Below are 114,680 nucleotides of genomic sequence, written 5' to 3' on the forward strand. Positions count from 1 at the left end.
TGTGTGCATGCTGCTTCACCTAAGGAGGGTGTGTGTGTGCATGCTGCTCCACCTAAGGAGGGTGTGTGTGTGCATGCTGCTCCACCTAAGGAGGGTGTGAAAAGCATTTGGGCCTGTCTGGCAGCCGTGGGTGGGGGGTGAAAAGCATTGGGCCTGTCTGGTAGCTGTGGGTGGGGGGTGAAAAGCATTGGGCCTGTCTGGCAGCTGTGGGTGGAGGGTGAAAAGCATTGGGCCTGTCTGGCAGCTGTGGGTGGAGGGTGAAAAGCATTGGGCCTGTCTGGCAGCCGTGGGTGGGGGGTGAAAAGCATTGGGCCTGTCTGGTAGCTGTGGGTGGGGGGTGAAAAGCATTGGGCCTGTCTGGTAGCTGTGGGTGGGGGGTGAAAAGCATTGGGCCTGTCTGGCAGCTGTGGGTGGAGGGTGAAAAGCATTGGGCCTGTCTGGTAGCTGTGGGTGGGGGGGTGAAAAGCATTGGGCCTGTCTGGCAGCTGTGGGTGGAGGGGGTGAAAAGCATTGGGCCTGTCTGGCAGCTGTGGGTGGAGGGTGAAAAGCATTGGGCCTGTCTGGTAGCTGTGGGTGGAGGGGCTGAAAAGCATTGGGCCTGTCTGGCAGCTGTGGGTGGAGGGTGAAAAGCATTGGGCCTGTCTGGTAGCTGTGGGTGGAGGGGGTGAAAAGCATTGGGCCTGTCTGGTAGCTGTGGGTGGGGGGTGAAAAGCATTGGGCCTGTCTGGCAGCTGTGGGTGGAGGGTGAAAAGCATTGGGCCTGTCTGGTAGCTGTGGTTGGGGGTTGGAAAGCATTGGGCCTGTCTGGTAGCTGTGGGTGGAGAGGGTGAAAAGCATTGGGCCTGTCTGGCAGCTGTGGGTGGAGGGGGTGAAAAGCATTGGGCCTGTCTGGCAGCTGTGGGTGGAGGGGGTGAAAAGCATTGGGCCTGTCTGGCAGCTGTGGGTGGAGGGTGAAAAGCATTGGGCCTGTCTGGTAGCTGTGGGTGGAGGGGCTGAAAAGCATTGGGCCTGTCTGGCAGCTGTGGGTGGAGGGTAAAAAGCATTGGGCCTGTCTGGTAGCTGTGGGTGGAGGGGGTGAAAAGCATTGGGCCTGTCTGGCAGCTGTGGGTGGAGGGTGAAAAGCATTGGGCCTGTCTGGTAGCTGTGGTTGGGGGTTGGAAAGCATTGGGCCTGTCTGGTAGCTGTGGGTGGAGAGGGTGAAAAGCATTGGGCCTGTCTGGCAGCTGTGGGTGGAGGGGGTGAAAAGCATTGGGCCTGTCTGGCAGCTGTGGGTGGAGGGGGTGAAAAGCATTGGGCCTGTCTGGTAGCTGTGGGTGGAGGGGGTGAAAAGCATTGGGCCTGTCTGGTAGCTGTGGGTGGAGAGGGTGAAAAGCATTGGGCCTGTCTGGCAGCCGTGGGTGGAGGGTGAGGGTTGACCATAGACGCTAGACACTGCACGCTCTAACTCGACATGGAGAAGCGAGGTGGGAGCTAAGTCAGCCCACACATTCCTCTCTGAGCTGCTAAGGGAAGCAGAGAAGATGTGGTCAGGCATGGTTAGATGTAGTCATTATGCAGAGTGACTGATCATTATAGAAATACACACAGGGGTTTCACATGCAAGCGCGTAAACGTGCACACACATACGCATGTATGCAAGCAAGCACAGACACACAAACAACACACACACACCTACCCTCTCTGACTGACGGGGTGTCAGGTTGTGGTTTGCGGAACAGCAGCTGTGAAGGGGAAGCGGCTGGAGAGACTGAGGAAAGTAGACTGGAGAAGTATGTGCTGTGGTGCCAGTCAAAGTAGAGGTGTGTGGTCTCCCCAGCTCTAACTCTGAGGTATCTAGTCCTCAAAGGGAGTAGTTTGACTGTTTTTCTTTTCTTCTACAGTTTATATCAGAGACAGAGAGACAGACAGACAGAGAGAGAGACGAAGGAGATTGCCAAGATAAAATAATAGAGAGCTCAGCTGTGCTCCCTCTGGTTGTGCCCTGAGTAACTCAACCTCTCACACAGAGGTAATTTGGGATTGGGAACAGCGTATGTAATTGGATATATTTCTGAATTGATGTTTATCTCAAATCAGTCTGCCACTTTCCTCTCGTTCCCTCTTTCTCTCTCCTTATCCAGTCTTTGCAAGCTATGTAAATGAAATGGAGAAAGGCTTTGCTCTCTTAATATGCAGAAAACATGCATGACTGTGTGATGGCTGAGCACAATGACGATATGTGTTTTTATGTAATGAATGGAGGATGGATGCCAGGGAAGATGGAAGGAAGGAGAGGCAGAATAAAGGGATGCCTCTCCTCTGGTGAGGCTGATTCCCCAGGATTAAGATGGAACAAGAGGGGTCTCTGAGGCGAGGCCTGCACCCCACATTGGGGCACTGTGCTGGGGAGGTGGATGAGACCTGATCTCCAGGACAGAGAATGGGACAAAGTGCTCCAGCAGAGCGCTACGAAAGGCAACCAGACGTGGCGCCTGAAGTACTGCAAACCTCACCAAACAATGCCAGGGTCAGGGCCCTTTCTCTTCAGGGCAGGTGGAACTCAAGCCCCTTGCTGTGACCAGGCCTGTGGTGTCTCTGACCCTCTTCTCTGGGGCTGGGAAGGTCCTGGGAGTGGACAGGCTGTCCCTCTCAGTAGACCCCCCTTTCTCTCTTTCTCTACTTCAATCAGAGGTCTTCGTCTCTCCATCGGGATTCAATCAGTGGTCTGCTATTGGATGGAATTCTCAGGACATCTGAAAGAGGGGCATTACCAGAATGAACAGATTTTCACATATGGGTGCTCTATATTGAGTCATGATGATCCATGAGTGCAAGTCATATGACAAGTCATGCAGAGATATCCACTACGTCATCATGCAATATTGCTCTGTACAGCACTTCATTAATACTACCTATACTGAGAGTTCAGCTATTGCCACTGGATGTTTGCCTGTGATCGTAAAACAGTTATTGAGTAGGGAGTAGGGAACCCATGGAATTAAGAAAAGGGGCCGCACTGTATCCATGTTTTCTTTCCATCCATGAGGTCTCTGAGCAAGTGCTGAGTGGCATGTGAGTGCCAGGTACAGGGGACGGATATGCGAAAGGGCACCCCTGTTATGAAAAAGGGTGTTTTGGGGGTTGTTTCATTCTTAGATGACAATAGCCCCTTTGTAGTACTTCAGGGGAGTGTGTGTGTATTTCATTGTTTGCATGTGTGCGTGCGTGCAGAGAGGTGACCAGTGGGCCCTGATGACAAACAGATCTATATGGGAGAAGGCTGGCCGTTGGTTGGATCTGACCAATGACCGGCCAGAAGTTGACTCCTCAGGGCTCTCATCTCATAAACCTGTGTGTCCCCTCCAACCCCAACTCCAAAATTACAGCCTCGAGCCAAGTGAGCCAGAAATAGACCAATAGCAAAGCCAGGAAAAGGAAACAATCTCTACACACATTCATTCATACACACAACCTCTAACTTCTGTCTCCATACAACCTCTAACTTCTGTCTCCAGACCAACCTCTAACTTCTGTCTCCATACAACCTCTAACTTCTGTCTCCATACAACCTCTAACTTCTGTCTCCAGACCAACCTCTAACTTCTGTCTCCATACAACCTCTAACTTCTGTCTCCACCGGTCTCTATGGAGAAACTGGAAGGTAGTGTGAGCCTGGATCATAATAATAATGATCATATACAGTGCCTTGCAAAAGCATTTACCCCCTTTGCATTTCTTCACATTTTATTGTGTTATAAAGTGGGATTCAAATGTATTGAATTGCCTTTTTTTCAACAATCTACTCAAAATATTCTGTCAAATTGGACATTTCTGTCACGACTTCCACCGAAGTCGGCTCCTCTCCTTGTTCGGGTGGCGTTCGGCGATCGACTTCACCGGCTTTCTAGCCATCGTCTCTCCATTTTTTCATATATCCATTTGTCTAGTCTTGTTTTCATACACACCTGGTTTTCATTTCCCCAATCAATCTACTTGTATTTAACCCTCTGTTTCCCATCATGTTTTGTGTGTAATTGTTTTCATGTCAAGCGATGTTCTTTAGCGCTTTACTTTATTGTTCCGTTTTTTATTAAATCTGCTTGAAAATCTATGGCAAGACCTGAACATCTATGGCAAGACCTGAACATCTATGGCAAGACCTGAACATCTATGGCAAGACCTGAAAATCTATGGCAAGACCTGAAAATATATGGCAAGACCTGAAAATCTATGGCAAGACCTGAACATCTATGGCAAGACCTGAAAATCTATGGCAAGACCTGAAAATCTATGGCAAGACCTGAACATCTATGGCAATCTATGGCAAGACCTGAACATCTATGGCAATCTATGGCAAGACCTGAACATCTATGGCAAGACCTGAACATCTATGGCAATCTATGGCAAGACCTGAACATCTATGGCAATCTATGGCAAGACCTGAACATCTATGGCAAGACCTGAAAATCTATGGCAAGACCTGAACATCTATGGCAAGACCTGAAAATCTATAGCCAGACCTGCAAATATATGGCAAGACCTGCAAATCTATGGCAAGACCTGCAAATCTATGGCAAGACCTGAAAATCTATGGCAAGACCTGAAAATCTATGGCAAGACCTGAAAATCTATGGCAAGACCTGAAAATCTATGGCAAGACCTGAAAATATATGGCAAGACTTGAAAATCTATGGCAAGACCTGAAAATCTATGGCAAGACTTGAAAATCTATGGCAAGACCTGAAAATATATGGCAAGACCTGAAAATCTATGGCAAGACCTGAAAATCTATGGCAAGACCTGAAAATCTATGGCAAGACTTGAAAATCTATGGCAAGACCTGAAAATCTATGGCAAGACCTGAAAATCTATGGCAAGACTTGAAAATCTATGGCAAGACCTGAAAATCTATGGCAAGACTTGAAAATCTATGGCAAGACCTGAAAATCTATGGCAAGACCTGAAAATCTATGGCAAGACCTGAAAATCTATGGCAAATACTAGCTCTGAGCCATGTGGTTTTGTGGTGAACATTCATTCAGAGGGAGCTGGATACTGTTTTTAGTATGACCCTGTCTGAACACTGGACAGCTTTTCAGTCAATAAGGCAGGCTAAAGTTAAAAAGATTGAACGGGATTAAGCATTTACAAATTAGTAACACATACAAATTGCAGAACGTAACATGACATACAAAATGGATGACGTTGTGCACAATTGTGCAAAACTACTGGCTGAAATAATACAAACCTTTATACACTAAACTCAGAATTAGCTTTTGAATGAAGGGCTGGCTGGGAGAGGAGGGGGAGGCGTAAAACATATTAAACACTAAAGCATGAGAGGGAAGTCACGGTGGCTTGTGTTTACTGTGGGGTTTGGTGTCAGGGAGAAAGTGGGGGAGAGAGAAAGATATGTGTTTGATGGAGGGCAAGATGGGGCGAGATGGGGGGGGAAACAGGGCGAGATGGGGGGGAAACAGGGCGAGATGGGGGGGGGAAACAGGGCGAGATGGGGGGGGGGACAGGGCGACATGGGGGGGGGACAGGGCGAGATGGGGGGGACAGGGCGAGATGGGGGGGGACAGGGCGAGATGGGGGGGGGACAGGGCGAGATGGGGGGGGGGGCAGGGCGAGATGGGGGGGGGCAGGGCGAGATGGGGGGGGAGACAGGGCGAGATGGTGGGGGGAGACAGGGCGAGATGGGGGGGGCGAGATGGGGAGGGAGACAGGGCGAGATGGGGGAGGGGGTGGAGATGTGAGTGACTGACATGACTACTTTATCATCGTCAGCATTGTAATTACACCCTGTCTCTCTCCATCATGCCTCTCTCTTTCTCTCTCTGATAATCCCTCTGTCTCATCCCTCTCTCCCCTGAAGAGGAGGAGAGGCACGACAGGCAGACTGACACACCCGCTATGTCCTCACAGACAACTGCTGGAATGAAGGGAGGAGGGGAGGGTGGGTGGGGTCGGCAGCTGGGGAGTGAGGTAGATTTGAAGGGATGGAGAGATAGAAACAAAGGAAGACTTATCCTTGGATTCAGACAACACGGGATAGGCTGGGCTCTCGTTAAGATGAACATTACACAGATTGGGGTTGGGGGGTTGTGTATGTGTGTGTAATTCAAATCAAAGTTTATTTGTCACGTGTGCGGAATACAACAGACCTTACAGTGAAATGTTTACTTACAGGCTCTAACTAACAGTGTAATTTCTAAAAAAAAAGGTATTAGGTGAACAATAGGTAAGTAAGGAAATAAAAACAACATTAAAAAGACAGTGAAAAATAACAGTAGTGAGGTTATATACAGGCACCGGATAGTTGGGCTGATTGAGGTAGTATGTAGATATGGTTAAAGTGACTGTGCATATATGAAGAACAGAGTAGCAGTAGCGTAAAAGAGGGGGTGGTGGGTGGCGGGACACAATGCAGATAGCCCGGTTAGCCAATGTGCGGGAGCACTGGTTGGTCGGGCTAATTGAGGTAGTGTGTACATGAATGTATAGTTAAAGTGACTATGCATATATGATGAACAGAGAGTAGCAGCAGTGTAAAAGAGGGGTTGGGGGGGGGGGGGGGTGGCACACAATGCAAATAGTCTGGGTATCCATTTGATTACCTGTTCAGGAGTCTTGTGTGTGCGCACATGCGGATGTGTGCACATTGTGTTATGCATGTCTGTATGCATGGGGAATTGCTGGCCAAGCCCCAATATTGTTATAGTGTTCATAACTTGGATGGTAAACCATTACCTAAGACGCAGAGTGTGGAAGTCCTCCTCTCTGAATCTGTGACAGGCAGACAGGCTGTTTTTCCATTACCTAGCTGATAAGGATTTATAGACCCACTGCTGATCTGTCTCTTAGAACCCATCCTCCTCCTCCCTAGCATCCAGCAGCCAAAATAGGCACTTGGCATATTTAATACCACAGTCAACTGGCATGGGACATCCATAGGCCATCTGTTGGATAAGTTTCCCATACACTGGGACCATAAGCAGAATGTGTTTGCTTTATGGCACATAAATCTACAGAATCTGTGTAAACACTCAAGCGAAGATTCCGTTTCCATTCGATCCTGTAAATTGATATGACACGGACATCTGTGCTTTCAATGTTTTTGTTCCCTCCAGCAGCTTGACATATTGGAATGCCAGTGTGAAGATGAACCCTATACATTATAGATGTTGACTCGGTTCTCTAAGGATTTCTCTCAGCTTAGACATTCTCTCAGTTTGTGTTGCTGTCAGGTAAGGTGAATGCCCGATTAGTCCTGGGGTTGTCGCTGGGACAGCTGAAGGTCCCATGGGGACTGGAGCAGGGGGGTTGGCCCAGTGATCTGTCACAATGAGAGGGAAGAGAAGACAGCTCTCAGCTCCAACCTGATAGACGGCACACTGACAAGGTCATCCTTTATGCACAGGTCAATATCTATCGCAGATGCTCCGCCTCTCTTTATTCCTTACCTGTCTTGTGCAGTTCTGTGTGCTGGGTCCCTTGCGTGTTGTAACCTGGATTTGTGTGTTGGTACTGCCTATATATCCCTTACAGCTGCAAAGAACTGAGTATTGTTTGTCAAATCCATGTCACACCATGGTCTGTGGAGAATTACACCTAATACACAACATGTCAGATTTTAGTATACATTTCAAACAAAACAGTGTATTACAGACTATTCAAAGGGTTGAATGCTTTATCACTAGAGGAAGGTCAGTGGTCTCTTGTGAAGGCACCCCTCTCTCCTTAGTGGTAGTTGGAATGACAGCTATGCCACTGAGTTCAAAAGGCTCATGAAAAGCCAACATGCTTTCAGAGGTGTTTTTTTACTTACCTCTCTGTACAGTGTTCAGCTCAAACATGACCCTGTGGGACTATTGCATGGCACCTCCACCTTCACAGCCCTATCCCTAAATTGTGTCCGTGGGATGACAGGGTGTGTATCAGATGGATGGTTCTGGGGCTTAGAGTGGAGTTGGGTTTGCTTAGTGAACATGTGGTGCAGGGTGCAAGGTCCAGCCTACAGCTACCTCTCCGTGAGGCAGATAATCAGACACCGCATTCCTCCAGCTCCCTTCCCAGGATTCCCGGGACCCAGGGAGCATGGCCGCAGGCGTTGCTATGGCGCTGAGGTGACCCCTCTCTTTGATTTAAGGAGAGGACAGAGAGAGGCAGAGGTCAGGCTTTATTACAACTCTCCTGGACCAGACAGACTTAGGGGGAGACAAAGATAATCCCTTTATAGTGTGTGTGGGCATGTGTGTTTCAGTGCATGTGTACAACCTGTGTCTATAATAAAAGTGTTTTGTTTTCTATGTGTGTGTGAGTTTAACCGTTGTGTGTCATTCAACAGGCTGTGTCTGCCCTTAAGGCTCCTCACAGGCTGCCAATCACAGCTGTCAATCATCTCTGAGAAGCAGGGAGAACATTAGTGATGGTGTGATGCTATCAATTACCTCCATATCACATACATCTCTCACTCACACACACTCTCACTCTCACACACACACTCTCACTCACACCATAATTGACCATACAGTATCCACTCACAAGTTTTTGTGGGGAGGTCCTTGTTGAAAGGAGAGATCTACTAGATATCCCCAGGAGCAGTCTTCTGAGTTACAGTACGTGCTTGACAGACTTCGGTAGTAGCTCCGTTCTGGATGTTTTTATCTTGTTAATGATTCTCAGGCCAGGATGACTATTATTAGCCAGTGAAGTTAGAACACCCACTACGAATTCCTCCCAGGCAGATAGATAGTACAGCACATCCCAACTCAGACCAGCAGGCAGATTAAGACCAGCCACTGATCCAGTGCAGACAGACAGGATTTAGCTGTGTTTAGTCCAGGGAAGATTTTAAAGGGTCAGAGCAGCTGTAACAGCACTAATTAAGGTGTACTGTAGCATCATAAAGTGCTTTTATGGAGATAATCTGAAAGTGGATGGCTCTCCTTTGACTCATGATGAGAGAGATTTTTGTATAAGTTATCATTTGTTTTGTGAGCTTTGATGTCTCTTCTGGCCTCTGGCCCAGAAAATTGTTTTTTGCTCACGGTTGACCCCTCGCCACTGACCTACTATAGTGCCTTGCGAAAGTATTCGGCCCCCTTGAACTTTGCGACCTTTTGCCACATTTCAGGCTTCAAACATAAAGATATAAAACTGTATTTTTTTGTGAAGAATCAACAACAAGTGGGACACAATCATGAAGTGGAACGACATTTATTGGATATTTCAAACTTTTTTAACAAATCAAAAACTGAAAAATTGGGCGTGCAAAATTATTCAGCCCCCTGAAGTTAATACTTTGTAGCGCCACCTTTTGCTGCGATTACAGCTGTAAGCCGCTTGGGGTATGTCTCTCAGTTTTGCACATCGAGAGACTGACATTTTTTCCCATTCCTCCTTGCAAAACAGCTCGAGCTCAGTGAGGTTGGATGGAGAGCATTTGTGAACAGCAGTTTTCAGTTCTTTCCACAGATTCTCGATTGGATTCAGGTCTGGACTTTGACTTGGCCATTCTAACACCTGGATATGTTTATTTTTGAACCATTCCATTGTAGATTTTGCTTTATGTTTTGGATCATTGTCTTGTTGGAAGACAAATCTCCGTCCCAGTCTCAGGTCTTTTGCAGACTCCATCAGGTTTTCTTCCAGAATGGTCCTGTATTTGGCTCCATCCATCTTCCCATCAATTTTAACCATCTTCCCTGTCCCTGCTGAAGAAAAGCAGGCCCAAAGCATAATGCTGCCACCACCATGTTTGACAGTGGGGATGGTGTGTTCAGCTGTGTTGCTTTTACGCCAAACATAACGTTTTGTATTGTTGCCAAAAAGTTCAATTTTGGTTTCATCTGACCAGAGCACCTTCTTCCACATGTTTGGTGTGTCTCCCAGGTGGCTTGTGGCAAACTTTAAACGACACTTTTTATGGATATCTTTAAGAAATGGCTTTCTTCTTGCCACTCTTCCATAAAGGCCAGATTTGTGCAATATACGACTGATTGTTGTCCTATGGACAGAGTCTCCCACCTCAGCTGTAGATCTCTGCAGTTCATCCAGAGTGATCATGGGCCTCTTGGCTGCATCTCTGATCAGTCTTCTCCTTGTATGAGCTGAAAGTTTAGAGGGACGGCCAGGTCTTGGTAGATTTGCAGTGGTCTGATACTCCTTCCATTTCAATATTATTGCTTGCACAGTGCTCCTTGAGATGTTTAAAGCTTGGGAAATATTTTTGTATCCAAATCCGGCTTTAAACTTCTTCACAACAGTATCTCAGACCTGCCTGGTGTGTTCCTTGTTCTTCATGATGCTCTCTGCGCTTTTAACGGACCTCTGAGACTATCACAGTGCAGGTGCATTGATACGGAGACTTGATTACACACAGGTGGATTGTATTTATCATCATTAGTCATTTACGTCAACATTGGATCATTCAGAGATCCTCACTGAACTTCTGGAGAGAGTTTGCTGCACTGAAAGTAAAGGGGCTGAATAATTTTGCACGCCCAATTTTTCAGTTTTTGATTTGTTAAAAAAGTTTGAAATATCCAATAAATGTCGTTCCACTTCATGATTGTGTCCCACTTGTTGTTGATTCTTCACAAAAAAATACAGTTTTATATCTTTATGTTTGAAGCCTGAAATGTGGCAAAAGGTCGCAAAGTTCAAAGGGGCCGAATACTTTCGCAAGGCACTGTATATGAGACAGAATATCCCTGACAGTACTGGGTCCCACTTGGCCCAGTTGGATGAGTTTGCTTTCTGGTCAGAGGTGCATCCCATACTCCCCCTGTAGAACAATAAGAGAAGAGGTTTTTCAGGAAGTAAGACAGAACACAAAATGTGACATTTAACCTGAGAGCAATCCACTGGCCCAGAGAAAGAGCTTCACACTGCAGAGCGCACGGTGGATGTACTGAGCACGAGCAGTTAGACTTGTCCATAGTTTCAGTAATTGTTTCACGTTTCCTGTTTGTTTTACTCTAGAGACCAGCTTATTTATCTGTGGACAGACATGAGAAAATGATATTTGTACTCTGTTGGGTAATTTTAGGATCCCTCCAAGCCCAGATTCACATCTTTTCCAAGATGTTTCAACTTGAAACATTCAAGTTTAGATTTTCACAAGGCACCATGTGTTTCATGGTTGTTCTCCTTTTATGTGAAACAAAATCCAAACTTAAATGAGCTTTTATCTACAACCAATGACGACTTCACACAGCGGGCAGGTTGCAGACAGACAGTATGCAGAGAAAGGGGGGTGCTGACATATATATACAGTGTGAAGTGTCAAAGCCAATGCACAGACAACACAGCCAGTGGAGAGGTGTTGAAGGACACATAGTTCATTTTGTCATAAGGATTGCTCCACACTCAAACCCTTTCCACAGAATCTATACCATCTAATATAATGTCTAATTTATACTGAAAAAAAACAAGGAAGTGAGTTGAAGTGAATGGTCTTGTGGGATGTTTTAGCATATTGATAGACTAAACTCTCTGTAACCTTTAAGAGTAACTTTACTCTATTCCCTATCCTTTCCCAACTCTGGACCTCGGGTACCCCCAACAGTACATGTTTCTGTTGTGGCTCCGGACTAGCACACCTGACTCTAGTTGTCAACTAATCACCAAGCCGTTGACAAGGTGTTATAAAAATACAAAATGGTTGCCATTCTGGGTTGGAATGTTTTGCATACCTGGAGAGCTATAACCATGTGCATGCTGATTCTCAGGTTTACAGAGAAACAGAGGTTATACTGTCCTACACCCTCATATACAAACAAACACACAGGGAACAGTCTGAAACGTCTGCACTTATGGATAAACATGCAGTGGAAAGAAGCTGTACTATCCTCCTGCAACGTAAAGTACAAATAAACCTATAGAAACATTGTTGCTCAGGCGCGCACTAATGCTCACAGCACCCCCAGGTAAGGCATATTGCTGTCCTGCAGTCGTGTAAAAACACACGCTCTGTTTGGAACACTAGAGCTCCTCTGCAGCGTTGGGAAACCTGTGATAACATGTGCCCCGCTGAGCAGGCCTAATCGGATTGTGAATCTTGCCTGTTTCATTTTAGCATGCATTCCTATGGAGGGATTATGTATTTGCTGTAAGAATGTATGATGTAAATGCATTTGGATCTCTGTTATTGGGGCCGTTTGGGGAAAAAAGGAGTCCAAAGCAAATGTTGTCCTGATCATGGCAGGGTCTGTTCTGACAGAGAAATGTGCCATCACAGTGGGGTAACCTGGTTAAAGGTTACAGTAGGTTCTAAAGGTGATGAGTGAGGGAGTGTGGGTAAAACGGCTCATCTATGGCACCATTGTGTATGCTGGTGTCTGCTAAGGCTCTAATGTGTTCTTGAGGAATCAAGACTTTATGGTGGTTGTTACACTGCTGGATGTGTGAAGAATGCATTCCCTGGGAAAAATCAGTGGCTTGGACAGAGGAATGAGAAATGACCCTTCACTGAGGAGTTTGATGTGTGTATATGTGGTAAAGAGGGTTTTGGGGAGTTTGATGTGTGTATATGTATTAATGGGGGTTTAGGGGGAGTTTGACTTGTATATATGTATTAAAGGGGGTTTATGGGGAGTTTGATGTGTGTATAGGCGTTAAAGGGGGTTTGGGGGAGTGTGTCAGGGGGAATTGAGACCACAGCGGGAGGCTTAGCAATTAAGACCTTATGAAAGATTGTGGCTGGCCTCAACGATGGATGGTAGGATCTGTGATGCTGAGGAGGAGGAGGCTGCTGAGGTGAGAGAAGGCCGACCCCGGGTGTTACTATGACGAGGATTACCCCCTGACCCCTTGGTGAAGACACATCCATTATGAACCCCAACTCCCATCCCAGATCACACACCCCCGGGGTCGCTGAGCTCTGGAAAGTTTACTCTGGGATTACTGGTGGTCCGACTCTGAGGCTCTGAAGTCAGCCTGATGGTATAAACACTCTTAAATCATCACATGATCTCACCACCAGCCCACATCTCCAACTCCTCGATGAGAGAGTGCTTATGTTCAAATCAAATCAAATTGTATTGGTCACATACACATGGTTAGCAGATGTTATTGCGAGTGTAGCGAAATGCTTGTGCTTCTAGTTCTGACAGTGCAGCAATATCTAACATGTAATCAGCCTCCAGTATTTATGCTGCAGTAGTTTATGTGTCGGGGGGCTAGGGTCAGTTTGTTATATCTGGAGTACTTCTCCTGTCCTATTCGGTGTCCTGTGTGAATCTAAGTGTGCGTTCTCTAATTCTCTCCTTCTCTCTTTCTTTCTCTCTCTCGGAGGACCATTCCCCAGGACTACCTGACATGATGACTCCTTGCTGTCCCCAGTCCACCTGACCGTGCTGCTGCTCCAGTTTCAACTGTTCTGCCTTATTATTATTCGACCATGCTGGTCATTTATGAACATTTGAACATCTTTGCCATGTTCTGTTATAATCTCCACCCGGCACAGCCAGAAGAGGACTGGCCACCCCACATAGCCTGGTTCCTCTCTAGGTTTCTTCCTAGGTTTTGGCCTTTCTAGGGAGTTTTTCCTAGCCACCGTGCTTCTACACCTGCATTGCTTGCTGTTTGGGGTTTTAGGTTGGGTTTCTGTACAGCACTTTGAGATATCAGCTGATGTACGAAGGGCTATATAAATACATTTGATTTGATTTGATTAATCTAACAATTCCACAACCTAAAACACACAAATCTAAGCAAGGGAATGGAATAAGAATATATACATATAAATATATGGACGAGCAATGACAGAGCGGCTTAGGCAAGATGCAATAGATGGTATAAAATACAGTATATACATATGAGATGAGTAATGCAAGATATTTAAAACATTATTAAAGTGACATTTTTAAAGTGACTTGTGATCCATTTATTAAAGTGGACAATTATTTCAAGTCTGTATGTAGGCAGCAGCTTCTCTGTGTTAGTGATGGCTGTCTAACAGTCTGATGGCCTTGAGATAGAAGCTTTGAGATAGAAGCTCTTAAGCTCTCAAGTCTCGCGGTCCCAGCTTAGATGCACCCGTACTGACGTCACCTTTTGGATTTTAGCGCGCAGTTCAGGCAGTGACTTGGGTGGTTGTTGCCCTTGATTACCTTTTTGGCCTTCCTGTGACATTGGGTGCTGTAGGTGTCCTGGAGGGCAGGCAGTTTGCCCCCGTGATGTGTTGTATAGACCGCACCACCCTCTGAAGAGCCTTGTGGTTGTAGGCGGTGCAGTTGCCGTACCAGGTGGTGATACAGCCCGACAGGTTGCTCTCAATTGTGCATCTGTAAAAGTGTGTGAGGGTTTTAGGTGACAAGCCACATTTCTTCAACCTCCTGAGCACACACCCTTGTGGGGCCCCAGTGTTGAGGATCGGCGAAGTGGAGATATTGTTTCCTACCTTCACCACTTGGGGGTGGCCTGTCAGGAAGTCCAGGACCCAATTGCACAGGGCAGGGTTGAGACCCAGGGCCCCAAGCTTAATGATGAGCTTGGAGGGTACTATGGAGTTGAATGCTGAGCTATAGTCAATGAACAGCATTCTTACATAGGTATTCCTCTTGTCCAGATGGGATAGGGCAGTGTGTAGTGTGATGCCGATTGCATCATCTGGGGACCTATTGGGGCAGTAAGCAAATTGAATTGGGTCTAGGGTGACAGGTAAGGTGGAGGTGATATGATCCTTGACTAGTCTCTCAAAGCACTTCACGATGACAGAAGTGAGTGCTACGGGGTGATAGTCATTTAGTTCAGTTACCTTTGCCTTCTTGGGTACATGAACAATGGTGGCCATCTTGAAGCATTTGGGGGCAGCAGACTGGGATAGGGAGAGATTGAATATGTCCATAAACACACCAGCCAGCTGGTCTGCGCATGCCATGAGGACGAGGCTAGGTATGCCGTCTGGGACGACAGCCTTGCGAGGATTAACATGTTTAAATGTCTTACTCACGTCAGCCATGGAGAAGGAGAGCTCACAGTCTTTGGTAGTGGGCCACGTCGGTGGCACTGTATTATCCTCAAAGCGGGCAAGGAAGGTGTTTAGTTTGTCTGGAAACAAGACGTCGGTGTCCGCGACGTGGCTGGTTTTCCTTTTGTAGTCCGTGATTGTCTTGACGACCGTGCCAAGTACGTCTCGTGTCTGAGATGTTGAATTGCGACTCCACTTTGTCTCTATACTGACATTTCGCTTGTTTGATTGCCTAGCGGAGGGAATGACTACACTGTTTGTATTCGGCCATATTCCCAGTCACCTTTCCATGGTTAAATGCGATGGTGAATGCCGCCATCCATCCACTGCTTCTGGTTAGGGTAGGTTTTAATAGTCACAGTGGGTACAACATCTCCTATATACTTCCTTACAAACTCACTCACCAAATCAGTGCATACGGCAATATTATTCTCTGAGGCTACCCGGAACATGTCCCAGTCTGCGTGATCAAAACAATCTTGAAGCCTGGATTCTGATTGGTCAGACCAGCATTGAATAGTCCTTAGCACGGGTACATCCTGTTTGAGTTTCTTCCTACAGGAAGGGAGATGGAAAACGGAGAGTTGTGAGGTTGTCTGGCTTGGCAGATGCTGGATCAAAAGCTGTCCATGTGAAGGTATGCTACTACTGATGGGACTAGGGCCAAATATTACTGATTGGACCTAGGGCATACTATACTACTGCCTTCCGGGCAACGAGAGGTGGGAGTTTTGGGATGTGAAGGGCAGAGGTGGGAGAGTGAATGGGGGAAAGACAGAGTTGGGATTATTTTCTCATCACTGGGTTTTAATTATTCCCCTCCGCTGCTCCCTCCATCTCTCCCTCCGTCCCTCCCTCCGTCCCTCCCTCCATCTCTCCCTCCATCTCTCCCTCCCTCCGTCCCTCCGTCCGTCCCTCCCTCCGTCCCTCCCTCCATCCATCTCTCCCTCCGTCCCTCCCTCCATCTCTCCCTCCATCTCTCCGTCCCTCCGTCCGTCCCTCCCTCCGTCCCTCCCTCCATCCATCTCTCCCTCCGTCCCTCCCTACCTCCCTCCCTCCATCTCTCCCTACCTACCTCGCTCTCTCCCTCCATCTCTCCCTACCTACCTCCCTCTCTCCTTCTCTCTACCCCCCTCCCTCCCTCCATCTCTCCCTCCGTCCCTCCATTCAGAAAACTAAATTAACTCTTCACTCTGCTTGAGGAAGAGGTAGTCCAAACGAAGGAGGACTCCCCAGAATTGTCAGCATGGTGCGGAATTGAAATCACTTAGAGCAGAATAGTCCCTCTACATAGTCTATTTTAAGGTGGTGTTATAATCCTGAAGCAAGATGGTAAACCCTGAGGGTGAAATGTTTCTGTCCTGGTACTTCGGATTTTGGCAACGAAGCCCTTTATCTACCTCCCCAGAGTCAGATGAACTAGTGGATACCATTTTTATGTCTCTGCGTGCATTGGTTGAAGCTCAATGTTAAATTCAAATCTTCTTACCATCATATCTAAGCCAATATGACACCAATGTCGATGAACATTTGCAACACCTCTTGTCATGAGCCATCTTGCCTTTACAGAGAACCACAGAGCAGATTTTTAACAGAGTCTGTAGCATTATGATCCTATCTTTCCACACCTATTTCAGACCTGCTCTCTTATTTGTACATAGAGGTTACGGGGCGGGCCGGCGATGTAAGTTACTGATCTTGAAACAGGTCTTGCAGTGATGTTGAGCTATAATCGCATCAAGTAGCCTGGGCTAGTCGTCAGGGGCAGTGTACAAAGTACCCAGAGCAGGTGCAGTTTGGATGGAGGCTCAGTTCAAGAACAATCAAACGTATAATTCCTGGCTTGTCATGCAAAATCCAAAGCTGGACCGTACAACATGCAAAAAGGTAGGGAGCTTTGGTCCGGAAAACACTGGAGTAATGAAACTAACAAAAGAGTGGGTGGAATGTACAGTAACGTCCTCTGCCTCCAACATTTAAAAAAAACAAAGAGCCCTCAGCAAAAAGGTTTTTGAACATGCCCAAACCAAGCCCCATTTTGCAGCAGCAAGCACTGTAGAAAAGAAGACACCTTAACTCAAGTTTAAGTCAAAATAAAAACTACAGCGAGTCTCCGACTAAACGTCACAGGCCCGCTCATGGTTTTGAGCAAGAAATTGACATGGGGAGAATTCTCCATTCCAATATTACTTTCTCCAACATACAGCAACATATTTCATATACGAAATTGAAGTGAAAACTACTTGAAAGAATAGTACAGTGCTCTCCCAAAATGAACCCAATGCTCGATGAGGCTTCAAGTTTGATTAAAAAGAGTGCCTTGATTATATACATCAGACTTCAGCTGGCAGATATGGGCGTAACTGCAAAATGTTTTGCTGATCTTGTGGAACTGGATGATTTCCTGGGGGAATTGTCCGTAATCTGTTATCTTCATTAGAGGGTGTGAAGTTTACTGAGATCTTTCTCTCCAAAACCCTTACGTATGATGGTGCGTCTGTTATGCTGGGACGCAAGAGCGGAGTAGCAACAAGGCTCCAGGCCCCCTTCCCTAAGATAACTGTTTGGCACTGCTCGGCACGCAGGCTTGGGCTTGCAGTAGGCCATGTGTTAAATGAAATGGGAGCTAAAAATAATTTACTTATGGACAAACGCAATGAGCTTTATAGCGTATCCAACAAAAACCGAATGGTGCTGAGAGAGTGATCATAGAGTTTAGACATTCAGCTGTGCAAAATCGTCAGGATCTTGGACACTAGATGGGTGGCATCCAGTTTTAGAACTGTAGAGTCTGTGTGGAAGAATTTCCCAGCTCTTCACAAGTATTTCACCTCAGCAGCTGAGGGTGCCTTCTGCGACAGTATGACCCGTCAGAGCTATGGTGGCCTTGCCATGCACATGTCCTCGCATGCGTTTGTTAACAATCTAGGTGTGATGCACTTCAAGAACTATCAGAATTGTCACTCCAGCTCCAAAAGAGAGACTGCACAATTATTACTGCACACAGGCAAGTCTTCAGGGAAGCGAGGGTGTTCAGTGCAATGACAGAGCAGCCAGGCCGACACACTACTCAGCCAGAGAGGGATTCAGGAGAACTCTTTCCAAGGTGTCAAACTGAATGGTGGAAGACCCAGCGAGTCCTTAACAGAGAGAGTTTTCGAGAGCTTGGCAAGGAACATGGAGGCTAGAATGTTCTCAAGGAGGACGGCAGTGGACAATACAGGACACAGCCAGTTCATTGATGAGCTGAAGGAGCTATACGCGCAATACTGGTCCAAGGCAGCAGGAGCACTGTACGGAGAAACAGAGAGAACCTTTCTGCCAGCGGTTTGGCATTGACAGTCCACTTATGGTCATACGGACCTACAGACAGTACATGGTCACCAATGCTAAAGGAGACATTCCAGATGGAATTAAAGAGCTGTTGGAGATGGTCAGCACCATCCCAATGTCCATTGCAGAATGCGAGCAGGGACTTTCTCAAAATAATATTTTTTGCACCTCAACTTTCACCTTCCTGCATACCTTCGCCATACCAGGACTAGTCTTTCTGAACCTTTCTGGCCCACCCCTGACCAAATTCAACCCAGACCATTATGTGAGATCACGGATTGCTAAAGGACACAGATGTGTCAGACACCAGGAAAAAAACAAGAAATAGGGAGTAGAAGAAGCACGAGGAAATGGCTGTGTTTTGGAAAACTAAGGTAGGAACATCTTTTTCCTTTACAAACTTGCTCTGTACTGTGAAGTTAATCTGAATATGCGCTTCATATCACATAGGCAGGAGGCCTATATATTCTGGTATGTGTGTTTTACTGTAGCCTACATTGATGTCTGGAAAAGTTATATGAAATTAAAGTCTTGCAAGCCCCACAGCTGAGTATGTAAATTGTCAGGTGTTCTGACGTCTAACATTTTTGCTGTACATTGATGTCATTGCATTAACGTCCCCACCATGGGGTCTGAAGGTCCTGGGTTTGTCTCACGGAGGATACATTTTGACCATTCTCTTCATGTATAGTTTTGACAAGTCCCCTTTGTGTATCCCACGTCTATTTTCTGGGTTATAGGTATATAGACTGGTTTTCATGAAGCTGTCTGCTCAAGAGGAAGCTGCTCACTGTAACCAATCTGGTTCAGGTTATTAATAAACCTACCAGGGCATTTACAAACAGTATAGGAACTGTATAATTCACGTATCGATCACATTTTCACCAATGTTACAGAACTCCTCTCTAAAGCTGTACCCATTGGAAGTACTGACCATAATATAGTGGCCGCATCTAGAAAAGTCAAAGTTCCAAAGGCTGGGCCTGAAATAGTGTATAAGAGATCATACAAAAAGTGTTGTACTGACTCCTATGTTGAAGTCTGATGTGTGTAATGAGGAGCATCCAGAAGCTGCACTTGATGCAATTTATGAAATTGTTTCTTCTAGTTATTGATAAGCATGCACCTATTAAGAAACGGACTGTTAGAACTGTTAAGAACCTGTGGATTGTTGAGGAATTTAAAAACTGTAGGGTTGAAAGAGATGGGGCAAAAGGAGTGGCTAATAAGTCTGGCTGCCCTTTTGATTGGGAAACTTACTGTAAATTGAGAAATAATGTCACTAAACTCAACAAAAATAAAAAATAAACTCTATTATGAAACCATGATAAATGACAAAGTAGAATGGAAAAAAGCTTTGGAATACTTTAAATTTAATTATGGGCAGAATGACTAATTCAACTCCATCTTTCATTGAATCAGATGTATTGCAACCTTTAGATGTTGCAAAATACTTTAATGACTATTGGCAAATTAAGCTAAATTAGGCATTAAATGCCAACAACAAACTTTGAGACTTCATATTCATGCATTAAATACAAAATAATGAAGGGAAATAATTGCATTTTGAAATTTCTAAAGTTAGCGTGGGTGAGGTGAAAAAATGATTGTTGACCATCACTTATGAGAAAACACCTGGTATTGAGAACTTTGATGGACATATGCTAATATGCTATATTGCCACATTTTTATTCTAAGTGTGGAGAAAAATGTTGTCCTCAGACCTGAAGGGAAGCCTGTAACGGTTCTCTTCGGGTGAAGTAGAAGTGGACCAAAATGCAGCGTGGTGGTTATTCATGTTCTTTAATTTATAAAGACACTATACATGAAATAACTAACAAAACAATAAATGTGCGAAAACAATAAATGTGCGAAAACAATAAATGTGCAAAAACAATAAATGTGCAAAAACAATAAATGTGCAAAAACAATAAATGTGCAAAAACAATAAATGTGCAAAAACAATAAATGTGCAAAAACAATAAATGTGCAAAAACAATAAATGTGCAAAAACAATAAATGTGCAAAAACAATAAATGTGCAAAAACCTAAACAGCCCTATCTGGTGCAAACTCAGAGACAGGAACAATCACCCACAAAACACTCAAAGAATATGGCTGCCTAAATATGGTTCCCAATCAGAGACAACGATAAACACGTGCCACTGATTGAGAACCACTCCAAACAGCCATAGACTTTGCTAGAAACCCCTACTATAATACAAACCCAATACCTAACAAAAACCCCAAGACAAAAAACACACCACATACAAAACCCATGTCACACCCTGGCCTGACCAAATTAATAAAGAAAACACAAAATACTAAGACCAGGGCGTGACAAAGCCAAAGTCATTCCGCTACCCGAGAACTTTAAAGCACCCTTCTTTACTGGTTCTAACCAATAATTTCTGTATACACTAGATGACTCGCAAGGGGTGCTCCTTCATCTTGGCACTTCCCCACCATTAGAAAACATAGTTTGGAAGCTAGATGAATGCATTTAGTAATGTCTATATTTGTTTTTGCCACATTTATTTACAGACCCCTAACACATACTTTTAAATGATATTATGTGATCTAAGCAATCAAATAAAAAAGGATAAAATATATAAAACATTTTCCATAAAGTATTCTTTTTTGAAAGTTCTAAGATTACTGTCACCACCACAACAACAACAACAACAGTACTTCAATACATTAGGCTGTTTGAGAAGGTTTCATTTGTTGGAAGTAATATAAATCAAATGTATTGGTCACATACACATGGTTAGCAGATGTTATTGGTCACATACACATGGTTAGCAGATGTTATTGGTCACATACACATTGTTAGCAGATGTTATTGGTCACATACATATGGTTAGCAGATGTTATTGGTCACATACACATGGTTAGCAGATGTTATTGGTCACATACACATGGTTAGCAGATGTTATTGGTCACATACACATGGTTAGCAGATGTTATTGGTCACATACATATGGTTAGCAGATGTTATTGGTCACATACACATGGTTAGCAGATGTTATTGGTCACATACACATGGTTAGCAGATGTTATTGGTCACATACATATGGTTAGCAGATGTTATTGGTCACATACACATGGTTAGCAGATGTTATTGGTCACATACACATGGTTAGCAGATGTTATTGGTCACATACACATGGTTAGCAGATGTTATTGGTCACATACATACAGTGCCTTGCGAAAGTATTCGGCCCCCTTGAACTTTGCAACCTTTTGCCACATTTCAGGCTTCAAACATAAAGATATAAAACTGTATTTTTTTGTGAAGAATCAACAACAAGTGGGACACAATCATGAAGTGGAACAACATTTATTGGATATTTCAAACTTTTTTAACAAATCAAAAACTGAAAAAATGGGTGTGCAAAATTATTCAGCCCCTTTACTTTCAGTGCAGCAAACTCTCTCCAGAAGTTCAGTGAGGATCTCTGAATGATCCAATGTTGACCTAAATGACTAATGATGATAAATACAATCCACCTGTGTGTAATCAAGCCTCCGTATAAATGCACCTGCACTGTGATAGTCTCAGAGGTCCGTTAAAAGCGCAGAGAGCATCATGAAGAACAAGGAACACACCAGGCAGGTCCGAGATACTGTTGTGAAGAAGTTTAAAGCCGGATTTGGATACAAAAAGATTTCCCAAGTTTTAAACATCCCAAGGAGCACTGTGCAAGCGATAATATTGAAATGGAAGGAGTATCAGACCACTGCAAATCTACCAAGGCCTGGCCGTCCCTCTAAACTTTTAGCTCATACAAGGAGAAGACTGATCAGAGATGCAGCCAAAAGGCCCATGATCACTCTGGATGAACTGCAGAGATCTACAGCTGAGGTGGGAGACTCTGTCCATAGGACAACAATCAGTCGTATATTGCACAAATCTGGCCTTTATGGAAGAGTGGCAAGAAGAAAGCCATTTCTTAAAGATATCCATAAAAAGTGTCGTTTAAAGTTTGCCACAAGCCACCTGGGAGACACACCAAACATGTGGAAGAAGGTGCTCTGGTCAGATGAAACCAAAATTGAACTTTTTGGCAACAATGCAAACGTTATGTTTGGCGTAAAAGCAACACAGCTCATCACCCTGAACACACCATGCCCACTGTCAAACATGGTGGTGGCAGCATCATGGTTTGGGCCTGCTTTTCTTCAGCAGGGACAGGGAAGATGGTTAAAATTGATGGGAAGATGGATGGAGCCAAATACAGGACCATTCTGGAAGAAAACCTGATGGAGTCTGCAAAAGACCTGAGACTGGGACGGAGATTTGTCTTCCAACAAGACAATGATCCAAAACATAAAGCAAAATCTACAATGGAATGGTTCAAAAATAAACATATCCAGGTGTTAGAAGTCCAGACCAGAATCCAATTGAGAATCTGTGGAAAGAACTGAAAACTGCTGTTCACAAATGCTCTCCATCCAACCTCACTGAGCTCGAGCTGTTTTGCAAGGAGGAATGGGAAAAAATTTCAGTCTCTCGATGTGCAAAACTGATAGAGACATACCCCAAGCGACTTACAGCTGTAATCGCAGCAAAAGGTGGCGCTACAAAGTATTAACTTAAGGGGGCTGAATAATTTTGCACGCCCAATCTTTCAGTTTTTGATTTGTTAAAAAAGTTTGAAATATCCAATAAATGTCGTTCCACTTCATGATTGTGTCCCACTTGTTGTTGATTCTTCACAAAAAAATACAGTTTTACATCTTTATGTTTGAAGCCTGACATGTGGCAAAAGGTCGCAAAGTTCAAGGGGGCCGAATACTTTTGCAAGGCACTGTAGCTAATAGAACTAACGCGTTAGTAAACCCGCTACAATCATGAAGTATCGTTACACTGTGAACAGTTCAGCAGTTACACCGGCGGGTCCCAGTGGCAATATATTAGTAAAACCAAAAGCTTACCTTGACTTGGAAGAGTTCCAGTGTTGTGTTGGGTAGTCATAGCCAGCTAGCTAACATGGCATCCCTCTGTTTGAGCAGGTTGTTTGAGTAGGCTAAACTAGCTAGCTGCATTTGCTAGCTAAGTAAGTGAAACTGAAAGTGAAAAAAATACGATCTCTCTCTTGCTTCTCCTTCATTTTGGATGAAATCTTCACTCTGAGTCAATTACTCACCACGTTTTATGCATTGAAGTGCTAGCTAGCTGTAGCTTATGATTTCAGTACTAGATTCATTCTCTGATCCTTTGATTGGGTGGACAACATGTCACCTCACGCTGCAAGAGCTCTGATAGGTTGGAGGAGGTCCTCTGGAAGTTGTAATAATAACTGTGTTAGTCCTTGGACGGGGGTGAGAACCATGAGCCTCCAAGGTTTTGTATTGAAGTCAATGTACCCAGCGGAGGACAGAAGCTAGCTGCAACACCATGGTGCTACCCTATAGAGTGCTGTTGAGGCTACTGTTGTCACGACCGTCTGAATAATATGACCGTATGAATAATTGGAAAACTTCCAAAAACTACAAAGATATAATGATCGTGAAATACGTAGCGCACATAGGCACTCACACAAAACAATAACCCCCCTAGTCACGCCCTTACCTATTACACCATAGAGAACCCCGAGGGCTCTCTATGGTCAGGGCATGACAGTACCCCCCCAAACATGTGGTTTTCGACCACGAAACCTGAAACTAGATGGGGAGGGTTAGGGTTGGCAACTAGCGTAGGTGGCGGCTCCGGTGTGGGACGTAGCACCCGCTCAGACCGCAGATCCAGCCATGGAGCCGGGATGGACGCCGTACCCGGACTGGGCACCGGCGCAGAGGAAGGCTCTGGCCATGGAGCGAGACTGGATGCCGTGCCTGGACTGGGCACCGGCGCAGAGGAAGGCTTCGGCCATGGAGTGGGACTAGACGCCATGCCTGGACTGGGCACTGGCGCAGACGAAGCCTCCCGCTATGGAGCGGGACTGGACACTGTGCCTGGACTGGGCATCGGCGCAGTGGAAGCTCCGGGCCGTGGACCATCATTGGAGGCTCTGAATTGTGAACCATCGCTGGAAGCTCTGGACTGTGAAAAGTCGCTGGAGGTTCCGGGCTGTAGACCGTCGCTGAAGACTCCGGACTGTACACATGCACTGGTGGACGAGTGCTGGGGCTGGGGAGGCGCACTGGAGGCCTGGTGCGTGGAGCCGGCAAAGGTTGCACCGGGCTGGTGACACACTCTTCAGTGCGAGTGCGAGGAGCCGGCACAGGATGTACCGGGCTAGGAAGGCTCACTGGAGGCCTGGTGCGTGGAGCCGGCACAGGTTGCACCGGACTGATGACACGCTCCTCAAAACGCCTGCGCTGCAGCATACTCCTAGCCAACATCTCTCTCCGATATCCCTCCTCATACTGCTTCATCAACTCCCAGACTGTTACTGGCTCTCTCCTCGGGCTCGGCTGACCGCCCCTTGTGCCTCCCCCAAGAACAACCTTGGGTTTGCCCTTGGGCTGATTTAGGCCACGGACCCCGGCGTCGTCGCTGTCCTCCTTTACTCCTCGTCGACTCCCGCCAAGGAAGGGTCTCGCGTCCACCTAGTATCTCTTCCCATGACGAACTCTCCTTCACCTCCTGGGCACGCTGCTTGGTCCTGCTATGGTGGGATATTCTGTCATGACCGTCATATGAATAATTGGACCAAGGAGCAGCGTGAGTAGAGTTCCACATTTTAATGATAGTGAAACTTCCAAAAACAACTAAGATATAACGATCGTGAAATACGTAGTTCACATAGGCACTCACACAAAACAAAAGGACACACTAAGTATGATCCCCAATTAGAGGTAACGAAAATCAGCTGCCTCCAATTGGGAACCATACACACACACCAACATAGAAATATAATACCTAGATACCCCCCTATCCCTGACAGGGCGTCACAACTGTAGACCTTCATTGCAAAATAGTGTGTTTTAATCAATTATTTGGTGACAGGTGATTATATTTAGAATAGTTTTATCTAAAAAGGATATTTGAATTTTCTTGAAATTCACTGAGGAGGATGTTCCTCCCCTTCCTCCTCTGAGGAGCTTCCACTGGCCTGCATGTAGGTAGCCAGCCAGTCAGGACAGATAATTAGAGGGGTCTTGGTTGGGGCTGGGGCTTGGACTAGGCTGGGGCTGAGGTTGGGGTGAGGTGGGGTTGAGGTATGTGTGTGGAAGTATGTGATGGGATTAGTGGTCTTTGGCCAGGGCTAATCTGTGTTTCCCTGGGGAGTCTGGGCCCAGGGTTGGGAGGAGTTTGGTTTGTGGCTGTGGGAAAGGCTGGTGTGTTGGCCAGGCCAAGGCCATGCCGGGGCCTGCTGCTGTTGGCTCCAGCTCCGTACAGTGCTGCCTCTGTCAATGTGGCTGATGCTGTAGGCTAATGAATGCTTATGTGCTAAGGGATTGCTTGAACCTCAAGTGGGTGTCACACAAGACACAGTTATGAGTTATTATGAGTAATTTGTCCGTTAACCTTTCTAGCTAGCGGAACCCCTCGACAACATTCCGCTGAAAAGGCAGTGCGCGAAATTCAAACATACAGCAAATGAAAGATAAACATCTTGTTAATCTACCCATCGTGTCCGATTTAAAAAATGCTTTACAGCTAAAGCACAACATATGATTATGTTAGGTCATAGCCAAGTCGAAAAAACACATAGCCATTTTTCCAGCCAAAGATAGGAGTCACAAAAAGCAGAAATATAGATAAAATTAATCAATTAACCTTTGATGATCTTCATCAGATGACACTCACAGGACATCATGTTACACAATACATGTATGTTTTGTTTGATAATGTGCATATTTATATCCAAAAATCTCAGTTTACATTGGCACCTTACGTGCAGGATTGTTTTGATTCCAAAACATCCAGTGATTTTGCAGAAATACTCATAATAAACATTGATAAAAGATACAAGTGTTATTCACAGAATTAAAGATAGACTTCTCCTTAATGCAACCGCTGTGTCAGATTTCCAAAAAACTTTACGGAAAAAGCATAAACTGATAACGGAGCTCAGAACCCAAAACAGCCAGAGGAATATCCGCCATTTTGGAATCAACAAAGTTAGAAACAAGACCCTAAATATTCACTTACCTTTGATGATCTTCATCAGAAGGCACTCCCATGAATCCAAGTTCATCAATAAATGACTGATTTGTTCCATAAAGTTCCATCATTTATGTCCATATAGCCACTTGTTGTTAGCGTGTTCAGCCCAGTAATCCATCTTCATGAGGCGCAGGCACTTCATCCAGACAGAAATTCGAAAAGTTCCATTACAGTCCTTTAGAAACATGTCAAACGATGTATGGAATCAATCTTTAGGATGTTTTTAACATAAAACATCAATAATGTTCCAACCGGAGAATTCCTTTGTCTTCAGAAAAGCTCTGGAACGAGAGGTAACTTTGTCGGGAGCGCGTGTCATGAGACCAAGGCTCTCTGCCAGACCTTAAACAGGTATCAGGAGCCCCTCCTTTATAGTAGAATCCTCAAACCAGTTTCTAAAGACGGTTGACATCTAGTGGAAGCCCTAGGAAGTGCAACCTCATCCATATCTCAATGTGTATTCGGTAGGCCAAGCTTTGAAAAACTACAAACTTCAGATGTCCCACTTCCTGGTTGGATTTTTCTCAGGTTTTCGTCTGCCACATGAGTCTGTTATACTCACAGACATCATTCAAACAGTTTTAGAAACTTCAGAGTGTTTTCTATCCAATACTAATAATAATAATATGCACATATTAGCATCTGGGACAGAGTAAGTGAAAAAGTGAAAACGCTGCCCCCTATCCCAAAAAGGTTAAGAGGTCATGTTCATTGATATTCAAAGTGGTATCCACTACATTTGATTGATCTTGTCCTGTGAGTATGTCCTGTGAGTATATTTGTCCTGTGAGTAACATTTGGCATTTTTGTGTATATCTCAATATTTGTGTTTTTATCTGTGTGATTAAGTTTTGATTCAGGATGTACATACAATATGTGTATGTCTGTACACATTGTTTGGATAGAGGTGGAGAGGAGCTGGGACTAGACCGTTTTGGTCACACAGGAGGGTTAGGTCTAGGCACCACTTGGAAATGGGAAATTAGCCTGGTGCTGAACTGTGTGTGTGCAGGTTTTTTTCTGGGCCAAAAAGGGGCTGATAGTGGGCGTGTCAGGGGGTGTGGCAGTGGGCACGGCTGAATTTTAGAGACAATTTTAGAGGAGCTGAGACAAATCTTTGCAGTTTTAAAACTAATTTACTGCAATTCTACATATTCTGCCATGGTGCTGAGAGACAATGTTGCCATTTTAAAGCACGTTTTCTGCCATTCTAAGCACTTTGCCATGGCTAATGCTGTGTTATTTTGCTTTACACTGTTTGGCTTGTCCAAGGATTTCAAATTGTAGAAAAATCCCTGTTTTGCAAGACACACAGACCCACTCTCACACACACTCACACACACACACATGCACGCACACATGCCAGACACCACAGGCGCCACCCATTGTTTGCGTGTGTGTCTTGCAAGGCTCTGTGCAGGCGCTCTGCAAGAAACAAACACACATGCAAGAGTACACACTGTTTGCTTGGATTTGACGGGTAGGCAGGGGTGGAAAGATTCTGTTAGGAATATTTTTTTAATAAAAACTAAAAAAGCAGGCACAGAGAGGGCTTTAGGGGGAGGTGTGTGGTTCTGTGTTGGGATAGGTATCCATCCAGAGAGCCTTTCAACTGATGGGCTGGCAGATGGTTCTGTGGTTGATGGTTAATGGGGAAAGAGGGGAGTAGGAGAGTGACATCTGGAGGGGAAGGAGGGGGTAAGTGTGGTTGTGGATAGGAGTCAGGACCTGAGGCAGTTGGCATCCCCATGACCTATGGGAGCAGAGTTAGTGGGTTTCACCCATCACCCATTGACTACCCCCCCTCCCTATATCACTGCATAATGACCTATGGAAATATGTATCCCTGTATCCCCCTCACTTACCCTTACCTTCCCAACATGATTCTACACATCTATGGATGTTAAAGAGTCCTTGTAGGTAGGAAGAGTGTTTAACTCCAGGCTGGGATTGATATTTGTCTAGAATTAAAACAGGATTACGGGAGCACCTGGCCTCCATCAGGAGAGCACAGTGTACAGAGGCGGATCAGAGGAGGTGCTAGGCCCCTCATTACACCCCCATATTTATACACTAAGCACCTTTAATGGGTGCCTGCCAGGGGTCTCTCACCCCACACACCAGGGGCAGAACAGGCTTAAACTACAGGAGAATATGGCTGATGTCCCTGTGTGGTTCATTAGCTCTAGGCTAACCTTTAAAAGAGTGAAGGCTGTAAGGGACGGCTGGAGACACAGGCGTGCCACCATCATCATCATCACACACACAACAGCTCCCACTTTTCTGTTTGTTTGTGTGACTGTGAGGACTGGAACCCTGAGAAATAGCACACTTACTTATACTGCCATACTTCCTCCTCTCCTCCTCTCTCCTAACCCTGTGCAATAAACATTGTTCAGCTGCACTTACTTTTCGAAAGGAGCAGTATTGAGGCGTTGGCCTCGGAGGGCATAATTGGATTGGACACACAGTATATCGTTGAGGGTTTTCCGAGGGTGGGAATAACGTTACATAGGGGCTATACCCTGTGTTTAGATAGATAGGTACCGTGTGGAGTGGATGGCCAGGTGAGGAGGGGGAGAGAGAGAGATTGATAGTTGCCCCCCTCCGTTCATGCTCTTCATAATCCCTCACAGTGGCTGCCATTCAACACTTCAGCAGCAATATAAACATTTATGCAGGGCCACATTTTCATGTGCACTGTAATTTTGGTTGAGTGCTTGTATATACAGTGCCTTGCGAAAGTATTCGGCCCCCTTGAACTTTGCGACCTTTTGCCATATTTCAGGCTTCAAACATAAAGATATAAAACTGATTTTTTTTGTGAAGAATCAACAACAAGTGGGACACAATCATGAAGTGGAACGACATTTATTGGATATTTCAAACTTTTTTAACAAATCAAAAACTGAAGAATTGGGCGTGCAAAATTATTCAGCCCCTTTACTTTCAGTGCAGCAAACTCTCTCCAGAAGTTCAGTGAGGATCTCTGAATGATCCAATGTTGACCTAAATGACTAATGATGATAAATACAATCCACCTGTGTGTAATCAAGTCTCTGTATAAATGCACCTGCACTATGATAGTCTCAGAGGTCCGTTAAAAGCGCAGAGAGCATCATGAAGAACAAGGAACACACCAGGCAGGTCCGAGATACTGTTGTGAAGAAGTTTAAAGCCGGATTTGGATACAAAAAGATTTCCCAAGCTTTAAACATCCCAAGGAGCACTGTGCAAGCGATAATATTGAAATGGAAGGAGTATCAGACCACTGCAAATCTACCAAGACCTGGCCGTCCCTCTAAACTTTCAGCTCATACAAGGAGAAGACTGATCAGAGATGCAGCCAAGAGGCCCATGATCACTCTGGATGAACTGCAGAGATCTACAGCTGAGGTGGGCGACTCTGTCCATAGGACAACAATCAGTCGTATATTGCACAAATCTGGCCTTTATGGAAGAGTGGCAAGAAGAAAGCCATTTCTTAAAGATATCCATAAAAAGTGTTGTTTAAAGTTTGCCACAAGCCACCTGGGAGACACACCAAACATGTGGAAGAAGGTGCTCTGGTCAGATGAAACCAAAATTGAACTTTTTGGCAACCATACAAAACGTTATGTTTGGCGTAAAAGCAACACAGCTGAACACACCATCCCCACTGTCAAACATGGTGGTGGCAGCATCATGGTTTGGGCCTGCTTTTCTTCAGCAGGGACAGGGAAGATGGTTAAAATTGATGGGAAGATGGATGGAGCCAAATACAGGACCATTCTGGAAGAAAACCTGATGGCGTCTGCAAAAGACCTGAGACTGGGACGGAGATTTGTCTTCCAACAAGACAATGATCCAAAACATAAAGCAAAATCTACAATGGAATGGTTCAAAAATAAACATATCCAGGTGTTAGAATGGCCAAGTCAAAGTCCAGACCTGAATCCAATCGAGAATCTGTGGAAAGAACTGAAAACTGCTGTTCACAAATGCTCTTCATCCAACCTCACTGAGCTCGAGCTGTTTTGCAAGGAGGAATGGGAAAAAATTTCAGTCTCTCGACGTGCAAAACTGATAGAGACATACCCCAAGCGACTTACAGCTGTAATCGCAGCAAAAGGTGGCGCTACAAAGTATTAACTTAAGGGGGCTGAATAATTTTGCACGCCCAATTTTTCAGTTTTTGATTTGTTAAAAAAGTTTGAAATATCCAATAAATGTCGTTCCACTTCATGATTGTGTCCCACTTGTTGTTGATTCTTCACAAAAAAATACAGTTTTATATCTTTATGTTTGAAGCCTGAAATGTGGCAAAAGGTCGCAAAGTTCAAGGGGGCCGAATACTTTCGCAAGGCACTGTATATATACAGTATATACACAGTATATCACAAAAGTGAGTACACCCCTCACATTTTTGTAAATATCTTTTCATGTGACAACACTGAAGAAAGGACACTTTGCTACAATGTAAAGTAGTGAGTGTACAGCTTGTAGAACAGTGTAAATTTGCTGTCCCCTCAAAATAACTCAACACACAGCCATTAATGTCTAAACCGCTGGCAACAAAAGTGAGTACACCTCTAAGTGAAAATGTCCAAATTGGGCCCAATTAGCCATTTTCCCTCCCTGGTGTCATGTGACTCGTTAGTGTTACAAGGTCTCAGGTGTGAATGGGGAGCAGGTGTGTTAAATTTGGTGTCATCGCTCTCACTCCCTCATACTGACTGGTCAATTTGTGGAATTTCCTTCTTAATGCGTTTGAGCCAATCCGTTGTGTTGTGACCAGGGGAGTAGACAGAATTTTTTGGGGGGATAGGCCTCGAATAATTTGGACAGGTAATTTTTCGTCTTATCTATTTCATTTTTTTGCGATGTGCACTGTATATTACTTCGTAATACAATTGTTTGTATTGTAATACAACCTCGTTACATATACAAATAATTACCAATCCCGGCATTTAAAAATAAGACAGTAATTTTAGACCAGTTGCCAACTTGCCGACAACATAAAATGTATCTTCATGCGCACTTTAATCTCCATGGGCAAACAAGTCTATATTTGATGTTACCATTTATACCACGGCAGGCAGTAGTACTATAAAAAGGTACCTTACCTTCAGTAGACGTATCATAAGGCGTGACCTACATCACAAGGCACAGACAGCGAGGCTTTGAGTTGAATATGGTGATGATTTCATCATAATCCAATGTATCTGTCAGTTCACGGCCAAAAGACAGTAAACTGAAGTGGTTCAGCCGGGCGCTTGTCTTTGATGTGCAAAGACTATTTTTTATCCTAGTTGTTGTTGCGAAAAGTCTCTCCACACTGCATGATGTCATTGGAAGTGTGACAATGATCCTTAACAGAGAGTTAAAATATCATCAGGGCAGCTGTCAAGTACACTCATTATGGAGGAAAAGTCACTCTTTCCCATGTTCATTTTGCGACTCAACTGCTGAATAAAAACAGTGAATTCAGTAACCTCAATTGATATTGCATAATGATCGCATGTGGTCTTTGGCTGCTCTTTAAGGCCGCAGGTTTGGTATTCTTTGTAAAAGGAGGCTGCTGCTTGCATGATCCCACATGTGTCTTCTTGAAATCTTGAGTTTAATTTAGTAATCTGTCTGTCTAGAATATTGTTCCAAAGTTGCCTCAGGTCACCGTCACTCTTGATGCTGGATGTTTTCCCTAATGAAGTTGTGACTACACTGTCTGTCAATTTTACAGGCAGTTTTCGCTGCCGTAATGCGCTCACACCCCAATTACTAATATCATGCTTAATCCTCATCTCTTCAGTTAGCTTGAGAACTTTATCAAAGTCTCCCCCTGAGTTAGCTCTGAACTTAGAAAAGCTGCTTTTGAGGATTTCAATTAAACCAATACAGTCCGTCACAGATAATGTAGAGCTTTGTAATCCCTTCGTAGCAAAATCACTAGTGTCAAACAATTTACTAAACATGACTAACAGGAATAAAAACGTCTTGTTCTGGATTTGTTGTAAGAGGGCATCGGCTTCTAATGTGGTTTGTCCACAAGCCTCTGGAAACTCTGCAATAACCTCTAAAATGACATCTAGCAATAACAGCACTTTCCACACAGACCCTGATTTTGAACTACGTGGAAGACGCAGAATGAACTTCATCTTTTATCCTGCACAGTAACAATGATGCTGCACACTCCAGCAACTCGTTCTGAATTTCACGGCTCGTAATCGTGGCATTGTGAGGTAGCTCATTAAACCTGTTTTGTATTCCTGAGTCATACTTTGAGATGAAATTGAAGATTTCTAAAAAGTTACCTTTGTTGATTGTCTCTTTGGTTTCTCTATGCCCTCTGAGTGGAATTTCCTGCTTTGCACACAATTGAACAATATATATGACCACTTTAACATGTGCACGGTTTCCTTCTATAAAATCCATGTTTGCATCATCATGTATTTGGTTCAACACAGTCCCACGAATTCTAGGCCCATGGTTTCTCCTTTTAGGATTCACATTTTTCAAGGGCACTAGCATGTAATTTGCTATTCTTGTGTTTGCAGCAAGCATTTCTTGTGAGTTTCCAAATGTCTGAATTTGACATTTGCCCCAGAAAAATGCAGACAAATCTTTTGCTTTACTATACTCAATCCACACAAACTGGTCATACCACCTTGAAGAGAAGCAGCGTGATTTGCCATTTATCATACTTGAAGGGAACTTTGCTAGCTTTGGTTGACAGGCTGGATCATCAACGGCAGACACATCTGTCGGTGGACCTACTGCAGGGTCACCCCCGCCCGCAGCATCAAGAAAGAGTGGAGACGGTGGGGTAGGCAAGCATGCCTGGCTCAATGGGGCATTGGCGGTTGTGATGGCGATTGCGGTTGTTTCTATCCTGGCACCACCTGTTAATGTCTCATTCTGGAAGCCATCGGTAGATTGATCCAAATTATTTTCTGGCACACACTTCTATTCCTCCAGACGTCTTTTTTTGAAAAACCTATTGATCGACATTTGGTTTGCCATTGCTAGAAGTACTAAATTAACTTAGCTGGTGAGTCAATTCGAGTAAGCTAGCGTGGTAGAGCTTGTAAGTTTATTTGCTACAAAGTTTATCCACGTGACATTGCCAGGTAGTTCAGGTAAACAACCATATACATTTTTTTTTAAATGTAACCAATTGTCGGAAGCCAAATTGATTGTCACGGACTATTTCTTTGTTACATAGAAAGTGAATCTCACATGCATTTATTTAAAAAATGTAATAAAATATATACAAATAAAAATGTATATCGAATCATTTCTAGAACTTTTTTGGGGTAGGACTGAGATTAAACTGGCCTTACCCGTGGCTACGCCACTGGTTGTGACAGGGTAAAGGTGGTATACAGAAGATAGCCCTATTTGGTAAAAGACCAAGTCCACATTAGCTCACATAAGCTAAGAGAAACGACAGTCCATCATTACTTTAAGACATGAAGGTCAGTCAATATGGAAAATGTCAAGAACTTTGAAAGTTTCTTCAAGTGCAGTCGCAAAAACCATGAAGTGTTATGATAAAACGTGCTCTCATGAGGACCCCCACAGGAATGGAAGACCCAGAGTTACCTCTGCTGCAGAGGGTAAGTTCATTAGAGTTACCAGCCTCAGAAATTGCAGCCCAAATAAATTCATCACAGAGTTCAAGTAACAGACAGATCTCAACATCAACTGTTCAAAGGAGTCTGAGTGAATCGGGCCTTCATGGTCGAATTGCTGCAAAGAAACCACTACTAAAGGACACCAATATTAAGAAGATACTTTCTTGGGCCAAGAGACATGAGCAATAGACATTGGACCGGTGGAAATCTGTCCTTTGGTCTGATGAGTCCAAATGTGAGATTTAATGGTTCCATCCGCCGTGTCTTTGTGAGACGCACAGAAGGTGAATGGATGATCTTCGCATGTGTTTCCCACCATGAAACATGGAGGAGGAGGTATGATGGTGTGGGCATCCTTTGCTGGTGACACTGTCAGTGATTTATTTAAAAATCAAGGCACACTTAACCAGCATGGCTACCACAGCATTCTGCAGCGATACGCCATCCCATCTGGTTTGCGCTTAGTGGGACTGTCATTTGTTTTTCAACAGGACAATGACCCAATGCACCTACAGGCTGTGTAAGGGCTATTTGATCAAGAAGGAGAGTGATGGAGTGCTGCATCAGATGACCTGGCCTCCACAATCATTCGTCCTCAACCCAATTGAGATGGTTTGGGATGAGTTGGACCGCAGAGTGAAGGAAAAGCAGCCAACAAGTGCTCAGCATATGTGGGAACTTCTTCAAGACTGTTGAAAAAGCACTTCAGGTGAATCTGTTTGAGAGAATTCCAGGAGTGTGGAAAGCTGTCATCAAGGCAAGGGATGGCTACTTTGAAGAATCTAAAATATATAATGTATTTTTATTTGTTTAATACTTTTTTGGTTATGACATGATTTCATATGTGTCATTTCATAGTTTTGATGTCTTCACTATTATTCTACAATGTAGAAAAGAAAAACTCTTGAATGAGTAGATGTGTCCAAACTTTTGACTGGTACTGTATATACAAAGTGCATTAGGAAGGTATTTTGTTATGTTACAACCTTCTTCTAAAATTAATTAAATAGCTTGTTTCCCCTCATTTATGTATAAGAATAAAACTGAAATACATATGTACATAAATATTCAGACCCTTTGCTCAGTACTTTTTTGAAGCACCTTTGGCAGCGATTACAGTCTCGAGTCTTCTTGACGCTTGGCAGACCTGTATTTGTATTTCTCCGATTCTTCTCTGCAGATCCTCTCAAGCTCTGTCAGGTTGGGTCGGGAGTGTAGCTGCACAGCTATTTTCAGGTCACTCCAGAGATGTTCAGGTTCAAGTCCGGGCTCCGGGTTCCAGGTTTCCTCCAGACGTGAAGCTTGGCATTCAATATTGGTTTATCAGACCGGACAATCTTGTTTCTCATGGTATTAGAGTCTTTAGGTGCCTTTTCGCAAAATCCAAGAGGGCTGTCATGTGCCTTTTACTGAGGAGTGGCTTCTGTCTGGTCACTCTACCATAAAGGTTTGATTGGTGGATTGCTGCAGAGATGGTTGTCCTTCTGGAAGGTTCTCCCATCTCCACAGAGTAACTCTGGAGCTCTGTCAGAGTGACCATCGGATTCTTAGTCACTTCCCTGACCATGGCCCTTCTCCCCTGATTGCTCAGTTTTGACAGGCTGCCACTAGAAGAGTCTTGGTGGTTCCAAACTTCTTCCATTTAAGATTGATGGAGACCATTGTGTTCTTCAGGACCTTCAATGCTGCAGACATTTTTTCGTACCTTTCCCCAGATCTGTGCCTCGACACAATCCTGTATCTGAGTTCTATGGACAATTCCTTCGACCCCATGGCTTGGTTTTGCTCTGACATGTAATCAATTTTAGAATAAGGATGTAACATAACAAAATGTGTAAAAAGTGAAGGGGTCTGAATACTCTTCAGAATCTTTTTCCAACAGTCTTGAAGGAGTTTCCACATATGCTGAGCACTTGTTGGCTGCTTTTCCTTCACTCTGCGGTCCAACTCATCCCAAACCATTTCAATTTGGTTGAGGTCAAGGTATTGTGGAGGCCAGGTCATCTGATGCTGCGCTCCATGTCTCCTCTTCTTGGTCAAATAGCCCTTACACAGCCTGGAGGTGTGTTGGGTCATTGTCCTGTTGAAAAACAAATGACAGTCCCACTAAGAGCAAACCAGATGTGATGGAGTATCGCTGCAGAATGCTGTGGTAGCCATGCTGGTTAAGTGTGCCTTGAATTCTAAATAAATCACTGACAGTGTCACCAGCAAAGCACTATTACACCACCTTCTCCATGCTTCATGGTGGGAACTACACATGCGGAGATCATCCGTTCAACTACTCTGCGTTTCGCATCTACATGGAAACAAAAATCTCAAATTTGCACTCATCAGACCAAAGGACAGATTTCCACCGGTCTAATGTCCATTTCTCATGTTTCTTGGCCCAAGCAAGTCTCTCATTCTTATTGGTGTAGTGGTTTCTTTGCAGAAATTCAACCATGAAAGCCCGATTTACGCAGTCTCCTCTGAACAGTTGACATTGAGATGTGTCTGTTACTTTTTTCTGAGGCTGTTAATTCTATTGAACATATCCTCTGCAGCAGAGGTAACTCTGGGTCTACCTTTCCTGTGGTGTTCCTCATGACAACCATTTTCATCATAGTTCTTGATGTTTTTTTCAACTGCACTTGAAGAAACTTTGAAAGTTCTTGAAATGTTCCGTATTGACTGACCTTCATGTCTTAAAGTAATGATGGACTTGTTTCTCTTTGCTTATTTGAGCTGTTCTTGCCATAGTATGGACTTGGTCTTTTACCAAATAGGGATATCTCTTGTATACCACACCTACCTTGTCACAACACAATTGATTGGCTCAAATGCGTGAAGGAAATAAATTACACAAATTAATTTTTAACCAGGCACACCTGTTAATTAGTGAAAGGCGCCCGTCAACGGGACTGGTGTAAATCATGGAGTGCCTTGTGTCATGATCACAGATATTAGAGAAACAACAAATGTCGGTACATATACAGTTGAAGTCGGAAGTTATACACCTTAGCCAAATACATTTAAACTCAGTTTTTCACAATTCCTGACATTTAATCCTAGTAAAAATTCCCTGTTTTAGGTCAGTTAGGATCACCACTTTATTTTAAGAATGTGAAATGTCAGAATAATAGTAGTGAGAATTATTTCTTTAAGCTTTTATTTTTTTCATCATATTCCCAGTGGGTCAGAAGTTTTTGGATATAGATACTTTTGTACCGGTTTCCTCCAGCATCTTCACAAGGTCCTTTGCTGTTGTTCTGGGATTGATTTGCACTTTTCACACCAAAGTACATTAATCTCTAGGAGACAGCACTGATTTTGAAGGTAGGCCTTGAAACACATCCACAGGTACTCCTCCAATTGACTCAAATTATGTAAATTTGCCTATCAGAAGCTTCTAAAGCAAACTGTTTAGTTAAAGGCACAGTCAATTCAGTGTATGTAAACTTCTGAACCACTGGAATTGTGATACAGTGAATTATAAGTGAAATAATCTGTCTGTAAACAAGACATTTGAGGGATGGTTGAAAAACAAGTTTTAATGACTCCAACCTAAGTGTATGTAAACGTCCGACTTCAACTGTAAGTGTCTGATAAGGTTTGATAAATTCACCTCTGAAGGTGAAATGTGTACTTACATTCTGAAATCTTGCTCTGATTTATCATTTCAAGGGTGCCAGAAATAACATGAAGTGTCGTTTTGTTTAGATAAAATAATTTTTCATATTCTAAAAAGGTCCATATAGCATGATTGATTTTGTATTTCCTCTCGTTCAATTTGCAGAGAAAGGAATCTGTGAAAATCGCTAAATGTTGTTTCAACCAGTCAAATTACATTCATATTTATTCCTCAGAGATCCTAGAACGTTTCCAGACTTCACTATATCATTGGGAGTGTCGTATATCCCACAGGACACCAAATTTGGTCAGAAAGTGACGCCTTCAAGGTGCACCGATGACACAGGAGGTCTTCACTTGATTGACTGTAACTTTGTCAAATAAGCACGAATCGGGATTTAACAAATCTAGCTAGATAGCCAATGAGCTGGGCTTTACGGGAGTATGCACAATTTTGCTGCTAACCTTGTGCGACAGCAAGCATTTTCCTTTTGGACAAAAATGGCAAGAATATGGAGAGTTGTGAAGTTATTAAAACTAGGTGTTTTGCAAATGTTGAACTTACAATATGGCTACTGGAAAAGCTAAATCAAATTCCAAGTATACAGATTTGACAATATTCTTGCAGAAAAATGTAATGTAAATGTACATTTGGGCAAATCCTGAAGGACACCTGGGTGACTTCACACTAAACGTAATGTATCTTGTTCATACGTCAAGTTACCAGTCTGAAACTTTGCACATACACTGCTACCCTCTTGTGGACACCATCGGAATTACAAGCAGAGTGATGGCTAGATTTGGGACCTTTCTGTTGGATTTCAAAGATGGTGGTTGAATGAAATACAAAAACAAAAAAAAATATTTTTATTTTCTTCTACCAGATCTATTGTGTTATTTTCTCCTACATTCAATTCACATGTCCACAAACTTCAAAGTGTTTCCTTTCAAATGGTACCAAGAATATGCAACTCCTTGGTTCAGGGCCTGAGCTACAGGCAGTTAGATTTGTGTATGTCATTTTAGGCGAAAATTAATAATTAATTATTGAAATGCATTCCAGGTGACTTCCTCATGAAGCTGGTTGAGAGAATGCCAAGAGTGTGCAAAGCTGTCTCAAGGCAAAGGGTGGCTACTTTGAAGAATTTCAAGTATAAAATATATTTGTTTATTTGTCTCACACTTGTTTGGTTCCTACATGATTCCATATGTGTTATTTCATAGTTTTGATGTCTTCACCATTATTCTACAATGTAGAAAATAGTAAAAATAAAGAAAAACCCTTGAATGAGTAGGTGTGTCCAAACTTTTGACTGGTACTGCATTTTTTAAATTTATTATTACATTTCCTTGTTTCAGGTCAACATCATCAGAAAATTAAAAATGCACTTTCAGTTCTCTACTCTTTTACAATGTGTCATAGTGTTTCCTGTAGTTAATATGCACAATGCATAATGTCCAGACAGGCTGTGCTGGTATATGTAAAAAGAAGGAAAAGGGATATGCTGAGACAGACTGATGAGGGAGTGAGGGAGAGTGATTTGATTTGATTTGATTTGATTTGGATGGAGGGAGGGAGGGAGGGAGGGAGGGACAGATAGTCATCTGGCAGAGGTTGTCCCAGTGTTTAGATGTGGCCTCGGTGCAGAGACTGATAAGCAAGAGGAAATCTCAGATTAGCTGTAATCAGCACAGCCTCGTTTATCTGTTCACACTTTGACCCATCCATTCAGAGAGAGAGAGAGAGAGAGAGAGAGAGAGAGAGAGAGAGAGAGAGAGAGAGAGAGAGAGAGAGAGAGAGAGAGAGAGAGAGAGAGAGAGAGAGAGAGAGAGAGAGAGAGAGAGAGAGAGAGAGAGAGAGAGAGAGAGAGAGAGAGAGAGAGAGAGAGAGAGAGAGAGAGAGAGAGAGAGAGAGAGAGAGCAAAACTCTGCCCTTTAATTCCCCACAGCTAAGGGAGAAAGGGATGAAGAGGGAGAGGAACCAGAGTTCCAGCTCCAAAATAACACATATTCCACCAATCCAATTAATTTAGAACTTGGTTTGGTCTCCAAAACTAAGTTAGAAGAGTTAAGCACCTTGCAGGGATGGAAGTTTGCACAGTACAGACAAGGTACAGGATCAGTACAGACAAGGTACAGGATCAGTACAGACAAGGTACAGGACAAGGTACAGGATCAGTACAGACAAGGTACAGGATCAACACAGACAGGCTGGACCACATAGCCTTTGAACATGTCACTGTGTATAGGGAGTGGGACCACAAAACCAGCCAAGACTTAGGGTGTGTGAAAGGGAAAGCCCCCTGGCCATCTGTTTCCAGTTGGGTTTGATCTCTCAAACTGATCTGGGGCCAACAATATGCCCTTTCAGTGACACACTCACTGGTTGCGGCTACGTGCTTGCATTAAGGCAGCGCTGTGATCGGCCCATCAGAGGCATAAAATAATCCAGTTTACCTCAGTCTAAGGACTGGGCCCAGCACTCTGCTGTGTTGTAGGCAGGGGTCTGGTTTAGTTGAAACAGGACCATTTCTTAATTTTAAGACAAATTCGATTTTAGTTGAAAGAAGGTATCATCTTCAGGAGAGTGGGTTAAGTTGAGCCAAAAGGGTAAACTGAGTCACCCTTGTGAAGGAAGAAACCACATGGAACAAGTGGTAAGCAAGTTAAGTCCAAAAAAATGATTTTCACCAAGTCAAATGAATTGATTTTGTTAGAGGTTTCATGATGCTTGTACACTACATGACCAAAGGCACTGATGTTGGGCGATTAGGCCTGGCTCGCAGTCGGCGTTCCAATTTATCCCAAAGGTGTTTGATGAGGTTGAGTTAAGTTCTTCCACACTGATCTCGACAAACCATTTCTGTATGGACCTCGATTTGTGCATGGGGACATTGTCATGCTGAAACTGTTGCCACAAAGTTGGAAGCACAGAACTGTCTAGAATGTCACTGTAAGATGTAGCATTACGATTTCCTTTCATTGGAACTAAGGGGCTTAGCCTGAACCATGAAAACAGCCCCAGGCCGTTATTCCTCCACCACCAAACTTTACAGTTGACACTATGCATTGGTGCAGGTAGTGTTTTCCTGGCATCCGCCAAACCCAGATCCGTCCATCGGACTGCCAGATGGTGACTGCTTGTGTGCGGCTGCTTGGCAATGGAAACCCATTTCATGAAACAATACTGCTGACGTAGCTTCCAGAGGCAGTTTGGAACTTGGTAGTGAGTGCAACAGAAGATTTTTACCATCTACGTGCTTTAGCACTCGGCGGTCCCATTCTGTGAGCTTGTGTGGCCTACCACTTCGCGGCTGAGCTGTTGTTGCTCCTAAACATTTCCACTTGACAATAACAACACTTGAATTGTTGAATTAGTGGTTGTGGTAGTGGTAATGTTTAATTCAGTACAAAAATGTGTAGGCGGCTTAATTTACCATATCCCACGGCTCAACTTACCCCATACCCGGGGTAAATTGTGCCAAGACACCACTTTTTTTGGACAAGCTATGTTTTCAAAACTGTTTACATGAATTCTGATAATTTCCAGGGATACCTAACATCCTGAAATATAGGTAGATATCTTTTAGAAAGAAGATTATGTTTCCCTTGACGCAGTGATGCTGAATGTAAAATATAGCACAATTTACCTCACTCTCCCCTACCTATAAGATAAATGGTTTGGCTTTGGATTGGTCTTATATTCTTTCTCCAACTTTATGGGCTGCTTGACACATATTGTTCCTACTGTATGGAAGATTCACTGGGGATCGGGACTGGTGAGAGATGGTAATGGCATGTATTGACTGGAGAGTGTGTGTGTGGTCTGTGGGGAGTACTATAGAGTCCAGTACATTTCTCTCCCTGCTGGACTATAACGGTAAACCCTGAAGGCACCCAGAAGATACACACGCACACTCACACACACACACACACACACGGGCACACACAGACACACACACACTGATAGACCACCCGTGTGTAACACTAAAATCAAACAGACCTAAATATTGACCAAAAAAACAATCACTCAACACACAACACATTCTAGGCTCACAAAGCAGTAAAGCAGTGCTACACATACACACAACCACACTGCCACCCTCCCTTTGACAGACTTGATGAATGGCTTTCTGGACGGAGGGGGTAAACAAATAAACATCAGAAACCATGATCTCTGAGTCAGGGGTTATAGGTCACGGTGAATGACAATGCTGCCGTGATCATCTGTGTTCAGGTCACGACCTTAACATTCTGCACCAATCACAGCGCAGCATCACTGTCCCTGAGCCAAATGTAATGGACTATCTGCCATACTTAACATTATCGTTGCATATCATAAATACTCATTTAGTCAGAGTGTCTTCCAGATTCCAGACGCTCTAGAGATGATAAAACCATCCATCAGGAAGGGAGATTATCCTGACATGTCTCCCCATAGAGGGAGCAGTACTCTGGGGCCCAGGGCCAGGGAACCGTCCCTCAGCCCTCCTGGGGTGTAGGCTAGGAGCCAGGGAGCTATCAGTTTGGTCAGTAGTGGATAAGAGGGCTATTGAGCAGTCACGCCGTTCTAGAGATATGAAGGTTTTGGAGAGTTCCAAGAATACAGTGCATTCGGAAAGTATTCAGACCCCTTCACTTTTTCCACATTTTGTTACATTGCAGCCTTATTCTAAAATGGATAAAAAAAATGTATAAATCGTCATCAATACCCAATAATGACATGTATTACAAATACAAACTGAAATATCACGTGTACATAAGTAATCAGACCCTTTACTCAGTACTTTGTTTAAGCACCTTTGGCAGCGATTACAGCCTTGAGTCTGACGCTACAAGCTTGGCACACCTGTATTTGGGGAGTTTCTCCCATTCTTCTCTGCAGATCCTCTCAAGCTCTGTCAGGTTGGATGGGAAGCGTCGCTGCACAGCTATTTTCAGGTTTTTCCAGAGATGTTCGATCAGGTTCAAGTCAGTCTGGGCCACTCAAGGACATTCAGAGACTTGTCCTGAAGCTTCTCCTGCTTTGTCTTGGCTGTGTGCTTAGGGTCGTTGTCCTGTTGTAAGGTGAACCTTCTCCCCAGACTGAGGTCCTGAGCGTGCTGGAGCAGGTTTTCATCAAGGCTCTCTCTGTATTTTGCTCCGTTCATTTTTCCCTCAATCCTGACTAGTCTCCCAGTCCCTGCCGCTGAAAAACATCCCCACAGTATGATGTTGCCACCACCATGCTTCACCGTAGGTATGGTATTGGCCAGGTGATGAGTGGTGAATGGTTTTCTCCACACCTGACGCTTGGCATTCAGGCTAAAGAATTCAATCTTGGTTTCATCAGACCAAAGAATCTTGTTTCTCATGGTCTGAGAGTCCTTTAGGTGCCTTTTGGCAAACTTTTGGCACTTCTCCCCCGATTGCTCAGTTTGACCAGGTGGTCAGCTCTAGGAAGAGTCTTGGTGGTTCCAAACTTTTTCCATTTAAGAATGATGGAGACCACTTTATTATTGGGGACCTTCAATGCTGAAGACATTTTTTGGCACCCTTCCCCAGATCTGTGCCTCGACACAATTCTGTCTCTGGCACATCTATTCCTTCAACCTCATGGCTTGGTTTTTGCTCTGACATGCACTGTCAACTGTGGGACCTTATATAGACAGGTGTGTGCCTTTCCAAATCATGTCAAATCAATTGAATTTATCACAGGTGGACTCTAATGAAGTTGTAGAAAAAGTAAAGGGGTCTGAATATTTTCCGAATGCACTGTAGATCCCTGAGGAGCTCCAGAGATTGTTTCAAAGTCCCCATGGTACTGAATGTTACTGAGAGCACAGGCGACGCTATGAAATGGGTCATGGGGTATTGGGGAGGAAAGGGAGTAAAGGAGAGGCAGGGTAGCATGGTGAGAGAGAGAGTGAGAGTGGGAGTGGGACAGAGGGACGAGGAAAATTCTTGGTCAGGGGAGGGTTGAGAGAAGAAGGAGTGTTGTGCAGATAGAAGGGAGTAGGGAGAGCTCATTACATATTTGAGGGGAGCGAGTGGGAGGAGGATGGGTTAGTGTGGGACAGTGAAAAGGGTCATTATTCCTCAATGGGGAATAAAACCAGAAAGAAGGTATAACTGGGACTTCTCTATTTCAGGCGAAACCACAATCCACAACTGTGTGTCTGGGAGTCAAAAACAATATCCTCTCAGTCTCAGCGCAGTTAGAAAGACCGTGTCTTTGTTTGTTTCAGTACATGAATCGTAACATGCATTCTTGTAAGACAATATGTGTTGTTTTTGACTGAGTATCAGTTGTTCATTCTGACTATGTATGTGAGGCAGTAGTAGCGTTGAGTCTGTTGACTACGAAGCTCCTCCTAGTAAGCAGCTCCCTCCCATGCTGCTGTGTTTAAAGGCACCGGTCAGCGGTCACTGTACAGGTCAGTCTGCAATTAGGGTCTGCTTAGACTGAGGCCCTCTGAGGTGTCTACAGGGCTCCTGAGCACCCCTGACAACCCCCAGGGTCAAAGGTAAAATGTAACTAGGCTAGGTCCATGAGCCTGGGGGTTAGGCCCACTGATATAACCATGGCAACCCAGATGGCTGATAGGTAGGGTGGCAGGTACATTGTCTCATGAAATGCACGAGTTATGCACACAGCAACTTGTGTAGCCATTTTCCCTCAACACATCCAGACCCATCTACAGTCACTCTGCACCTGCACTAAGATACTATATATATTGGAGGTAAGGTACTATATATATCGGCTCTCCTTCCTGTCCAGACTATAGCTGCACACAGACACACACACACACACACACACATCCCTCTCTCCTCTCCTCCCCTACTCTGGAAGAGTACAGAGGATAGGCTGAGGTGAGGCGGACTGTAGAAATAGATTCTAGACTGGTCCCAGTGGAGACACGCAGCCTACTGCTCCTCTCTCCTCATTCCGCTCTGATCCACTTCCACTCCCAGTGTCCACGCGCAGCTCAGCTCCAGAGAGGGATGAAACATTTATGAACCCCCCCTTCCTGTCTCTAATGGATAGTTTGCCCGCTGGCTGTGGCTCTCCCACCACTGCCTCCTCTAGCTAGCAGAGCAGGGAACATGGAGACCATGCATGGAGGGTAGCAGACAGCTAAGTTAGTATCGTACAGTTATATCACCTTCACTGAGTATGTGGACATCTGAGTCACATCACACTATTTCCAAATCATCAAGATTTGACCCTCAATACAGGGGCATTAGACGGGAGGAGAAGAATATAGTGAAGAAAATGCGTTAAAATGTTTTAATCAAGAAGCCTCATACTATGATTGTCACAGTTGTATATACTGAACACAAATATAAACAAACATGCAACAATTTCAAAGATTTTACTGAGTTACAGTTCATAGAAGGAAATCAGTCAATTTAAATAAATTCTTTAGGCCCTAATCTACAGATTTCACATGACTGGGCAGGTGCGCTGCCATGGGTGGGCCTGGGAGGGCATAGGCCCAGCCACTTGGGAGCCAGGCCCACCCACTGGGGAGCCAGGCCCAGCCAATCAGATTTTGTTTTTCCCCACAAAAGAGCTTTAGTACAGACAGACACGCTCCCTCAAAACTTGAGACATCTGTGGCATTGGGTTGTGTGACAAAACTCACATTTTAGAGTGGCCCTTTATTGTCCCCAGCACAAGGTGCACCTGTGTAATGATCATGCTGTTTAATAAGCTTCTTGATATGCCACACCTGTCAGGTGGAAGGTCTATCTTGGCAAAGGAGAAATACTTACTAACAGGGATGTGAAGACATTTCTGCACGGAATTGGAGAGAAATAAGCTTTTTGTGTAAATGGAACATTTCTGGGATCTTTTATTTCATGGAACATGGGACCAACACTTTATATGTTGCGTTTATATTTTTGTTCAGTATATGTATTATTTTTATTTTATTTTATGCTTCACATTTAAGCTTGGAGCTTAAGTATTTACTGTACACTGCATGTGACTTGCATGTAATCTAAGCACTTGGATAGTATGGTAGGGCATCTGTCATTGCGTAGTGGTTGTTTTCAATGTGTTTTATGTCATGCGATCTTGATGATAGGTGCTGTCAGACTTGTGTGTGTGTGTCTGCATGTTCAATATGGCCTCAGTATGGCCCGACTGGACATGGAGTGTGTCATAGAGACAGACCCAGACATAATCATTCTCTGTCTCTGTCTCTGTCTCTGTCTCTGTCTCTGTCTCTCTCTCAATCACACACACACACACACACACACACACACACACACACACACACACACACACACACACACACACACACACACACACACACACACACACACACACACACACACACACACACACACACACACACACACAGAATATAAGCAGTTCAACATTCTCTATGACATTCTCAATCATACTACTTCTGATCTGGAGGACTCACTAAACACAAATGCTTCGCTTATAAATGATGTCTCTGTGTTGTAGTGTGTCCCTGGATATCTGTACATTTAAAAAATCTATTGAAAATTGCGCCGTCTGATCTTCTTATTATAAGCAATTTGAAATGCTTTATAGTTTTACTTTTACTTTTGATACATAAGTATATTTGAGCAATTACATTAACTTTTGATACTTAAGTATATTTAAAATCAGATACTTTTAAACTTTTACTCAAGTATTATTTTTCTTGGTGACTTTCACTTTTACTTGAGTCATTTTCTATGAGGGTATCTTTACTTTTACTTAAGTATGACAATTGGGTACTTTTTACACCACTAATTGTTACTTTGTTCAATATGTTTTTCAGTTAAATGTAAATCCTTTAAGGTCTTCTTGAGATTGCATCACTTTGCCCCAAATATCCAATAGTACTTCTTGCGCACAGACCTTGATAATTTATTCGTTTCACTCCATGTCAGGTTAAAATACCTAAACAGACGCAGGGTTTACTCAATTACAGCCCCTCATCGACAAAATAATGTAACAAACTTATTTATCACATAGTGTGTAAAGTGGACTCTCCGATGAGCATGTTCGTTGAGAGCGTGTCTGGCGAGAGGCGGGTCGCTTGGAACGCTTCTCTTTGCTGGCTGCTTCTCTGTTCTCTTGCTCCTCCAGAGAAAGGCGGGGTTGTGTAGCGAAGTCTGTTCAGAGGTAGAAACAAACCCACGCTGTCAAGCCCGGCACAGAGAGAGTGGTGGATCCGGAACAAACTAATATCTGAGAAGATTATGGACGGAGTCTAGATACAGGAGTGACTGAGTCCTTCACGTTTATGACAGACAGTTTTATAACTTATGAAAATATAGTGCTACAATAATTTTGAATTTAAATATTCGTTTGTTACAGAGGTGAATTGCAAAACTTCCCAAACTCAAAGATCTATCGAAATTCAAAAGGACATTTCCAAGGATGAAGGAATTATCATATTTCTGCCAGCGGATGATTCGGTTTGCTCTTCTTCTAACCACAGTCTCAGCTACCAAGATGAACGTACCACGACTCAGACTTTCATACAAAGGTAAAATACATTCAAATACATTCATTTGATCACATTTATGTTTTCTGGTCAGCTATATTGATTATTTTTCTTATTTTCAAATGTTTTATTATTTCAACAACGTCTAAGACCCGGATGGGGAGGAACGTTTTGACCGATCTAGGCTTACAACTGGGGAACAATTAAATTATTATTTTGCCTAATAGTCTATTCATATTCAACTATGTGTCATAATTTGAAAATAGATTTTGACAGAATGCGCACAAGGTGTTTGAACATGTGCATTACTTTTTCCAGGGCGTGTATGTGAATTATAGCCTATTGCTTTGTATCCATTATTAGGCTACCCACTCCCATGTAAGCACCTCAAAGTTGAAGAATGTAGGCTAGTGTGTGTTTGTGTTTGTGTTCGCCTGTGTTTTCGACAAGACACATCACAGACGCCAGGGCTCTCCACAGAGCAGAGCCATTCAAAGCGTGTGAGCCCAATTGTGGGCAACAGTATGAATTTCTTAAAGGTGTGTTGCAAATAATATTATAGAGTATTATAGGCCTATGCTTGAACAATTCAGACAATGGGATAAAGGCAATTAAATATATTGGTGTTAATGAAATTATATTCTATGTGCTGTTGAATTCATTGTAATCTACATAATGTATTGGACAATAAGAAATACAGTATGTTCTATTGTTCAGTTCATGAGAACATGAGTGTAATGTGTAAGATTTTTGAGAACATTGAAAAAAATAAATAGGCCTAGATACAAAAAAAATACAATATTCTATAGGTATATTATAGCTACAAATTTAGCTTCTGAGTGTTTTTAATGCACAGGCCTGTTTTATATAATGTGGATGAGTTAAATATTTTAATTCCTCAGTGTTATAACCTACATCCCACGCACAGGCTTCTTGGAGGGTCTTGTCAAGGTGGGAAATGATTGTTTAAATATGGTTGATTGTGGTCTACTGTAGGCAGCGAGCGGTTAGTCGAAGCCCCACATTTAGTTTGTTGGTTTTAACGTGGATACATCGCCGACCTTTCTCCCTGAAGGGATTTTTGGTGTATTTTCACCTCCTTGCGGTCTGGCACACCGTGGCGCGCGAGACGTTTATTTCATTCCTGCGCCGCAATTAAGTTTTATAGAGCGAGCGGACACTGCTGTTCGAGACGGAAACCTCTAGGCTCTGTCTTCGCACACTCAACTATGACAATATATGGATTCATAATGTATTGTCTAACCACTTACATTCAACTGCTGTTTTATCTGCGGCTCATAGACTAGAGTGGGATAAATCAATCTCACAAGGTTAGAAATGTGGAATTATGGTTGCACATGCCTTGAACGTGTGATACCCCTGAGTATCTTTGTCATCTCAGGCTGCCTGTATATGTAGATGCTTGATTTGGCGGGAACATAGAGTTGTAATTTCCTGGTCAGTGTTCACAAACATGGCCCTTCTCCAGTCCCAGTGGGTCTGCAAGCATTAGTGATAAAAGTCAAACGGGATTTCCTCCTGTTGGACTAGATGTTTTCAATAGAAAATAATTATGCACATGTTTTCTTTATCCTGTTGCTGAAAAAATGGCACATCTGACTGACTTGTAAAATGTAGCTGGTATTGACTCAAGGCAGTGTTTGTGATGTGAAGTGGGGAACCCCTGGTGGTGTGCTCTTAAAGTGGGTCTGGGTCCCCGGGGATGGGGGTCTAGGGGCCGGGTGTGTACTAGGGGTCTCAGGGGGTGTCATTGTAGCCCCAGGTCTGTTCTGTGTGTGCTGGTGAGTGTTTGTAGATGGAGACCCCCAGCCCCCTGGCCCTCTGTCTCTTCACCTTCTACCATGTCCTCCCTTCTCCCCATCCTCCCCCTCCTCTGCCCCATCAGGGATATGTAGACCTCAGCAGGGTAAATAAGCCTGTACACGCTCAAATGCACTGACACAAACAGTCACACGCACGCACGCACGCACACACACACACACACACACACACACACACACACACACACACACACACACACACACACACACACACACACACACACACACCTCTCTCTTGCTCACATGTACACAAGCACAAATACACACATAAACACAGGGCTCCTCATCTTCATCCACTTTGAAAGGATTCAATTTGTTTCCAGAGTACTGCAGATGGAGAGGCTGTTTGTTTTAATTCATTATGTTTTTACAGTGTTTCCCAGATGTTGTTGAGGGGGGATTGAGAAGAAGCTGAATAATCTGTCATTGTCTGGTGATCCAGAGGCTGGAATGTTGGGTGTTTCCATCCCTCTCTCTCTAGTTCCCAGACTTCTGCAATAATCTAGAAACATAAGGCAGAAAAAGGGGTCTCAGAAACCAATCCAGTTGGCTCATCACACCAATTAACAGCATACTGTACAGCTCCGAGAGTGAAATACGGAGTAAAACCTTTTGGTGTATGACAGAGGTTGACAGAATTGGAGTGGACTGCTGGCATTGCCTCTCAGCTCAACTCCAGGAGTGTGTTTTAGAGTGTGTATCCATGAAAATTGTCATTATGGAATCACTTTAGGAAAGCAGAAGCTCAAGAAAGTCTGAGGAGTTGTTCTAATTAAGCAATAAAGCCCGAAGGGATGTGGTATATGGCCAATATATCACAGCTAAGGGCTGTTCTTAGGCCCAGAGGTGCCTTATTACGGTTTTAAACTGGTTACCAACATAATTAAAGCAGTAAAAATATATGTTTTATCATACCCTTGCTATACGGTCTGATATAGAGCTCGAACCACCCAGTTTATAATATAGACTGTCTACCATTGAGTGGTGGATTGTCCTAGAATGTCCATCAACAATGTCTGTGTGTTCCAGTATCTCAAAAAACAAGATGGCTGCCTTGCTGCTGCTATGCAGGAATGATGACAGTAGCAGGTAGCTAGCTATCTACGCCCAACACCTCAGCGCTGTCATCTCTTCTCTTATCACACTCTGTGACGCTCTCACACGTGTGTGTCTGGTGTCTGAGCCCTGATAAAGTGTCACCATGTCTGCCACCTCTGCCGCAGCACTCTGAAGTTACAGCTCCCAGACGACAATGCCGTCAGATCACACAGCACCGACAGAGGAGTGGAGAGAGGGAGAGGAACACATGAGATGTGTGAGAGAGGAGAGGGGAGGCTGGGAAAATATAAGAGAGAAAGAAAGAGCCCGAGAAAAAGTTGCACCTGTCAGACCTATGGAAACTCTCCGGACTCTGGCAAACCTATTGTGTTTTTCTTTATGCCTATAAAGGAAATTACAATGAAGTGATGTTGAGGAAAACATATTTCTTGTCAGGACAGATCATTTGATGTGGAACCAGAGGGTTTTTGTAATGCCTCTCCTCAGACCCCCTCTACTCCTCAGACCCCCTCTACTCCCAGCACCCCCAATATCTCCCAGTCCCAGTAAGGGCATGTCAGTGTGACTGGGAAGTAATGATTACACATTACCATGAGAGACCCGTGGCTTCCTCCTGTCCAGTGGTGACTATCACTGAGAGCTATACACGGCCTCTAATTAGGTAACATGCCTTTCTCCCCCCGTTTCCCTTGCTCCTCTCCCCATACTGTCTCATCTGGTCGGGGTCTGGGCTTTTCGGTCTGTGATGGCCAGGTTCCGTATTGAGTGGAGAGTGATCTGATGTTGAGATGTTTTCAGTGTTTAGATTTGGTTCTGATAAGCTACAGTTACTGTACTGTGTTGGTCTATCCAAGTCACTAAGGGCTAACTCTGGGCTTTCCCATGCGTTTAGCTGTTCTGTTTGGAGTCATGTCCATTAACTCATTTCACACACACACACACACACACACACACACACACACACACACACACACACACACACACACACACACACACACACACACACACACACACACACACACACACACACACACACACACACACTCTGATAGACTCATCTCTTGGTCTGTTTCTTTAACCTCTCTGTAGATCATTGTCTGTGGAACCATTAGGGTCCAGCTGAGCCGCAGCATTTAACAAACTAAAGCAGCACCGTAGAGAACAGCTGGGTCAGTGTGGCAGGCCTCTACAGGCCTGGCTCTATAGGAGGACTGTGTGTGTGTTAAGGGAATGTTAGGGAAAAGAGAGGGATTGATGAATGCATGAATGAAGAGGATGGTGGTATAGCGATGGAAGGAGGATACAAGGAGGGCTAGCAATGTGTGTGTCTGTGTGTTGGTGTGTGTGAGAGAGAGATTGTCTGTGCAAGTCTGTTTGTCTATATACACACTATACATTACAGCATAAGTCTCTGTGTGTCAACTGTATTTTTGATTGTGTGTGTGTGCGTGTGTATTGTATATATGTATAAATCAGTGATGTGTATGAACGCTGGATTACTGAGGACACTGTATTGAAACCATCATGCAGCCATCTTGGTACTCCTCCTCTATAAAAAAGCTTGGAAGCCTCCAGTATTTATGCTGCAGTAGTTTATGTGTCGGGGGGCTGGGGTCAGTTTGTTATATCTGGAGTACTTCTCCTGTCTTATCCGGTGTCCTGTGTGAATTCTCGGTATGCTCTCTCTAATTCTCTCTTTCTCTCTTTCTTTCTCTCTCTCGGAGGACCTGAGCCCTAGGACCATGCCTCAGGACTACCTGGCATGATGACTCCTTGCTGTCCCCAGTCCACCTGGCCGTGCTGCTGCTCCAGTTTAAACTGTTCTGCCTGTGGCTATGGAATCCTGACCTGTTCACCGGACGTGCTACCTGTCCCAGACCTATTATTTGACCATGCTGGTCATTTATGAACATTTGAACATCTTGGCCATGTTCTGTTATAATCTCCACCCGGCACAGCCGGAAGAGGACTGGCCACCCCTCATAGCCTGGTTCCTCTCTAGGTTTCTTCCTATGTTTTAGCCAACGTGCTTCTACACCTGCATTGCTTGCTGTTTGGGGTTTTAGGCTGGGTTTCTGTACAGCACTTTGAGATATCAGCTGATGTACGAAGGGCTATATAAATAAATTTGATTTGAATTTGATTTGATTTATTATATTACAAAAACCTTAATGTTAACATTTAAATGAAATTATGTGAGCTAAACATAAAAAACGTTTTCCTAAAAGTATTATTTTTTTAGAGACTACTAATGTTACTATCCCCTAACCTTAACCCTTAACCACACTGTTAACCTTATGCCTAACCCTAATCTTAATCAAATCTTTTTTTTGTTATAGACTTTGTGGCTGTGTTAACTAGTGGAAACCCTAATTCTATGCTTTACAGATGTAGACTGACTGTAGCTCCAGATTGGATTAGATTTAGGCTGGTGACGCCATTACAGTTTGTTGCTCCTAGTTCACTGTTTTAGTCAGACTCAGACATGAGTTAGCTACCACCATAGCTGAATCCATTATTTAGTTTTGCCCTATAAAATACAGAATATATTTGTATGAGCTACGAACTAACTTGCAAATCCGACTTGTAGTCTAACGTTAGCTAGCATGTAGCTAGCTAGCTAGCCTGCCTCGCTACTATTATCAAATGATAACGTTACATAACCAACAGTATCTCTTTTCTTTCAAGGGCCAGATTAATCGATTCCCCTCAATGAAGGGAACCGAAGTGGGAAGAGGGGCAATTTGCACGTGGAGCTTGGCAAAAGGGGGTATGATATCTTGACATCACTGAGGATCCAAACTCTGTTTTGGATGAGAATGACTTTATGACCAAAATTATCCTATTTACACTTTGTAGTAAATTTTTACACTAGAATAACTGTTTCGGACTCGTATCGATGCCACATAGACCTTTTTAAAGGGATTAGTTCCTGTTTAGGTGCAACTTATTCTTTAAAGGTGATGGATGCCAGGGATTTGATGTCGGCTCTCGGTTTCTTCATAAAAGGCTCTCCCTCTCCTAGTCTTGGGTAAACAGCTCAGACCTCTGCATATTTCATCATATTTCATTGGAGAGAAAGAGAGAGCAAGAGGTCCTGCTTGGCCCATAGTGCAGGCAAAGAAAGAAGGAGGGAGAAAATTTGAGAAAAATAGGTCTGGAGTTTGAGGAGGAGGGAGGAGTATTTACTTTAGGCTTTCAACCTACAGCAATCCCTGCATTCGCTGTGAGGAGTGAGTGGGGTTTGTATATTTTCTGACTGCTGGTGGGGTTGGCCCTTTCTGCCGTGGCTAGTTGACCCGGTGAGAGAGTTAGTGAACAGGGCTACAGTTTCAACCGGGGTCGCAGGGCCGTGGTCCTGGGGGTCTCCTTGGGCTATGGTACTGGGGGTCTGGGGAGCTGGAGGGAGGTTTCGGGGGGTAGTAGTATTGATAAGAATGTCTAAATGCAAGGGGGTCCTGTACATTACCCCCCATACTACTGTAATCACATTGATTGAATGTCACATCTAATTCTCTGATTTCTCCTATTGGCTGATGTTCAGTGAAGTAAACACAGGAAGCCGAGAATATTATTCTTGCCTTTTGGCAAATGAAACAGAGGATTGGTAGAGTGGAAGGAAGGTCCTGTGGTCTCAGTGTGTTGGTCTGGGTGAGGCTACGTATGTGGGTGTAATGTTGAGTATTGTAGAATTAGATTGGATGAGGAATTAACTTAGAGTCTGTCTGTATGTTGTCTCTGTGCGTGTGTGTGTGTGTGTGTTAGTCAGTTAGTGTAATGTGTGTGTATATACATGTGTCTACCCATGTCTTCGCACTAGAGATCCATAGTTGTGTGGCTGTGGGGCCAGTGAAAGGTGAGCAGGAGAAAGCATGGGGTGATGGGAACCCCCTCTGAGAGCGTTCACAGCGCACGGGGAACAAAGTTAGTGTCGCTCACAATGATGTGCGTCGCGGTGAACAATCCCCCCCACTGCAGGCTGCATTTGGACACGGACTTTGTTGGGACACGGACTTTGTTCCTCATGCGCTGTGAACGCTCTCAGAGGAGGTTCCCATCACCCCACGCTTTCTGGGGTGGCAGGTAGCCTAGTGGTTAGAGCAATGGGCCAGTAACCAAAAGGTTGCTAGATCAAATCCCAGAGCTGACAATGTAAAAATCTGTTGTTCTGCCCCTGACCAAGGCAGTTAACCCACTGTTAGGCCGTCATTGTAAATAAATAATTTATTCCTCACTGATTTGCCTAGTTAAATAAAGGTATAATAAAAAATTGTCTCAGCAATCAATTCATTCCACCCTGGAGCTGTTGACAGGAAGTGCCAAGAGCAACAACGCCCGCTGCATTTGATATAAACTCAGCAAAAAAAGAAACGTCCTCTCGCTGTCAACTGCGTATATTTTCAGCAAACTTAACATGTGTAAATAGTTGTATGAACACAGCAATATTCAACAATTGAGACATAAACTGAACATGTTACGCAGACATGTGACCAACAGAAATGGAATAATGTGTCCCTGAACAAAGGGTGGTTCAAAATCAAAAGTAACAGTCAGGATCTGGTGTGGCCACCAGCTGCATTAAGTACTGCAGTGCATCTCCTCTCCTCTTCATGGACTGCACCAGATATGCCAGTTCTTGCTCTGAGATGTTACCCCACTCTTCCACCAAGGCACCTGCAAGTTCCCGGACATTTCTGGGTGGAATGGCCCTAGCCCTCACCCTCCGATCCAACAGGTCCCTGACGTGCTCAATGGGATTGAGAAAGAGGGCTCTTCGCTGGCCAACACTGATATTCCTGTCTTGCAGAAAATCAAGCACATAATGAGCAGTATGGCTGGTGGCATTGTCATGCTGGAGGGTCATGTCAGGATGAGCCTGCAGGAAGGGTACCACATGAGGGAGGAGGATGTCTTCCCTGCAACACATAGCGTTGAGATTGCCTGCAATGACAACAAGCTCAGTCCGATGATGCTGTGACACACTGCCCCAGACCATGACGGACCCGCCACCTCCAAATCGATCCCACTCCAGAGTACAGGCTCATTCCTTCGACGATAAACGCAAATCAAATTAAAGTTCATTTGTCACATGCATACAACAGGTGTAGTAGACCTTACAGTGAATTGCTTACTTACAGGCTCTAACCAATGGTGTGGGACAAAAAAAAAAGGAAATAAAAAGTGTGTGTGTAGGTAAGTAAAGAAATGAAACAACAGTAAAAAGACATTTGAAAAAAGAGTAGCAAGTTATATACAGACACCTGTTAGTCAGGCTTATTGAGGTAGTATGTACATGTAGGTTTCGTTAAAGTGACTATGCATGTATGATGAACAGAGAGTAGCAGAAGCGTAAAAAAGAGGGGTTGGCGGGTGGTGGGACACAATGCCGATAGCCCGGTTAGCTAATGTGCGGGAGCACTGGTTGGTCGGGCCATTTAGGTAGTATGTACATGAATGTATAGTTAAAGTGACTATGCATATAAGATTAACAGAGAGTAGCAGCAGCGTAAAAGAGGGGTTGGGGGGGGGGGGGGGGGGGGGGGTCACAATGCAAATAGTTCCAGCTGTAGAACATTTTGAGGATCTCAGGAACAATGCCAAATCTTTTTAGTTTCCTGAGGATGAATAGGCTTTGTCATGCCCTCTTCACGACTGTCTTGGTGTGTTTGGGCCAATCTAGTTTGTTGTTGATGTGGACACCAAGGAATTTGAAGCTCTCAACCTGCTCCACTACAGCCCCGTCGATGAGAATGGGGACGTGCTCGGTGCTCCTTTTCCTGTAGTCCACAATAATCTCCTTGGTCTTGGTTCGTTGAGGGATAGGTTGTTATTCTGGCACCACCAGGCCAGGTCTCAGACCTCCTCCCTATAGGCTGTTTCGTCGTTGTCGGTGATCAGGCCTACCACTGTTGTGTCGTCATCAAACTTAATGATGGTTTGGGAGTTGTGCCTGGCCATGCAGTCGTGGGTGAACAGGGAGTACAGGAGAGGACTGAGCACGCACCCCTGGGGAGCTCCAGTATTGAGGATCAGCGTGCCAGATGTGTTGCTACCTACCCTCACCACCTGGGGGCTGCCTGTCAGGAAGTCCAGGATCCAGTTGCAGAGGGAGGTGTTTAGTCCCAGGATCCTTAGCTTGGTGATGAGCTTTGAGGGTACTATGGTGTTGAACGCTGAGCTGTAGTCAATGAACAGCATTCTCACATAGGTGTTCCTTTTGTTCAGGTGGGAAAGGGCAGTGTGGAGTGCAATAGAGATTGCATCATCTGTGGATCTGTTTGGGCGGTATGCAAATTTGAGTGGGTCTAGGGTTTCTGGGATGATGGTGTTGTGTGCCATTACCAGCCTTTTAAAGCACTTCATGGCTACGGACGTGAGTGCTACGGGTCTGTAGTCATTTAGGCAGGTTGCCTTTGTGTTCTTGGGCACAGGGACTATGGTGGTCTGCTTCAAGCATGTTGGTATTACAGACTCAATCAGGGACATGTTGAAAATGTCAGTGAAGACACCTGTCAGTTGGTCAGCACACGTCCTGGCAATCCGTCTTGTCTTGTGTATGTTGACCTGTTTAAAGGTCTTACTCACGTCGGCTATGGAGAGCGTGATCACACAGTCGTCCGGAACAGCTGATGCTCTCATGCATTCCTTAGTGTTGCTTGCCTCGAAGCGAGCATAGAAGTGATTTAGCTCGTCTGGTAGGCTGTTGTCACTGGGCAGCTCACGGCTGTGCTTCCCTTTGTAGTCTGTAATAGTTTGCATGCCCTGCCACATCCGATGAGCGTCGGAGCCGGTGTAGTATAATTCAATCTTAGCCCTGTATTGGCGCTTTGCCTGCTTGATGGTTCGTTGCAGGGCATAGCGGGATTTCTTGTAAGCTTCCGGGTTAGAGTCCCACGCCTTGAAAGCGGCAGCTCTACCCTTTAGCTCAGTGCGAATGTTGCCTGTAATCCATGGCTTCTGGTTGAGGTATGTACGTACAGTCACTGTGGGGACGACGTTCTCAATGCACTTATTAATAAAGCCAGTGACTGATGTGGTGTATTCCTCAATGTCATCGGAAGAGTCCCAGAACATGTTCCAGTTTGTGATAGCAAAGCAGTCCTGTAGTTTAGCATCTGCTTCATCTGACCATTTTTTTATAGACTGAGTCACTGGTGCTTCCTGCTTTAATTTTTGCTTGTAAGCAGGAATCAGGAGGATAGAGTTGTGGTTGGATTTACCAAATGGAGGGCGAGGGAGAGCTTTGTACGCATCTCTGTGTGTGGAGTACAGGTGATCTATAATTTCTTTCCCTCTGGTTGTACATTTAATTTAGTTTCCCTGCATCAAAGTCTCCAGCCACTAAGAGCGCCACCTCTGGGTGAATGGTTTCCTGTTTGCTTATTTCCTCATACACCTGACTGAGTGCGGTCTTAGTGCCAGCATCTGTCTGTGGTGGTAAATAAACAGCCACGAAAAGTATAGCTGAGAACTCTCTAGACAAGTAGCGTGGCCTGCAGTTTATCACAATATACTCTACTTCAGGCGAGCAAAATCTAGAGACTTCCTTAGATTTCGTGCACCAGCTGTTGTTTACAAATATGCACAGACCGCCCCCCCTCGTCTTACCGGAGTGTTCTGTTCTATCCTGCTGGTGCAGTGTGTATCCCGCTAGCTGATTATCCATGTCTTCATTCAGCCACATTTCTGTGAAGCATAGGATATTACAGTTTTTGATGTCCCGTTGGTAGGATATTTGTGATCGTACCTCGTCTAGTTTATTGTCCAATGATTGCACGTTGGCGAGTAATATTGACGGTAACGGCAGCTTTCCTAGTTGCCTTCTGCTGGTCCGGACGAGGCACCCGGCTTTTCGTCCTCTGCGTCGCTTCCTTTTGCGAATAATTGGGATGTCTGTCCTGTGGGGTGTTTGGAGAATATCGTCCTGCTTGTTGTTGTTGTTGTTGAAGAAATCTTTGTCTAATCCGAGGTGAGTGATCGCTCTCCTGATATCCAGAAGCTCTTTCCTTCCGTAAGATACGGTTGCAGAAACATTATGTACAAAATCATTTACAAATATCGCGAAAACCCCCCACATAATAGCACAATTGGTTAGGAGACCCGTATAACGGCGGCCATCTCCTCCTCCGACCATCAAAACCAAAACCACGACTCGTCAGTGAAGAGCACGTTTTGCCAGTCCTGTCTGGTCCAGCGACGGTGGGTTTGTGCCCATAGGTGACGTTGTTGCCGGTGTTGTCTGGTGAGGACCTGCCTTACAACATTCCTACAAGCCCTCAGTCCAGCCTCTCTCAGCCTATTGCGGACAGTCTGAGCACAGATGGAGGGATTGTGCGTTCCTGGTGTAACTCGGGTAGTTGATGTTGCCATCCTGTACCTGTCCCGCAGGTGTGATGTTCGGATGTACTGATCCTGTGCAGGTGTTGTCACATGTGGTCTGCCACTGCGAGGATGATCAACTGTCCATCCTGTCTCCCTGTAGCTCTGTCTTAGGCGTTTCACAGTACGAACATTGCAATGTATTGCCCTAGCCACATCTGCAGACCTCATGCCTCCTTGCAGCATGCCTAAGGCATGTTCATGCAGGTGAACAGGGACCCTGGGCATCTTTCTTTTGGTGTTTTTCAGAGTCAGTAGAAATACCTCTTTAGTGTCCTAAGGTTTCATAACTGTGACCTTAATTGCCTACCATCTGTAAGCTGTTAGTGTCTAAACGACCGTTCCACAGGTGCTTGTTCACTGTTTCCCATTAAGCATGGGAAACAGTGTTTAAAACATTTACAATGAAGATCTGTGAAGTTATTCGCATTTTTACCAATTATCTTTGAAAGACATGGTCGTTTCTTTTTTTGCTGAGTTTAGTTATTGATATTTGTATACAGATGCACGAATGCGCGCACACATATAAGCGCGCACACACACACGCACACGCACACACACACACACACACACACACACACACACACACACACACACACACACACACACACACACACACTGCGATCATTACCTCAGCACTCCTGGCGATTACATAGGCCGCCGTTAACTTATACTTGAGCCAATACTCCATACAGGCCACGTGTGTGTTAATTAAGAGAGTAGCTCAACATGGGGTGCTGCCTGCCACTGATAGTGAGAGTCAGCTGGTACAGGGGCCAGGGAGACTGCCTGCCTACTAGTGTTAACGAGGGTCATTTCTTCATTACAGAGAGAGAGAGGAGGAGGGAGACCTTCTCAGCAGGGTCTGGCAAGACTAGCCTGGACTGGACTGGGCATTCCAGTACCCCCCTAGACCCTCCAGAAGTGGCCTGGTTCTGACCCACCTTGTTGGGAAGCACTAGAACATTTGACAGATGATGTACCATTTTATTGGGTCATCACATGCCTGTCCGTATCATCACATGCCTGTCCAATTTCACGGCCCTCCATACCAGCCATTCCCAATTCAGCCCTAATTCCCCCATAATGCCAGGTTTAGGTTGTTTTATGACCACTGTGTGTGAACCAGTAAGGTTTCGACTGAGTTTTGGGTGAAACCTCACTCCACTGTGAAAGTCATTGGCGAAGTTTACAGTGTCCTAGGCTGTCCTTCTGGCAAGGGGTTGATTGAGGTCTGGGATGCTGAGGTCACCCTCTCCCCCCCTCTCTCCCTCTCTACCCTTTTCTGGTTGGCTCTACAGGGGGATCGTGTGACCCTGTCAGATAAGCATCCTGAGACGACTGATAAAAAAGATGTTCCTGTGTGTGTGTGTGTGTGTGTGTGTGTGTGTGTGTGTGTGTGTGTGTGTGTGTGTGTGTGTGTGTGTGTGCGTGCGTGCATGCGTGCGTGCGTGCGTGCGTGTCAGTGTCCAGTGGATCCCTTCAGACAGAGCCCTGGCAGTGGTGTGACGAATGTACTACAGCTCTACCTCAGAATCCACAGGGACAACTTATGTCTCCACTGAGGACCTTCACAACACCGAGGTCAAACAACACTATGTGAGGTCTTAGACATAGAATGTCTAAATGGGTTTTTAAGAAGCAAAAAAACGAGCTTAGGAGTTGAGGGCAGGCCCAACGCCCCTTCAATGTGTACATTACTCTCTCTGTCAAACAGACACACAGGCACTCCCTCACACATACTCAGTGTAGAGCTTCACCATATAATGCCATAGAAAGACCAGGTCCATACCAGTCAGTAGTAACCCAGAGTATTGTGTCACCAGCCAAGACAAACACCTGACTTCTGTCCCATAGACTCAAGTAGCCATAATAGACCCCATAGAGATTCACAGTCTCCATACACTGTGGAAGAACCTCGTTTGCATTCTCCTTGCGTCCTCTCGCCTTTCTTCTCTTCTCCTTCTCAAAACCCATTGGAGGAGAAGCTCAGAGGGGAGGGACCTCTGGCATTCTCAACCAATGGGTTTTGAGAAGGAGACGAGGAGAGAAGACCTAAGGAGAATGCAGTTGAGATCTTCCCTGTAAATAGGATCTAATTAGGAAAGAACAGCTCTGGGGATGATACACAGCACTTGTTTTTCTGGGTGAAATTGTTATTTTCCTGTGTGTCTGTGTGTGCGTGCAAGTTTGCTTACTTGTGTGTGTATGATTCTGTGGTCGGTTATATATGACAGGCCCGGAGATGGTAAAGGACACGTGGGCAGAAAATACAGGGCTTTCATGTGTCACGGACATCTGTGGTGGGGCAGGTGGACACAGATAATGGTGGCAGCCAAGTGGGTCCCCTGTGGGTCCGTGCACAGAGGAGGGGGTGGGTAGTCCAGACAATGTGGAAAAGATGGAGGAGGAGGTGGGAGGGTTGATTTGTGTGTAGACCCAGATTCCTGCCATTCTTGGCACACAGCAATAATATACAGCAGTGCTAAAACAAGGAACACTGGCCTGGGAAGTCTTTTAGTAGTGTAATAACTTTAGTGTATGTGTGTATGAGTGTGTGCACGTGTTTATCTATGATAGTGGGGACTAGAAGTCCCCACAAGAATAGTAAACTAACAAACATTTGACCAACTGGGGACATTTGGTTAGTCCCCACAAGAGCAAATGCTATTTCTATGGGGTTTAGGGTTAAGGTTAGAATTCGTTTTAGAATTAAGTTTATGGTTAGGAGCTAGGGTTAGGTTTAGGGTTAGGGTTAGGTTTAGGGTTAGGGAAAATAGGATCTTGAATGGGACTGAATTGTCTGTCCCCACAAGGTTAGTTATACAAGACTGTGTGTGTGTGTGTGTGTGTGTGTGTGTGTGTGTGTGTGTGTGTGTGGTGTGTGGTGTGTGGTGTGTGGTGTGTGTGTGTGTGTGTGTGTGGTGTGGTGTGTGTGTGTGTGTCTCTGTGTGTGTACACTATATAAAGAGCCAATATAACCAATTGCTTAAACAGCGTTCTACTGTGAGTTGAGTTTACTTTAAAAGGACAAGAATTTGAGCTAATGTGTTCAAGTTTGTTTACTCAGCAAACTCTGCTCAAAGTGAGCTGAATATCAACAAGCTTGTTGAGTAAAATTACAAATTCATGTTTGCTCAAAATCCCTCAAAACTACACCCATCATTATCATACTTCCCACCATAGTTGATTAAACTTATGCCACACAGCGATAAATATCATACATGTTTCTAAAATAATGAAATGTGTTAGTTATTGGACTTATTGTACCCAATGTCTGTTCCAGTTCATATGATTTAGGTAGCTCAATAATCAATCTTGGCAAGGCCTCTGAGAAATATGCAAATAATGTAGAATACATTCTCAAGTTGAATTGTATCTTCACTTAACCTACATTTCAAAATTGAGTGATCATACAATTCAACCAGAGAATGTATGTTGGTTCTAATATATCACCAAATTTTAAGCAAACTTACAATCCTATTGCAGCTGATTGCCTTACAATATTTATTTTTACATTGTGTGTGAACCTGTCAGATGGAGGCAGAAGGTGGGTTAGAGATGTAGCGATGAGAGGCATGAGGTGGAGACAATGAGAGAAGGGATGTGAGTGTTTCACCATAGTGTGGCTACGGGGGTCTAATGGGCATCAGATGTGTCCCCCTCCTCTGCCCCTCTCCCATCACCCCCTCATCCCTCACCCTGAGCTCAGAATAACACTCCTCCAGCCAGCCCTTAACACACTAACTACTAACACTGCTTGGCTTGGGGCACAATTTGTACCTACAGATGATACAGTCAGATAGAAGAGCCTTGAGCACTCCCTCACACACAGCCTACTTTTCACCAGTCTCTCTCTCTCTCTCTCTCTCTCTCTCTCTCTCTCTGCCTTAGTATCTCCTTCTCACACTATTTAAATATTTATTTTCCTGTCTAAGCACTGAAATAATACAGCTAGATTGGGGTTATGTCTATGAGAAGCCCCATCCATGAGAGAATGTCTTTACATACACAGCTGTGATGGAGGAGGAACATGTTGGCATGTAAGCCATGTAGCTGAGGCATCCAGAGGATCTGTATTGAGTACAATTTCCCAGAAGTGATTGGATGTTATGGTTACAGAGAATGTAGGAAATTGCATGTTGAATGTTTTGTGAGTTTTTTCCCAAGCCTGGAGTTGGTCAGAGGTTACCATTAGGCAAAACTGGTTAACTCATCGTTGTTTCCACGTAATTCCAACCCCCAAAATCTATGTGATGTCGTTGAAGCAACGTGGAAATCTGATTGGATTTGCAAAAAGTCCTCAACGTAAGGCATTTGGTCTTTTTTTCACCCATCTTTTAACCTAAATCACATGATAGGGTGATATTAGTTGTAGATTTCACGTTGAGTTCATGTTAATTAACAACTCAACCTAATGTAAATCAAAACTAGACGCTGAACTGACGTCTGTGCCCAATGAGCATCATTATCCCTAGTCAAAGTAGGTGGCTGAGGCATCGTCTGGGTCAATGGTGTTGTGGTTAGCACTCAGACAGACCATAATCAGGGACACTCTGCATTAATATTGAATTGGTATTGGGTTAGTATTTGGATAGTCTGGGTTAGTCTGGGATTTCCTTGGTTAGGCTGTCTTATCTGTTGAATCAATATTATCCCTGGGCTCAGGTGTCAGCTCTGAGGACCATACAGACAGGGAGGTGGACACACACACACACACACACACACACACACACACACACACACACACACACACACACACACACACACACACACACACACACACACACACACACACACGCACTATTACGGGGCATTAGCCTATGGGGTGCCAGTATAGTGTGACCAGAAGAAGGGCTCAGACCAGATGTTTACACTCTTAATCCACTGGATAAACAAACAGGAAGACTGAAGAGGAGGGGAGAGGAGGAGGAGAACCCTCGATAGACTCCCACCCTCCCTGATCCCCTCCTCTCTCCCCCCAGTCTCCAGTGTTTGGTTCCCAAAGCCCCAGACCCACAGAGAGTGACCCCTCTTTCTCTGTTTATTTGTGTCTGTGGGACACTGCAGTGGGAAGACAGTGGATGTTGGTTAAAAGCTGCATGTAGGAGCATAGTTAGTTTAGTTGAGTTTAAGGCAGAGGGTTTTGCTGTGATAATCAATATTTGACACATTGACAACAAATGGTTATTACTTAGATTTGGCAAGGATGTTCTTATTTTGGAGCATTGCGTTGATGTAAATGTGGCATATTTATCTCCATATGTACAATGTTGTTCTTTACATTTGGGGTAATTTTTTGGTAACTGTAGGGTTCTAAACGATTTGGCAGATGTTTTACTGTCGTGAGGTTTTTTAAAGAGGGAAAAAGACAGAGAGTTGAAGATGGAGAGCGAAGGAGAAAAAGAGGAGAAGTGTGTGGTGTATGTGTGAAGTATGACTGTTTTCTGAGGCGTCAGGCTGTTGCAGTGATAACAAGCTACAGATGAGCTGAAATCTGTTAGGTATTAGCTTGCCGCCACCACCTTTCTGTGTGTGTGTTTGATTGTGTGTGTTTTATGTGTACTGCACAGTATCTTCAGTTTGGGGGGTTTGGGAACAGGGGGAGGAGATAGTGGCTATAGGAATGGAGTAGGAGCTGCATCACTGATAGGTTTCATTTCCTCCTTTCTTGTCAGAACACAGAGGTGAGAGCAGAGCAACAGATCTCAACCTCATAGTTGACTATCTCGAGCTTCAACACTCACTCCAGACTGAAATCTATCCTCAGCTCATACAGATCAGTGGAAAACACTGAACCCCTACATGCATTTACAGGTGTACGCTGATAACTTAAAATGAAAACAGTGACTGAATTTCTGCAAGTGTTCAGTTGGACTCTGTTCAGTTAGACACTGTTCAGTTGGACTCTGTTCAGTTGGACTCTGTTCAGTTTGACACTGTTCAGTTAGACACTGTTCAGTTGGACTCTGTTCAGTTAGACACTGTTCAGTTAGACACTGTTCAGTTGGACTCTGTTAAGTTGGACTCTGTTCAGTTAGACTGTTCAGTTAGACACCGTTCAGTTGGACTCTGTTCAGTTAGACACTGTTCAGTTGTACTCTGTTCAGTTAGACACTGTTCAGTTGGACTCTGTTCAGTTAGACACTGTTTAGTTGGACTCTGTTCAGTTAGACTCTGTTCAGTTAGACACGGTATCTTTGTCTGTAACATGATCTGCTACAGAATAGTATTGATGGATGTTTCCTTCTGCTTATACTGTACATGTGTCTCAACCCTACTACCCCTCTAGGTATCTCTCTTCTGTACTGTCTGTATTCGCTAACCTGTCTGTCTCCAGTATATATATATATATAGGTATACATATGCCACCTGTGGCCTTGTGGCCCTCATCTGTACTTATCGCTGTGCTCCCCTGTTTGTTAGGAATGTATGTCAGCACCCCCCCCCCCCCCCCCCCCCCCCCCCTATTTCTCCCCGTTGATGCTCATGTCTACAGGACCTGTTTTTGTGTCTGTGAGTTAGATCTCCTGTCTGTCAGTTTGTCCGTCCATCCGCATGTCTGTATGCTGAGTCAGTGGTACCTTAGGCTGCGTTCTGTTGGGAGGTAGGCTTAGTCTTTGAATTGGAAAAGGCTTCAAATCACTTTTATAAGGTCTTAATAACAGGCAGCCCTGTTGTTTGGCTTCTGCTGTAGCGATGGTTTCATCAGATTCCAATTAAAGGGGTTGGGTCTGACTCGTGCCACCTCAGCTTTTCCATTCATATACATTTTATTCACAATTAGGAAATATATGAGGGGAAAAACACTGTAAAGTGAAAAGTGTTCTCCAATGCTTTCTACAGTTCATTATGGTGATGAGGGATAACTGTGTGTGTGTGTTGGTGTTTAGCTGGCTGTTAAAAAGCTGTAATAGTGTTTATGTACATGGGAAGACCAATGCCTAGAGCTTGTATGATATCATCAGTGTATGTCTCTGCATGTCTGTCATCTCTCCGCTGTCACCTTCTCTACTTCTCTACTGAGTCTCTCGGCCTTTCCGCGCATGCACACACACACACACACACACATACACACGCTGATAGACGAGCCCCTGTCACTCAGTGCTCCTCAGTGTTCGCTGAGTGATGCACAAGGTCCCCTCTGTACCCAGCGACACCTTGTCCATCCGTGGGGCCCAACAGAGTTCTGGGCGTCAGGTCCTCACAAGACACAGAGAGAGAGACACACACCCCACACACAACCCCCCACCCCCAGACACAGAGAGACCCCCCTCCCGACACACACTGGGCTGATCAGGCAAAAACATACAAACCACCACCTCACATCGAACTTGAACTGCGTATCTAGGCCACTCTTGCAGAGAGAGACTGTAGATGTGTTTGTTATTGGATGTTGTTGCCAGAATAGCTGGAGATCCAACAGTGAACTAATGTCTGTGAGACATTAAAGAGTAGAAATGGCAGGCTGAAGAGATGTTTGAAATATAATTACAACACTCCCTGAGCTGAATAATACCTCAGGTACCACTCTGCCTTTTAATGAGCTCAACGCTCTGATGGTTAGAGATGGTTAGAGATCAAAGGATTTTCTCTCTCTCTCGCTTTCTGAGTTCCACCTCCCTGACTCTCGATTGGTTTTGGGAAGAGGGAGATCTGATGTGTACAGACCAGTCTGGCAACACTTCACAGAGACCACCGACAGAGACACACACACACACACAGTTTTTCTGTCTTCTCTTACAACACTCCAGCCAAGATGTCAGGGGAGCATGCCTGGCCTCCCTACTGTGCTCTATGTTTATGGTCTGCGTGTGTTTGGTCGATCTGGGTCTGCACTGTAGAGGAGAGCCAGTAAGAAGAAGGCCCTGAGTGGATACTGTGCACACTAAAAAGTAGGGTTCCTCAAGGGTTCTTTGGGTGATTATTCAGTATGGAACCATATTGTCCCAAATAACCCTTTGAGGCCTTCAATGGTTATTTTCAGTTCAAAATATGATTGTTTCCTATTTTAGTGATGAAGGGTAGTGTCATTCCAGTTGATCTAATCTGTTGTGTTATGCTATGACAGTCCTATTTGGCTTAGTTGGTAGCGCATGGCACTTGCAATGCCAGGGTTGTGGGTTCAATTTCCACCGGGGATCAGTACGAACAAATATGAAAATATATGCACTAACTACTGTACGTCGCTCCGTCTGCTCAATGACTGAAATGTTCATAGAAACACGTTGTACTCTATATGACAATGGCCAGTGATGGTGTCTTGTGAAAAACTCACGTATGGTAATTGAGAATGGTTGACTAAATCAGTAATTCTTCATTTTCTGCATGGGAACACCAGCAATTCCAGAGCTAACACAGCTGATTCAACTTACTAATAAACACAATAATAACACCTATGGACGTTTAACAATATAATATGGCTATTAATCTAGAATTAAAACCATGTATGGTTCTGCAAAGAACCTTCCATAAAGGTTCCATAAGGAATCATAAAACGGGTTCTATTTAGCAGCAAATAGGGTTGTAACCATAGTGCAGTCCTTGGGGTTGTAACCATAGTGGAATCCTTGGGGTTGTAACCATAGGGGAATCTTTGGGGTTGTAATCATAGTGGAATCCTTGGGGTTGTAACCATAGTGCAATCCTTGGGGTTGTAACCATAGCGGAATCCTTGGGGTTGTAACCATAGTGCAGTCCTTGGGGTTGTAACCATAGTGCAATCCTTGGGGTTGTAACCATAGCGGAATCCTTGGGGTTGTAACCATAGTGGAATCCTTGGGGTTGTAACCATAGTGGAATCCTTGGGGCTGTAACCATAGCGGAATCTTTGGGGTTGTAACCATAGTGGAATCCTTGGGGTTGTAACCATAGTGGAATCCTTGGGGTTGTAACCATAGCGGAATCCTTGGGGTTGTAACCATAGTGGAATCCTTGGGGTTGTAACCATAGTGGAATCCTTGGGGTTGTAACCATAGCGGAATCCTTGGGGTTGTAACCATAGCAGAATCCTTGGGGTTGTAACCATAGCGGAATCCTTGGGGTTGTAACCATAGCGGAATCCTTGGGGTTGTAACCATAGTGGTATCCTTGGGGTTGTAACCATAGTGGAATCCTTGGGGTTGTAACCATAGTGGAATCCTTGGGGTTGTAACCATAGTGGAATCCTTGGGGTTGTAACCATAGTGGAATCCTTGGGGTTGTAACCATAGCGGAATCCTTGGGGTTGTAACCATAGTGGAATCCTTGGGGTTGTAACCATTGTGGAATCCTTGGGGTTGTAACCATAGCAGAATTCTTGGGGTTGTAACCATAGCGGAATTATTGGGGTTGTAACCATAGCGGAATTCTTGGGGTTGTAACCATAGCGGAATTCTTGGGGTTGTAACCATAGCGGAATTATTGGGGTTGTAACCATTGTGGAATCCTTGGGGTTGTAACCATAGCGGAATTCTTGGGGTTGTAACCATAGCGGAATTATTGGGGTTGTAACCATTGTGGAATCCTTGGGGTTGTAACCATAGCGGAATTATTGGGGTTGTAACCATAGCGGAATTATTGGGGTTGTAACCATAGCGGAATTATTGGGGTTGTAACCATAGTGGAATCCTTGGGGTTGTAACCATAGCGGAATTCTTGGGGTTGTAACCATAGCGGAATTATTGGGGTTGTAACCATAGTGGAATCCTTGGGGTTGTAACCATAGCGGAATTCTTGGGGTTGTAACCATAGCGGAATTCTTGGGGTTGTAACCATAGCGGAATTATTGGGGTTGTAACCATAGCGGAATCCTTTTTTTGGTGCTATATAGAAACATTTTCTTATGATTCTTCATAGAACCTTAGGAAAGTGTTATTTATGAAACCATACAGGTTCCATTTAGAACCGTATGAGCATGGTTATTTATAGAACCTTCAATTTCCCCCCCCATATAATACCAAAATGGGTTCCAAGCCAAATAACCCTTATATGGCACTACAGTGCCTTCGGAAAGTATTCAGACCCCTTGACTTTTTCCACATTTTGTTACGTTACAGCCTTTTTCTAAAATGGATTAAATAAAAAAAATCCTCAGCAATCTACACATAATACCCCATAATGACAAAGTGAAAACTGTTTTTTAGAAATTATATACATAAGTATTCAGACTCTTTGCTATGAGACTGGAAATTGAGCTCAGGTGCATCCTGTTTCCATTGATCATCCTTGAGATGTGTCTACAACTTGATTGGAATCCACCTGTGGTACATTCAATTGATTGGACATGATCTGGAAAGGAACACACCTGTCTATATCACCCACAGGTGACAGTCCATGTCAGAGCAAAAACCAAGCCATGAGGTGGAAGGAATTGTCCTTAGAGCTCCGAGACAGGATTGTGTCGAGGCACAGACCTGGGGAAGGGTACCAAAACATTTCTGCAGCATTGAAGGTCCCCAAGAACACAGTGGCCTCCATCATTCTTAAATGAAAGAAGTTTGGAACCACCAAGACTCTTCCTAGAACTGGCCGGCCGGGGACAAAGGTCAAGAAACCGATGGTCACTCTGACAGAGCTCTAGAGTTCCTCTGTGGATATGGGAGAATCTTCTAGAAGGACAACCATCTCTGCAGTGCTCCACCAATCAGGCCTTTATGGTAGAGTGACCAGACGGAAGCCACTCCTCAGTAAAAGGCACATGACAGCCCGCTTGGAGTTTGCCAAAAGGCACCTAAAGACTCTCAGATCATGAAGAACAAGATTCTCTGGTCTGATGAAACCAAGGTGGAGCTCTTTGACCTGAATGCCAATCGTCACGACTAGAGGAAACCTGGCACCATCCCTACGGTGAAGCATGGTGGTGACAGCATCATGCTGTAGGGATGTTTTTCAGCGGCAGGGACTGGGAGACTAGTCAGCATCGAGGCAAAGATGAACGGAGCAAAGTACACAGAGATCCTTGATGAAAACCTTCTCCAGCTTGCTCAGGGCCTCAGACTGGGGTGAAGGTTTACCTTCCAACAGGACAACGACCCTAAGCACACAGCCAAGACAACACAGGAGTGGCTTCGGGACAAGTCTCTGAATGTCCTTGAGTGGCCCAGCAAGAGCCCGGACTTGAACCCGATCGAACATCTCTGAAGAGACCTAAAAATAGCTGTGCAGCAACGCTCCCCATTCAACCTGAAAGAGCTTGAGATGATCGGCAAAGAAGAATGGGAGACACTCCCACAGATTGTAGCGTTATACAAGCTTGTAGCGTCATGCCCAAGAAGACTCAATGCTGTAATCCCTGCCAAAAGTGCTTGAGTAAAGAGTCTGAATACTGATGTAAATGTGATATTTTATATTACCATATTTTTTTTTTAATTAACAAAATTGTCTAAAACCTGTTTTTTCTTTGTCATTGTGGGGAATTGTGTGTAGATTGATGAGGAAAAATATATATTTAATGAATTTTAGATTAAGGCTGTAATGTATCCAAATGTGGAAAAGGCAAGGGGTCTGGATACCCTCAGAGGGCACTGTATATAGAACCATTTGTTTTTAGTGTTGTGTGTGCGTGTGTGAGCATGCGAGCAAACATGCGTATGTGTTGATGGGTGGTGTGCCTCAGAGTAGCGCGTTCCATGTCAAGCCCAGATAACTCTTTCTGCAACTAATGTGTATTACAGGCGTATGACATCCTATAAACACTGGGACTCCACTCAAACTGCTATTGATCTTTATTTGTCATCTCAGAACACAGAACACTGAGTCATTCTCTAGCTGAGCCAAACCTTCCAGTTCTCTAATGTTCTGGAAGACCCCTGAATACCTCTGAACAAACATGGAGATCTCCTTCCCAGCAGGGAGCCCACCCAGAACAACAACCCAAATTCCATCTTAATCACAAACTGACTTTTCTTCAGCATATTGAGCAGATTTATAGGAGTCCTCCGTATTGATGTATTGCATACAAAAAAGAAAGAGAAACATAATTAAAAACAGGTTAATACATATTTGCACAGTATGGCTAATAACATAGGACATGACTGCATGTGCTGAAATACAACAGAGACATAATCTAAACGACAGGCTCCTCACTGGTCACAGACATCAATTCAACATCTATTCCACTAAATGATGTGGAAACAACATTGATTCAACCAATGGGTTTCTACGTACTCCATGAATGGAGACCAGGTTAGGTCAGATTTCTTCCGGGACCCACACACGGTGTACCTAACCTTTTCAAATGGCAGAGATGACATCACCTCCTTGACCTACTGCATATTGATGTTTTGCTTAGTTTTCCACTGGGTTTATATATCTTCACATGCCCACTCTGTTCTTCTCTGCATCCATTCATCCATCCATCCATCCATCCATCCATCCATCCTCCTTCACCTCCTCCTCCCACAGACCTTGTAGCCACCAACCGGTCCTCTATCTTCAGTGGTCACCACGGTCAGCTTTCCCTGAGCGCTTTGTTTCTGGACGAGTACCATGACCGCCTGTTCCTGGGGGGCAAAGACGTCCTCTACTCCCTGAGACTGGACCATACCAACCTGGACTCCAAAGAGGTGAGTCCATGTTCCCTGTAATATATACTGTACCGATAGGCCAATGGGGGGAGTTTAAACCCCTCCACATACTCATCAACTCATGTACAATAAACCCCACATAAATAATTATTCCTAAACTCACCCATTGTCTTAGTGTTGTTGTTTGAGCTGCTGACTAGGGTGGCATGTACATCTCACCAGGACTCCATATGGTCACTTAACAGACACTCTTATCCAGAGCAATTTACTGTTGTGAGTGCCAAAATCATACTTTTTGTACTGGTCACCTGTGGGAATCAAACCCACAACCCTGGCATTGCAGGTGCCATGCTCTACCAGCTGAGCCACACAGGAATACCAACCTCAAATGTCTCTAAATCATCTCTCTTTAATCCAGCTCCAATTTTAGGATTCCTAACTTAATCCCTGTAGAGATTAACACTTTAACAGTTTGAGTTAGTGGGAATCACTGCTTGAGCGGTCTGTCTGTCTGTCTGTCTGTCTGTCTGTCTGTCTGTCTGTCTGTCTGTCTGTCTGTCTGTCTGTCTGTGTCCTCATTCATCCTGTGATATACATCCTCCTGTGTGTGTCACACTTATCCTGGTCTAGAGTTTACACTAAGCTGGTCTCTTCTTATCAGGTCTCTGTGGTTTCCCACCTGATAGGGTAGCAGAGGGAGAAAGAGCGATTGAAAAAGAGAGACAGGAGAGAAAGCTTAACCATAGCCCCAGGTTTCTCCAGCCTCCTCCTCACATATCATTACCTCTAGAATGATTTAATCCCCCTGTTACGGTGCGTGAATGAGGACCCAAAAGCGAATTAACGTAAACAGAGCTTCTTTAATAACAAAACAAAACGTAGGCTCAGATGGACCGGCAGGTTCCGACAGGACAGGACAAGGTTGCAGCAAACATGACGATAGTCTGGTTCAGGCATGAACAACACAAACAAGAATCCGACAAAGACAGGAGCAGAAACAGAGAGAGATATAGAGGACTAATCAGAGGGAAAAAGGGAACAGGTGGGAAAAGGGGTGACGAGGTAGTTAGGAGGAGACAAGGCACAGCTGGGGGGAAGAGGGGGAGAAAAGGTAACCTAACAACGACCAGCAGAGGGAGACAGGGTGAAGGGAAAGGACAGAAACAAGACACAACATGACAGTACATGACACCCCCTCTATCCCTCCTTCTGTCTGGTCCTCCATCATAGACTAAGCTCTCTGCTCCTCCCTCTCTGCCTCTGTATATCACTTAACCTGCTATGTACCAGTTTACTGTTAGACTCCATTTAGAAAGTTAACTCACTATTTATTATATATATTTTTTATGTAGGGAGAAGATCAGCTTTAATATTGCAGATATATTGTAGCTTCCATCAATGTAATTGTCTGCATCACTTCCATTCCCCATATATTTTGTTGGCGCATATACATACATACATATATTAACAGTTGAAGTCGGAAGTTTACATACACCTTAGCCAAATACAGTTTTCACAATTCCTGACATTTAATCCTAGTAACAATTCCCTGTCTTAGGTCAGTTAGGGTCAACACTTTATTTAAAGTATGTGAACATGTCAGAATAATAGTAGAGATACAATTTGAAATAAATAATGATTTATTTCATCACATTCCCAGTGGGTCAGAAGTTTACATACACTCAATTAGTATTTGGTAGCATAGCCTATAAATTGTTTAACTTGGGGCAAATGTTTTGGGTAGCCTTCCACAAGCTTCCCACAATAAGTTGGGTGAATTTTGGCCCATGCCTCCTGACAGAGCTGGTGTAACTGAGTCAGGTTTGTAGGCCTCCTTGCTCGCACACGCTTTTTCAGATCTGCCCACAAATGTTCTATGGGATTGAGGTCAGGGCTTTGTGATGGCCACTCCAATACCTTGACTTTGTTGTCCTTAAGACATTTTGCTTGGAGTATGCTTGGAGACCCATTTGCGACCAGGCTTTAACTTCCTGACTGACGTCTTGAGATGTTGCTTCAATATATCCACATAATTTTCCTGCCTCATGAAGCCATCTATTTTGTGAAGTGCACCAGTCCCTCCTGCAGCAAAGCACCCCCACAACATGATGCTGCCACCCCCGTGCTTCACGTTTGGGATGGTGTTCTTCAGCTTGCAAGGCTCCCCCTTTTTCCTCCAAACATAACGATGGTCATTATGGCCAAACAGTTATATTTGTGTTTCATCAGACCAGAGGACATTTCTCCAAAAAGTACGATCTTTGTCCCCATGTGCAGTTGCAAGCCGTAGTCTGGATTTCTTATGGCGGTTTTGGAGCAGTGGCTTCTTCCTTGCTGAGCGTCCTATCAGGTTATGTCAATATAGAACTCGTTTTACTGTGGATATAGATACTTTTGTACCTGTTTCCTCCAGCATCTTCACAAGGTCCTTTGCTGTTGTTCTGGGATTGATTTGCACTTTTTGCACCAAAGTACATTCATCTCTAGGAGACAGAACGCGTCTCCTTCCTGAGCGGTGTGATGGCTATGTGGTCCCATGGTGTTTATACTTGCATACTATTGTTTGTACAGATGAACGTGGTACCGTAATGCTTTGGAAATTGCTCCCAAGGATGAACCAGACTTGTGGAGGTCAACAATTGTTTTTCTGAGGTCTTGGCTGATTTATTTTGATTTTCCCATGATGTCAAGCAAAGAGGCACTGAGTTTGAAGGTAGGCCTTGAAATACATCCACAGGTACACCTCCAATTGACTCAAATTATTTCAATTAGCCTATCAGAAGCTTCTAAAGCCATGACATCATTTCTGGAATTTTTCAAGCTGTTTAAAGGCACAGTCAACTTAGTGTATGTAAACTTCTGACCCACTGGAATTGTGATACAGTGAATTATAAGTGAAATAATCTGTCTGTGAACAATTGTTGGAAAAATGACTTGTGTCATACACGAAGTAGATGTCCTAACCGACTTGCCAAAACTATAGTTTGTTAACAAGAAATTTGGTTGAAAAACGAGTTTTAATGACTCCAACCTAATTGTATGTAAACTTCCGACTTCAACTGTATATACATATCTTTAAAAAAAATACATATTTACTTTATTACCCTCCAACCCTACCACCCCTCCCTCAATTGGAGCAAACTAGTGAACAACAACGCTTAGGCCTGTAATTCCAGTTTATACATACTATATACATTTTATGTATATTTTAAGTCAACTCACTATTAGTAATGTCTATACTCCTAGGCTCAGTCTGGCTGGGCCCACTAGTCTTTGACAGGGAGAAACAAACATGGATGAGTTGGAGAGATGAGGTCACAGAGACCAGGTTGGCCTGTGAACTGCCCACAGCTCACTGCCCACAGCCCACAGCCCACAGCCCACAGCTCAGTGCCCACAACTCACTGCCCTCAGCCCACAGCTCACTGCCCACAACTCACTGCCCTCAGCCCACAGCCCACAGCTCATTGCCCACAGCCCACAGCTCACAGCCCACAACTCACTGCCCACAGCTCACTGCCCACAACTCACTGCCCTCAGCCCACAGCTCACTGCCCACTACTCACTGCCCTCAGCCCACAGCCCACAGCTCACTGCCCACAGCCCACAGCTCACTGCCCACTACTCACTGCCCTCAGCCCACAGCCCACAGCTCACTGCCCACTACTCACTGCCCTCAGCCCACAGCTCACTGCCCACTACCCACTGCCCACCACTGCTTCTTAAGAGCGTCAACAGCCACTCTGGCATATCATATTTGGGAAGTGTTTGAACTGTTTCAATACAGTCTTAATGGTAATGACCGACCATGGCAGAAATAAAACAAACACATGCCCATTAAACTCATGTAAATGTGCCACATTAACATGTAAATATTTTACTCTAAACTAAAATGATTGCAGCTCGATATAGACCTTTAGCTTTTGAGGAGTGTTTGTGTGTAAAACCAAACTTGTTTTATGTTGCCATAAATGTGGTTGGTTCTTAACAAACATGTCCCCCTAGTTTCAGTCACACTAGAGACTAGATAAGAGTAGATTTGAACATACGGTCTGTGTGTAGTTTAGTATGTTATGGATCTACTTGATGCATGCCACAGTAAGGTCCTTGATTGGCCAGCTCATGCCAGGGTTTGTCAGTGCTTGTTATGATTGGCTGGTGCCTGGGCTTTCCGGCCAATGGATGACACTACTGAGCCAAACAGGAAAAGGAAGTTAATCAGCGCGCTGACAGCCAAGCTCTGGTAAGAAGTTGCCCTAAGGCACAGAAACCCAAGCTGACCAGATCAATGTCTAGACATAGGGGAAACTTTATCCTGCAATTGGTGTTGATGACTAACATGTCAGGATGGTTAAACAGAGGGACGGAGTTATAGAGACAAATAGAACATGATGACCACAGTACTTCCTATTTGAATCCAGGAAAGGAATATTAGTATAAATAGCGCAGTGTTGACTATCAGATTGACTGATTCTGTGGTTCAGACCATAAAAAGGCATGTTTCAGACAGGCAGGCAGGCAGGGATTTATTGTGGTTCAGTTCCAGACAGGCTCGATAAAGGGATAGAGTGTGATTTATAGAGGAGGCCCTAATCCTTTCTGTAACATTCATTTATGATATGATAGCTGTGTTACAGAAAAGCACCTGTATCAGGTGTCGTTTTCTGTCTTATGATGAATGGCCATGCACTATAATGTAGGAGCACGCATGTACATGCACTATAATGTAGGAGCACGCATGTACATGCACTATAATGTAGGAGCACGCATGTACATGCACTATAATGTAGGCGCACGCATGTACATGCACTATAATGTAGGAGCACGCATGTACATGCACTATAATGTAGGAGCACGCATGTACATGCACTATAATGTAGGAGCACGCATGTACATGCACTATAATGTAGGAGCACGCATGTACATGCACTATAATGTAAGAGCACGCATGTACATGCACTATAATGTAGGAGCACGCATGTACATGCACTATAATGTAGGAGCACGCATGTACATGCACTATAATGTAGGAGCACGCATGTACATGCACATAAGCACAGACACAAATACACATGGACACAATTGCGGATGGACACAATTGCGGATGGACACGTACGCACACTGTCACAGAAAGTTACTGCTTCCTTGATTGTTTTCTTGGTACTCTGTATAGACCTCTTCCCGAAAGCAAAATAAGCTTTTAAATGAAACACACAAAAAAGCCATCTGCGAGTCAGTAATTTACAACACAGTATCTGATGGTGCCAAAGAGGGGCTTTCCAAAAACAATCTTGAATAAGCTGGATATTGATGATATAGAACACACCGTAAATGTATCACACGGCCTAAATTACTACACTGTGATTACAGTTCCATGTTCGACCCACCCACATCAATTAGCACTGATTAGCCCATGGATGATTGTGTGGGAGCAAAGACTTAGTGAGATACCTGCTTGGATTTCATGTGATCTAGTACGTTTTCATTGTTTAAACTGTGGCTAATAATGTTCTCATGCTCTAATTGCCTGTAGTTATATTGTGGATTTAGGCAGTGAACAATGTTATGACGTGATTTATCATTTTATCATTCTCTCTCTCTCTCTCTCTCTCTCTCTCTCTCTCTCTCTCTCTCTCTTTCTCTCTCTCTCTCTCTCTCTCTCTCTCTCTCTCTCTCTCTCTCATTGTAGATCTACTGGCCTCCGTTGCCTGGTAACAGAGATGAATGTGTCCAGAGAGGGAAAGATTCTCAGGTGAGTGACAGCTCAGAGAGGCCTCTCTACTTCCTATTTACTCAAATAATGTCACATCTATGGTTTCCACCGGTCTAGCCTATTCAGCTGCTCTATCAGCCACTCTAGACAGTAGCATTCTAGTTACCTTACTGACTGTACTGTACATTCTACATTGCCACATCTGGATCATGTTATCGGGAAGCTAAACAGCAAATTGATGTCGACAGTTGGCTTGCTGTGTCAACACTCCCTTCTCCTATATCCTACAGGCGACAGCCATAGTCCCATGCATCATCCCACCATCCCTTAATCTATCCATGCCTCCATCCCTGGGTACAGTGAAGTTGTTTAACAGCCAGTGAATGAGATAGGGAGTCTTTCAATATCTAGTAATATCCCCTCCCACATGGCTGAGGTATCCAGAGTCGGGTTCCCGACACAATGAACACCAGTAATTACATCTTTAAGAAGACTGCCCATATTGAAACTGGCCCTCACTCCCCAGTCAGACACTCTAAAGACACTTGCGGTTCCATGTTTAATATCTTCTGTCCCCTAAGCCTTGGGTAACGACAGAAAGTGAAACAACCCTCGCATCTGGTCTGGGTTAGGGGGTTTGGCCTGTAAAACAGGACTAATCTGTCTCTGTGGATGTGGAGGCAAGTTTAAGACCCCCCCATTGGGCGTCAACACTGGCCCTATAGGTAACTGTGGCGTTTGAAGTGGCAGGTGAGGAGGGTATCTAATATCAGGAGTTATTATGCGTTTCCTCCTCCTGTATGAGGTATGTGAGCTGGTGTTCTTAGGGGAGAGGAGCAGTCGTGACGGGTTAAAGTTGGGCCCACGGTAACTCAATCTAACCTGTGCCAAGGGAGCCGTGGGCTGTGTGTGTTTAAGCTCCCCTCCAGAGACACACCCATGCACCCCAGAAGCACTCACCTACCATCAGACTCATTCAGACCACAGTTCAAGTTGCTGGAGATACATTGTTTGTCAGAGAGGAAGAGGGGCCCATGTTTCTAGTCCAGTGTCTAGCATCATTAACAATGACTGGGCTGGGAGGTAGAGGCGAAGTGGGAATGTGTGTACAGGGTCACATCGGTAACACTTCTCACCTCTAGTTCCTCCCAACCGGAATACGACACACCACCCCAGTGCCCTCTGAGGCTAGGGACTCCATGAGAAAGGCTTTTAGGGACTGTATGTGTTGTTTACCCTATGTAAGAGGGGGTGGTCCCCAGTGGACAGGCCCAGTTATGTTGTTGTCTCTGGGTCATTGATGGGGTGCCCTCTCTGCCGCTGTTCTCTACCTGACAAAGACTCAGACATGGACACACACTCAATCAGGGCTCTGTTTGTACCTTTCCCCGCTGCTAGACAAAACCCCAGGCAATGTCATAAGTCAAAAAGTTGCAAAGGCATGGATAGGTGTTGGTTTGATTGGTTGAAATGGACTTGTTTGTGTTTTTGTCAGAGAGAAAGGCTTGGTTCACAACCCTTACTGAGGACTGATGTTATCCCAGTGGATGCAGGGACATGTGAGTGTGTACAGAGCAGCTCATTCCGTCACAGATGGACACTTAAATGTGTGTTCTAAATATACCCTGTCTGCCTATGCCAGCGGGCGGGTGAGTGAGGACAGAGCTATCCCTCCCTCTCTAACTTTGTTAGGCAGTGTTGAACATGGAGACCTCCCATTAAACAAACACTGTGGAGTGAAGCGGGCGCTGGCACTGACTAGACACTGACTAGACACTGACTAGACACTGACTAGACACTGTCTAGACGCTGACTAGACACTGACTAGACACTGACTAGACACTGACTAGACACTGACTAGACACTAACTAGACACTGACTAGACGCTAACTAGACGCTGACTAGACGCTGACTAGACGCTGACTAGAAGCTGACTAGACACTGACTAGACGCTGACTAGACACTGACTAGAAACTGACTAGACGCTGACTAGACGCTGACTAGACGCTGACTAGACGCTGACTAGACACTGACTAGACGCTGACTAGACGCTGACTAGACACTGACTAGACACTGACTAGACACTAACTAGACACTGACTAGACACTGACTAGACACTGACTAGACACTAACTAGACACTGACTAGACACTAACTAGACACTAACTAGACACTGACTAGACGCTGACTAGACGCTGACTAGACACTGACTAGACGCTGACTAGACGCTGACTAGACACTGACTAGACACTGACTAGACACTAACTAGACACTGACTAGACACTGACTAGACACTGACTAGACACTAACTAGACACTGACTAGACACTAACTAGACACTAACTAGACACTGACTAGACACTGACTAGACACTAACTAGACGCTGACTAGACGCTGACTAGACGCTGACTAGAAGCTGACTAGACACTGACTAGACACTGACTAGACACTGACTAGAAACTGACTAGACACTAACTAGACGCTGACTAGACGCTGACTAGACGCTGACTAGAAGCTGACTAGACACTGACTAGACGCTGACTAGACGCTGACTAGACGCTAACTAGACGATGACTAGACGCTGACTAGACGCTGACTAGAAGCTGACTAGACACTGACTAGACACTAACTAGACACTGACTAGACACTGACTAGACACTGACTAGACACTAACTAGACACTGACTAGACGCTAACTAGACGCTGACTAGACGCTGACTAGACGCTGACTAGAAGCTGACTAGACACTGACTAGACACTGACTAGAAACTGACTAGACGCTGACTAGACGCTAACTAGACGCTGACTAGACGCTGACTAGACGCTGACTAGAAGCTGACTAGACACTGACTAGACACTGACTAGACACTGACTAGACACTAACTAGACACTGACTAGACACTGACTAGACACTGACTAGACACTGACTAGACACTAACTAGACACTGACTAGACACTAACTAGACACTGACTAGACACTGACTAGACACTGACTAGACACTGACTAGACACTAACTAGACACTGACTAGACACTGACTAGACACTGACTAGACACTAACTAGACACTGACTAGACACTAACTAGACACTAACTAGACACTGACTAGACACTGACTAGACACTAACTAGACACTGACTAGACACTGACTAGACACTGACTAGACACTAACTAGACACTGACTAGACACTGACTAGACACTGACTAGACACTAACTAGACACTGACTAGACACTGACTAGACACTGACTAGACACTGACTAGACACTAACTAGACACTGACTAGACACTGACTAGACACTGACTCGACGCTGACTAGACACTAACTAGACACTGACTAGACACTGACTAGACACTAACTAGACACTGACTAGACACTGACTAGGCGTCTGACTAGACACTGACTAGAAACTGACTAGACACTGACTAGACGCTAACTAGACGCTGACTAGACGCTGACTAGAAGCTGACTAGACACTGACTAGACACTGACTAGACACTGACTAGACACTAACTAGACGCTGACTAGACGCTGACTAGACGCTGACTAGAAGCTGACTAGACACTGACTAGACAGCCTGGCTGGTTTTAAAGCCGGAGCGCGTTGTGTTACTATTGTTGCACCTATTCAGCGTTCTGATGGTCGCAATCTGTCTCCTTCCCTTATACACAATGTGTCTGTGTCTTGAAGCTATAGGATGTGCATACTACTTCCCTCCATTGACTGTGGGGGGATGGAGGAGTTATCTGTGAGGGTATTTTATTGACTGGCTAAAGGAGGGGAACCGGCTGTTCAATGGGGCTGTGTGACCCCGCTGGTTGACCACTGGGTAACACCTAACGTGTTTGCTTTATGATGGCCTTTCTCACAGGTCGTGACCACATGACCCCTAATTTCATTGCCCCCAGCAGACATAGATGTCCCACAGCCCCTCCCTCAGCAGGAACCAGACAATAACAAAGCAGGAACTACCGGGGTTGTGGCTTTGGGAGAGTTATTCGTCCGAGTGGATGAGTGAGAGATTTGAATGTTTAAAGGATTTGTAGGAGACTTTTGAAGAACTTTGTGAGATTCTGAGACTTCATGCATCAGGGAGCTGGAAACTCAGCTTGGTGCCATTTGGCACAGTGCCTTGGCATTATCCAGCACTGCCAGAGGAAACGTTCCACTATGTTCATTAATGGGTACAGCCGTACTTATGGGTACAAACGTGGAAGTGACTTGCTTTAAAAAGTGAATCATCTACTAACCAAGGACAAATATGCAGACAGACACTGTGGATCGCTCTAGGCTAACAGTACGTCTAAGCTTACTTGATATGAACAACTACTGCTGGGCTAAAGAAACCAAACTTTAGGAGTTGAGCACGTCTTATAGTGCATTTGATGCCTACGCTTGTGTCTACCACTTGTCTGGGAGCTGGTGGGATTGTGTTGTGTGTCTGTCTAAGTTATCAATGTTCACATCTGTAGTCTGCTCATCTGGCCTTCTCCTCAGCACACTGCTTCTTTGCTCTTTCTTCTCCATGTAGCTCCAGCTGTGTGGACCACAGAGACTTGGACTGAAGCATCCTGCTTTTTCCAAAACAGCTTTGTGTGTGCCTCTTTGTGTGTGTTTGCATCCATGTGTGTCTTCGAGTGTGTGTGCACAGCTGTACGCTTGTTTGACGGTGTGTGTGTTTGTCTTTCTCTCTCTGCGTGTGTTTGTGTGTTTCCCCCAACGATGGTCTTGATTTCCTGTTAGTGTTAACAGCGCTGATTGCTCTCCAGTGAATGCATGCTGTTTACACTGGAACAAGATGTCTCCATCCCTCAGTATAATCATCTGAGGCCTGATGGTATTACCCTACCACCCCGCCTGTCTGTTACACACTCAATATTATGGAGAAATACATTACGAAGGATCTGCCACTCATCAGTTTATACACTGAGTGTATAAAACATTAGGAACATGGAGGAGACAGGGCCAGGAGCCTGCGTCTCTCCACTGGGACCAGTCTGGAGTCTATATCTACAGTCCGTCTCACTACAGCCTACACTCTATACTCTACCAGAGCAGGGGAGGAGAGAAGGATGGTGGTAGGTGAAGAGAGGGAGGGAGGGAGCGTTTTGGGTAATTAAAACCTGAGAGGAGGAGTATGTGCGTAAGGAGGAGTGTGTGTGTGTGTGTGTGTGTGTGTGTGTGAGAGGAGTGTGTGTGTTTACGTGAGGAGGGTGTGTGTGTGTGTGTGTGTGTGTGTGTGTGTGTGTGTGTGTGTGTGTGTGAGGTGTGTGTGTGTTTATGTGAGGAGGGTGTATTTGTGCGTGAGGAGTTTGTGTGTGTGTGTGTGTGTGTGTGTGTGTGTGTGTGTGTGTGTGTGTGTGTGTGTGTGTGTGTGTGTGTGTGTGTGTGTGTGCGTGTGTGTGTGTGCGTGAGGAGTGTGTGTGTTTACGTGAGGAGGGTGTGCTTGTGTGTGTGTGTGTGTGTGTGTGTGTGTGTGTGTGTGTGTGTGTGTGTGTGTGTGTGTGTGTGTGTGTGTGTGTGTGCGTGGGGGTGTGTGTGTTTACGTGAGGAGTGTGTGTGTTTACGTGAGGAGTGTGTGTGTGTTTGTGCATGAGGAGTGTGTGTGTGTGTGTGTGTGTGTGTGTGTGTGTGCGCGCGAGGAGTGTGTGCGTGAGGAGTGTGTGCGTGAGGAGTATGTGAGTGTGCGCGTGTGCGTGCGTGCGTGCAGCTATAGTCTGGACAGGAAGGAGAGCCAAGTCATGTTTGGCTGATAGATAAAAAGCACACCTGGCTTCACTCCAAACCGCCAATATACTGTACAGTGGGTGTACAAAACATTAGGAACACCTTCCTAATATTGAGTTGCACCCCCCTTTGCCCTCAAACAGCCTCAATTCGTTAGGGCATGGAATCTTCAAGGTGTCGAAAGCGTTCCACAGGGATGCTGGCCCATGTTGACTCCAATGCTTCCCTCAGTTGTGTCAAGTTGGCTGGATGTCCTTTGGGTGGTGGACCTTCTTGATACAAACGGGAAACTGTTGAGCTTGAAACAAACAGCAGCGTTGCAGTTCTTGACATAAACCAGTGCTCCTGGCACCTTCTACCCCGTTCAAAGGCACTTCAATATTTTGTAACATGTCTCCTCCCCTTCATCCACACTAATTGAAGTGGATTTAACAAGTGACATCAATAAGGGATCATAGCATTCCCCTGGATTCCCCTGGTCAGTCTATGTCATGTTCAGAATGTTTTGTACATTCAGTGTATAATAGTGTATAATACTCAACTTACAAAAACAATGTAAGCTGAAATTGGGATTTTATTTTAGGAATAAGGCCTTTTCTTTTGAAGCCAGAAGGTGGCTAGTATCAGCTACATTTATGCCTTTACTAGACTATGGGGATATTTTATATATGAATGCTTCCACTCAGTGTTTGAGATCAATTGACACCCTTTACCATGGCACTTTGAGATTTATGTTAAACTACAAAACCCTTACGCACCACTGCACTTTGTATACCAGGGTTGGCTGGCCTTCTCTAGTCACTCGTAGGCTGTCACTGGAATACTTTTATTTACAAAGCCATTTTGGGTTTACTACCTTTTTATTTGGGCATTTTTATTGTTCAGAAATGTGGTGGGTACTCTCTTCATTCGCAGGACTTTATCCTGATAACTGTTCCAAATGTCCCAACTGAATTTGGTAAAAGGGCTTTTATGTACTCTGCGCCAACGGCTTGGAACGCCTTACAAAATACTTTTAAACTGGAAGAACTTGTCCCGATTGGTGTTTTTAAATCATTATTAAAGGATTTTGAGGCTGATTCCCTGACCTGTCAATGTTTATCATTTGCTGTTTTATACTCTTGTGAATTCAATGGTTTTTACTAGATTACTTGTAGTTTTTCATGTTGTCTGTCTGTAATTTTTTTGTAGTGACTTGGTGCTGCCTATCGTGGCCAGGGCACTCTTGAAAAATAGATTTTAATCTCAATGAGCCCTCCTTGGTTATTTAAAAAAAAAAGTAGTCACACACACACACAGCAGCTAAGTGGACGAGTTTGACCCTCTCACCCTAGGGCAGTGACACTCTTGGCTTGTTTCCTGTTGGTCACTGTGACACCACTCCTCAGCTTCTATTGGGAAACTTCAAGAAAAGGATACATCTGTGCCCTACTCTTCCTGAGGGCTTGAGGATTCTATTTTCTCTTATTCTGTCTCTAGATCTCCTCTCTTATTCTCCCCCCCCCCCCTCTCTCTCTAGCTCTCCATCTTTCTCCTTCTCTTCTCTCTGTTGCCTGATCCCTCCATGTGGCCCTGTCTTTGGCTGTGGGAAAGATCTGGGAAGCCCAGCGTTTGTTGAAGTTTATTGTTTTTCATCTTTTCAAATCTTGTTCTTGGCCCTTATTGCTAACATGTGGAATCAATGGCCTTTGTTAAGAAATATTTTTGCTCTACACAAAATGGTCAGAAATTGGTTGACAGTTTATTGTTGTCCTGTGTATGTGTATTTATTTAACCTGTGTGTGTGTGTGTGTGCGTGTGTGTTCACAGACGGAGTGTGCCAACTTTGTGCGCCTGCTGCAGCCCTATAATCGCACCCACCTGCTGGCCTGTGGTACGGGTGCATTCCAACCCATGTGTACCTATGTGTACGTGGGCTACCGTGGAGAGGTAAGACCCCACTGCATCACACACACACACACACACACACACACACACACACACACACACACACACACACACACACACACACACACACACACACACACACACACACTCACACACACACTCACACACACACACACACACACACACACACACACACACACACACACACACACACACACAGAGGCTCTGACAGATGAGTCACCCTGGTTTTGCTCTACATACTCTCTCCTCCAGCAGCCAGTAATCAGATGAGGCTGTCTGGTCTGATGCTGACTGACTCCCATACCTTTGACTGCCTCAGTCTCCTCACCTCGTTGTAAAGCTGTAGTATTGTGATCATGGCAGTACCAACTACTCCCTATGGATTGTCTGTCTGTCTCCGTTGTATAGTATTTGATACCTGATACTGTCTTATTGGATCCAGTCTGTGAGCACAGTGGTCTCTCTCTCTCTCTCTCTCTCTCTCTCTCTCTCTCTGAGACAGTGTGTACAGAAAGAGGCAGCAGGCTGTAGCCGTCAGTAACGTTCAGTGCTCTGGCTCCAGGCTCAGAGCTCCAGGCTGAGGACACATGGCCTAGGGTTGTGCTCCAGCATGCAGCTGTCCAGCGGGGCCCTGCTGTCCTGGTGTGAGGCCCTCTGTAGGTGCCTGTATGTGGTGAAACCCCACAAAGCTGCACACAGGCCCGTGTGGCTCACCCAGCAGGAGGGGATCGGACTGGGCATGAGGGGATGAGGCACTGGGCTTGGAGGGTTGGTGAGGGTTCCACCTATTCAAGTTGGGGGATGGAGGTTGTGGAACCAACAGGGTGTTATGTGAGACAGGGAGGGTATATTTATAGGCAGGGAGTGGAAGGGTGGTCTGTCTGTGGTGGTGTGTTGGTAGTTAGGGTGGAGGCTGCTGGATTAACTGTGTGGAGGGTTGTGTGTTCTGCCATGCTGGCCCTCTCTCTAAATTCATCATCCTGTGTGCTTTGGACCTATGCTTTATTACACTTCATTAAAAACCTTTAGGTCTTATCTCTGTGCTGCCTCTGACAAGCTCACCATGACACTGAGAACAATACATCTACTTTGTAGAGTAGAGCAGCATAGTGTGTGTGTGTGTGTGTGTGTGTGTGTGTGTTTGTTTGTTTGTGTGTGTGTGTGTGTGTGCATGCTTGTGCGTGTGTTTCTATGTATCTCTGTGCCTGTGTGTGTTGGTAGATGGATACAGTGTGTTAAGGTGTGAAGGCGACGTAAGGCAGCTGACTGCACATCTGTCCTGGGGAGGCTTGGAACAGAGGGGAAACACCCTGTCAAAGGTCATCCCACCCACAGACCGGCCTGAAGGTTCATGACCCTCCCCCCCATGAGCAAATAAAATATGAATAGATAAGAGAAACAACAACAACAACAAAACATTTTTTAGCAATAAAGTCCTGCGGTCTTAAAACTAGCGTGTGTGTGGCAGTGGAGGCTGCTGGGGGAGGACGGCTCATAACGGAAACCATATGTTTAAGATTTGATACCATTCCACTTATTCCGCTTCAGCCATTACCACGAGCCAGTCCTCCCCAATTAAGGTCCCACCAACCTCCTATGGTGTGTGTGTGCGTGCGTGCGTGCGTGTGTGTGTGTGTGTGTGTGTGTTTGTGTGTGTGTGTGTGTGTGTGTGCGCGCATCAAAGAGCATGTGTGTGTGCCAGTAGTCGTGTCAGGCTTGGTAGTGGGGTTGCTGGGCTGTTTGGCTTGGCAGGCCTGACTAGAGAACGACAACAGACATGACTAGCGCCAGTCCCCTCGCTCTGCACCGAGTTACCACAGAGAGACTGGATCTGAGTGAGACTAGCCAGGAGGAGAAAGAGAGGGAGGGAGGGAGTAGAGAGAAGGGGGGTGGGGAGGGAGAGATGGATGAAGTAGAGAGAGAGGGGAGGGAGAGACGGATGAAGTAGAGAGAAAGGGGAGGGAGAGATGGATGAAGTAGAGAGAGAGGGGAGGGAGAGATGGATGAAGTAGAGAGAGAGAGGGGAGGTAGAGGTGGATGAAGTAGAGAGAGAGGGGAGGGAGAGATGGATGAAGTAGAGAGAGAGGGGAGGGAGAGATGGATGAAGTAGAGAGAGAGGGGAGGGAGAGATGGATGAAGTAGAGAGAGAGGGGAGGGAGAGATGGATGAAGTAGAGAGAGAGGGGAGGGAGAGATGGATGAAGTAGAGAGAGAGGGGAGGGCGAGATGGATGAAGTAGAGAGAGGGGAGGGAGAGATGGATGAAGTAGAGAGAGAGGGGAGGGAGAGATGGATGAAGTAGAGAGCGAGAGGGAGGGAGGGAGTAGAGAGAAGGGGGGTGGGGAGGGAGAGATGGATGAAGTAGAGAGAGAGGGGAGGGAGAGATGGATGAAGTAGAGAGAGAGGGAGAGATGGATGAAGTAGAGAGAGAGGGGAGGGAGAGATGGATGAAGTAGAGAGAGAGAGGGGAGGGAGAGGTGGATGAAGTAGAGAGAGAGGGGAGGGAGAGATGGATGAAGTAGAGAGAGAGGGGAGGGAGAGATGGATGAAGTAGAGAGAGAGGGGAGGGAGAGATGGGTGAAGTAGAGAGAGAGGGGAGGGAGAGATGGGTGAAGTAGAGAGAGAGGGGAGGGAGAGATGGATGAAGTAGAGAGAGAGGGGAGGAGAGATGGATGAAGTAGAGAGAGAGAGCGGAGGGAGAGGTGGATGAAGTAGAGAGAGAGAGGGGAGGGAGAGATGGATGAAGTAGAGAGAGAGAGGGGAGGGAGAGATGTATGAGGTAGAGAGAGAGAGGGGAGGGAGAGGTGGATGAAGTAGAGAGAGAGGGGAGGGAGAGGTGGATGAAGTAGAGAGAGGGGGGAGGGGGAGATGGGTGAAATAGAGAGAGGGGAGGTAGAGGTGGATGAAGTAGAGAGAGAGGGGAGGGAGAGATGGATGAGGTAGAGAGAGAGGGGAGGGAGAGATGGATGAAGTAGAGAGAGAGGGGAGGGAGAGATGGATGAAGTAGAGAGAGAGAGGGGGGAGAGATGGATGAAGTAGAGAGAGGGGGAGGGAGAGATGGATGAAGTAGAGAGAGAGGGGAGGGAGAGATGGATGAAGTAGAGAGAGGGGAGGGAGAGGCAAAAGAGAGGAGGTAAAGTAAAGAGAGTAGAGAGGTGCTGTAAGGAGGACAAATGAGGTATAGAGAATGAGGTATAGAGAATGAGGTATAGAGAATGAGGTATAGAGAATGAGGTATAGAGAATGGAAAGTAAAAGAGGTTTGATTATGTGAAAAAGATGAACTATGGAGATTCACAAAGCAAGAGTTCTAATTGGAATTTGAATTAAAGCTGATTGATCTGATCACGATAACTAATGTTACTAGATAGATTTTATTAAAACGAGGTTAGTTTCTGTGCGTATAGGGTACTGTGTACTGTATGTGTGCAGCCCGGAGAGTTACACAGCTCAGGGAGAGGTAACATATGGTGCTGCTGCCACTATTTAGCTCACTGAGAGAGGAACAGCAGAGATCCTCTACCGCTTGCGCTTGCCAAAGGGAGGGAGGGAGGGAGGGAGGGAGGGAGGGAGGGAGGGAGGGAGGGAGGGAGGGAGGGAGGGAGGGAGGGAGGGAGGGAGAAAGAAAGAGAGAGAGCGAGAGAGAGAGAGAGAGAACACCTGACCACTGTGACTGACCCAAACTTATGGAAAGCTTTGACTATGTACAGACTCAGTGAGCATAGCCTTGGTATTGAGAAAGGCCACCGTAGGCAGACCTGGCTCTCAAGAGAATACAGGTTATATGCCCACTGCCCACAAAATGCGGTGGAGACTGAGCTGCACTTCCTAACCTCCTGCTAAATGTATGACTATATTAGAGACATTGTGGAACTCAAAGCCAACCTTCCTCACTGACAGTGTCAATATAGCTGGAAAGGTCCTTGTGCCACTGGGAATCCCTGTGTGATTCAAAGCCAACCTTCCTCACTGACAGTGTCAATATAGCTGGAAAGGTCCTTGTGCCACTGGGAATCCCTGTGTGATTCAAAGCCAAGGAAAGGGCCACAAAATCAAGGACATACAGTGTTATTTTAATCATGGTAGCGTTATTAAGTGTAATTTTATCCTGCTGACTTCCATGTCATGGTGTCCTACATGACAGTGTGTACAGTCATTCAACCAGAGAACCACAATGCCTCATTATCTGCACTAGGAACTGCTACCCAGAGCTGGAGATTGTGGATAGTTCACAGAGAGGACATTCATCTGGGTCCTGATTCACTTGGAGCTCATCCTGTCTGTCTTTTTACACTCACTGTGTTACCCCTTGTTACTCCTGTCCCTCACTGATGACATCACTACAGTCAAAGAGTCACTACTGTATTAGGGCATAGAGATACATTAAATTAAGTGTTCTATTTAATTATATGTATTAGAGTGACGTACTGTATGTTGAAATATTTACAATGAGTTCAGTAATTGCCCTTACGGCCTTACATTCAAATCGTAAGATTTTCTTAAGAATTTCACTGTAGCCTGTAATTGCACTTGCAACCCTGGACATGTGACTATTAAGCTTCTAATCTAATATTTTAATTATATGTGATATGATATGTGATATCTGGATTTTTCCTAATCCCATTTTTCTTTTTTTCTCCTAAACAGCATGTTTTCACCATGGACCCTACCAAAATGGAGAACGGACGGGGGAAGGTTCCTCACGACCCCAGCCTCACCTTCGCTAGCACCTTAATTGGTAGGTCCTGTATTCTGTGTCTTTATTAGTCCAGTATGTTTATCTCAACACAACAGCCGGAAGGGGTTTGAGGTTTCTGATTCTGTGAGATACACTGTAGTAAGGGTGTTCCTCTCTTGTTGTCATTCCACATAGCTTGTGAAATAAGCCAGATTTACTGCCTCAACATGCAACTCTAGAAGTCGCAGGGGTGAAAAGTGTGTGTGTTGTGTGTGTGTGTGTGTGTGTGTGTGTGTGTGTGTGTGTGTGTGTGTGTGTGTGTGTGTGTGTGTGTGTCCTCCCACCCTGCCTCAGTCCACTCTGCTGCTGAACCTCACAAACTCCAGGATCTGTCCCAAAATGCATTGGATCTGGCAGGCAGACACACAGGGACGGCCAAAGGCCCAGCAGTCTATCCTTGAGCACACTGATACACAAAAGACAACCCCTACTCAAACAACGTAATATTCCACTAATGCTCACTCACTTACACTGTATAAAGCTAACATGGAAAAACACACTAAACACACACACACACACAAGTTGTGTACATGTTCTACACTGTTGAATCACACATCTATTATCCTCTATTCATTCTGTAGGGACTTTTGAATCATGATTAAAGGTGTAATTTCTGGTCGCAATGGATAGATTCATCAGACAGGGATAGAGAGAGAAAGAGATGGGGGATGAAATAAAATAGAGAGAAAGAGAAGGGGAGACGGAGAAGGAGAAAAAGAGAGAGATAGGAAGACAGAGCGTATTTGTCATGGCCATTGTGTCCCACTAGTAAAGAGAGCTCTTTGGCAGGGGGAGGACAGGAGGTCAGTAACCCTCCTCCCTGCTTCCTCACACACACGCATCCCTCTGATGTTTCTCTGCATCTCTTCTTTCTCTGGGATCAGCTATTGAAAGAAGCTATTGCCTTTCAGCGGGGCCAGAGTCTGCATTAATCACACTTCTCAAAACTCTGTGGGACCAAGCCAGACTGACTATCTGTTTGTGCATGCTCAGGGGTGGAAGGCAGCCCCACTGTCTCTGTACAGCTAGCTGCTATTATAATGGTTGGTTGGGAAACGATCATCGGAGCCATAGATACACACACGTGTGCTCGCACACACAGGCACTTCCATCCTCAGTCAGTGAAGTGATGGCAGGGCTTAGGGAGCTATGACACGGCCACTGTAGATGAATATACTCTTGTTAGGAGCATGACCTGAGCTCTGTCATGTAGAGCAGGGATAGCATTTCATCTGATACGAGTTCAGTTGGGAATGCTGTCTGATTCAATGGGAGATGTTGTTACAGACAGTTGATCTGATCTTTGTCCAGTCTATGAACCTTCTCTAGGGATGCAGGACATGTGGCTTGGGGTATGTCTACTATATTGGCCAATTTTGTATTCCTGTCATCGTGACATTTTTCCCCTGCCATCCCTTATTTCCTCATCCTCGCTCCTCATCCCCTCCTCTTTCATTATCTTCCTCCATCCTTTCCTCTCTGTCTGTTCCCAGGTGGGGAGTTATACACAGGGCTGACTGCAGACTTCCTGGGTAGAGACTCAGTGATCTTCCGTAGTCTGGGAGGTCGCTCCACCATGAGGACTGAGACGGACCAGAGACTGCTGCATGGTACAACAACTGTACTCTACTCAGCACCCACACTGAATACACACCTAAACCAATATCAATTATACACCCATTCTACACCATTTGGTTCTTACATCTTCTATAGACACTACTGGCTAAGAAATAACTCCTATTTGCTCTCTTTTTTTACATTTATTTTTCACTGACTCTCTCACTCACCCACTCTCTCTTCTTCCCTCTCTCCAGATCCTAAGTTTGTTGCGGCCCACCTCATCCCTGATAATGATGACCGTGACAATGACAAGGTGTACTTCTTCTTCACGGAGAAGGCCATGGAGGCCGGGAACAGAGAGGGGGCCATCCACACCCGCGTAGGACGTGTGTGTGCGGTAAGAGAAATATACATACAGTTGCACCTAACTAAATCGCATACCACCCAAACAGATCAACAGATGATGCAATCTCTATTGCACTCCACACTGCCCTTTCCCAAATGGACAAAAGGAACACCAATGTGAGAATGAGGTTTATTGACTACAGCTCAGCAATCAACACCAGAGTGCCCTCCAAGCTCATCACTAAGCTAAGGACCCTGTGACTGAACACCTTCTACAACTGGATCCTGGACTTCCCGACGGGCCACTCCCAGGTGGTGAGGGTAGGCAACAACACATCCACCATGCTGACCCTCAACATGGGAGCCCCTCAGCGGTGCGTGCATAGTCCTCTCCTGTACTCCCTATTCACCAGAGGCTGTGTGGCCTCGCACGACTCCAACACCATCATTAAGTTTGCCTCTACTGAAACAATGGTAGTAGGCCTGATCACCAAAGACGCTGAGACAGCATATATGGAGGAGGTTAGAGACCTGGCCGTGTGGTGCCAGGACAACAACCTCTCCCTCAACGCCAGCAAGACAAAGGAGCTGATGGTGGACTACAGGAAGTGGAGGGCCGAGCATGCCCCCATTCATATCGACGGGGCTGTAGTGGAGCCAGTCAAGAGATTCAAGTTCCTTGGTATCCACATCACTAAGGACCTATCATGGTCCTGCTACGTTCCCCAGCTAGAAATCCAAATAATGTTGCTCAAACAGAAACTAACAGAGTCACTGACAACAACTACACAAAACAGGTGGGATTTAGCAGGGGTTCTGTAAGACACTCATGGGTGTGTCCACTGAAAGTTGACTAACAACAATAACTGGAACCTAAACGACACTCACCATGAGGGACCACTAAATTTGCCTAAGAAGAGGCAAACAAAAGAAAACCCCCACAAGAAACTTAAAGACAGGAAGCAAACCAAAAACGTGGAGCAAAATTGAATCAGGGAAATCAGACAAAGGAATGTTATTTTAAAAAAAATCTAAATAGGGAGTGCCAACTAACGGTGGGCCAGCGACTCTTAAATAGCACATGGGCCAGCACAGGTGAAACACCTTCCCACTAACGAGATGGCAACCAGCACAGGTATAACACATACTGACGAACGAGGTGACCCCAATGGTGCGCCCTACGTGCTAACGAGCTACACGTGCTAAAGTCCAACCTCAAAACATAAATGGAAAAACCAAAGCCTGTACAGTCAAAACACACCAACACAGTCTTGAAGAGGGCACGACAACGCCTCTTCCCCCTTGGGAGGCCCTCAGACTCTCAGAAAGTTATACAGCTGCACCATTGCGAGCATCTTGTCTGGCTGCATCACCACATGGCAACTGCCATAAGACTGCTGGACAGTTAATCACATGTCTACCTAGACTATTTGCATTGACTCTCTTGCACTGATGCTATTTTTGATTTATTTAACTCGGCAAGTCAGTTAAGAACAAATTCTTATTTTCAATGACAGCCTAGGAACAGTTGCTTAACTGCCTTGTTCAGGGGCAGAACAACAAATGTTTACCTTGTCAGCTCAGGGATTTGATCTTGCAACCTTTCGGTTCCCAGTCCAACACTCTAGCCACTAAGCTATGCACACTCACTGGACTCTACCCACACACTCACACATACTACCATGATACACCAACATTGGAGGGAAAGGGCTCGTAAAGTAGGCTTTTCCCGGTAAAGTTTACACTTGTTGTATTCGGTGCATGTGACAAATATAATTTGATTTGATAGTTCACTCTCCAGGACCCACGAAGTCAGTCTTCAAATTCTCTGAGACCACGTCATGATCTGGGGCTTGGGAACTGGATCATGGCTCAGAGTTATTTCCACAGTGGAGCTTCAGCTCTGCCATAGTGATAGTTTAACATTTAGTTACAGGGAGATGTGCTTATAGTATCGCCTTACAGGGAGGGTCTCTAATGGTTTAGTCAGGCCACAGGTGGGCGGGTTGGGGAGAGCTGACATTCCCCAACAATTGCCGTCTTTCTTCCTCCTTACACACACAGCTGTTGGATGTGCTCTGGTATGAGCGTCAGAGTGTGCATCTCTCTCACACAGTCATACATTCCTTCTGACACACACACACACACACACACACACACACACACACACACACACACACACACACACACACACACACACACACACACACACACACACACACACACACCACAGCTGACAGGTTCGCAATCTGCTTTAGATTCGCCATCTGCTTTAGAGTCTAGGCAATTTATAGTGTAACATTCCTTTGCTCACACTTACAAGTATATGGTTCTCACACAAACAAACACACACAGTCCCCACAGTCCCCCCCAAATCTCTCTCCATACATCGTATATTTCTTCCTGCACATCCCTCCCCAAGGCGTTGTTAAACACTGCCTGCTATTATCAGTTCCACCAGAACAGGACCACATCCTTCCAAGAAAGCAATGATCTGATCCCAGACAGCTTACACAGCCCTGGTGTCTATTAAACGACCCTGTCTGTCTGTACGCTGCCTGTATGCTAGCGCTACAACAATACACTATAAAACAGTATGGAGGAGAAGACAAGCTCATATGATTACATCTCCATAACCCGTGCTCTCTGTCTCCCCAGTGTCCAGTGCATGGTTATAGAAGGGTTTACTAGACAACTTTCCCATGGGAGAGGACAGACAGAGTTAGTTAGCTACAGTATGTACTTCTATGCGTTTTAGTCCTGCTGCCGTATGGATAATGGTTATTCTTTGTTTGGGTGTAACTGATAAACTCTATTTGTTTGCCTTGTATTGACAATTATACTGTATAGTCAGTGTGAGCCATCTCTCCTTTCTCCCTCCCTCTTTTGGTTAGTGTATGTGTTGTCTGTATGACTGAGATGTTATGGTGATGATGGTGGTGGTGTGGTAATGGTGGTGGTGTGTTGTCTGTATGATTGAGATGTAATGGTGATGGTGATGGTGGTGGTGTGTTGTCTGTATGATTAAGATGTAATTGTGATGGTGGTGGTGGTGGTGATGGTGGTGGAGTGTTGTCTGTATGATTGAGATGTAATGGTGATGGTGATGGTGGTGATGGTGATGGTGTGTTGTCTGTATGATTGAGATGTCATGGTGATGGTGGTGGTGATGGGTGGGGGTGGTGGTGGTGTGTTGTCTGTATGATTGAGATGTAATGGTGATGGTGATGGTGGTGGTGGTGGTGATGGTGGTGGAGTGTTGTCTGTAGGATTGAGATGTAATGGTGGTGATGGTGGTGGTGGTGGTGATGGTGGTGGAGTGTTGTCTGTATGATTGAGATGTAATGGTGGTGGTGATGGTGATGGTGTGTTGTCTGTATGATTGAGATGTCATGGTGATGGTGGTGGTGATGGGTGGGGTGGTGGTGGTGTGTTGTCTATATGATTGAGATGTAATGGTGGTGATGGTGGTGGTGGTGGTGATGGTGGTGGAGTGTTGTCTGTATGATTGAGATGTAATGGTGGTGATGGTGGTGGTGGTGGTGGTGTGTTGTCTGTATGATTGAGATGTCATGGTGATGGTGGTGGTGATGGGTGGGGTGGTGGTGGTGTGTTGTCTATATGATTGAGATGTAATGGTGATGGTGATGGTGGTGGTGTGTTGTCTGTATGATTAAGATGTAATGGTGATGGTGGTGGTGGTGGTGATGGTGGTGGAGTGTTGTTTGTATGATTGAGATGTAATGGTGATGGTGATGGTGGTGATGGTGATGGTGTGTTGTCTGTATGATTGAGATGTCATGGTGATGGTGATGGTGATGGGTGGGGGTGGTGGTGGTGTGTTGTCTGTATGATTGAGATGTGATGGTGGTGATGGTGGTGGTGGTGGTGATGGTGGTGGAGTGTTGTCTGTATGATTGAGATGTCATGGTGATGGTGGTGGTGATGGGTGGGGTGGTGGTGGTGTGTTGTCTATATGATTGAGATGTAATGGTGGTGATGGTGGTGGTGGTGGTGATGGTGGTGGAGTGTTGTCTGTATGATTGAGATGTAATGGTGGTGATGGTGGTGGTGGTGGTGGTGTGTTGTCTGTATGATTGAGATGTCATGGTGATGGTGGTGGTGATGGGTGGGGTGGTGGTGGTGTGTTGTCTATATGATTGAGATGTAATGGTGATGGTGATGGTGGTGGTGTGTTGTCTGTATGATTAAGATGTAATGATGATGGTGGTGGTGGTGGTGATGGTGGTGGAGTGTTGTTTGTATGATTGAGATGTAATGGTGGTGATGGTGGTGGTGGTGGTGATGGTACTGGAGTGTTGTCTGTATGATTGAGATGTCATGGTGATGGTGGTGGTGATGGGTGGGGGTGGTGGTGGTGTGTTGTCTGTATGATTGAGATGTGATGGTGGTGATGGTGGTGGTGGTGGTGATGGTGGTGGAGTGTTGTCTGTATGATTGAGATGTAATGGTGGTGATGGTGGTGGTGGTGGTGATGGTACTGGAGTGTTGTCTGTATGATTGAGATGTCATGGTGATGGTGGTGGTGATGGGTGGGGGTGGTGGTGGTGTGTTGTCTGTATGATTGAGATGTAATGGTGGTGATGGTGGTGGTGGTGGTGATGGTGGTGGAGTGTTGTCTGTATGATTGAGATGTAATGGTGATGGTGATGATGGTGATGGTGTGAGTTGTCTGTGTGATTGAGATGTAATGGTGATGGTGGTGGTGATGGTGATGTGGTGAGTTGTCTGTGTGATTGAAATGTTATGGTGATGGTGGTGGTGATGGTGATGGTGTGTTGTCTGTGTGATTGAAATGTTATGGTGGTGATGGTGGTGATGGTGATGTGGTGAGTTGTCTGTGTGATTGAAATGTTATGGTGATGGTGGTGGTGATGATGATGGTGTGTTGTCTGTGTCCTCTATAGAATGATGCAGGTGGACAGAGAGTGCTGGTGAATAAATGGAGCACCTTCATCAAGGCCAGACTGGTGTGTTCTGTACCTGGGCCTCATGGCATTGACACACACTTTGACGAGCTGGGTGAGACACACATACACACACACACACACACACACACACACAAGCACAAATAATGTATGCTCGCAGGCACCAAACCTGAGCACATTAACAAAAGTACTCAATAACGCTTGTATTTTGTTTCACAGAGGATGTTTTCCTGCTTAGAGGCAAGGATGAGAAGAACCCAGATGTTTATGCCATCTTCAGCACCATCAGGTGAGCTCCACACATGGTTACACACATCCATGTCGCCGTCTATGAATTTGACAGTGGTTGCATTCCTCCAGACCCATTCCTTTACCATAACAAGCGGCAAGGCGGACATTTTGTTGTTTTTCAATTCCCAGTCTGTAGCTTTAACATGTACAATGGAGGAACCAAACCCTAATGAAATCAGTCCCTAACATTAAACGTTCCTCTCTCCCCTAGTAACGTGTTCCAAGGCTTTGCAGTTTGTGTGTACCGTATGGCAGACATCAGAGAAGCCTTCAACGGGCCTTTTGCACACAAGGAGGGACCTGACTACCAGTGGGGGGCTTACGAGGGCAGAGTGCCCTATCCAAGACCTGGGGTGGTGAGTAATACCATACAGTACCATACTGCAGGCTACCATGCCATATCTACAAACTAATACTTTGTTTCAGACTCCTTGTCAGCTTGCTTGTGTGAGAGAGATCAGGTGATCAAACTGGGGCGAGAGAGAGAAATTGAATGAGAAAGGGAGACAGACAGCGACAGAGAGAATGAAGAAGAAACTCCAACAGAGGGATAAAGAGCTAGTCCAGTGTGGTTACTGTTGGTCCTCCCCTCAGCAGCTCTGCCTCATGTTTTCTTGTCATCCACAGCGCTGTAATTTAGCTTCATTCAGGGCCCGAGTGTCAGAGCAGAGTCGGCACCTCTGTGGTTTCAATCCACACACACAGGCCTGATTAAGAATTATGTCCTGGCTGAGAGAGAGAGAGAGAGAAAACATTCAGGGGCACACCTGTAATTCATTTTATATTTTACCTTTATTTAACTAGGCAAGTCAGTTAAGAACAAATTCTTATTTTCAATGACAGCCTAGGAACAGTGAGTTAACTACCTTGTTCAGGGGCAGAACAACAGATTTTTACCTTGTCAGCTCAGGGATTCGATCTTGCAACCTTTCGGTTACTAGTCCAACACTCTAACCACTAGGCTTCTTTTACACCCATTGGTGTAAAAGAACCCCAGCATTGTTGATTTTTTAAAATGGTTTGTTTCAATCTCTATGTTTTTGCAACTAAATTGATTTATTAATTCATCCAATGCTACTCAAATATAAATAATAAATATTTATCTAAACTAATCCAATATGTTACTTGTTTTTCCAGTTTAAATGGTTAAGTAGTCTCATATGCTGTATTAGTAGTTTTCCAAACCTGGCAGTTATTCTGAAGAATTCAAAATGTTGGATATCCCCACTCTGGTTGGATTCCAATAGGAAATACACATCATAATGTGACTTGCAGGCCTGAAACCCATGATATTTAGGTCATTGCATTAGGGTAAAACTAGGCCCTCAAAATAAGACCTTATTAATAAATACTTTGTACGTTGTATTGTGTTAAAGAATTTAATGTTAATGATAACATATTCGCCTAGGATCTCACTTGGTGAAGACCACAGGTCTACAAATCGATGAATGCAACAACCATCAAAAAAAATGTGTCATGGGCATTAACTACAATTCACTGGAAAGCCAAGGCATTCTGGGAAATATTCAAATAAGGCTTTACCCGAGCATTGTGTTAATTTAACACTGACAAGTGTGGACCCGTATAGACACTGGAGAATTTACTGTGTACAGGCTCCTATACTAATACTCTACATATGCTGGGGGAATCTGCTCCAGTTTGCTCATTCCTGAGGTTCACCAATGTAAACACTCCTAAGCCAAAGGCACCCTAAATTACTGGATCAATATATAGCTGACTGGCTTGGATCTGTGTGTGTCTCAAATAGCACCCTATTCCCTATAAAGTACATGACTTCTGTCCATTGTCCATAGGGAATAGGGAGCCATTTTGGATGCACCCTCTGTTTGGCACTGTGGAGACATTTGGCTATCTCCTCCCTCAAACAGAGATCACCTCAGCTGTACTGTTTCTGCAAGCTATTGTGCAATCTTCTGTGATTTAGTGCTTAGGCGGTGTGCATAGTTTTCACACCCGTAATGAGAGTAGATAAGAATTTGGCAACAATTTTTTCTCCACTCCTGTCAATTCAGGAATTTAGATAGGCTTTGATAGCAGTAGTGGTGCGTGGGTGAAATCACTGGGGAAGCTAAAAAAAAAGCATTATTACAACCTACAACCAGTCAAAAGTTTGGACACACCTACTCATCAAGTTGTTTTATTATTTTCTACATTGTAGAATAATAGTGAAGACATCGAAACTATGAAATAACTCATATGGAACCATGTAGTAACCAAAAAAGTGTTAAACAAATCAAAATATATTTTAGATTTTAGATTCTTCAAAGTAGAGTTACCTCTGCTGCAGAGGTTAACTTCATTAGAGTTACCAGCCTCAGAAATTGCAGCCCAAATAAATGCTTCACAGAGTTCAAGTAACAGACACAACTCAACATCAACTGTTCAGAGAAGACTGTGTGAATCGGGCCTTCATGGTCAAATTGCTGCAAAGAAACCACTACTAAAGTACACCAATAAGAAGAAGATTCTTGCTTGGGACATGAAACATGAGCAATTACATTAGACTGGTGGAAATCTGTCCTTTGGTCTGATGAGTTCAAATGTGAGATTTTTGGTTCCATTCGCTTTGTGAGACGCAGAGTAAGTGAACGGATGATCTTCGCATGTGTGTTTCCCACCGTGAAGCATGGAGGAGGAGGTATGATGGTGACACTGTAAATTATTTAGTTATCCGACCTCAACCCAATTGAGATGGTTGGTGCGCCAGGACCAACGCTGATTGGCTATTTTTTTTTTGAAATGATCAAGGGAGGCCAAATGGGCCCTTACATTCAATGTTATGGGCAGCAACACTGTCATAATCTTTTGGACCAGACTGCTTTAAATAGATGGCCTACACATACAGAGGGGCTGTTTTGCTTGCTCGGATGCTATCTCCGGTCAGATACATTCAGCCTCTTGCGATTTGAAGGAAAATTATGAAACATAGAGACGAACGATACATTTTATATATATTTTTTTTGTAATTTTTGGTGGGGAAGCCTGGCTTCCGTTGGCATCTATGAATACACGCCACTGTTCGATAATGAAAATCTATGTCCATTCCAACTTACAGTAACTGAAATTATTTTTTTGCAATGCTGTCAGAAGTGCCTATGGATTAGTCAATGTTATGACAGAATTTTAAGAAATCTTCCCAAGCAGTGTTGAATATGACTCCCAGCCAAACATTGTAAGGGAGTCACAGAGAAACACAGACCTAACTTACTAAATGACTCATCAACTGATCTCTAAAAACACAGCTGAATAAAACATTCATGTCACATTCCCCCTTTTACATTTAACACAAATCATATGTTTTTATAAAATGATTACTAAAGAGTTCCTCTCATCTCCAGTGCCCCAGTAAGATCACCAACCAGCCTGGCAGACAGTTTGGCAGTACCAAGGACTTCCCAGATGCAGTGCTCCAGTTTGCCCGAGGGCACCCCCTGATGTGGCGACCGGTGTACCCGGCCATGAAGCAGCCTCTGCTGGTCAAGGCCAACTTGCCCTACCGCCTCAAACAGATCGTGGTGGACCGTGTAGAGGCAGAGGATGGACAGTATGACGTCATGTTCATAGGCACCGGTTTGTCCTAACTTCTCCACATTTCTGTAATTAGTCTGAGTGGTGACTAGTCAGGAAACTTGAGTGTATTGGGATGTAAGTTGACCATTTTGACCTCTGACCCCAGACATAGGCACTGTTCTGAAGGTCATTGCTTTGCGCAGCGGCAACACTCTGGACACAGAAGAGGTCACTCTGGAGGAGCTGCAGGTCTTTAAGGTAACTAGATAAGATGCCTCCTTTCTCCTCTGTCTCCCCTCCTCCTCGTGTATTTAAAAGTCTAACCAATTCGCAATGTCTGAATGCGAATGAAATATAATATTTTTATGTTATCAAGGTGCCAACTCCCATTACCTCTTTGGAGATCTCAGTAAAAAGGGTGAGTAAATGTAAATTATTTATCACAGTTGACATAAACTTAAAGAAAACATGCAAGCACTGAAGCCAACACCACGATAAAACATTAGATTCTCATTCTCTGGTTGTACTCTGACCCCTTTCCGCACACAGCAAGCACTGTACGTGGGTTCTCCGGTGGGTATGGCCCAGCTGAGGCTTCACAGGTGTGAGACATATGGGAAGGCTTGTGCTGAGTGCTGCCTGGCCAGAGACCCCTACTGTGCCTGGGACGGCACCTCCTGCACTCGCTACACCTCGCTCAGCAGACGCCGCTATCGCCGTCAGGACATCAGGCATGGTAACCCGGCCCTGCAGTGTATGGACCAGAACCTCAGTGGTGAGAGAGGGGGAGATGGAGGGTAAAGGGTGGGAATGAAAAGCTTGGGAATTAAATGAGTGTAAATTAATTACAAAATGAAGATGATAGACTATGTGAGAAGGATATACAGCACGGAGACTCACAACATGCCAAGTGCCCTTGGGGGAAAGTAGGGCACTCTAATATCCTGTTGATAAATGCTTATTAAAATGTTGTGCATGACAGAGGTGTGAGGGGGGTGAGCTAGTCTGGCTGTCATGGTGGCCAAGCGGAAATTGACCCAAAGTATTTGCTCCAGGGAGGACACAGAGGTCAAACCTGTCCATTGAGAGGCATTAGACTCTGAGAGGTGAGGTAGGACAAACACTGGGACGGCATCTGTACATAGCCCATCTGTAAACAGCCCATCCAACTACCTCATCCCCATACTGTATTTATTTATTTATTTACTTATCTTGCTCCTTTGCACCCCAGTATCTCTACTTGCACATTCATCTTCTGGAGCAGAACTATCACTCCAGTGTTTAATTGGTATATTGTAATTACTTCGCAACCATGGCCTATTTATTGCCTTACCTCCCTTATCTTACCTCATTTGCACACACTGTATATAGACTTTTTCTACTGTATTATTGACTGTATGTTTGTTTATTCCATGTGTAACTCTGTGTTGCTGTATGTGTCTAACTGCTTTGCTTTATCTTGGCCAGGTCACAGTTGTAATGTAAATGAGAACTTGTTCTCAACTATGCGACTATATTTAACAATATATTTAACTATGGTTAAATAAAGGTGAAAAAAAAATTGTAAATGGTACCCTATTGCCTACATAGTGTACTACAGGAAGGATTGGTTTGTTTACTTTCTAAATGTAATCTGTTATAGCTGCTAGTTACCTGTCCAAAATGTTTATCAGGAATGTAACTTTTGGATTACCCAAACTCAGTAACTGATTACTTTCAGTTACTTTCCCTTTAAAAGGCATTAGATGAAGACAAAAATGACCCATCAAACACATTTAGTGTGTCATCATTAATTTGGTTTGTCTGAATGTAAAAGTGATCCAATAAGTAATCATCTAGTTTTTCAAAAGTATCTGTAATCTGATTACAATATTTGTGCTGGTAACATAACTGTTTACAGTTAGTGTTTTTGTAACCAGATTAAACCCCAACCCTGACTACAGGGCTTTGGTCAAAAGTATAGTTCACTACAGTATATAGGTTATAGGGTACCATTTGGCCTGCAACCTGGGTCTGTAGAGAAATAAATATAAATAGCATCTCTGATTTTCTCTCAGGGGAGAGCGAACAAGACATACACTGTAAACAATGTATAGGTTGGATGACCAAAGGCCAGTTGATATCATGTGTAGTTTATATTGTATAGCCCAGTGTCAGTTCTACAGTCGTGGCCAAAAGTTTTGAGAATTACATAAATATTCATTTTCACAAGGTCTGCTGCCTCAGTTTGTATAATGGCAATTTGCATATACTCCAGAATGTTATGAAGAGTGATCAGATGAATTGCAATTAATTGCAAGGTCCCTCTTTGCCATGCAAATTAACTGAATCCCCCCAAAATATCTCCACTGCCTTTCAGCCCTGCAACAAAAGGACCAGCTGACATCATGTCAATGATTCTCTTGTTAACACAGGTGTGAGTGTTGACGAGGACAAGGCTGGAGATCACTCTGTCATGCTGATTGTGTGGAAGCTTCAAAAGGGGGGTGGTGCTTGGAATCATTGTTCATCCTCTGTCAACCATGGTTACCTGCAAGGAAACACGTGCCGTCATCATTACTTTGCACAAAAAGGGCTTCACAGGCAAGGATATTGCTGCCAGTAAGATTTCACCTAAATCAACCATTTATCGGAACATCAAGAACTTCAAGGAGAGCGGTTCAATTGTTGTGAAGAAGGCTTCAGGGCGCCCAAGAAAGTCCCACAAGGGCCAGGACCATCTTCTAAAGTTGATTCAGCTGCGGGATCGGGGCACCACCAGTACAGAGCTTGCTCAGGAATGGCAGCAGACAGGTGTGAGTGCATCTGCACGCACAGTGAGGCGAAGACTTTTGGAGGATGGCCTGGTGTCAGCAAAGAAGCCACTTCTCTCCAGGAAAAACATCAGGGACAGACAGATATTCTGCAAAGGGTACAGGGATTGGACTGCTGAGGACTGGGGTAAAGTCATTTTCTCTGATGATACCCCTTTCCGATTGTTTGGGGCATGCGGAAAAAAGCTTGTCCGGAGAAGACAAGGTGACCGCTACCATCAGTCCTGTGTCATGCCAACAGTAAAGCATCCTGAGACCATTCATGTGTGGGGTTGCTTCTCAGCCAAGGGAGTAGGCTCACTCACAATTTTGCCTAAGAACACAGCCATGAATTAAGAATGGTATCAACAGATCCTGTGAGAGCAACTTCTCCCAACCATCCAGGAACAGTTTGGTGACAAACAATGCCTTTTCCAGCTTGATGGAGCACCTTGCCATAAGGCAAAAGTGATAACTAAATGGCTCGGGAAACAAAACATCGATATTTTGGGTCCATGGCCAGGAAACTCCCCAGACCTTAATCCCATTGAGAACTTGTGGTCAATCCTCAAGAGGCGGTTGGACAAACAAAAACCCACAAATTCTGACAAACTATTCAAGAATGGGCTGCCATCAGTCAGGATGTTGCCCAGAAGTTAATTGACAGCATGCCAGGGCGGATTGCAGAGGTCTTGAAAAAGAAGGGTCAACACTGCAAATATTGACTCTTTGCATCGACTTCATGTAATTGTCAATAAAAGCCTTTGACACTTATGAAATGCTTGTAATTATACTTCAGTATTCCATAGTAACATCTGACAAAAATATCTAAAGACACTGAAGCTGTCATGTACTGTCATGTTGTGTCTTGTCTCTGTCCTTTCCCTTCACCCTGTCTCCCTCTGCTGGTCGTTGTTAGGTTACCTTTTCTCCCCCGCTTTCCCCCAGCTGTTCCTTGTCTCCTCTGACTACCCATTCACCCCGTTTCCCACCTGTTCCCTTTTTCCCTCTGATTAGGTCCCTATATCTCTCTCTGTTTCTGTTCCTGTCCTTGTCGGATTCTTGTTTGTTGTGTTTCATGCCTGAGCCAGACTATCGTCATGTTTGCTGTAACCTTGTCCTGTCCTGTCGGAATCTGCCGGTCTATCTGAGCCTACCTATGTTTGGTTATTAAAGAAGCTCTGTTTAAGTTAGTTCGCTTTTGGGTCCTCATTCACTCACCATAACAGAAGAATCCGACCAAGAATGGACCCAGCGACTTCGGATCCTCTCCACTCAGCCGTCGGGATCCAGGGAGCGATGCTAGGCAGACACGAGCAGGAAGTGTCTGCTGCTCGACATGCCGTTGAGACCCTGGCCACCCAAGTCTCCAACCTCACAGAACAGGTTCACCATCTCCGCCTCGATCCACCGGCCACTTCCAGGGCTTTCGAATCTCCGGAGCCCAGAATCAATAACCCGCCGTGTTACTCTGGGGAGCCCACTGAATGCCGCTCGTTCCTCACCCAGTGTGATATTGTGTTTTCTCTCCAGCCCAACACTTACTCCAGGAGCACTGCTCGTGTCGCCTACGTCATATCTCTCCTTATTGGACGGGCTCGTGAGTGGGGCACGGCAATCTGGGAGGCAAGGGCTGAGTGTACTAACCAGTATCAGGACTTTAAGGAGGAGATGATACGGGTTTTTGATCGATCTGTTTTTGGGGAGGAGGCTTCCAGGGCCCTGTCTTCCCTATGTCAAGGCAATCGATCCATAACAGACTACTCTATTGAGTTTCGCACTCTTGCTGTCTCCAGTGGCTGGAACGAGCCAGCCTTGCTCGCTCGTCTTCTGGAGGGTTTCCGCGCAGAGGTAAAGGATGAGATTCTCTCCCGGGAGGTTCCTTCCAGCGTGGATTCCTTGATTGAACTCGCTATTCGCATTGAGCGACGGGTTGATCTTCGTCACCGAGCTCGTGGAAAGGAGCTCGCGCTCTCCGTCGCCTCCCTCTCCGCATCACTACCATCTTCCTCTGCCGGCTCGGGTGCTGAGCCCATGCAGCTGGGAGGTATCCGCATCTCGACTAAGGAGAGGGAACGGAGAATCACCAACCGCCTCTGTCTCTATTGCGGTTCCGCTGGTCATTTTGTCACTTCATGTCCAGTAAAAGGCCAGAGCTCGTCAGTAAGCGGAGGGCTACTGGTGAGCGCTACTACTCCTGTCTCTCCTTCAAGATCCTGCACTACCTTGTCGGTCCATCTACGCTGGACCGGTTTGTCAGCTTCCTGCAGTGCCTTAATAGACTCTGGGGCGGAGGGCTGTTTTATGGACGAGACCTGTGCTCGGGAACATGACATTCCTCTCAGACAGTTAAAGGAGCCCACGGCCTTGTTCGCCCTGGATGGTAGTCCTCTCCCCAGGATTCAGCGTGAGACGCTACCTTTAACCCTCACTGTTTCTGGTAATCATAGTGAAACCATTTCTTTTTTAATTTTTCGTTCACCTTTTACACCTGTTGTTTTGGGCCATCCCTGGCTAGTTTGTCATAATCCTTCCATTAATTGGTCTAGTAATTCTATCCTCTCCTGGAACGTCTCTTGTCATGTGAAATGTTTAATGTCTGCTATCCCTCCTGTTTCCTCTGTCTCTTCTTCACAGGAGGAGCCTGGTGATTTGACAGGGGTGCCGGAGGAATATCACGATCTGCGCACGGTGTTCAGTCGGACCAGGGCCACCTCTCTTCCTCCACACCGGTCGTATGATTGTAGTATTGATCTCCTTCCGGGAACCACTCCCCCCCGGGGTAGGCTATACTCTCTGTCGGCTCCCGAACGTAAGGCTCTCGAGGATTATTTGTCTGTAGCTCTTGACGCCGGTACCATAGTCCTCTCCTCCTCTCCCGCCGGAGCGGGGTTTTTTTTTGTCAAGAAGAAGGACGGGTCTCTGCGCCCCTGCATAGATTATCGAGGGCTGAATGACATAACAGTTAAGAATCGTTATCCGCTTCCTCTTATGTCTTCAGCCTTCGAGATCCTGCAGGGAGCCAGGTTTTTCACTAAGTTGGACCTTCGTAACGCTTACCATCTCGTGCGCATCAGGGAGGGGGACGAGTGGAAGACGGCGTTTAACACTCCGTTAGGGCACTTTGAATACCGGGTTCTTCCTTTCGGCCTCGCTAACGCTCCAGCTGTCTTTCAGGCATTAGTCAATGATGTCCTGAGAGACATGCTGAACATCTTTGTTTTCGTTTACCTTGACGATATCCTGATTTTTTCACCGTCACTCCAGATTCATGTTCAGCACGTTCGACGTGTCCTCCAGCGCCTTTTAGAGAATTGTCTTTTTGTGAAGTCTGAGAAGTGCACTTTTCATGCCTCCTCCGTCACATTTCTCGGTTCTGTTATTTCCGCTGAAGGCATTAAGATGGATCCCGCTAAGGTCCAAGCTGTCATTGATTGGCCCGTCCCTAAGTCACGCGTCGAGCTGCAGCGCTTTCTCGGCTTCGCGAACTTCTATCGTCGTTTCATCCGTAATTTCGGTCAGGTGGCAGCTCCTCTCACAGCCCTTACTTCTGTCAAGACGTGCTTTAAGTGGTCCGTTTCCGCCCAGGGAGCTTTTGATCTCCTCAAGAATCGTTTTACATCCGCTCCTATCCTTGTTACACCTGACGTCTCTAGACAGTTCGTTGTCGAGGTTGACGCGTCAGAGGTGGGCGTGGGAGCCATCCTTTCTCAGCGCTCCCTCTCTGACGACAAGGTCCACCCATGCGCGTATTTTTCTCATCGCCTGTCGCCGTCGGAACGTAACTATGATGTGGGTAACCGCGAACTGCTCGCCATCCGGTTAGCCCTAGGCGAATGGCGACAGTGGTTGGAGGGGGCGACCGTTCCTTTTGTCGTTTGGACTGACCATAGGAACCTTGAGTACATCCGTTCTGCCAAACGACTTAATGCGCGTCAGGCGCGTTGGGCGCTGTTTTTCGCTCGTTTCGAGTTCGTGATTTCTTATCGACGGGCTCTAAGAACACCAAGCCTGATGCTTTGTCTCGTCTCTTCAGTTCTTCAGTAGCCTCCACTGACCCCGAGGGGATTCTCCCTGAGGGGCGTGTTGTCGGGTTGACTGTCTGGGGAATTGAGAGGCAGGTAAAACAAGCGCTCACTCACACTCCGTCGCCGCGCGCTTGTCCTAGGAACCTTCTTTTCGTTCCCGTTCCTACTCGTCTGGCCGTTCTTCAGTGGGCTCACTCTGCCAAGTTAGCCGGCCACCCTGGCGTTCGGGGTACGCTTGCTTCCATTCGCCAGCGTTTTTGGTGGCCCACCCGGGAGCATGACACGCGTCGTTTCGTGGCTGCTTGTTCGGTCTGCGCGCAGACTAAGTCCGGTAACTCTCCTCCTGCCGGCCGTCTCAGGCCGCTTCCTATTCCCTCTCGACCGTGGTCTCACATCGCCTTAGATTTTGTCACCGGACTGCCTTCGTCAGCGGGGAAGACTGTTATTCTTACGGTTGTCGATAGGTTCTCTAAGGCGGCTCATTTCATTCCCCTTGCTAAGCTTCCTTCTGCTAAAGAGACGGCACAAATCATCATCGAGAATGTTTTCAGAATTCATGGCCTTCCGTCAGACGTCGTTTCGGACAGAGGTCCGCAATTCACGTCTCAATTTTGGAGGGAGTTTTGCCGTTTGATTGGGGCTTCCGTCAGTCTCTCTTCCGGCTTTCACCCCCAGTCTAACGGTCAAGCAGAACGGGCCAATCAGACTATTGGTCGCATCTTACGCAGTCTTTCTTTTCGCAACCCTGCGTCTTGGTCAGAACAGCTCCCCTGGGCAGAATACGCCCACAACTCGCTTCCTTCGTCTGCGACCGGGCTATCTCCTTTTCAGAGTAGCCTCGGGTACCAGCCTCCGCTGTTCTCATCTCAGTTCGCCGAGTCCAGCGTCCCCTCCGCTCAGGCTTTTGTCCAACGTTGCGAGCGCACCTGGAAGAGGGTCAGGTCTGCACTTTGCCGTTATAGGACGCAGACTGTGAGGGCTGCTAATAAGCGTAGAACTAAGAGTCCTAGATATTGTCGCGGTCAGAGAGTTTGGCTCTCCACTCAGAACCTTCCCCTTAAGACGGCTTCTCGCAAGTTGACCCCGCGGTTCAATGGTCCGTTCCATATTTCTCGGGTCATTAATCCTGTCGCAGTTCGACTTCTTCTTCCGCGATACCTTCGTCGCGTCCACCCGGTCTTCCATGTCTCCTGCATCAAGCCCGTCCTTCGCGCCCCCGCTCGTCTCCCCCCCCCCCCCCCCCCATCCTTGTCGGGCGCACCCATCTACAGGGTCCGTAGAACTTTGGACATGCGTCCTCGGGGCCGTGGTCACCAGTACCTCGTAGATTGGGAGGGGTACGGTCCTGAGGAGAGGAGTTGGGTTCCCTCTCGGGACGTGCTGGACCGTGCGCTGATCGAGGATTTCCTCCGTTGCCGCCAGGTTTCCTCCTCGAGTGCGCCAGGAGGCGCTCGGTGAGTGGGGGGGGTACTGTCATGTACTGTCATGTTGTGTCTTGTCTCTGTCCTTTCCCTTCACCCTGTCTCCCTCTGCTGGTCGTTGTTAGGTTACCTTTTCTCCCCCGCTTTCCCCCAGCTGTTCCTTGTCTCCTCTGACTACCCATTCACCCCGTTTCCCACCTGTTCCCTTTTTCCCTCTGATTAGGTCCCTATATCTCTCTCTGTTTCTGTTCCTGTCCTTGTCGGATTCTTGTTTGTTGTGTTTCATGCCTGAGCCAGACTATCGTCATGTTTGCTGTAACCTTGTCCTGTCCTGTCGGAATCTGCCGGTCTATCTGAGCCTACCTATGTTTGGTTATTAAAGAAGCTCTGTTTAAGTTAGTTCGCTTTTGGGTCCTCATTCACTCACCATAACAGAAGCAGCAGACTTTGTGAAAATGTATATTTGTGTCATTCTCAAAACTATTGGCCACGACTGTAGAGGGAAGTGGAAATCATGTGTAGTTTATATTGTAAATCCCTGTGTCAGGTCTAGAGCGAAGTTGTTCTGATAGAACACAAGCTGTGTTTGACTGAGGTGTCAGATCCCTGTGTAAAATGTGCATCCCTCTGTTGGGAGCCAGAGTGATAGCAACATGAAACACATGCTTTATCTTAAAACAACAAACTTGTGTATATACTGTACACAGACAGATACTGTAACACAGATTATCACAAATATACACAACTTGTGCTGTATTTGGGTTCCTTGTCTGTATCTTATAGGTATGAAACATATGCTATGGTGCAGTTGAAATACACAGCATTACCGGTGTGTAAGAAATGACATCATACACAAGCTGTGGGCTGAATGAGAAGGTCTTTAAGAACCTTTTCATTTACCAAGTAATGGAAACTAGGTTGTATTTATGGAGAAGCTTCACTGAACCGTGACACGGCTGTGCTGAGAATAAGACAGATCCCTGTCGGTTTGTCATGGTGTGAGAGGGGAACAGAAGGGCGGAGAGAGGGGGAACAAAAGAAGGAAGGGTGTAGCAGTCAGAGGGGCGGAGAATGTGTGTTTGCTCACCCGAAGGTGTGTGTGAGGGGTGATGAAAGTTCTCTGCCAGGCCTAGGAGTTCCTTAGGGTTCGATTGCATTACACTGACATTGAATAAAGGCACTAAAAAGGGAGATTTTGTGTCTACCATAGCTGAAGATGACATGACCAAAGTCACAGGGCCTACTGAGAACACACCATACTCTGAAGATCACATTTCTAATTGTACATATTCTAATGTTGTGTCTGCTGTGCTACAGTGGAGGAGCTGGACGTAACAGAAGACAGGGTTGTGTACGGGACAGAGAACAACAGCACCTTCCTGGAGTGTGTCCCCCGCTCCCCCCAGGCCACTGTGACATGGCTGCTCCAACGAGACGGCCGCAAGGAAGAGGTGAGATAGATTGATCAATGGAGGGAGGGAGAGAGTGTGAGAGACAGATGGAGGAATCACGAGAGTGTTGGAAAGAGATGGGGAGAAAGAGAGGGAAAGTCTGATGGAGGAATCACGAGAGTGTTCGAAAGAGATGGGGAGAAAGAGAGGGAAAGTCTGACGGAGGAATCATGAGAGTGTTGGAAAGAGATGGGGAGAAAGAGAGGGAAAGTCTGATGGAGGAATCACGAGAGTGTTGGAAAGAGATGGGGAGAAAGAGAGGGAAAGTCTGATGGAGGAATCACGAGAGTGTTGGAAAGAGATGGGGAGAAAGAGAGGGAAAGTCTGATGGAGGAATCACAAGAGTGTTGGAAAGAGATGGGGAGAAAGAGAGGGAAAGTCTGATGGAGGATAGAGCAAGAGATGGAGCAATAAGAGGTGTGAGACAAAAAGTAGAGAACAAGTTTAAAAAAAACTGAAAGACCTCAGGGGGAGATTTAAAGAGATGTTTGGGAGAGCGAGAGAGCGAGAGAGCGAGAGAGAGGGAGAGAGAGGGAGAGAGAGGGAGAGAGAGAGACAAGTCCGCTCCAGCTTAGTGCCCTGTTACATGTACAGTAAAGCTCCTGTTTCCTCAATGCCAGGGTCTCTTTATGGTTCCTCTAGGCTTAATGGAGTGTTTCAGTCAAGCATGTACGTATTAAGACATTAGAGCAGCTTTCTATTTCCCACCAAATAAACCTGGCTCTCAGCTGTCAATTGGAGAAACCAGGCTGCCCTGTTTGCTTTGGCACAAATACACACCGTGGCAGAGAGAAAGGACAAAAAAACTACTGCTGAATTTCATGGCAAAACTCTTCTTAGCCTTCCAAGCTGAGAAAACAGCACAAAAACTCAACGTTCACCCCTTCCCCCTCTCTGTGCCATACCTTATCCACTTTGCATCCCCTCATCCCTCCATCTCACCACCACTTTACATCCCCTCATCCCTCCATCTCACCACCACTTTGCATCCCCTCATCCCTCCATCTCACCACCACTTTACATCCCCTCATCCCTCCATCTCACCACCACTTTGCATCCCCTCATCCCTCCATCTCACCACCACTTTACATCCCCTCATCCCTCCATCTCACCACCACTTTGCATCCCCTCATCCCTCCATCTCACCACCACTTTGCATCCCCTCATCCCTCCATCTCACCACCACTTTACATCCCCTCATCCCTCCATCTCACCACCACTTTACATCCCCTCATCCCTCCATCTCACCACCACTTTGCATCCCCTCATCCCTCCATCTCACCACCACTTTGCATCCCCTCATCCCTCCATCTCACCACCACTTTGTATCCCCTCATCCCTCCATCTCACCACCACTTTGCATCCCCTCATCCCTCCATCTCACCACCACTTTACATCCCCTCATCCCTCCATCTCACCACCACTTTGCATCCCCTCATCCCTCCATCTCACCACCACTTTACATCCCCTCATCCCTCCATCTCACCACCACTTTACATCCCCTCATCCCTCCATCTCACCACCACTTTGCATCCCCTCATCCCTCCATCTCACCACCACTTTACATCCCCTCATCCCTCCATCTCACCACCACTTTGCATCCCCTCATCCCTCCATCTCACCACCACTTTGCATCCCCTCATCCCTACATCTCACCACCACTTTACATCCCCTCATCCCTCCATCTCACCATCACTTTACATCCCCTCATCCCTCCATCTCACCACCACTTTGCATCCCCTCATCCCTCCATCTCACCACCACTTTACATCCCCTCATCCCTCCATCTCACCACCACTTTACATCCCCTCATCCCCTCATCCCTCCATCTCACCACCACTTTGCATCCCCTCATCCCTCCATCTCACCACCACTTTGCATCCCCTCATCCCTCCATCTCACCACCACTTTGCATCCCCTCATCCCTCCATCTCACCACCACTTTACATCCCCTCATCCCTCCATCTCACCACCACTTTGCATCCCCTCATCCCTCCATCTCACCACCACTTTACATCCCCTCATCCCTCCATCTCACCACCACTTTGCATCCCCTCATCCCTCCATCTCACCACCAATTTACATCCCCTCATCCCTCCATCTCACCACCACTTTACATCCCCTCATCCCTCCATCTCACCACCACTTTGCATCCCCTCATCCCTCCATCTCACCACCACTTTGCATCCCCTCATCCCTCCATCTCACCACCACTTTGCATCCCCTCATCCCTCCATCTCACCACCACTTTACATCCCCTCATCCCTCCATCTCACCACCACTTTGCATCCCCTCATCCCTCCATCTCACCACCACTTTACATCCCCTCATCCCTCCATCTCACCACCACTTTACATCCCCTCATCCCTCCATCTCACCACCACTTTACATCCCCTCATCCCTCCATCTCACCACCACTTTACATCCCCTCATCCCTCCATCTCACCACCACTTTGCATCCCCTCATCCCTCCATCTCACCACCACTTTACATCCCCTCATCCCTCCATCTCACCACCACTTTACATCCCCTCATCCCTTCATCTCACCACCACTTTACATCCCCTCATCCCTCCATCTCACCACCACTTTACATCCCCTCATCCCTCCATCTCACCACCACTTTACATCCCCTCATCCCTCCATCTCACCACCACTTTACATCCCCTCATCCCTCCATCTCACCACCACTTTACATCCCCTCATCCCTCCATCTCACCACCACTTTGCCCTCTTTATTTCTTCTGTTATTTTTACCTCTATATGTTCCCCTCTTGCCTTCCTATCTCCCCATCTCAATCTCTTCTGTTCTCCCTCCATATCTCTCTTGTTATTTCCCTTCTCTTCCTCCATTACCCTCCCTTTCTCCCCGCAGGTGAAGCTGGATGACCGAGTGATGCATATGGAGCAAGGCCTGCTCTTCCGCCGTGTGTTCCGTCAGGATGAGGGTGTGTATGTGTGTCTCTCCCGTGAGCACGGCTTCACACAGACCCTCACCCACCTCTCCCTGGAGGTCCTGCAGGGGAACACACTGAGTGAGCTGCTGGCCCGTGACGACACCCCCCTCGACGGTCCCCTGGGGGTAAAGGGGTACCGGTCCTGGCCACCCTGCCATGCCTACAGGAGCACCAACCCCCTCAGCCACCTGCGCCCCTGGTTCAAGGACATCATGCAGCTGATCGGCCCGTCCAACCTGCCGCACGTGGAGGAGTACTGTGAGAGGTTGTGGTGCAACGACAAGCTGCGGCGTAAACACAAGAGCATGCTGGACAAGTACCGGCAGGCACAGGATAGTGCGCGCAAGACCCGCAATAAGGGCTCCGGGGAACGCAACCGGACGCCGCGGGACGTCAGTAACCGACAGCCGTAGAGGGGAGGGAGAAACAGATGAAGGGAGGAGAAAGAGAAGGACTACATGACATGATGAATGAGAGAACGAAGAGGTGGTAGTGATATGTATTGTAGGAAGATGTGCTGCCAACAGGGATGAGGGTTGAGACTGATTTGGAGGCAGAAGGGAGGAGGAGAAAGAGAGCGACAGGTACTCATGGCACTCATCAACTCTCATTTGCTTCATGAAAAACCCTCAACTGTTTCCACAAAGGGACCCTTCTCCTCTCCACGCACCCTCGCAACCTCAGTGTCTCTGTATGATTATGGATTGACTGTAACATGCTGCAAATAGTGTGTGTTGGACTGCTACAACTGATCTCCTTCAACCCAACATTGCACTCATTTCTCTTAGGTCATTGAGCCCATTCCATGTTACCCATTCTGTGACTGCTTCTGTGTTCTTCGCTCTGTACCCCTTAAAACTGCATTTCCGGAGCCTTTGCCTTACCCTGCACCTCAACACACCCTACACTGCTATGGCTCACTTCATATACAGTCAAAAAGTTATTTAAAGAACCCCAAAGCACCGTTATTTTTTAGCAGTGTAATCCCATCACCCTGCAAATAATTCACAACAGCAAATTCTATCCACACACACTCACTCAACCAGCCATAACAACACACCAGACAATTGCTTTAACTGGAAGTTGCCATGAGACGATTGTTGACGGTTCAACAGAGAAAAGGCCTGTTTGTTGCTTTGTATTATCAGCTAGACTCCAGGTCCCACCATTCCTTTGTGTGTCGTAGGTGTTGTTCTCACTCCTGACAAAGGAAGGAAAATAAAAAGGGTCATTGGCGCTGGCTGAATGTTCTGCTGCTGCTTTGTAAACACTGGTTCTTAATTTAAATACAGGATTTCTGTCTCCGTTGTTGAAATACAATGTTTCACTAACATACTTCACGGGAAGCTCTCCTTCCACGGGCGCTGGTTGTAGCGGAGGGTGGGAGAGTGAGAGCAATTATTAGCCTCCTGTCCTCCTGTCCTCTCCTTTCTCTCCAAATATTGTTTCTGATCGTATGTTAGACCGACCAGATGGGACGGAGAGAGTGTCGCAGGACTTGTATAGACAAGAATGGGGAGTTGATGACTATTGATGATTGGATTACTGTAGGTATGCCCTGGTTTGAGTGGTTCACTATACAGTACCAGATCTTATTCTGATTGGTTATAAAGATGGCATTAACACAGTATTTTTCACCAAAAGGGAAAATACACTGCTCCACACAACACAATAGCTTATGGCACACAACTATGCAAAAACAGGATTGTTGAGTAACTAAAAAAAACAATAACAGTGAATATGAATAAAACAATGAAAATGCCATTTGTTTTAGATTTTTCTGGAGCTCCATCTCGCAGTTACTATCAGCAATAGTTTAAAGAACAGAACAGTCGTTTTGACATGCTTTGTTTTGAAAATGTCAATCATAGACTACAACATAAAGTGAGCCTTCCACTGTCGATGACGTGTGGTTTGTAACTCATTGGCGGGTCTCTTTCACAGGGAAGAGCCTAATTTAAATGTTGTATTTATGTCTTATTTAATGAGCTCTCCTGCATGCGGTGTAAGTGTACTTAACATACAATACCAGTCAAAAGTTTGGACACACCTACTCAGGGTTTTTCTTTATTTTTTACTATTTTCTACATTGTAGATTAATAGTGAAGACATCAAAACTATGGAATCATGTAGTAACCAAAAAAAGTGTTAAACAAATCCAAATATATATTTGAGATTCTTTAAAGTAGCCACCCTTTGCCTTAATGACAGCCTTACACACTCTTGGCATTCTCTCAACCAGCTTCACCTGGAATGCTTTTCAAACAGTCTTGAAGGAGTTCCCACATACTGTATGCTGAGCACTTGTTGGCTGCTTTTACTTCACTTCACTCACAACCAGCTGTGGTAGCAATGCTGGTTAAGTGTGCCTTGAATTCTAAATAAATCACAGACAGT

The 114,680-nt window shown here is 45.3% G+C and overlaps 1 protein-coding gene across 1 annotated transcript; it reads left to right on the forward strand.

The window, feature by feature from the left end:
* Positions 1-46,656: 46,656 nt before the first annotated feature.
* Positions 46,657-113,523, forward strand: sema3bl (sema domain, immunoglobulin domain (Ig), short basic domain, secreted, (semaphorin) 3bl). Its single transcript, XM_036947322.1, has 16 exons — positions 46,657-47,138; positions 70,760-70,920; positions 76,571-76,633; positions 84,126-84,245; positions 88,869-88,959; positions 90,453-90,569; positions 90,774-90,916; positions 95,793-95,907; positions 96,033-96,102; positions 96,316-96,460; positions 99,464-99,695; positions 99,802-99,893; positions 100,012-100,053; positions 100,185-100,410; positions 109,194-109,327; positions 112,202-113,523. The coding sequence occupies exons 1-16, from the start codon at positions 47,030-47,032 to the stop codon at positions 112,694-112,696; spliced, it is 2,355 nt and encodes a 784-aa protein (XP_036803217.1). The 5' UTR covers positions 46,657-47,029; the 3' UTR covers positions 112,697-113,523.
* The last annotated feature ends 1,157 nt before the right edge of the window (positions 113,524-114,680 follow it).

This window comes from Oncorhynchus mykiss, chromosome 16, assembly GCF_013265735.2.
Source record: "Oncorhynchus mykiss isolate Arlee chromosome 16, USDA_OmykA_1.1, whole genome shotgun sequence".
In the NCBI taxonomy this organism is placed as follows: domain Eukaryota; kingdom Metazoa; phylum Chordata; class Actinopteri; order Salmoniformes; family Salmonidae; genus Oncorhynchus; species Oncorhynchus mykiss.

Coding starts and splice junctions, on each gene's coding strand:
- sema3bl (XM_036947322.1), top strand. CDS start 47,030: ATGAAGGAATTATCATATTTCTGCCAGCGGATGATTCGGTTTGCTCTT. Junction 84,246..88,868: donor ACGTGGGCTACCGTGGAGAG/GTAAGACCCCAC, acceptor TCTCCTAAACAG/CATGTTTTCACCATGGACCC. Junction 109,328..112,201: donor GAGACGGCCGCAAGGAAGAG/GTGAGATAGATT, acceptor TTCTCCCCGCAG/GTGAAGCTGGATGACCGAGT.